This window comes from Astyanax mexicanus, chromosome 19 (assembly GCF_023375975.1).
Source record: "Astyanax mexicanus isolate ESR-SI-001 chromosome 19, AstMex3_surface, whole genome shotgun sequence".
Taxonomy (NCBI): domain Eukaryota; kingdom Metazoa; phylum Chordata; class Actinopteri; order Characiformes; family Acestrorhamphidae; genus Astyanax; species Astyanax mexicanus.
This window is the reverse complement of record NC_064426.1, coordinates 27,354,541-27,498,719: the sequence shown is the minus strand read 5'-3', so window position 1 is coordinate 27,498,719 and position 144,179 is coordinate 27,354,541. Positions and strand designations below refer to the sequence as shown.

The 144,179-nt window shown below is 37.6% G+C and overlaps 3 protein-coding genes, 1 long non-coding RNA gene and 5 other non-coding genes across 13 annotated transcripts; 5 read left to right on the top strand and 4 right to left on the bottom strand.

The window, feature by feature from the left end:
- Positions 1-956: 956 nt before the first annotated feature.
- Positions 957-2,143, bottom strand: LOC107197804 (uncharacterized). The gene is made up of 2 exons (XR_001518790.3): positions 1,765-2,143; positions 957-1,344 (listed from the first exon to the last, which is right to left on the bottom strand). It is a non-coding gene; the product is annotated as an uncharacterized LOC107197804 (long non-coding RNA).
- Positions 2,144-11,163: 9,020 nt separating this feature from the next.
- Positions 11,164-40,239, bottom strand: lasp1 (LIM and SH3 protein 1). Its single transcript, XM_022672325.2, has 7 exons — positions 39,953-40,239; positions 26,481-26,575; positions 22,665-22,749; positions 18,354-18,461; positions 15,926-16,031; positions 14,762-14,850; positions 11,164-12,977 (listed from the first exon to the last, which is right to left on the bottom strand). The coding sequence occupies exons 1-7, from the start codon at positions 40,019-40,021 to the stop codon at positions 12,804-12,806; spliced, it is 726 nt and encodes a 241-aa protein (XP_022528046.1). The 5' UTR covers positions 40,022-40,239; the 3' UTR covers positions 11,164-12,803.
- Positions 40,240-42,258: 2,019 nt separating this feature from the next.
- trnac-gca (transfer RNA cysteine (anticodon GCA)) lies at positions 42,259-42,330 on the top strand. The gene has a single exon. It is a non-coding gene; the product is annotated as a tRNA-Cys (tRNA).
- Positions 42,331-44,205: 1,875 nt separating this feature from the next.
- Positions 44,206-44,277, top strand: trnac-gca (transfer RNA cysteine (anticodon GCA)). Its single transcript has one exon. It is a non-coding gene; the product is annotated as a tRNA-Cys (tRNA).
- Positions 44,278-44,605: 328 nt separating this feature from the next.
- trnac-gca (transfer RNA cysteine (anticodon GCA)) lies at positions 44,606-44,680 on the top strand. The gene has a single exon. It is a non-coding gene; the product is annotated as a tRNA-Cys (tRNA).
- A 1,881-nt stretch (positions 44,681-46,561) lies between these two features.
- On the top strand, positions 46,562-46,633 carry trnac-gca (transfer RNA cysteine (anticodon GCA)). The gene has a single exon. It is a non-coding gene; the product is annotated as a tRNA-Cys (tRNA).
- Positions 46,634-46,852: 219 nt separating this feature from the next.
- Positions 46,853-46,924, top strand: trnac-gca (transfer RNA cysteine (anticodon GCA)). Its single transcript has one exon. It is a non-coding gene; the product is annotated as a tRNA-Cys (tRNA).
- Positions 46,925-48,847: 1,923 nt separating this feature from the next.
- On the bottom strand, positions 48,848-56,257 carry arl5c (ADP-ribosylation factor-like 5C). Its single transcript, XM_022672330.2, has 6 exons — positions 56,019-56,257; positions 54,279-54,339; positions 53,373-53,520; positions 50,686-50,769; positions 50,430-50,581; positions 48,848-49,564 (listed from the first exon to the last, which is right to left on the bottom strand). The coding sequence occupies exons 1-6, from the start codon at positions 56,062-56,064 to the stop codon at positions 49,516-49,518; spliced, it is 540 nt and encodes a 179-aa protein (XP_022528051.1). The 5' UTR covers positions 56,065-56,257; the 3' UTR covers positions 48,848-49,515.
- Positions 56,258-63,024: 6,767 nt separating this feature from the next.
- Positions 63,025-137,977, bottom strand: cacnb1 (calcium channel, voltage-dependent, beta 1 subunit). 5 transcript variants are annotated; one of them, XM_022672349.2, is made up of 14 exons: positions 137,716-137,975; positions 126,233-126,319; positions 94,473-94,592; positions 92,610-92,732; positions 91,310-91,446; positions 90,448-90,515; positions 88,984-89,129; positions 83,079-83,159; positions 80,963-81,021; positions 77,641-77,750; positions 75,512-75,663; positions 74,983-75,078; positions 73,695-73,880; positions 63,025-66,954 (listed from the first exon to the last, which is right to left on the bottom strand). In XM_022672349.2, the coding sequence occupies exons 1-14, from the start codon at positions 137,803-137,805 to the stop codon at positions 66,481-66,483; spliced, it is 1,929 nt and encodes a 642-aa protein (XP_022528070.2). In that variant the 5' UTR covers positions 137,806-137,975; the 3' UTR covers positions 63,025-66,480. The 5 variants fall into 5 exon arrangements, with proteins under 5 accessions (XP_022528070.2, XP_022528075.2, XP_049323706.1 ...); XM_022672354.2 differs by lacking the exon at positions 88,984-89,129 and adding an exon at positions 86,930-86,958 and having other exon boundaries at positions 137,716-137,974; XM_049467749.1 differs by lacking the exons at positions 126,233-126,319; positions 137,716-137,975 and adding an exon at positions 110,936-111,191.
- Positions 137,978-144,179: the final 6,202 nt, after the last annotated feature.

The window sequence follows — 144,179 nt, the reverse complement described above, 5'->3', positions numbered from 1 at the left end:
ACAGTCTGCATGCGTAGGTGCTTTTTTAATACACGTGGCTACTGAAGTGATTAGAACCAGAGTTCCATAATTTGAATGGGTTTCTGTAAAGCATGGGTTTCCCAAGATTTCTTACTGTACCCTAAAAATATATAATGATGGAATTAGTTGTTCTACCTGCTCAGTCTGAGGGGGGATTCCAGCCTTGCACCTAATGTTTCCAGGTAGGCTCCTGACCCACTTTGATCCTGATCAGGAAGAAGCAGTCCAGAAAATGGATAGATGTTTCCAAATCCTGTGCACTGTGCAGCTCCAGGGACCTGGGGGTGTTGTTTTTTAATCCTTACTCCATTCTCTGTAGGGTTTTCCTCTGGGAATTTCTGTTTTCTCATATGTTCCAAAAATATGGTAGCTAAATTGGCAATTGCAATCCTGAATCTGAGTACACCCTGGACCCACTGTGACTCTGACAAGAAAAAAATCAGAAGAGATCAATGGATGGTTGAAAAAATTGTGAGTTTATCAAACAGCTCAAGGGGCCTGGGGTTATGAGTTTCTCTGGTCACTGTTGTTTATTATTTTGGTGTGTATCTGCAGGGGTTTTCTCTGGGTACTCATGTAACTCTGACTAGAAGAAGTAGATAAGAAGATTGACTGATGGAACAATGTCCCCACTGATCTCTTTAGCTCTTAATTCTCATCTTGGGCTTTAGTGTCATTGCAGTTAAAAATAAGCAATACCTCTTTTACTATTTTATACAGTGGTCTATAGTTAAGCTGACTAACTTTGTTATGAACTTTGGACACAAAATGTTAAATGTTAAAGAACTGTTTGCACAAACATTCTGGGCTGTGTGTGAATCTTTTCAATGTGAAAGGTGAACATCTGTCGAATTCAAAATGACTGGACTAGAAAACTAGAACTAGAAGACTGAACCTTTCTTTCACACAGTAATGCATTTCATAAAAACACGATCTTTCCATTACTGACTTTGATCTTTATTTACAAAAACACTGTTATAGTGGACACAATATCATGCTCATACATGTACAGAATGCAGTATTGTATTTGGGAAGCTATTAAAAAGGAGTGAACATAATGTAATACTACCAGCTTCTCACTCTCTTACTCTCACTCACACACACAAGTACAAACACTTTTTGCACAACTTTGGAAGTCAAGTCCTAAAAATCATTGTCATCTGCTTCAACAAGAAGGAAGGGCAGCATCCTCTGGCAACTGGATGGTGAGGAGTGAAGGAGGGTGAAGAGTGTGTCAGACAGGGAGAGAGTGGGTGCCAGGTGGGAAAAGGGAGCTTTGTACCGCCTTCAAAGAGGACCTGACATTATCATCCACGTTTCCTCCTGAAAAAAAAAAAACAGGAAACACAACCTTAAAATCAAGCATATTCAACACACAAGTGAATTACATTCAACAGCAGCAAATGTTTTACTACACAAGATATCCCATAAATCCCAGAGACAGTATAATATTGTATAACTTACTGTAATTACTGTACAGTAAAAACTGCTGTATTAATCTGTAAAAGAGTGTGACGTCGTACTGTAGAAATATTAGCTTAGCTAGCTAACTAACTAAACCCTTCAGGCTCTTTTTGTACACTAGCGTTAATAAATAAAGGGTTTTCTTTAATGGGACGGCTAGAGACTCACTCCCTCAGATTGACCTGAACTCAGCTAAAATTAGGCTTTAGGTATGCTAGCAAGCTACTCTCCACAACATTTTAAACCACATTAAGCTAAACCCCCCTTAATATCTCCTACCTCAGCCTGGATGGGTTAGCTGTGCAGCCTCTCCATCCTACTTGACCTGCAGCTGCTGCGCCTTCCCCCGCCATCACAGCATGTAGATGATGTAGGAGAGGAAAACCAGGCCAATGATGGCGAAGAACATCAGCACCAGGATGTCCAACATGGTGATCTGAAAGGAAAACGGACCCCTTTCAAGACCAGCCTACCGGAGGGGAAACGGCATTTCCGTCCGCTGCAGCCCGCTAGAGAGAGAGAGAGAGAGAGAGAGAGGGAGAGAGAGGAAGGAAGGGAGAGAGAAGTAGGGGAAAGGGAGAGAGAGGGGGAGAGAGAAAGAGAGAGATAGAGAGAGCGATAGAGAGAGAGACCCCTCCCCCCTGGATGCTCGCTCTCTTTTTCTAGAAGGTTTCATTTGTGGAAAAAAAAACAGCTGAGATTCTGAAATTGACGGATACGTTAAATTGTAAAATGCCAAACTACATAAAAGAAACCCTGTTTAAACCTGGTGAATTTTAACATTTATTAGTATGAATTATGTTTCAACCCGTAAAATGTTACAATAGAGCTCATGGCTGGTCCCAATTCATTTTAAAAGAAAAAGTAATACATCTGGTCCAAAAAATGGGACTATTTTTTACTGTCTGTGGCAGTGTGTCCACATACGACAATACTGGGAGGCAGTGAGACATTATATCCAGGATATTCTAGAAATACAGATACCTCTAGATCCAAAGCTCTTCTATACTGGGTGTATATCAAGGAAATTTCAAACTTAGACAAAGACAACAACAGTTTTTAGATATTGGTATATTATTGGCTAAGAGAGTAATTGCTTTATTTTGGAAGAGAGTAAATGCACCAGGTATAGCTAAATGGTTAGGTGAATTTATTACGACATTGTCCTTAGAAAAAAAATACTTACTCCAGTAAAGGTAAATATTCTTCGTTTTATGATATTTGGAGCCCATTCCTTTATTTCCTAAAGAACACAGATTTATAACGTGTTACAAGAGACAGTGACTGTATAGTAGTACAGTAGTAGTATAGTAGTAATCCTCTGCAAAGTTTAAAACCCTTTTAAATATGTTTTCCCCTCCTGACGCAAAAAAGTAAGCCAAGGAAACAATGATAACCATAACACCCCTTACAAAAAAGAAGCAATTTATTTATTTAATTAATTTTATTTTTTTTATTATTATTTTCTTTCCTTTTCTTTTCTTTATTTCCCTACTTGTATATTTAAGAGGGAAGGTTTGTCAAAATGTTTTGTGTTTAGCTGTGTTTTAAAACAGTATTGTAAAAATCAAATTGTGATAAAACAATAAAGATAATGTTGGTAAAAAAAAAGGAGTAATCCATGGAGTAAATTAATGTTTTTTTTAATAACCAAAGAAATAATTAATTTATGTGATACATTAAATATTACTTTAGTCATTTCACATGAAAGAAAATAGAGCTTAATTTATCCAGCTTAATTTGTCACAATTACCCTTAAATCATCCCATTCTTTTAGTAGATATAGTGATTTAAAATACAATTTTAACACTGCAACAGAAAGTTAGAATTATTTGAAAAAAAAAAAATGAACAGTTAAAGTGACAGAATGCTGATATGTTTGTTTAGTGGTTTTTGGTAGCTAGTACCTAGCCACTATAGCTAGCTAGTAAATCTAAGGGTGTTAAAAACAGCTTTTAATTTATATTTTAGGGCAATATTGACTATGTCAGCAATCTTTCATAAGTCTGAAATTTAAAATGGACTCAGATTCTGTATTAAAATTCTAAAATCTCCTACAATGCTCGGCTAATTTCTAGTGACCAGCGTAGCATAATGTAGCATAGCACAGAAGTCTCTTTTCTGTGTTGCTAATGCTTTGTTCACATGCTATTATAACTATGGAAAATACAAGGTTCTAACTTGGAAGTTGCATATGAAGTCATAATTTGTGAGGTAATATTTTAGATAACTTTGATATCAGAGCTCCTGAGTTGAGGGGACCTTCAAGCTTTGATGTGTGAGCTTCAAGTGGTGACAAAGAAAATAGTATTGGATGGTTCATAATTCTTCATTTTTAACAGTACAGCAGCCTAAAGGCTAGTTTTCTGGCTGCACTCGCAGCTGTTACCTTTATGAGTGAAAGCTGATACATAAAATGTAAGAGATCACCAATCGTGACAACTAAACAAAGGCCTCATACAATAGATCAAGCTTGCAACTATTACATTAGATCCATTCTATTGTGTATCAGGGCTTTAAACAGAAACAGAAAGGTTTAAAACCTTTGTTTAAGGTTTAATTAAGCAGAATTCCCAGGGCAAGGAATATGACTAAAACCTTTGCAGGTCATGTTGCGTTCAAATCAGTACAGCCTATATAAAAATGCAGATACCACACTTTCACTTAGAGAACAAATCAACTGTTTAATACAAACCAACAAAACAAAGTCAGTGACCAGAGACAGCATCTTGATAGAAAGAATGCATTTTATTGATCCACACGTTAGCCAGCTCCTCACCTACATAACGGATAAAGTAAAGTTAAACATGGAAATAATACAAGCCATTTGCTTGAGATGAAACATGGGACCCCTGTGTGGTACAGTACATACAAGAACACTTAATAAAAAGAGAACAAAGATATCAATTAATGTTGACAGGACAAAGGACATGGAATTAAAGTACAAGGTGGAGAAACATGAGGTTTCAATGTCTGTGATATGTTTGGATGAGTGAAATGTTAAGTGCCTGTGATTGTTGAATTATTACATATTATTTCCCACTTACAGTACATGTCTTATGTAGCCCTGTAACTGTCTAACTCCGTTACTGTTTTACAGCTGTCTATCCACGAATGTGGGACAATTTCCAGACAGATTAGCTTCTAACTAGTTCCTTGTTTTAAGATTCTGATATGAGTCTTCTCTCTTTTTAAAACCACCATTAGTAATATACAAACCAAACTGAGGGTGCACAGGAATTAATTGCCCCCTAGCAAACAATCTCAGCAGTAAATGTTCTGTTTTTTTCTGAACTAAAGCAGAGTTTTGTTCATAGGTTGGTTTACAGTGTTTAAGAAAAAAGAAAAATGAAATGTTTTGATCATTCACAGGTTCACAGAGACCTATTTCAGACTCTCAAAGCTGGCTTACAGATTTCACTGAAGACCACATGTATAAGTGCTCATACAGAGAGGAAACCTACATTTAAGTTGTCTGGAAGGTTTTCAAATCTGAGTAATGGCTTCACAATTCAATTTTGTATGAACGTGGGGAATGTGTCTGGACTAAGAATATGAAATCCATTTATGATCAAGTGTTAGTAGGTTTTTAAACAGCCTTTGTGAGAAAAGAAGTAAGAACCGATCTCAAGTTACAGTCTTAAAATTTCTCAAAACAGTTTATGAAACTGTTACTTTGATATACACTGATAAAAATAAAATAATGCTTCAAAAGGTTTTTTTGAGAGATGCCATAGAAGAACCACTTTTGGTTGTGTAGATCTTGATATATGGCACTGCTAAAAGAACTATTTTAAATGTATTACTTAATAGGCACCCAAAACTTTAACAATATAGGCAGCTTAATTTACACTCAAAAAATAAAGCCTTTCAGAGGCTCAAAAGTGGTTAATTTATGTCATTCTTCAAAAAAAAAAACTCATAAAATATTTGGCAAGTCGTTACAGCAGAAAAACCTGAACTGAAGTAATCTAATAAAACAGTGAGCGGATACAGCATATAGAAGTCTCAACACATTACTTTCCTCCCCATAATGTAGCTGAATCGGTAGCTATTATCTCCATACATTATCAAAAATGTGTGTGTAGACCCAATTTACACCTGGTCACTTAATGTGTCTTATGTATCAGGATTATTTCTGGATAAAGTCATATAAAACAAAAGTGTAAATGCACCCAAGACACATAACCGATGCATCCATCTCTCCAAAATACATAAAACAAAACCCCTCCTTGTACAACTATTACACCAGTAATAATTCCTGCAAAACAATAAAATTTGCATATTTCATCTGGCACAACAATCAACTTTTAGTCTGATTAAACAGAGACTATTTGACCAGCAAGTGTAAATGCATGTGGTTAAATCTGATCTGGATACAGTCTGTATACTAGTCACATAAAGTAACCAGGTGTAAACAGGTCTTTATAACTTGAGAAATTAATTATTTTAAAGGCATATTCAAGTTGATCGTCACTGACCAAAACTGAATTCAATTTAATTCAGTTAGTGAAGAGTAAAGAGAATCATCCTGTCCTCACAAATATAAACAAAGTATATGTAGGCATATATTATAGAAGTGCGCCAATAAGTGAATTCTTAATGTCCACATTCTTTTTTTTTATTTTACATGCGCATGTCTGTTGATGCTGATACACAAACATTTATAAAATGTAAAATTGAGGCTGCATCTACCTGGATTGACAATACATAGAGATGTAACAGTTGTTTGTAGAGGGTCACAAATGCCATATATTGACTAATTGCAGATATTATAGGCTGCGTTTACATTACAAGCCTTATTAATCAATTTAGATTTTTTGTTCAGATCAGATCAGATTTAGCTATCTACTCACATTCATAAATGTATGCGACCTGTACCTGAATCTAAATCTGTCCCTAAAACGGATGAAATGCCCACTTATCAGATATATGTCTACTCTCTATAAAAGTAAATCAAATGTTTTGTCCATACATCCCTAAAAAATCAGATCTGTCTGTGTCACATTAAGGCCAAATAGGTCTGGTAAGGTAAACGTCGCCTGAGGGCAGCTATGCATTCTGAGTTATAAATAAATCTTCAAATTTTAGTGCTGATGCTGATTGTTTTATTTAAAGCAAATGTCTGTGGATATTGATATGATTCCGATACTATCATGCAACTGTAATATGCACAAAGGTAAAATTAGTGTTGCACTAATACTGATTTGGATACTATACAGGTATTGTCAATAAGGAGCACAATACAATGAAGCTGTTGCTGATGCTCATGCACACCACTGGATGGCGTGTGACTGAATTCAGCAGTATGTCTGTAGTGCCGGCTTATTATGGTTCTACTACTTGCATGTGTTATTGCATCGGGCAATTTTATTTTTTACCATAACTCTAAAACCTTTAAAATATGTAGTTATTTAACCAGTAACTGTTGTTCTTTCATGCGTATTAGATCTTATTTTGGATACAGATTACTGCCTTTATCAAAATAAACCATATAAAAAAAAACGAAACAGTAGATAGTATGCTATAAATATAGTACATACATTATATTGCCAAAAGTATTCCTGAAGCTATAATAGCTTCAACTCTTCACCTCTGACTTTCCACAAAGTCTAACTGATCCCAAAGGACCCCTACTGGGGTCAGGACTCCTTCAACTGTGCAGGCCAGTCAAGTTCTTCCACACAAAACTTGCTTATCCATGTCTTTATGGACCTTTGTTGCTTTGTGCACTGGACAGGAAAGGGCCATCCCCAAACTGTTCATGCAAAGTTGAGAGTGTGAAATTGCCCAATATCTCTTGGAATTCTAAGTAATGAGACTTCCTTTCACTGTAACTAAGGGGCCGAGCCCAACTACTGAAAAATAACCCTAAAGCATTATCCCCCCCTCCACCAAAAGTTACACCTAGCTTAACATACTCAGGCAATTAATGTTATCCTGACAACTGGCAAAGCCAGAACCAACACTTGTCATTTTACGGAGCCTGTGTCATTCTCAATCACTTCCACTTTGTTATAATAGCACTGAGAGTTGACTTTTGAATATGCAGTAGTAGTTCATGAATTGACTTATTGCTTTAACACGCTCAAATTTACTGAGCATCTAAGAGCAATCCATTCTTTCACACACATTTGTGGTTTTATACATCTACAGCCATGCTATTGTGCAACATCTAGTAAGTGAATGCTTTTGGCAATATAGTATACTGTTAATATAATAGAGTTTCTATTGGTATCAGTACTCAGTATTGTCAGCATCTGTATCGGAAGGAAAATGTGATATCGGTGCATGCCTGGATACTTAATAAGGTCACTCAGTATCCATTTCTGTCTTAACTCAGCTGCTCTGAGGAAGGTATGCTTAGCCTGAACTATGTGGCACCTTATGAGGGTGTGCAACATCTCCATAACCTTTTTTACCATGAGAGCAAACTATTCCAGAGGGCAGTGTCAGCTATTCCAGTGCACAGCTCTGGACTTCTATCATTTAATGTCTCATTAAATCAGTTGTATGCACAGTACTGCCCAACTTGGATGTGCAAAATACTTTTCGCGACTGGTATCCTTAAAAATGCTATCCATTGCTAGACATTGAGTATGTTTAATCCGTCAGAGTTTGTCAGTAATGTGATCAGTGCATTTACACGAGCTTGGCTAATCAGACAATGGGACACAAAATTCATATAACACCCAAACTTTAAACACATTGAGCATCATCATGAACATTCATCAGCTAGAAGACTCAAAGCTTCAGTGCCATTTTGCAGGTGCTATGTTAAGAGCTGCTTAAATACTTCTAGAACCTGGGTCTGTTTTTACTCACGCCCAGATCGAGAAATCAGAAAATACTCTGGTTAACATTTAAATGCACTGAGAAATAAATTTACTAAGCTAAATCTGTCTCTATTTGTCTGATCTTTATTAATCAAAGCTTTAAACCATACTCAAGAGTATGTTGTTTAAATAATTACTTAAATAATAAGATGCCTGCAGTAATTCGATTTTAGTAAAGCAGATTTTTAGTGCATGTAACAATAATTGAATACAGTGATAAATGATTGTCAAACCAGGTTTGTGGTAAACCCCAAAGGCAGCTTAATGTTTTTGGAAATGTTTTGAAATAGTGCACATTTATCGGAATGTTTAACTGGAACGCAGACTACTCAACATCTGACTTCTAAGACTAATGGAACACAGCATTGGAACAGATCCAGTTTTCATTCCCAATCGATCAGCAGGTCATTTCTGCTCCTTTTTTAAGCAGGTCATTGCAGTTAATGCTTCACTTGAGTCCAGTCACATGACTGAGAGCAGTTTTGGTTTTAGTGTGGAATTAAAGGGTCAAATTCTCCAGGTACTGCATAGATCTGCTAAACTAAAGGGCTCTGTACTTACCACAGATAGAGACACAGAAATTAGGAACGCCTTTAACACAGAACATGCATCTGTGCACCATAAAATTCAACATAGAAATAAAGGGAGTATGCAAAAGGATTTTATGGAACTGTGAGAGCCTTCACTTTGTTCTGCTCCATGATTTAGCAGTAGTTTTTTTTTTTTTTTTAGTCACTAGGCCTGTCACAAAAATTGTAATAAATTATATTATTGTACTTTAATGCCATTTTATGCCAATGATATGAATATATATATATATATATATATATTATTAATATATATATATATATATATATATATATATATATATATATATATATATATATATATATATATATATATATATATATAATGCATTTACACTAGGGCTGGGCGATATGAAAACTATTGTGATATTGTTTTGCAGAAATTCAGCAATATATTTTTTATATATTTTGCACAAAATTTAGCCATATATTTTCATATACATACAAAATGCATAAGAAAATGCATGACCAAAGTCTCAGCTGCAGCTGAATTTTACATGTACAGATATTTAAATGTACAGATATTTAAATACAATGACTGATCGTTAAGAAAACTCATACAATGGAATATAAACACTCCTAAATATATTAAATAAATAAAACATGACTAATATAAAACCAACGTTTGACATACCGGATCATTCACATTAATGGGCTATCCTTCTTAAGAAAAATATAACGGGTAATACTGATGTCAGCAAAAAGTGACTGAGGTCATCTTCATATGTTGTTCAATCTCTCTAAAATGTAATTATTGTGACAGGCCTACTAGTCACTTTGGTCTAATGAGCTATGTCTCATTTCATGATCACAGCTGAAAATGTATTAAAAGGTAGCAGAAGTTGAAGAAGAAACTGTGACCATTATCTAGAATCTAGAATTAAACACTGACATTTTACACAATTTCACAATTTGAGGAAACACTGGACCTGACTGAATCTGTGAAGCAGAACAAGGTAATGGCTCACAAGCTTCAGAACACATTCCACCAAGTTCATCTGTCCATGGGTCTTCTCATTGCCTGCAAATTGGAACCAGATTTGAGAGGCTGGAGACCACATTCAGAAATCATGAGCTGAGAAATCTCAGAGTTGGTCTTTTTTGAGGTAATATGACTTTTTTTTTTTACAAGACTGATTAAACTTTACAAACAAAGGAACAGGGATCAGGAATCAGATTATCAAAACATACATACAACAATGTGAAAAAATATATAAGATACACTGTATGGACATAGGACACCTCCATATTACACCTACAGGAGCTTTTATGACTCCCTAATCTAATCCATAGACATTAATGTGGAGTCAGTCCCCCTTTGCAGCTCTAACAGCAGGGTTAAAATTTGTTGCCTCTTTGTCTTTTAACATTTTCAGAACTTTAAATGGCTCCTAAGTGCTTTACTTTTGCAATGATACAACTCTATATCGTGGATTGTGTCATCCTGGTTATTAGTCTATGTTCAGGCTGCCAGTACAAATCAGAATCAATTTTTTGCATATCTAGATTGTATCCAGATTAATTTTTAATAGTTAAGACAACCAGAAGTTACATGAACCCTGTTTTTTGCAGATCTGATTCAACCACAATTAGAGGTGGTTTGAAATGAGATTTCAATCAGATTAGTACAAATGCATCTCATTCTGGATGCTCTGGATGCTCAAACTGGATTCCAGCATGTCTTTTTAATCAATCCCAACACAACAAACAACAACCTCCTCAAATCCAGAGTGATGGAAATGCGGCGGTCCAAGAAAAGAGCCAAAGGTTAGGTAGCATAGTAACCCTTGCACAGACATGCAAATCCAATCTAATTGCTTGCAAATACCATTAGTAGATCTGATTATCTGATTCGCCTGCATTTTCCTGCAATCTGAACACTCGTTTTCAGTTAACCTTTTTCCCCCCACAAAAGTTTTTAAATAAATACTGATCCTGCAGCAAAGAGACAACTGAAACAACTGAAATCATTGATGAAAAGGTGTGTCCCAATACTTTTGTCCATATTAGTTCATGTATGAGAAACAAAACAAGTCACAGTAGACTACTGCTTCTTCTGTTTTCAGTCTTTGAGCATATATTTTAGACAATAATGATGAGTGATGAGACAATGTACAGCATAGTCTGGAAAGATTCTCAAAACAAAATCTATGAGCAGCAGAAGTGATTGCATTCCTAGGTAGGTTACAGTAAGATGTATGCATGTATGTTAGGGCCTACTACAAAGGTTCAGAATAAACGGAACATTGCCTGCCTTGATATACAAATAGATCTGTTTTATTCCACTATTGTTGATTAACTGACATTACAATTCCGCCTCATACAATACCAACAAGGCAATGAGAATAAGCATGGTATGGGGGAAGGAAAGAAAAAAAATTATAAAATAATGTGATACAAAAAAAACAGCACTGAGATACATGATCATATGCTGCACATGGAATGTTCCAGAACACAGAAAAATAATACATTTAAAATAATAAAAAATGAAAAACAAAATGTTTTTAAGATTTTAGGGCTAGCTCTCGATACAGATTTAGCTTAGTCTATGACTACAAAGCAGTATATTTTTCCAGAGAATCAACGTTAACAGTGAAATTTAGTCCAGGACTAGGCTTAATCGGTGTCAACCTATAATAATAATAATAATAATATTAACAATAATAATAAGAATAAAACTGAACCCTTTAATTGTGCTTAGGCTCTTCTCCCCTTATTTCCTGGTACTACAGTTCTGCTTTTAGCTAACCGCTGGGTGTTTTATTTATTTATTTATTTTTTTACTTTACGATAGAGAACACTGCTTTACCCCTTTTTTTTTTTTTACTTCAAAGCAGCATTGCGAATCTAGCGGAACCAAATTAAACATACTTAAATCTACATCTATATTATTATTAAGTGATGGCACTGAGATGTGTTAAGCGTTAAGTGTTGAAGACACAACGACAACACCATGCTTTATTATGAGCAGGGTCCCTCTTTATCATCTCTATCATCTTTATTCTACACCCATACAAGAACCGAGGCCAGACTGGGAGGATCTTTTTTTTTCTTTTCATATTTATATCTATATATATAATATATATTCCAGTTTCACTACAATACCCATGATGCAAGAGGTCTGATGGATATGCTTTAAGATTGAGTGGAACAAAATGGAATGATCAGAAGTCTCATGTTCAAGCATTACTACTGCACGACCAGTGAGATGCCACGATGGGCCAGAATGATAAGATACAACCAACGACAGGCTGCGAAGAAGACACAGCAAGAAAGTAAAAGTAAAAGAGATCAGCGACAGCGATTGGAACAGATTCTCATTGTCATGGCAAGTGTGGAATGATTGACGCGGCGTCTAGGGCTGTATGTTCACGAAGTGCTCTATGGCGGGCCTTGATAAAAAAATCAGCGGCCTGTGTGTGTGTGTGTTTATGTGTCATTAAGACGTTAAGTGCCACTTGTGACAGCACCTCTCTGAGACTTGAAGAAACACAAGAAAATAACAGACAGTTGGACAGCAAGAGCAAAAGAGGGAGCAACAGAGAAGAGAAACAGAGCAGGCAGAGCAATAAAAGGGTATGCACCCCGTGTACATAATACGTCTATACACTATGTGTGTAACTGTGTGTGTTTATGTATGCATATGTGTGTTTGTTTTGCATGAGTTCTCAGCATAGACACATTAATAGGATAGCACGAACAAGAAAATAAGAAAAAAGCTCTTTTAAAAATATGAGATGGCACTGGGCTTCTTGTAATCCATTTCTCTTTTTCCCTCTCGTTCTCTCTCTCTCTCTCTCTTTATCTTCATCTTGCTCTCCCTTTTTCCACTTTCTCTCTCTCTCTCTCTCTCTCTCTCTAACTTCACCTCTCTATTCCTCTCTCACTCTCCTTCTCAGATGGACTCCACATAGTTAGCGGGCAGCATGCCTTGCTGACCAGTGCGCTCCACTCTGCCGTACATCCACCCTTCATCGATTGGCTGCACGTCAACGATCACGTCTCCGTCCAGGAACGAGACTTCGTCCTCGTCCGCCGCGACGTAGTCATACACTGCCCGGTAGCGCTTCTGAAAACATAAAACAAACACACACACAGACAAATAATGAATTGCTTTTAGCAAAGGTGTCAAAATTTTTCCCATTCATTACTTAGGTAAAAGTATAGATAATTTAAATAGATAAATAGATAGTTTAAAATACTTTAGTAGAAGTTGAAGTATTGACTTAAGCTTTTTCCTCAAGTAAAGGTGTAAAAATAACAGTGGTATGCAGTGAGGCCCTTCTTACCCTTCAGAGAAGGGGTGACAATAAGTGCATGTAAATAATTACATTTTTTTAAATCAGGAAATATATATTATAGATATTGTAAGTGTATGGACTTATTTTATAAATTAACTAAAATAAAAAAACAGCAACTAATTTAAAGCATTAGTCTGTGTTTTCCAGTCGCTATAGGACTCTTCTATGACTGACAGCGGTTCTAACCAATCAAAGCGTTTTAAAATGGCTTCTGATCACGTGTTTGCCTGGATCCTTCTCCTGATTTTGAGAAAGGTGTAGTAATGAGTCTGTAAGCAAAGTCATAGGACAATCTAACCAATCAGATTCATGATTGTCACTCCGGGAGCGGGGCCATGGCTGTCTAACCCCTTCTCAGCAATCTGCTGAAGGAGTATGCGTCGTAAAACAGTGGGGGTACCCACTATATTCATTGCACGCCACTGAATAATAATGCTTTCAAAAAATTTTAAAGTATAAAAGTAAAAGTAATTTAAGGGAAAAAATGCTATTAGGCACAAAAGCTTAGGACATGCCACAGGGTCCTATAGTGCACTACCCCCCTTCCACAAAACACATTTTTCTAAAAGCCATTATGATTATAATACTATATTTAAATGTTAATGTTGATACATTTGGGATGCACTAGGCTTCCTGTTTCAGCCGCATATATGCCCATTGTCCAAATGCATGTTAGTACAATGCAAATATATATTAGAAGCTTAGTTACAACATTTCACTCAAGTTTTCTTGAGTCTCTGCACGGATCATCTTCATACTAGGCTACATACGTGTAAGCTATGTTCTTGCTGTAGTGTGGGCGTGACGTGTGCAGGTGTGATGGATCGTGTATAAACCAATAGGATTTCGGAATGGTATATGTTTATACTTCTCATTTAACCACAATTAAATTCACTCTAAATGAAATGATTTATCTGGATTTTATCTGGATAGGGTTTTTCTTTTAAATGATAACAGGCCGGAATGAAATAGTAGAGTGATGAGGCTATTTTTAAAATGTAAGGAGTAGAAGTAAAAAGTGGTCTGAAAATGAATCAGTCCAGTGAAGTATAGATAACCAACATTTTTACTTAAAAAAGATAATGTAGGATTTGAATTTTATTACTTGACACCTCTGTTCTTAATGCAATACAGGATAAAAACCACTGTACTCATTGCACTTACTCGTTTTGCTCAAATTTTGTACATTTAAGTCAATCGTAAAAAATAACATATCTTTGAAAAGTTAAATGTTCCCATTTTGCACAATCCATGATAGTAAAACAGTAGTGAAGCTATTCTAAAGGCCTGATCTAGATGATACATTTTAATGCTGTTTCGAGGTGAATGCGCTTTGGTGTCTTTCAGGGCCTGAGCAAAATAGGGAATAGGGGAAAACAGCAGTATTCATCCTGAGAAAGGTGCTGAATCATTGCAGAGAAAGTGGGGCATCTGATCAGTAGAGGGACTGGGACAGTTCCAAAGGCTTTTGTGAAGCAAAAAGAGTGTTTGTGCATTTGAGTGTGTGCGTGCATGTGTGTGTGTGCATGGTTGTGTGGTTGTAATACATTACCCCAGAACTGGGTGGTGGAGCAGCAGCGGCTTGACGCACCGGTTCAGGCTCATAATGGTAGTTCTGCGATGCAGCTGGGGGCTGATATGCTGGAGAAACAAAAAAAAAGATGCAAAAGAAAAGACATGAACAAAGAGCGAAACACGATAGCATACGAAGTGCTAGAATGTGCTAGAATGCACACTTCTGTTTTGTGTGACCTAACTGTGATCACCAGCTTAAACATTAACCAACATGAACACAAACATTTCATACAAGTTGAGCAGAAAGTCTAGCTGTAGTTGAGGCTTGTGTATATCCTCCTGAGACCTGGCCATTTATTGTTTCTGTAGAAATACACATTTAAAAAAATACAAATCTTATTTACTGTAACATTCCTTTTAGTCATAATACTTAACAAAATTTAGCTTTTGGGCAAAACTGGACAAAATTAAACATTTGTCCAAAGACTGAACACGTTTTTCCACAGGTTTTCATCATTTCATAATTTTAATCATTAAAAATATATTTTACAGCTTAAATACACTTTTTTTGTTAAAAAGACAAGGCAATTTCAAAACTACAAAACTACAATTTAAAATTAATTATTAAACAGTTAACATTTTGATATCCTAGCAGACATACAGTCCATTTATTTGCAAATCGAATCATTAATGTACTTAAGCAGTGCAAGTTTAGTCATAAATTAACCCTGGTAGAGCTATTCAAGTCTGATGTGAGTGAAATTTACACAGAGAAAAGCAGTCAGACTGAACGAGCAAATACTATTGCCAAATTAGCTCATATCTTTCAGCTGGAAAACAGCCAGATTTTAAAGAGATATCTGAGTAATCTGACACCAAGCATGGTGTGTGATGCTGAACACTTTCAATACATCATGCAATTTAGGCAAGTAGAGTGATTAAAATTAACTTAAATCTTCCATTTGCTGGCTTTCCCAGTAGGAGGGAAAGTGTGGGACTGCTGCCACTGTATAAACACATATAAACACATCCTAATGTAAGAGGAAACACCATATAACTGCTTTTTATTACTTATTCTGCTGTCCTTTTTTGCCATTTGTGGCCAAATGCCTCATATTTTCGTGTATCCCTAAAATTGTCTAAAAACCCAAAACATTCAAATATTAAAGAGTATTTTCTGTATCTCAAGAGGATATATTACCTGGAGGTGTGTGGTGTTGTTGTTGCTGCTGCTGCTGTGGTGGATGATGTTGAGGTGGAGCCTCTCCTCCCATTCTACTCTTCTCAAACTCCTCATGGTATTTAATCTATAACAAGCACGCACACACACACACACACACACACAGAAGAAAAAAAGAACCATATCAAGCCAAATGCCATATCATATAACAGCACCACCACTGGCATTAGAGCGTATCATTACACTAACACTGGCTAACATAAAGACCAACGTATACTTAAAGTTCTATACATACCACCACAATCCTGGGGAAGGACCCTCAAAGGCTGTATTTAAGTCTATTTAAAGCATTAACGATGGCTAACCGCGCCAACCGCCACATTGCTCAGAGCTTTCAAATTAGGCATGAGGTTCACCTATTCAATTACTAGTTAATTGCTAGGTGCCTTCATTCCCCGATTAGCTTTCACGGCTATTTTAGGACTTTTCACATTAGAACAAATAAGAATGGGCTAAATCCAGATCAAACTTACACATACGTATCCACAATTAAAGAGCTATTATATAGGCACCCTGTTCCAAAGCAGCTACAGACTATGTTCAGTGATGAAAGTATAAAAAAAATAATTTTCTTTTAAAATCAAAGGTTTAAAAAAAGGGGTTGATCCTGCTTTAGTTGGAGTAACTGCCCTTAATATCCAAGAATGGATTTCTACTATAGATGTAAAAGCACTGCTGTAAAGGTTTAATTGTATTTAGCAATAAAAGCAGCCAGGATGTTGCTCATCCTCATCCCCAATCAGGGCTGCACAATATATAATTTCTTAATCATCATCCACACCATAATCAGCAGGATGTGTAATGTCACACAAGGGAAATGAACCCCTACATATAGTGCTACAACTTGCTTGATACAAAAGGCAAACTCCCTCTTTTCTCATTGTTAACAACTTAATTACCAGAGGCAGATTAATTTTGCTTAATACCACATATTTTAGGTCTAATATTTGATACACAGGTGACATAAGTAACCGTATGCCAATGTTGGATAATTAAGAAATGGAAAATAACTGATTAAATATCTGTATTTTTTATATTGCACTATAGGGCTTAATTACGATGAATCAGTTTTTAACTGAAATCGCACGAGCTGCGATTTGAATTAGCCAATAGCATGCAAATGTGTGTGTGAAGACGCAGCCTGCTCTTCCGAAGATGCGTCACATGTCTGTAGTTCGTAGAGTGCTGGGGATTGTAGTCTTTGGGATTATTGTCACTCCTATGCTCAGCGGGAATGACAGGAGGCGCAGAATGAGCCGTGGCTGGCGTGTCAAACTCTTAATATTTACGTTTTATCATTAAGTTCTGTCCAATAATAAATAAAATCTGTGACACTTTGATAAATGTGGTTCGAAGAGAAAAAAACATAGAGATAGAGATATATAATGCATGTTGCATAAATGCATATTATGTAAATTATACACACACTTACGTTTTTTTTTTTACCTTAAAATGTAATAAATCTGACAACTGCATTCAATCTGAGAACCCTGGAAATATTTTATGTGTAAAGAAGTTAAATAAATAACTATATTTGATCGATATGTTAACCACTAATACAGGTTTTCGGTTTGATGGATTAAAATAATCACAAATTAAATCGTAATTGAAAAAACGAAATTAGATATTTTACCCAAATTGTGCAGCCCTATTGCACTATATAAATCACAGTACAACAAAACAACACAATGTCATTTTTTCCCAGTATCTTAAAGCCTTATTCCTAACTTATCCTAAAAGAATTGAGTTTTCTGGGGATCCCAGAGAATACAGTTTCTTACACTGCTCAAAGAAAGTCAGACTGTCAGTATATACTGTCAATATTTGTCTACAGGGACTAGAAAAGCTGTGTTTGTGTGCTTTTGCACATCTGCGTGAGCAAATGGTGCAACTAAAAGTAGCTAATGCTAATATTATTAATAGTCTAATAATATTATTAAAAAGTGCACAATCTGTGATTGAGAACAAAAGAAAATGTTGCTGTTCCAATACTGCTCACTAGGTGTCTCATATCTCTGTTTAAGTAAAACTATTGTGCTTATTAATATGATAAATCTACTTTGAACATGACTAGTGTATATTCCAATATTGACCCCCTGAGTCCAGATACAGATAGTTGTGCAGACTTTTCAAATCTGTGTGTTTCGCAGTTCATTTTCCTTTATTTGTCAAGAATGTTTCATATAATGTTTTCATACAGGATTTATAATAACTGATAATATCACAGCAATCACAGACAGTTCCAAATGTAACAGTAACAGGCCTCTGCCCACAATATAACAACACTAAAACCATACTGTGATCTGTAAATGCATGATGAACCAGTGTGTTTTTATTGTGTGAGCAGAATCACACCGCTGCAATTTTGAAAGCATGGCATTAGACTCACATTGCTGATCTGGTCTTGTGTTTTCTTGATTCTCTGCATCTCTGGTGTGTCAGCCACAACACTGAAGCCTTTTCCTTTGTTCTTCTCAAACTCCTCCTTGTAGAGAACCTGCAAACATATAAAAAAATACACACATATCAAAGAAAGACATTAAATGAGGGAACAATGCACAGCAGTTTGTGCACAGGAAATTACAGACCCGTGATCTAATCTGTACACATAAAAAATACTGCCAGTAATGCACAGACAATTAGATAACGGATAACAGACAATAACAGAATATCTTGGATTCAAATGGCTGATGTTAAAATTAAAAGATTAACCTTTAGAAAGCTGGCTTAGAAAGCCACAAATTAGATATTTGACAGGCTATACATATACATACATTTTGGATCATAAAAAAAAAAAAAACACAACGAAAATAGTCCAGTGTTAAATAAACAGTAATTGTAATGTGGTATTATGATATATTTTGCTATGGTGATGCACATTATTATTATCATTGTCAGTGCTTAAAGAACACTAAATAATTGTTTTTAACAACTCTAGAAATTTAAATAAAACTGAATAGAAGTTCTTAATAGCAGAGTTTTTAATAGCAGATATTTAAGATATTGATGCTATTGATGCATTTACGTGTGTCAAATTATTAAGATAAATATTGTTAAATGTGCTTTCTAGTGATGTAGCTAGCTGGCCACGTAGCTGCTATAGTATCCCAGGTGGTTACCGTGGTGTTGCCAGGTATTTGCTAGGTTATCTAAGATTGTTGCTATGATGTGGGTAATTTAAGTGTTTGCCAGAAGGATGCTACACTGTTGCAAGGTGTCTACAATGGTTAAACACACCGTCTTTATCTATAGTATAACTGTAGTATCCCAGATTATTGCTGTTTCAAGTTATTATCAAGTGGTTGTTATCAGGGTACTCTATGTGGTTTGTAGGGTGTACATGTATCATCAAAATGCAAAAACTATTACACCCCTTTTATTTCTATAAGAAAAATAATCCCCAAAAATAATATGTGCATCTGATAAAATGCTGTAAACGGCTATGAACAAAAATAAGACCACAAAGTTGATGAGTTTCTTAGATTTTACCAAATTGAAAACCTCTGGAATATAATCAAGAAGAAGATGGATGATCACACGCTGAACTGATTGAATTTTTTTACCAGGAGTGGCATAAAGTTATCCAAAAGCAGTGTGTAAGACTGGTGGAGGAGAACATGCCAAAACTGTAATAAAAAACAGGGCTATTCCACCAAATATTGATTTCTGAACTCTTAAAACTTTATGAATATGAACTTGTTTTCTTCGCATTATTTTGAGGTCTGAAAGCTCTGCATCTTTTTTTTGTTATTTCAGCCATTTCTCACTGTCTGCAAACAAATGCTGTAATAAATGACAATATTTTAATTTGGAATTTGGGAGATATGTTGTCCGTAATTTATGAATAATATAACTATGTTCATTTTACACACATATATACCTATAAATAGCAAAATCAGAAAAAACTAAAGTGGTCTCTTAATTTTTTCTGTATGTGACTGAATCACACAACTGGACTGCTCATTCAGAGTCGAAACAGTGTCAAAACATTGAAAATAAATGCTTTCAGGCTATTCCAGACATCTAAACCACTTAGGATGGCTATAAGTTTTATAATCTCTCGAGGTTAAAAATATACATTTAGAAAAAGATAATATGACTGTTTCTTATTCTCATCAAGGCTGTGGTTTCAATTTCAAAAGTGTGGAATGAATGAATAGGAATGAATAGGAAGCTATGTGTTTCTTAAATGAGCTAGGAATGTCATATCCTGCAATTCTGCTGCATTTGCGGTGACTCACTGGATCAGACGGTTCAAGAATCTGAAGAAGCGAGCTGAATACAGCCTGTCTTAGACCCAGATTGTTACTGTTTTGCTGCAGTAGCAATAGCTGTATCAGTAAACAAACATGAACTACACCAGAAGGACACTCCCACAGTTCCAACCAGTGACCACAGACTGGGCGCAGAGAAAGTTCAGACAATGTTCCCTCTAATTTTCTCACAAAGGGTTCAGCTCAAAAATAGACCATGACATTTATGACCCATACCAACCCAAACACAAAGACTTTAAAATAAACATTAGCCTAAGCCTATATGTACTGATTACTAATTGACCAAAACAACAACTGAACATGTGGAGACAAAAAATACATATAGGAACATATAATACTTTCCTGGCAAAATGAATGATGGAATATGAAAAAAATTGCACACATGTTCCTCATAATAACTGAGCCCAAAATATTACAGTACTACTGTTGTTTAAAGGAATGGTTCAGTGATGAAATTTGGAAAATTTGATTTGCACAGTTTCTATTTACCCACATGAGGGACTTCCATAACATTTTAAGAGTATCAAACTTATATTTATATATCATTTATAAATCAGTTTTATTTATATTATAGATATACATTTAATAGCTTGTCAACGTATTCCAATATGTCAACTTATTCCAATATATATATTTTATTTTATTTATATAATTTAATATTATATAAAAGATATATATATATATATATTTTTTTTTACTGTTTTTTATGTTCACGAAATATGTCTAAGAATTTAAGACATCAAAATCTCTGCAAGTATATCTTGCAAGTTTATGCCAAGGCTCAGACACAAAATCATACATTAATCAGTTCTCTAGTATAATCCGGATGGGGAGGGGGCATATGGGCATCAAAAATCTGGATTGCACCCTCATTTTTTCTTAATCCCCCCACATACACACACACACAACAAAACAAAAGCAGCTGGTGCTGAAGAACAAAGAGAAAATAACAAGAAAAATTCCCATGTGTATTAAAATATCTTCAAGTTAAGTGAATGTATTGAGTGTGCACATTGTAATGCGGACGTGGGTATGAGTGTCATGAGAAGGCATGAGGGCACCAGATGTTGTTTTTTTCCCTATTTTTACTCCCCCCATCTTGCCCCCCGGTACATGGGTGGAGTAGTGTGTAATTTGTGTGTAGTTCAGTCTACACATGTGTGTTTATCAACACAGTGAATTGCTGAACTACTCCCACTAGTAAGATATCAGGAGTGAAGTTAACTATTGAGTGAGGCATTATGCGTGTGTGTGTGTGTGTGTGGGGGGGGGAGATTCAGGAGTGAGAGAGCTTTGCATGGAGACAGAGAGTGAGTGAAGCCCCGATTCAGCACTTCTAATGTAAAGCAGAGTAAAATATCAGAGAACAGCAGTAAATGATTAACCTCTTTAAGCCTAAAGGCCCACAACAGACATGTCAGTTTCTCATTTTTATAACTGCATGTACATTAGTTCCATAGTAATTACTGTAATATTGAGTCTTTAGATTTATAACAGTTTCAGGGGTCAACCTGTAAATGAAAGATCAATTAGCTATGTGTTGGTATCGGATGATTTTCAGCCAAAATTTGTGAGCGTCCGATATTTAACTAATCATGAGAGCAGCTCAGATCATATCCTTAGAGTGAGGCTCACTGTAGACTCCTTAATCACATGAAGCTGCAGTTGAAACTGTTTCTAGCATTAATATTTGCAGAATGTGTAAGACTATCACCTCTCCTGGATAAACAAGAATAAAGACTTTTAACACCATTAACCAGATACCCCTCTAAAGAGTACATGTTCTGGACTTTACAATGAGTAGATATTAGCACAGCAACCCAGGTAGAGCAAACAAACATTCAGCTGGAGATCTACAGTAACACACTACCAAGTTTGCCTGCATGTGGCATCCAGCCCCACTGTGGATCGCTATCAGCGATTGAACGAACAAGCTGAAACAATTGGCAATCTGTGTATTGTTCCTTAAATCCTATTTCATGTTTTTTTATAAACTACTGATTTTGATTAACTAGTTCCAGCCATTAAACCTAATCAATATCACAATTAACCTTGCTTATTAAAATTAACTGACTCTGCAGTTGTTTTTGTACACTTTGCTTTATTTATGAATTATATGAATATATATGAATTGGTAGTTTATTGTTGAAACCTAGCCTTATAACTCACAAACCTTAAAAACTTTCTTTCAAACAAAAAAAAAATTGTACTGTTCACTTTATAATTATTTATGATTACTTGCATCTGTTCTTATGTGATCTGAAATTTCTACAATCGAAAACTCTCTTATTACTGAGATGAATGGTTTTAAAATAATGGGCTGAGGTGTGTAAAACCTTTGCACAGAACCCTGAAGTGTATGATTGAAGTAGCCTTGTGTCATTAAGTGTATTTAAGAGCACAGAGAAAGTGTGTGTTTACGGTACCTGGCTCTGCATCTTGCTCTGCTGTTTCAGGCGCAGGTTTTCTGGAGTGTCAGCAACACTGGTGAATGACGTTTTCGGGTAGTGTCTGTAACATAGGTTACAATTAGCCATTACTGCAAACCCCTAATCAGGCTCACAGTCCCACATGCACAAACAAACACATACAAAGACACACATACAAATGCACGCACACACACACACACACACACACACACACACACACACACACACACACACACACAGACACACACACACACACACACACACATACACACACACAGAAACACACACAGTCATGGAAAGAAACGTAAAAACAAAATACAAAACATATGTGAGCCCTCAAATTAGCTTTTTTCTTTCTTTTTTTCTGTGTCAAAAGGTCAGAGCACACAGAGTTGCTGTTAGTGTGTGAGTGTGTGTGTATGCACGCTTGTGTGTACATCTTCTGCCTTACTGGACCATTAGCTAATTAGAGCAGGAGGGTTTTACTACTCCCACATGCACAGAATTACAGACACTGTGTTCAAATAACTTGACTAGAGATGCACCAGATATTTGGCAACCAAAACACTTTTGTGTTTGTCCATGTAAAAAAAAAAAAAAAAAAAATATATATATATATATATATATATATATATATATATATATATATATATATATATATATATATATACACACATACATACAATTTATTTATTTTTTTTACCAAACACTGATTAATTTATTTAATAAAATCATATTGCAGCAGAAGGCCCATCCTCCACATGCTGTGATCAGAGCATTGTTATAAAAGTACAATGCCGGTGTAGAAGCGAAAAACTGCAGGTTTAAGTTCATCTTTATGCTCAAATTGCCTAAATTACATAAATCATCCAGAATTATCATCATGTATCTATTTACCACCACTTCACATACAGGCTGTTTTCCAGATAAAAGAGCTAATCAGTTCAGGGCTAGGAAAGTAACGTTAGCGAAGCAATGTTAAGATATATTTAAGATTTATAATGCACTGCTGAAGTAAATTCATAATTAAATTAACACCTTCGAGGTAAAATAGCATTTCTGAGGTAAATTTATTACTATAATTGCACTGCCGAGGTAAATATGTATAACTAAAATTGCCCTGCTGAGGTAAATGTATGAGTACAATATCAGTGTTGACTTAAATAGATGCATAAAGTTGTACTGCTGAGGCAAATATATGACTACAGTATATCATACTTTGTTGGTATGTCTGCTGGAATACTAAAAGGTTAAGTTTAATATGTTAATGTGTAATTGCAATTTATTGAAAAGCAAGAACAATAACATTTAAGCTATTTAATTTACGTAATATTTATGTAAAAAAACAAACCTACAATAACCCCTGTTTGGCATTTAGCTTTTGCCACGTGCTTAATTTTTTCACTTTTAGTGCACTGATTTTCTTCAACATGACCTTATATAGAAGCGCTATCCATCATTTATACGGAATGTGTAATTCTGAATGTGAGAGTGTGTGGAAGTGTGTGTGTGTATCTAGACATTTCCTGTTTAGAGCACAATTACAGTAGTCCTGAGAACAACTGCAAACCTCTATATAGTCTGTCAATCAAGCAGTCTCATTCTCTTTATACTGTTTATATCATCAGAGCACAGAAGATCCAATAGTGGGTGTGGTTCAGCTCAATAAAAACAATCAATGTTTTTTTATATACAGTTTTATTTTCCTCTGCTTATGAGATTTCCTCAGCAGGGCACCATCTAAACAAACAGACAAGCTGAAAAAATGTACGCAAAAGGAAATGAACAACGTTAAGTGGCTGTAATGACCCACTGCCCCACAGGGGGCTACAAATTGATCCTGTTATATTAGCAGTCAGATCATGGCTTCAGCTAACAAACACAATCTTAAATATCTATACATATACATTCCTTACTTACTTCACTTCACATATTGGAATACTCGTTTTATCTGCTAAAACTGTACTACATTAATTAAAACAGAACTGATTCTATCTCTTTACTTCTGTCCGAGTTAATGACTGCCCACCAGTCTGCACCAATACTGATGGAACGTCAGACCCTCCTGCTACCCAGTCCAGACCAGTTGCTCACAGCTACTGCTTCCTACACAATTCTGGGTTTAATGTTTTATATGATTTCTTGTGTGTACAGCACAGTAAATCACCGGGGTACAGTTCCCAAACCTTCTGGGTTTATACACTAACCACTGCCTTAAAAAATCTAAAACAATCATTAACGACCCCTCCCACCCAAGCCACTGCCTTTTCTCACAGCTGCCAAGTGGAAGGAGTTTCAAAAGCTTGAAGACCAGAACCAACAGGTTCCGAGACAGCTTCTTCCCCCAGGCGACCAGGCTGTGGAACAGCCAGTAGAACAGTGTTCTGCCCACCCCACCCCACTGTTATCTAAACAAACTCTTGCACCATGCACTTTACTGCACTGTTCACTGTGTACCTAACGGCCTATCCCATACTTATCCCATATATAGAATACTGCCCCCTGTTATTCCCACACAACTCATTCTGTACCTTTCATTTTACTCATAATTACTCTGTCACCTATTGGACTATTTCCCCACTTTCACACACACACACTCTGGATACCTGCACATCTATATAGCATTTTATATTTAGAAATTCAGTCATACTTAACATATTTCCGTGCAATACCATATGTCCATATGTCTACAGTGTAAGTTATGTGTACTGTTATTGTGTGTAATTTGCATACTGTAAATTAAGTTATCTGTATATTCTATTTTATTTTATTATTCTACTTGTTGTAAATGTTGTTCCTTGCACACTAGTGGGAACCTGCACCCAAGTTTTTTCACTCACATGTACACCTGTACTCTGTGATAAAAGTCTTGAATCTTGAGGCTGTGGACACTGTCCTATGTTAAGCACTATTGTTCTGCTGTAGAAACCATCCTTTTTCATCTTTAACCCTCCTATTTTCTGGGTCAATTTGACCCATCTTGAAGTTTGAAGAAAAAAAAATTGTTGAAAGTATTTTTTCAGTATAAAACTTCTTCTGCTTGCCTTAATTAGTGTAATCAACATATAATATGAAAATGGTTCATCTCAAATATTTGCAACCACCCTCTGCAAAAAATAAACTAAAAGAAAATTGCAATCTTATGTTTCAATGTTATGTACTACTGTTTTATATGTTGGTCTTTCAAAAGTAATAAAGTAGGGAAACATTTAAAAAGGTTGAACATGTATTTTTTATGAAATACGAGTCAATTATCCTAATTGAACCATTACCTGTTAGAGGTAAGGAACACTATTGCACTAAATATTAATTATGTTGATAATAATAAGCAATGGTGTTAGTAATTAAATATTTACACTGCTTGTTTATATTCTTTCAGATATCTTTTGGACAATTAAACATGCAACGGGTCAATATGGCCTGGGAACACCACTGCTGGTTCTGACAAATGAACATAATAGGAGGGTTACATTTGTGTTACAGATCGTGTGAGGTTTGCTGTTTAGATTATCTTGGTATTACATTGTATCCAGTCTTCTCTCTCTACCAGTAACATGTTTCCGGGTGCCATTGTCTGCAACACAGACTCAAAGCATGATTGATCCACTCCCACACTTTACAGGGGTGTTCTTGTATATTATTAGAGTATTAGTGTGTGCTTGAGTTGCATCTTTTTGTTTTTTTGCCAAATTAAATAAGCTTGAGTTTCCAGAAAAGTATGGATTAATGTTTTGTGTGTTTTAGGGTGTCCCAGATTTAACACAATGAACACACACACACATATATAAACACAGACAAACAGAAGTTACTTACGCATTGCAGTATGGTCTCTTCTCAAAGCCTTTGTAGTTCTTCATGTTTAGGGTCATCTTGCATACCTCACAGCTAAAGCATCCTTTATGCCAGTACTGATTAAAAGAGACAAAAAAAGACAGAAAAAGGAAGAGACAGAAAAAAATGAGTAAACGAGCAATTAAAAGAAGGCTGAAGGCTCATCTAATCTCATCACTGTCTGTTTTTGAGGTTTAACTGCAGTGCATTGTATTGACCCAGTTGCATAACTCTGTTTGCTAGGGTCACTCGCTGTCAGTGCAGTTTCTCTGAAAGAGTGCCATGTATGTTTTCATTGGCTGACAATGAGCAAACAGCTTTGCTGACGAGTGATTTGCTCAAACTGAAAGCGAAAATGGGATCAGTCATATAGTAAATCACATGAATGATTTGTAACATCTTGAAAGACAGAATGGAGACAGTAAATTACTTCAGCAAGAAGTAATTTTATGATATCAAATGTGGATTTTAGAAAAAACACAGATTTAAAAAAAAAATTATTGACTAAACATAATCAGACATATACTGGAGTTCAACCAACATTTCAACATTTCTAGCTTACTCACGATTCTCTTTTCGGCCACTGTTCTGTTATACATTTCTAATTTCTACATTTTATTGGAAACCTATTTGACAGAATTATAAAACATTTTTTATGTGCATTATAAATGTTCAAATCTACCATTACAATGGAGAAAATCCATCTTTTAATGTTACATCTTAAGATAATCCACCATGTAACAATGCAAAGAACCCAGTTTACACCAATTACACCATTTTCATGTGTCTTGAGTACCAGGATTTTATCGGCCAAGCCACAGAAAAATGTACCAATAACGCATTTAAAACAGATACAAATCTGATTGCTCTCCAAGACGAATTCAAAACCAAAATCCCTCACATTACAACTGATACAACAATAATAACAGTCAAGCAAAGAGTAAATTTGCACACAGCAATCAGATTCGAGTCTAACTGAATGAATGAATGAATAAATGAAATTAAGATAACCAAGGATGCTTCATAATCAACGTTCTACACAAATACACGGTAACAGAATGCAGGGTGCACAGAAAATACGCTCAACTGGAAAAAGGACCATCCATCTGGAGGACTGCTCTGACCCAGGGCAGAGTGCCAATCCATATGGGCATACAGTCATGAATTTATTCACACACATACACACACACAAATACACACCAGGGAGTACCCAATTTCCGGTCAATGTAGGGTGTTTTTACACCTGAAGGTCCAAACCAGAGTCTGCGCCAAGGTTTCTATCTTGGCTATATTGTATACATTTGGTCCAGTTAGTTTTGGTTTCACACTGCACTTCAGTGAGTGAACGAAGAACTTTACCACAGCTATGTGGGATGTGTCTCTCTATACGTCATGTTAATTGGTTTGTAGAATTTTAATTATAAGATCTGCAAACTGCTTTGTTAGGTGCTGTGACTAATTCTTCTTCTATTTCAGAATCCAACTTCTCTAAGCGGACACACCTCGCAGCAGAATGAGTGTATTTTGTTTAGATTATCCTCAGATGGATTTTATTTTTGTTTAGAAATTAGGGTTATTCTACTGTTCTACTGCGTGATGCACCTGCAAATCAGGAGAAGTCAGATTTCGGCAAAACAGCAAATATTTTTCCTCTGGTTGGTTCAGAAACTGTAACAACTTTCTGTAATTGGACTGAAACTTTGAACCATCTAGAAAAGTGCTTACAGACTGCAGATGAATCAAACCATGGTTCTACTAGCTACTAGCCATTCTACTAACTAACTGCTGGCAGCAAGGTACTGTACATTATACAGTGTCTTTTTTACAGTGTGGTAAATACTTTGAAGCAATTCTTACGGTTGGCATATGTACAAAAAGGTTACACTGGTGCAGTAGTCACATTTAGGTGCATACTTACCACACATAAGAGCTATTTACGTGAAATAAAGAATACAGATTTGAATTTATGTGTAGATCCAGTGTGTTGGTCTTACAGAGCATATATATCCATATTCATAAAGAAGCATTCAAGCATTGTCTTCGTGGTTATAAATCTTCTCAGATGTTCCTGTGAGTCACACTCAGAGCTTGGTTATGACTAAAAATACTCACTGCTCAGAGTAGGACATGAAAATTAATTATCAGGAGGAGGAAGCAGATAGAGACTTCTTACCAAGGGCCATTCTGCTCTCGTTTTTCACACTTGCTATGAGTGAATTCCACCACCATGTCATATCTGTATGCCAAGTGTATGCCAATATTTGTGCTTCCTCTTTTGGCTGGAAAAGGGCTATTTTTTTAAATGTACAGAAAAAAATTAAAGAAAAAAACAGCACAAATAATATGGCGTTGGTTGCGTGGAGATATACTGAATCAATGATGAGATTTAACTTCTACAGTCATTTGTGGCCCACCCAATAGAGACTGATTTTTCTGACAACCAAATCTCCATACAAAATCTGGGAGTGCAAACCCACCAGACAGTTTTTGAAAAGCAGTGCAAAGACATGTAGAATTTCAGAATGTCTAAAACATCCTTTGAGCTGTGTGTCATGATCAGACCCTACAGATGCGCGTTTGTTTTTCACAAAAATTCCACCGCCAAGTCGTATCTCTACGCTAAATGTACATCAATATTTATGCTTCCTCTTTTGGCTGGTAAAGTGCTAGTCTTTATTGACTGTAAAAAATACTGCAAATATTTTGGCATGGCTTGAGTGTAGAAATACTGATCTAACTGTGAGTGAGTTCAGTAGTTGCAGACTGAATGACATCACCACTTTCTTTTCCAGCTAAGGGAAGAATTCCAGCACTGAACAATGCAGCTGGGAAACACCCTGCAATACAAAAACCCTTCCAGTGAAGTGCTATATGGGTGCAGTTCAAAAGTCATTACTGGCTGTAGTGATAACACGGACCAAGAAAAGAGACTCAACTTAACTGCTTCACCTAACTTGCTGTCCTGCATTCCACCTTAATGTCCACTGATGCACGATTGTATGTGTGTGAATAAGTGTGTGTGAACACCTCACCGATATAAAAAACCTGTCAATAATCAGTGCAAACAACTGTAAACCAAATGATATCGCTGAGGAGTAGGGCTGTGTTTTGGTAAGAACTTGGCAATATGATATACCACAATACAGGGGTTACGATTCAATATATTGCAATATATTGCAGTACTGTAAGCAAGGAGATACATAGTGATTATCTAAATTTATTTCAATTTTTTCCCATTTTCTCCCCAATTTACACAGCCAATTACCCAACCCACTCATTAGGACTCCCCCTATCACTAGTAATGCCCCAACACACCAGGAGGGTGAAGACTAACACATGCTTCCTCCGATACATGTGAAGTCAGCCACTGCTTCTTTTCGAGCTGCTGCTGATGCAGCATTACCGAGCAGCCAGCGTGCTCGGAGGAAAACGCAGGGACTTGGTTCCGGTACATCAGCTTACAGACGCCCTGTGCTGCAGACATCACCCTAGGAGTGATGTGGGAAGAGAGCGCCATCTACCCACCTGGAGGGAGCAAGGCCAATTTTGCTCCACCGGCAGCTTGATGGCGAAGCTGCATGAGCTGGGGTTCGAACCTGCAACCTCCCGCTCATAGTGGCAGCACTTTAAACCGCTGGTGTAGGTTGGGTTTCCATCTACACTTTAAGCAAGATTTAAGTGCAGTTACAAAAAAAGTTGCAAAAAAAATGTGAAGTAAATCATGCTTCTATCCACTACAGTTATGCAAAGGAACTTGGATGGACTGTGATCAGATGCAGCATTGAAACAAGCAAAATAGAGAAACCTAACTAAAACATCTTTACACCCATTTGCCAGCTTTTTTAATGAATGTTGCTGGGCAGGACAGACAGTGTCCCACTTGAGAGCTGAATTCTCTGTGCCTCCCCGACAACATGCCTTACATCTGGGAGTGCAAACCCACCAGACAGTTCTGGGAAAGCAGCACACAGCCATTTTCTAGGCAAGCTTTGAAATCTGCATTTCAGAATGTCTAAATCAACCTTTAAAAAGCTATTTGTCATGACTAGACCATCCACAGGGTCACATATTACCAGTCAACAGCCACTCATGCCAACAGATAAGAGAGTCACCATTGTTTATACAGTACAAGCTGAAGGATTGTGTGGCCAATAGGGTAGTATATGGAGTAAACAATAATTTGGGAGTACAGGGTAATGGACAAATGTTTGGAGTAAAAGTGGTAACAGTAAACATTGTGTGTATGTAGTATGCCAAAAAATAAAAAATAAACTAATCAAACAGTATCATGTATTACTTGACACGCCAGAGGCACCTATGGCTTGCTATGTCATTGTTTATTAAAAAAAAAAAAACCTTATCAATCACTTATTTTTCGCAATTTGGGCATATCGTTATTCTGACTTTTCCACAATCATCCTAGCATATAAATCTTTTTGTGATCTTTCTGTATATTTTTGTGTTGTTTTGGATATTTTGTGGGATTTATGATCAGATATCATACAGATAACCCACAAAATACTGTCCTATAGAAATAAATGTTATTCTTCTCTGAAGATGGAGGCACAAAGTTTAGTTTTATGCCAGTAAATGGCTAAACCTGTCACTGTAAGTATCATGACAACTTCTCTAATGTATAATGTGTTGGACTGTGGCCAGATTGTTACGATTAGGAGACTGTAAACCACAGCTCTTGTTACAAACACAGTATCTTTGTTAGTATGAATGCTTTAATAAACTGAAATGAAAAAATACAGAGTTTAAAAAGGTTCTAAATGTTGTTTAATGTTCTACCACTTGTAACGACTCTATAACATACATTTTACTCCAACAGTATGCCATGTGTATTTCTTCAGTCTGTCTGAAATATTGAATTGACAGAGCAGCCCCCCTACCTGCTGTCCATCTGTCGTCCTTTATGTTACAGTGAGGACTAGATTGGCTCACAAACCTTAATATTAGTACTATGAATAATCAATATCTAACTTATATTATTTTATGTATAATAATATATAATAATATTAGGGATTATTGTAAATAACCTTAACAGAATAATCTCCAAGAATCTATTTTACTTTCTAACTAATTGTATTAAAAATAAAAATATAATAGGAAAATAAACTGAACAGATGAGGAATGTTTAGTTTAGAATGGAGGGAAATTTGTCAGATATGTGCTTCCTTGTATCACCCTAAAAAACCTGGAAGCAAGTGAAGCGAAACCATGCTTATTGGTAAAACTGTGGTGAAAAGGCTCCTGACCACACACAGGTTTTTCACTCATGCCTGAATATAATTATCCTACTGGACAGAGGTTAGGAAAGCAATATCTGCGATTCTACAGCTGGATTTACTACATATATTTGTTACTTTGTACTTGGGTCTCATTCAGGGAGATGGGTGGGAGAAGGACAAATATGAATTTTAAATATGTGCAGCTAACATCAATATAGCTGTAAAAAAGGAAGTGGCTTAAAGCAGCAGCCCCAATGGTAGCCCAAAGGATGGAAGTGGTTAAAGAGATTTAGCAATAGGGAGTGCATGACCCTGACTCTCAAAGAATCACAAATTGTGGAGAAAATGTGATCCTATTCTCAATTACCAAAACCACTAGGAACTAGTATCAAGTGCCATAAAAGCTAACAATAGTACGCTGCACTGACCTGTGAAACATGAATATAGGGTCTCCTGCACTGAATATGGATATGATTTCAGTCAATTGACTGTTTATACGGACAGTTCTAGCAAGACTGCTGGTCATAATCATTACTATTCCACTCTGTTGTCCACTAAGGGTGGTAAAGCCTTCTAAGAAGTCATTCCAGTTTGCTTAACGCTGTGGATCGGGCAAAACTTCCAATGAACTTGATTAAACTCGCCACAAGTACACTGGCCAGTAAAGGTGGGTGATATGGCCCTAAAATAATATCACAATAATTCAGGGTATTTTTGCAATAACAATATTCTTGGTGATATGACCTTTTATTCCAAGAATATACTACTGCAACAGACAAACTTACTTTATATATTTATTACAGAAATATAATGTAACATAATCATACTATCATTTACGACAAAAAAAAGTATGTTATGAATGTTTCATTAACAGTAACTTATCTACACAAATCTCAATTAATCACTAATATTTAGGAAAACTGGAGTGAAAGTATCATTGCCTGAGCGGACAGCAATAAGAGAAATATAATTCATCACTCTATTTAAATAGGTTTTTGTGTATTTTCACTGAAGTATTTCCATTTTTTGGTGACTTTTTACTTTAATTTAGCTGCATTTGAAATTCAAACATCTTACTTTTCACTTCACTAATTATTGAAAATCTGGCGTCCCTTTTGGCTTGTAAACACAAGGCCTAGGTCGTTTCTCCCAGCCCACTTTTGGCTTCAGTCCAAATGGACTGATATATCTTCTGCCCTTTGCTTACGTCCGCTGGTTCTGTGTTGTTCAAATAATGCAACTGTGTAACATTTTTATTCCAGTAACAGTAGTGTACTGTTAAAATGTATTTTTTAAAATCTGGATTTAGTCACCAAACATATTTAAATTTTTCATATATATCAAAAATACCCTGAAATATTGTAATATTAAAATAAAATTTATTAATTTATTTACTGTTAAAAAATGGCACTGAACTTATTTCAATGCATGCTGAACATTTATGCTCTATTTGCATTTGAAGCATTTAAAACTAGTGATTTCCACACCACTTTCATACAGGCATACTGTGATATAATTCATTACAATATCAATAAAACACAATTATATTGCCCACTGCTATCCATCTCTACGCCCACTTCCAAACTCAGTGCAAACCTCAGACAAGAAGTTCAGGCCACGCCGTTCTGCCACAAAAGACTGACACTTGTGCTGAAAATAGCTGAGTGGCTACCTGCCCGAGAACTTTCCTAAGAGCTTCCTGCTGCTACAGACGTCACCGAGAAGCAGGCCGGCAGACCTCTGAGGTGGTTCAAATGGCCGCTGTCTGACAGACTTTGGGTGTGGTTCTTTTGAGATGTTCTGCCTAAGAGTATGTCAGACAGAGCACATGGCTGCTGGAGCGGAATGACAACAGGATGGTTTACTTCTCTTCAGTGGCAGGAAAATGCCAGCGCTCTGTGACTGAAAGCCTGGGTAAAAGACTATGACAGGATGTGTGTGATTTCAAAGAGCATGTGTGTAAATTAGCCAGTGTGGCGATGGTTATGGAGTTTGTGCTTCATCTCTTCTCTTGTCTCTTATGCATTAAATTCACAATACACTGTGCTATGTGTAGCACAGTGTAGCCTGGTGCTGTTGTTCTGTCCTTCATAACTAAAAACAGTGTAATGTACAGACATCATACACAGATCACATCTTACAGCACAACTTACCATATCTAACCTGCACAGTAACATTTTTCTGATGTCAACAATCAGCTATTAATTCAGCTCAGAATACAGTGAACATTGCCAGTTAGCTGACAGCATCAGCAGTTAGCATCAGCAGTTAGCATTGCCAGTTAGCATTGCCAGTTAGCATTGCCAGTTAGCATTGCCAGTTAGCTGTTAAGCTAATTCGCCATTTTTGGCTTCAAATTGAAAGCCACCAGGGTTGATAATTAACATAAATAAAAACAAATATGCTAAAATAATAAATAACATCCAATTTTATTTATTTGGATAATACTTAAATCTCATTTTAAAACATTTTAAGCAGTGCTGGTATGTTTTATTATTACAGAGCAACATATTTCAGCTATTAATTTACCGTTTTAAGACATATTTAAATAGCCTAGAATCTAAAAATAAATAAAAAAATAACCCCTGACATGTGTAACCGTCTTTTATAAATTGTTTTGTAATTTTTTTTCTTTTTATGTAATTTAATCTGTTACTTACTAATTCATTGTGAAAAAATGGAATTCATTTTGATTAGGTAATAACAGAGCATGTCAATATTTGGATACATCTCCTGGCAGCACTATTAAAAACCTAAAAATCCAAAATGGGAAGAAAAAATGGTTAAAAACAAAAACAGAAAAAAAAAATTAATTTGCCAAAAAATAAAACAGATTTCATAGGGCCCTATTGTGTATAAAATTGTACAGATTTTTTATGGTTTTTACTGAATGTTTAACAGTGTTATACTAAAGGTTATTCAAAAGTTGCAGGACGCTTTTATGTCAGAAAGGGAAACGAAACCAAAGGGAAAACAACATATCTGAATACCCCAGTAATTAATGGGTGAGAGGGCCTATCTTTTAGACTATGTCCAAAACATGGCCGCCATCTAGACAAATGCCGCCTGTGACTTTTGACTCACCTTGTATTTGAAAATTCAACATTTACTGTGTTGCAGTAGCAAAAAAAATACCAAAATATTGGGATATTATTTAATTAAGAGCCAAATTGTATGGCTTTCGCTTAAAAATGCACTGAATGCTTAAGTGGTCCCAGCAGTCGTAATTCATGATTATTCTGACCAAAGCTACTCTGTCTGACAGCAATCGATTTCTTTAAAGTCCATTACACACATTATCACTAAGCCTCTGAGCTCTCTCTCTCTCTCGCTCCCTCTCGCTTGCACAAGGCCCCTGTACATAATAAAGTTGACCCCACCCTTGCAGAAATCTCAGGCTATTTTCTAGAGAAGGCAGTGACTGTAAAGTGTTATTTTCACCACAACAGAAAACTGCTATGCTGAAGCGCTGTGGAGGGTGGGGTAGGAGTGGAGCAAGACTTCCTTTGACAACTAGGCCAAATGATAAATGTTTTGTAGTAGCCGAGTTTATGGCTAAAGTTGAAGGTGCAACACATTTACAGCCGTATTTCCTCTACAGCAGCCCTGCAATGGTCATGCACTATTACACCAGAACCCAGCAGCCTTGTAATCAGACTTCCGTAGCTTCAGTGAGATGTTATACTTTAGGTTAGTTAGAGTTTATAAACCTTTTGTCTACTATCAGTCTTTAGTTGAACATAACCTACACAGATTGCACCTAGACAGAGCATGCTTTCCTCTGCTCTTTAGCAAAAAAGCACTGCTTAAAAAAGAGAAGTAACTGCACTTTATACACTTACTGCCTTCCTCAATTTTATGTTTACAACTTAAACTTTGACTAAGGCCTTTTTCACCTCTTTAATTCATTTGCTCTGGTCTAAATCAGTTAACAAGTTTATAAATGTGGTATTTTTTCCCCCTCTGGTTTGGTTGTTGCCTGGCAAACGTTTTTAAAGCAGCTAGCTGAACACATTCATCTGGAGAGATGTTCACAAAACTTTTAACATATAGTGTATTTCATCATGTTTCTTTTTTGTCTACACCTGCTAATACAAGATGTCACAGACGAAGCATTTATTAAAATAGTATTATATTATCCGGTAATTTTATTTTAGTATAAGTTGCTTTGAAGAATAGTACAGCAACTTATCTTACAACCCACCTAAATCAGTGTAACATTTAACAAATCAATTTGAGACTAAATTTGAAAATAGAATATTGGAATTTAATCCCAAATGTTCCATTTTGTATAAAAAAAGAGTTTTTTTTCCAATTTATTTATTTTCTCAATTCTGTCTCTCACAATCTGAATCTGAGGAAAAGAATTTTAATACATTTTATGATTTTTCCATTTTTGCATATTGTAACATAAATCTGACGGTATAACCCAACCTACTTTTGCTGCAAAATAAAAAAAACGAAAATTAAGTCATTTTTTTTTGCATATTCCCTAAAATTTAAATTCTAAGTGTCAGAAATAAAAAAAATCTTCTTTACTATACCAAGTGAACAACATTTAGTAATGAAGGTTTACACCCAGTTTTCTATTCTCAAATGTATACTTAAATAGTCAGAAAATCAAACAAATAAATGGTACACTGACCCCCATAATTCATACTTTTTTCTCATCTTACCCAAATTATTACATGTTCAGCGAAAATCATAAAGACCTGCATGTGGTCCCATTATACACTGCAAAATTAAAGATGCTTTAAAGGGTTCTGAGAGTGATGCTAAAGAAGAACCATTTGGTTCTCTGTTTAAAATCTTGGTGCTTTAAAATAAAATTTAGTGGAACTGAAGATACATTGCATAATATATCAACCGAGGGAGTTGCACACCGGCTCATGGTTCAGGCTAAAGAACCTAATATTTGAACTTTTTGACACTCAGGGTTTATTTTTTACTGGTGGAAATGCGTAGAAAGGTTCCACCAGTTCTACATTGGTGGAAACTCAACATCTATGACATTTAAATGGCCTTTAGTTTTTACCTTTGTCTTCTATTAGCAGGTAAACACAATAAGGAACATGCTATAAAATAAATAACTGCACCTGAAACATGTAAAGTAAAAGGATCCCATGGTATAATATCTGGAGTGTTTTATATTTATACTGTACACCAAGATGAAAGCGTGAGTGTACGCCTGCTTATGATAAGGTATAAACATGATTAATATGATGACAGTCAACACTAACAGTCAGGACAATTGGACATTATAAACCATTTATTAGTAAATTCTGGCTTAATGCATATATCCAATATTTCTATCTACGTATCTGCCACAAAAATATTTGGCAAATTTATAAAATGTTTTTAAAGATATCCACTTAGACTGACTACACAGAGAAATGTGTACATATGCAGTCAAATGAATGAAATCTAGCTAAATATTCTACTATTTCAGAGTACAATAATAATGTCATCAAAAATCAATGTAAAATATCGGTAAAATCTGATTCCATGCATTGCTTAAGGTAATTCCGCAAGTTATAGTAATTTACAATGTCTCAAGTCAGGACACTAATCAGCAACTACCAGCCTTTATTCATCATGTTCATCATGAATACTAACAGGATTTCATTTTACCTGTCCACTGTGCCTCTATGTCAGAAGTTACATGCTAATTGTAAATGAGAATCCTCCATACTTAGAAAATATCTACAGTAATAGAATACATTAAAATACATACTTAGCATTCTTTGTCCACACACAATAGTTATGCCACTAGGTACAATAGCAGTATCATTTTTCTGATTACAAAAGATCTGGCCTGACAACAAATCTAAACCAAAAGAACTGGCTGTACTTTTTCCTTGATTTGACCTGACACCATGACCTTCACCTGAGGAGGCCTCCTGTAGAGTCTCACTAAAAAAGACAATAAAAAATTTACTGTTTGCATTAACAACTAATCTAGATGCAATTTTGTGGGCACTAGACACCAACACAAACCAACAGAAAAGCAATGGAGGAGGGTTAAGGGCTGCTCTATCACTCTTACACACTTAGCTTGGTCACCAAAAATGACAGACACAACAGATTACATATTTTCTGGCTAAATATCACAACCTTTCTCTTTTAAATGTCTTTTATACATTTAAAGGGCAGTCTAATCCCACATTTACTTATTTCTATTGTTTTTGAAACAATAAAAAGCTTGGAACAGGAGCTGTAGACACAAGAAACAGAGATTGAGAGCATGGCAGAAATAATCATTGACTAATTGAACTAATTGGAAAAGCAACTACCAAAAAAAATCATTAGTTGCAGTAGGTTGTCACAATGCTGTCAGAATGTATTTGTCCTTTTTGGGGAAAAAAGGTTTCCTGTTTACATAACCTTCCCAAAGAAACAAAATGAAACAATAATGAAGGCAATTGGTTGAGTGAATGATTGGTGTTTTATGGCTACACTAAATATACCGCTTTAACACTGTTACTGCAATGTGTATATGTACAATAATCCAAACAGACTATGTGCAATGTCAGGTAAAGCAAACTGATATTGATGTTTAGTTATCATTATCCTTCACATATCTATCACAGATTCCGCCTACCCACTCTCTTATCTTTTCATTTTATTCCAATCCTGGATGCATCCATAGTGCAGTTTTTTAATACTATGATATGTAAAACTATTTATTTCTGTTTAATTTTTGTCCTGTGTTTTTATCACTTTATTATACACACCCACATATTAGGGCTGTCAACATTAACACGCCAGCGCATGTAGTTAATGTATTCTTTTTAGCTGCACAAATTAATCACACAACAAAATTGACTGAGCCTGCTGATGCATTAGAAGTTTTATTTAGCAATACAACACAGCAATGCTTACTGTTGAGTCCAGAAGGTAGATTACCTTTTACTTATGCTGAGGTGAATGCTCTCTTTTTCTTTATGCACATTCAACACACAGCTGTTGGCATGTTTCCTCAATTTAAGCTGCTGAAGGTGGAATATGGAGCTACACTAGTGTTTATTTTCTAGTTAAACTCAGTAACTCAGCACATTACAATAATATAGTTTAAAAAAAAAACATATAAACTACCCTATTATACAGTTAAGTAGAATATTGTTGTGATTAATGCAGGTATTCTTTAAGGGATTGGCACCAATAATACAAATCTTTCATTCACATTTAAATACCTATCAGAAGCTCAGACTTAAGAAAGAACAGTGAGAAGAACAGAAAAGAATACTGCAATGTAAGAATTGTTTTATACAATTCATCCTTAATATTAACTGACAGCACTGCCATCATGCTGGAGTGGGTGGGCGCCAGTCTGTAGTCTGAGCGTTTGTTTAGTAACCTAGCGTTAGTCAATTCAGCAGCAAAAGACAGACAGTGACACGTCAGATTCCTCCCTCCTGTACAGCACAGAGAAGGCCGCACACAGATACACACATTCTCTGCTTATTTCTATTGCTCTGTTCATAATAAATCATCTATAGCTACTAAGTTAACACAACTAGCCTTACGACATCACCTGTAACGCCAGTCCACATAGAAACACGTAGCTAACGCTGCACTCACATAGCTAACCTACATAACAGACACGTTACCCTGCCAAACTCCATACCTACATCTACATCTTCAGCCTATAACGTTCGCAAATAGCTATACTGCTATTTAGTTAGCTAGCAAATAAACTGGCTCTTATAGTGTAGCTACATACGTATGATAGCTAGGTTACAAAACAGCTGGATAGCGCTTACGTTAGCTTACGTTTAAGATAGCAAGCTATCTATCTACCAGCCTACGCTTCACTGCCTCCACCGTAACTAACGCTAGCTTAGCTTAGCCCGCTAACATTAACCTAACCTAGCTTACAGCTCAGCTGGCTGGGTCCTCCTCTTCCGTTCTGCTCGACCCGAAAAACAGTGAAAACCACGAAAAAAAGGACTGAAATGCCGCTCTAATAATAAACTAGCTATTTGTGCGGTTAAGTTAGCCATACGGCCATCATAATGCAGCTCTAGTTGCAGTACATTAATGCCTGGTTGATATTGGTAGTCCAGGTCCACAAACTATAAATCTGCCTCCACGTATTTGTTCCAACTGCCAAGACAGCTCACCTGCAGCAAAGCTGACCACACAGTTAGGACAAAATCCCGGGATGGATTTTTACTTTCTGGGCCCGGAGTACCCACTTCAAATTCCTGGTTCGCTTACCTTGTCGAGACAATTCACTTTTTCCGTAGGATACACGACTCGGTTACATCTACTACACAACGGGTTCATCTTTCCGCTGGAAAAATCAAGGCCGCAAATAAACACGCGAAACGCTCTTACCGAACAACTAATATAAAAACAAAAAGCGGTAATTCGCCCCAAAGTCTCCGCGGTTTGTCTGTAAATGTATCCAGTGCAGGCGGTGGCTGATGATGTTTTCACCGCTGGCTGTCAGCGAACGAGCGACCAGACTAGACGCGGAGGGCGCGTGCACGACGGGTGCGCGTGCACGACGGCGCAGCTGTGAACGCGCCCTCCATGAACAAGAAGGGGGCGCGCGTTTTTCGGTTTCTACGGTTTTCCCCCAGTAAAACTCTGCTGCCCGATACGAAAAAAACAGAAAGTACTGTTATATTTCGTAGAATTTATCACAATGGAGTGTTCCCATTATGTTTTGAGTTTAATTGGGGGCGAGATTTGTATTTAGCCTGAAAGAAATTTTAGTTTAGTTTTAGTAGTAGTTTTGTTAGCGTTGTAATCTTGTGTTCTTTAATGTTCAGTGTCAGTATGTCTATTTTAGAACACTCCTGCTGATAGAAAATATATATTTAATCTTTTTTTACAGTATAGCTCACCTGAAAATTTACTGTTTGGGATTATAAACACAATTTTCACATTTCTGTGCATTTGATCATTCTACAGATAATAAATAATTAGCTTTGTTTAGTTAAATAGATAAATAAAATTAATTATAAATACGATATAGATACAGCAAAAAAAAAATAACGTACACACGTAACCCTAGCTGTTCATAACTTTGGAGTATCAAGTTATATTTTTCCTTTTGATTTGGATAGAGACATTTCCATTACTACATGCCTTCTAAGTGAGAGCTAAATGCAGTGTAGTGTGTTTGAAAAGTGTGAACCCGCGCGAAACAGAAGGATCTGCGTTAGGAAAGAAAGGTACAGTATGAAGTTTAGAAGACCCGTTTATGGAAAATAACTGAGGAACTAATGAATTGCATAAATACATATATAGTTCATTCATTTAAGGCCCTATACTATGTATTTCTCATTTAAAAGCTTTGCCCTTTGATATTTTACACGGTGCCTTAAAGTTATATGGCCACCCCTGCGCGGCTAACATGTGTGCTGCCACGGTAACCATGACAACCAGCAGTGAACACGAGGCAGGAGCGCCTACTAGCGGCCAAAGTGTAGAACTGCGTTCAGTACATATATAGTGGGTTACATCCTGCACCTGTGTGTTATTTAACTATATAAAAAATGTGCACTTAACCTTAATGTATGTCAGCTGAAAATATATGTTTGCCAAACAAAGCAAATGGAGCCATTTTAAAATGACCAGAGATTTTGATTAGAATTTTATAGCTGCATTTTTCTACACATGTTCCTCTCACCAACTCCATGAGCATCTCTGGAAATGACTCAGAAACAGAACATTTCACAACAAAACACTCCAACAGATTTTTTTTTTATACCCTTATACTCTTATATATGAAATAAAATAATTGGTGGAATTCTCTGACACTTGAATATAATGATTGACAATTTAAGCTGAAAAAGATGAGAGCTAAGCATTTAACCAGTTACATGAGGTTAAATACTTGCTTACTTCACACAATTGCTTATGCGTTCCTTTGTAGTTATAATGTCTTCAGTATTAATCTATAATGTAGGAAATATTATAAATTAAGAAAAAAACATTAAATGAGAAGGGGTGTGTCCAAACATTTGACTGGAACTATAGCTGTATTTGTAGTAATTATGAAGTGGTGGATGTAGCAAATGTTTATGGAGTATTTTGTTACTTGTGAAGCTTAAAATAAAGAGGTAGAAGCAAATAGCAAAGTGCAGACGTACTTACTTTGCAGCAGCGTTCACCAAAACACACTACGCTGCGTAGGAAATATGAATTATGGGTAACGTAGTCTTGCACATGTCTAAACATACCAAAGTATTACAGTGGACACCTAAAGAAAAGGGGGTTGAAAAGTCACGTAGCCTGATTAACGCTAACTAACCAAGCTAGTTAGCTCAACTGCATGATTTGTGAGCTGGTCAAAGCTGTGTGGGGTTTTACATTTTTCAAAATATGTTCGTTAGCTAACTGAACTAGTTCTCGATAGCTAGCCAGTCCTGCTCCTCAGTTTGTATTTTATCCGCTTATATTTCTATTAATACCACAGTATCTGCAATTTAGATACAAAGTGTTCATATAATATTAGCTTAACTTAGCTTCGTGAAGATTCAAAGGAGTACGCGATCTCCCGTTTGCCACAAGGGGGTATAGCTCAGTGGTAGAGCATTTGACTGCAGATCAAGAGGTCCCCGGTTCAAATCCGGGTGCCCCCTCTTTTGGTCAAATGTTTTATTCAAGTTTTTAATAATATGCTCATGACAAAGTTACACACGAAAGGATGGACATTATTCTCATTAGTTTCAGTTGCTGCGTGCTATAGAGTGTGTAAATAGAGATAACTGGACAGTCTATGGGTAGCTCAATATGCTGGGACACAATGTGATAAACTGTATTTGATGGCACAATACAAAGTAAAATATTTTACTAAATATGCTTCTACAGATGAATACATTTTTACCCCCCTATAAATTATGATAAAAAGTTTTCTTGTGAGGTCATAAAGTGTAAAGTGCCTGCATAAGCTGTCTAGGGTAACACATTACAAATTATTATCTCTGCAGTAAAGTTTATCTTGTGCTGTCTTCATGGCCATGTTCAAGTTAATGCAATTTAAAATAAAGTTTCTGTTTAAGAATAGATTAGTTAATGGAAAACATTTAATGCAAATGTAGATTGTAGAGTGTGTATCACTGAAAGGGATGAAACCCTATTAGCTTATCCCACATCAGCTGGATCTTAAGCATTAGTTTGGGTAATGCTTGGGTAAGGGAATCAGTGCAAAAATATTTACAGTGACCTAAATGCAGATCTCAAACTTGGGCTGTCTTGGTACAAAAACACAGAACCTGAGAAGCTTCTTTCTTGGTAACAGAAACAAGCTATTTCACCTTAAATGGGCCTGCAGTTTAACAGCAGTACCTTTAGTATGTGGACTTCATCAAGAGTGTCGAAGCTTATTACCAAAGGCCTGGTATGGTACATGAAACTTTTATATTTAATTCAAAAGAAAATTAAGATGAAGAGCTTCCCTTTTAATGAACTGTCATTAAAAATTCTTTCCAATTGTGTTCCAACAAAACCTGGCTTATCAATTTTTCTTGATTCTAATAAAAGAAAGATAACAACTTCCATTGGCTACCAGTTTAGATTCGAGTACAAATTTTTATTTGGGTACTTTTGGCTAAGACTTGCTTTCGCAAAGTAAAATCAATGCATTTCAGTTCATTTCAATGGATGTACTATTCAACCGGGTATAGTTTAGTGGTAGAGCATTTGACTGCAGATCAAGAGGTACCCGATTCAAATCCAGGTGCCCCCTACATCAAGTCCCTTGCTCAGTGTGATTTCGTTTAGCAATGCATATAGGTTACCAATTTATAATTGGGTACTTTTGGCTGATGTTTGCTTTCACAAAGTAAAATCCATGCATTTCAGTTCATTTCAATAAACTTACAATACAAGGGGGTATAGCTCAGTGGTAGAGCATTGGACTGCAGATTAAGAGGTCCCCGCTTCAAATCCTGGTGCCCTCCATATCAAGTCCCTTGCTCAGGATCGTTTGTTTAGCAATGTGTATAGGTTACCAATTTATAATTGTGTACTTTTGGCTGATGTTTTCTTTCACAAAGTAAAATCCACGCATTTTATTTCATTTCAATAGACATGCTATTCAATGGGGTGTAGCTCAGTGGTAGATCATTTAACTGCAGATTAAGAGGTCCCCGGTTCAATTCCGGGTGCCCCCTATATCAAGTCCCTTGCTCAGGGTGGTTTCGTTTAGCAATGCGTTTAGGTTACCAATTTATAAGTGGGTACTTTTGACTGAGGTTTGCTTCCACAAATTAAAATCCACGCATTTCAGTTCATCTGAATAGACATGCTATTCAAGGGGGTAAAGCTCAGTGGTAAAGCAGTTGACTGCAGGTCATGCGGTCCCTGTTTCAAATCCGGGTGCCCCCTATATCAAGTCCCTTGCTTAGGGGGGGTTTCATTTAGCAATGGCTGTTGGCTGCCAGTTTACATATGTGTGTCTGGTTAAGATTTGTTGTTCCATTGTAGAATCCACACATTATAAGGTCGTCTTTGAAGGGGGTATAGCTCAGTGGTAGATCATTTGACTGCAGATCAAAAGGTCCCTGATTCAAATCCGGGTGCTCCCTATATCAAGTCCCTTGCTCAGGGTGGTTTAGTTTAGCAATGCGTATAGGTTACCAATTTATAATTGTGTACTTTTGGTTGAGATTTGCTTTCACAAAGTAAAATCCATGCATTTCAGTTCATCTGAATGGATGTGCTATTCAAGGAGGTATGGCTCAGTGGTAGATCATTTGACTGCAGATCAAGAGGTCCCTGGTTCAAATCTGGGTGCCCACTATATCATTTCCCTTGCTTAGGGGGGTTTCATTTAGCAATGGCTTTTGGCTACCAGTTTACATTTGTGTTATCTGTTACATTGTAGAATCCACACATTTTAAGGACGTCTTTCAAGGGGGTATAGCTCAATGGTAGAGCATTTGACTGCAGATCAAGAGGTCCCCGGTTCCGGTCCGGGTGCCTCATTCATCATTATTGCAAGAATTTCGTCACTGAATGCTTGTGTGGATTTTTTAGGAGTAGATTCTTCAACCATGGATGCAGCTCCTCTTCTTCAGAAGGTAGTGAAGATAAGTTAGCTAAACTAGTTAGCTGTGTTGTGTCCCCACAGCACCCCTATGTTTCTGTGCATAGCTGTCGACTTTTGGCCAGGAAACTACAGTATTTTACCCCTCTTTCCCACTGTCCTCCTGTGTTAATATTTTCCCTGTAAATTTCTGTATTATATAATAATAATAAAAAAAAAATAAAAAAAATCTGCGGCTCTCCAAACTAGAGCTGGGTATATGGCACAAAAAAAAATTCGATTAAAAAAAAAAAATCTGATTTTCGATTTGAATAATTTTTTTTAAATTTAAAGATGATAAAGAAATGGTTAAAAACTAGTTTTTATTTATTCAGTTTTTACTTAAATGTCCCCTTTGTGGTTAAAGTGCAACCAAAAAACAAATTCGAAAGCTAAACATAGTTTAGGTACTGACACAACGCACTCTCAAAAAAATAAATAAACCCACACTCAAGGAGAGAGAGAGGGGCGGGGGTGCGCGTGGGAGGGAGGGAAAGAGGGGCAGGGGTGCGCGCGCGGGAGAGAGGGGCGGGGTTAAGCTCAGTCTGAAGGACAGGAGTTAATATATACTGTCAATGATGCAAGTAGATAGAAGCCATTCCTGCCAAAAAAGGCGAAGACTTCATGTAAATATTTAGAAAAGTGTTTTAATTTAGGCTGTGTTATACATTACATATGTAGGTATGCCCACAGCACCATGTTCAACAAAGGTAGGCCTACCAGATTCTGATCATCTAATTGTAGTTTGTAAATGGTTCACAGATGGTTATTTTTTGTAAACCTGTCTTAAAATGTAAGGGATACTAAACCTTGGTTGGCCTTGTGGGATGGCTCAAAGTGGGCGGCGGAAAATTTCCCTTATTTTTTTATTTAAAACTTGACAGGTATGTTTCTGTGTACTGTTGGAGCTGATTAGGTGTAAATAGCTGTGAATAGGGTTAATTAGCCTGTTAACATGGTTTGTACTTTACATTGGCTTTTTGCTTTCTCAAATAGACACCTCAAACTTATTTGTGTCTCTATGTTGTTGGAATTAAATGATTTAAACAAATTAATCACTAATATGAAGTCTTTAAAAATTAGGATCCTGCTTCCAATGTATCAACTTTAAGAGCTGATTGTTCACTTACTGCCTAAAACAGCTCTGGAAAAAAATAAGAGACCACTTTGATTTCTGTGCCAGTTTCTGATTTTGCTATTTATAGGTATATGTTTGAGTAAAATGAACATTGTTGTTTTATTCTATTATTTACAGACAACATTTTATATTTTCATCTATAGCATTAATTTGCAGAAAATGAGAATTGTCTGAATTAAGCCAAAAGATGCAGAGCTTTTAAATCAAATAATGCAAAGTAAACAAGTTCATATTCATATTCAAGTTTTAAGAGTCCAGAAATCAATATTTGGTGGAATAAATATGTTTTTTAATCACAACTGTCAAGCATCTTGGCATGATCTCCTCCACCAGTCTTACACACTGCTTTTGGATAATTTTATGCCACTCCTGGTGCAGAAATTCAAGCGGATCTGCTTGGTTTGATAGTTTATGATCATCCATCAAGTTTTTAATTTAGTAAAAACAAAGAAATTCATCATTTTTAAGTGGTCTTTTAATTTTTATAGAGCTGTATTTTCCACCCTTTGACAGAAATCGTACATTATAGGTAAAGAAAACCAATGTCAGTTTTACCTCAGCTGTCAGAGATATTGCTGTTATTGCTTATTAGAATAGATGCAAGTTACATACTTCTCAATAGCTGGTGCTTGATTTCTTCCAACAAGGGGGTATAGCTCAGTGGTAGAGCATTTGACTGCAGATCAAGAGGTCCCCGGTTCAAATCCGGGTGCCCCCTAGGGCATTATGTTTTGTAAGGTAAAATGCTTCATTTCATATGTTCCACTTCCAAAACTTTCCACTATCTATAATAACATTCAATGTTTATCTGATATAGAAAATTGCCTGCTTGTTGGGACAAAACGGCTTAAAAAAATATATGCCATATCTTAAGTTATACAGGAAAGAATGATCCATGCCAACCTGATATTTTCAGGAGCTGTCCCACATCTCCATAGGGGGTATAGCTCAGTGGTAGAGCATTTGACTGCAGATCAAGAGGTCTCCGATTTAAATCCGGATGCCCTCTAGGACCATTTCTTTAGCATTATGGACAAAAGTGTATCTTTGACAATAGCAATAAAAATAATACAATTAATTAGTTTGTTTGTGTTCAGGCCTCTCAAAGGTCTAAAATCAATGTTTATAAGTTAATTTGATGTCCATATTGGACTCTATCTGCTCTAACACGCTTTCCTCTCCTCTAACGTTACACTGTAGAGCGACACCCAACAGAACAAATAAGAATGTGTGATTCATTGCTCATGGTGTGTTTGCTGTTGCAACACCCTGTGGTCTTGAGGCCTGTTGATTTTTTTAAACTGCAAATAAAACATTAAAACAGAAATACAAAAAGGTCAATACAATGTTTGTTATAGAAAATAATAGGACTGGGCGATATGGATCTAAAACTATATCTTGATATTTTTTTCTGAATTGTGATACAATATATATCTCGATATTTTTTTTTCATCCCATAAGGTAATATCAAAAAGATACTTTTGGTACTTTTATAATTCAGTGCCGTATTAATTTAAATATATATATATATATATATATATATATATATATATATATATATATATATATGTATATACACACATATAAGCATCTACAATATAATAATATATATATCAAATACAAATATATATAATTTTATATTAAACAATTCCATACATTAAATCTTTTTTTCCACTTAAAGTGGCCTTAAAACAACGGATATATAAAAAATTACATTGTGCTTTTGGAAAAAGAGCATCTAAAGTGCTAAAGAAAAAGTAAATAAAAAGTGCAGTTTGAGTTTTCTGTAAATCTGTGCTGAAACGGTGTCAGGTCTATTCTCATACCCATGTGAAGGAGCTGATTGGTCAGTTCAGGCTAGAGTGGGTGTGTCTGCTCTAAAGATCAGTGTTTAGTTCAGTGGTGATGCTTCAGAACATGAGACGTGCTGCTGTTTGGCTGAAAAGTCGGGTTCTGCCGTCACTGTGTGTTTTTATAGAGAACAGCGTCTGAATGAGCTTCGTATCACTCCTCCGTACGCGCCACACTTTATTTAGAACCCAGGCGATTGAGCTTTGAGATTCCTGCACTGCAAAACCTCTGTCAACGGCTAGTATAGTTCAAAATAAACCCTGTGAAAATGAACTAGTTCTCAGTAGTGGACCAGGTCCGCCTATTACTGACCCCCGCTGTACAAAATACCTTATTCTGCTGAATCCAAACCATCTGGAAATGAGCTGTAACGTTAGGTTTCTTGACCTACCATAGATAGACTGTTACCTGCCCTTTGATCCATCTCTGATAGATTGGCAACTGTCACTCCGCCTGTCACTTGGCCCTCCTGTTACCCAGTACTCTACCTCCAGTGGCAGCTTCTTAAACATCATGATGCATTTAAGCAATCAGCACTGATTTCAAAAGGCCTAAATCTTAACTTTTGCATTTAATAACTGCCACATTGGCAACCAACGTGCGACCAACCACTGACCGATTGGCACTTGGCTATTCAACAGGCACTGGCTGAGTGGTTGCTCTCAATGACCAAATGGAACTTGCCACTATCATTTTAGCATATAGCGTGTTACTAATCCCTGACATAGAAAAGTAACGGCAACGGATTGGCAGCTTCAGACCTGCCACTGACAGAGATTAGCACGTGGCACCTGACACATCACTAATAGATTGGCTGTCTAGACTACGTCAGGCATTAGTAAACATTTATTTCAAGTTAATTAGATTTTTTTTTGCTGAACTTTTACTTTAATAAATGTATCAGACAAGATTAATGGTCACTTCTCAACAAGCATAAGCTGAACAATACGAGCTACAAGTTAGTGCTAAGTACTAAACATACAAAATATTATACTTAATGATTGATTTTTTTTATGATTAATAGTACAGTTGTACTATATAGTACTGTAATCTAGTTGAATAAACACTTTCATACTTTCACACTTTTCAAAAACTTTTATTTGTACAAAAACTGAAAAAAAAAACAAGAAAAAGAAGACATAACCTGAATAATCAGCCTGTTTTCAGAATCATAATACTTGTTTCATTTCGGCACGTGCAGGTTTTTCTTATATATATCTGTCCATCACAAATAAGGTCCACTTAAATATTTCAAGTAATGCTTCAGTAGCTTAAAGGCTGGGCACCCATCTCGGCGATCATGTGACTTGGCTCCATCCACTGAGGGCCTGTCTTTAGGCAGCGGTCCTCGCTCCCTGTGGAGCCGAACAGTCTGTGGCACCACTGGCCAAAAGACTGTTTTTTTCACAGATCAGCATTTTAGAGCAGAATTCTCCTGCTCTGGTCAACACAATCCATTTGCAATGTAAACAATGTAGACCTCTAAAACGGAGTCACATAATTCGCAAACACACCCATATGTAGACAGACACACACACTCACACACACACACACAAGCTCATCCAGGTTTCTATCCACTGTTGGCAGAAAAGATTGTGGCATGTGGTGCCTCCAGTCTGTTGTGTGTAAAGGGGGCTCTGAGTTGGCGCTAGTCCAGACTGAGGCACTAAGATCTGGACAAGGGCGAAGGCAGGCCTGGCGAGCTCCCCCTGGTTCTGGAAAGTTACAGCAAGACAACTGATTGCAGAACTAGTTTGCTACGACCCGAGAACGCATCCAGTCCAAACTTGCATGTAACCTATAAGAAAAGAAGAAAAGAAAGAAGGTAAATTTGTGATATTGATCACTGAAGGCTGGCATACGCAAATACACACTCTACACTATAGTTTTCTACACAGTATTTAAGCATAGTCTTGGATTACACAGCATTTTGAATAGAGATTTTTTTTTCTGAAATTAAAATATTATCTTTGCTTAGTATTATATTTGGCTTAATCCCAGTCTGGTAAAATGTCCCTAAAAGTAAATAATAAACAATAATATAATATATTACACTGTAATTATATATTTACATTAAAGTTAGCATGTTATCTGCATGAGCAATTGTTCACTATTCTTTTAGAATCTGACTTACTTCAAAATTTAAATATTTCGCAATTCTTTATATCTTCTTATTTATGTAAAAATATAAAATGGACAACCCATTACTGTAGAATTTGCAAGGCTACATGTACCTTACATATAAGATGTAAACCTATTTAAGGGCTTAATCTAACAATACTTTTGTATTGTTATGAAAGCCTTACAAAGACTTTAAAAGTATTCACATCCATTACTCAGGTAGACGTATACATATTTTAGGGTTTAAAATACTTCTGTAGAAGTGGAGGTATCAACTCAAGCTTTTTACTTAAGTAAAAGTGTAAAAGTACTGGTTTCAAAACTACTTAAATTATAAAAGGAAAAGTAATGTAAAGGGGGAAAATGGCATTAAGGACAAAAGCTTAGGCCGTGACACAGCAGCCTATCAAAACACAATGATGATAATGTTATATTAAAATGCTAATGATAAACTTCAAATATATTACTGTTAAATGCATCTCAATTTATTTAGGAGCATGGGATATTGCTAAGAAGTGTGTATCATAAATACTCTCACTTACCCCTCTCCAGTGAGTGCACAGCAGGCCTGGACATGCCATGAATGTGCTGTTAGTGAATTGAGGGTCAGACTGTGGGAAATTTCTGCTGCTGTCATGCTGTCCTTCATGTCCTGCTTGTTGGCCAACACCAGCACTGAGGCATTCTGTAGGTCCTGAGAGTGAAAGATAACGAGAGATAGGGCATCAGGTTTAGTATTCACACATCGTTGACCAAATATGAAGAAAAGCAGGTTCATGCACACACATATGAACTCACCTCATGCGCAAGCATTCGATGAAGCTCATCTTTAGTCAGAGTTAAACGCTCCCGATCTGTGCTGTCCACCACCAGGATCACAATCTGCAAGAGAAGACAGGTAGAGGGACAACGGTTACACACTTAGTCAATTATTGTCAGCAGAATAAGCATAATAATGGCAGATATACCAAAAAGGGTGGATGTACAAATGTATAAAGGTATTCTTAGAAAGTCAGATACATATCTTTGAGATATAAACGACAATACCATTGTTTTACTATTAACTACATTTGTTAGAGTAATAGTATCTATTGTCTAGGGAAGGCATTCTACTAGATTATGGAACATTGCTGTGGGAATTTGATTGTACTCAGCCACAACAGTGTAAGAGGTCAGGATGTTGGATGATCACCAAACAAACTCATCCTTAACTTCCGAATTTATCCTAACAGTATTGTATTAGATTAATAATTAAAACCCAAAGGGTCAAGGAACAGTGCCCTTTCCTCCCCCAATCCTTCCAGCTGTGGATCTCTAAGCAAAGCCCCCAACCACCAATTGCTTAAAAGACTATGTGTTGATAAGGCTTTATTTATTTATATGATCACTTATACATGTAAAATACTAATTCTATAATAATTGTAGACATTTATATAAGTCAAAGTTTTAGATAGTACTACAACTTGTGACTCAGTACTGCAGAACATTAATGGCATGCACACTCCTTTCATTTAATTGCTCTTTGCTTTCAGCTACATTAAGGAAGGAAGTCGCATGCCATCTACCCCCCTAGACAACATGTGTTCTTGTCAGAAGACAGAACATGAGGAAGCTGATTATTCTGCTGTTGAACGTCAAATATGTGCTTTCACATCTGCTTTAAAACATCATCTGAAACCTATGTGGTTGTGTCAATCCGGAAGTTGTTTTGGAAACTTCTAACCTAGGAATATGCGCTTTCTTGTTTATGAGGTAAAGTGCTTGCACTCAGAGTTCTGCTAACATCAGCACTGACAGTGCCAGTAAATATATGTGAGAGGGTTCCAGTTTTAGTCACGGAAAGTAAATTTTTTGTCCAAGGCTTCTTTTTTTCCATTACTTTGAGATAGAGAGGGTTTCCAGTAAGGCTGCACAGTCAGTGTAACTTTTATCAGTTCAATTTCCTGAGAGTTTTAGGCTAAATTGGTTGTTAAGCTTCACTATGTAATTTTTCCATTACTTTGATGAAGAAATTGTTAATGTTTTTTCCCCATTCTTTAGTTTTTTATGTTTGCCTTTTACTAACAGAATTGAAAAAAAAAAAAAATTCTGCTTCCATATTTGCATGTTGTAACAAAAATCCGATGTTATAATGCAATAATAATGCAGATTGTTCTAGAATTTAATTGTTCTAGAAATTCTAATTGTGAAGTTTACAAAAAAAATAGGACATTTGGAAAATGGATGAACCAAGTTCTTCTATACAACACCAAACGAAAACAGTTTAACAATGAGGTTTTACACTCAATTTTCTCTTTTGGATTTTTAACCTTAAATGGTCAGAAAATGAAAACGTTGTAAAATATAATGTTTCAGCACTGACATTGCATTTGATGAAAACATAAAAAAATAGTCATACTGCAGGACTTTCAATGTCAAATTAATAACATTAAAGCATTTACATCATGTTTATAAAGTTGCTTAATATAAAAGAGCAATCTCAAGTTCATTGACATACAGTATCTACTAGAGGCAGATTATGTACACAGGGGGCATTAATAACGTCATGAGATGATGGATTATTGGCTTCTGATAAAGGACACTTTTTTTAAACACTGCACAAGGGACTTTCTATTTGAGTTATCTGAAATAGTTTAATGCTTATGGTGTTGTCTGGGGGAGTGTTCTTTATATAGCTTTGAGGATGTTTCATCTCAGAACAAAAGAACTGATGTAAGAGCGAGCCATCACCAGTCTTTGTTTTACTGTACAGCTATGAGCATTGTTATGCAAATATTCAAAACAAAAGACTGTTGAAAAGTGTCTCCTTAATGATGCAAAAAAGAGGCCCTGTTTACACCTGATCACTTCATGTGAAAAGTTTTAAACTACATGCATATACACTTGGTAATTTTGTCTCTAGATTGTCTGTGTAGAACCATACATGCCAATCCACCAATAGCACAGCAATTACAACTGATGTTATTGTAGTACTGGGATTAGTTTTTATGTTGATTGCATTTTAGGGAAAATGGATGCGTTTAGACTGCTATATTAATATGTGATTCAAATGCGCCTTAGACCACCTCCTAAAGTTATCAGAGATGAGTGAATTATATCTGTTTTAAATGCGATTTAGTTGTGTTTTCACTTTTATATGCATTTAAAAGAGGCTTGATGTTATCTAGATTTAATTTTGATACTCAAACTATGACACATAAAGTGATCAGGTGTAAAAAAGGGTCATAATATACCACACTAGCACTAATACCAGTTCTACACAAGTTTTTACTGGGCTGGTGTCATGTCTAATTTAAAAGGATGAAAGCAAAGAACTCGAGCGTCACTCCCCACAAAACAAAAGGGAAACAACGTCACTGACTCTCAAAAAGGATATAGAATCACCACAACCACCATGTAACTATTATCACCTCTTTTCATAATCTCCTTCTGTCATTTCCTGCGTTTGTCAGTGTACTCTCACACACACACACACACACACACACCTCTGTGTTGCAGTAGTAAGTGTTCCAGCTGGCTCTGAGAGTCTCCTGGCCCCCAATGTCCCAAACGAGGAAGCGTGTCTTCTTGACGTTTATTTCCTCCACATTGCTGCCAATAGTAGGAGTGGTGTGCACTGCTTCTTTTGTCAAACTACAGAATGGGAAGAAAGAGAGGCGTCATTTAAAACCCTGGTCTTTATTTTATAGAATGAGTTTTTTCCAGTAGGTGGAGCTGTACTACTGACCTAATGTACTCGAGTAGCATTTTTTAAATAGTCTGCATGGTAGATCAGGGTAGATCTTCAGCAGAACTGTTAAAGTGATAATTAAAGGAACAGTCCAGTGACTTGGACCTAACCTCTATGCTCTGCATTAATAACACCTAATAAAATATAAATAATTATATAAGCAATTAATTACCATGAACAATTATAATAATACCTGACAAGTGTTCCTACTTGTTGCAAAAGAATAGAAAATTTGCTGACCAAAAACACTTTTAATAGAAGTCAATTGGCAAGAACTTGAAGCTTGATATTGTATCCTTATACATTTCACTGGTGCTTAACAACAGTCTAATTATTTTTTATGCTATATAGAACCATATAGACTTGTATAAATCTCGTATATGGAGTACATTTGACCTAACAAAGAGTTTTTTCAAGCATTTAATAGCTCCCCACACAGCCTCTTGAACCATTAGAATACCCCTCTTTTCTTTTATCATCTAAATGAAAACAATAGGGACTATGTATGGAAACACTATGTGTGCAAACACTGTTTCATTGGATAAGATGATTAGTCGCTGAAAAACAAGCTTATAAACCAGACACTAAAACTGACAGCTGCAAGAACAAAATAAAACAAAGTGTGCTTCTTCAGCAAAGTGCTACAAAAAATGATACTTACAACTGGTAAAGTATGGTTGTCTTCCCGGCATTATCTAAACCCACAATAATCACTTTGTGCTCTGTAGGAAAGAAGAAAAGTGAGAAAACTCAGTTTGTGTCACAAAAAAAAAATAAGAAAGAAACACAGTTGCATACACACATTGTTACACATACAAACTTGTATGTGCTCACTTGTAAACCTAACTTGTGGATGCTTATAGGTCAAAGGCCGAATATCAAGCCGAAAAGAACACATTCTTTCCAGTGTTATCATCCTGAGAAACACGCACATACTTGTTTTGCTGACAGAGTACCCTCTAGTCTAGTCTGATTGTGAAATAGACTGATGTAGTGTTTTTGGACAAAGGGCTTGACACAAGCGTATCGATTTTGTAACAAAAACTGAAATAGCTGTAATATATAGACTGAGCTCATTTCAGACTTGGTCCTTAGACCATTCTTTTGCACTCATGGTTTCCTAAAGATCAGCAATAATATTGTCCACCAGTAGACACTCATGGTTTTCTAAAGATCAGCAATAATATTGACCACCAGTAGATAGGAGCTACCATGTGAAGTTTTCAGCATGTACTTTCAACCTGCTGACAACACAAGACTGTAAGTTACAGCCTTTAGCCACAGCCTTATCTTTTGTGTACAGGGTAACAGTATAGAACATCTTCTACCTGTGCAAGTTTTTTTCTCAGATATAAACCCACCCAGGTGGAACAAGAACTGTGTGGATATGTAAAGGGTCACGATGGACTGAGATATAGCTAATTACCCTAACTGATGGTTTGCCTACAGACAATGCTTGAAACATCATCATTCTTATAAAGATAGATAGCTAATCAATACTAATCAAGACAGTCTTCTGAACACTACACTTTTTAGGTACAGTTGGTGAAGTAGATCTTTATTAGGAGGGTCCAATATCTATGAATTATGCTGTCCAGAGAGATAGCCAGCTAGCAAGATATAATGAACATGAATAAATAAATAAAATACACTTAAAGGAAGTGAAATTAAGTGAAAATGCATGAATTCTAGCTGTTGATGAAAATACGTGCTCACCAGTTCACTTTTACAGTTCTCACTACCTAGTTTTAAATGTCAGGGCCCTCAGAATTCCAGCATAAAATGAGAAGCTACTTTGAGCTTTTTAATGGTGGAAAATAGCCATTTCTTTGCATGAACAGCAATATGCCCCTTTCGCTAGCATTGTAAGCCTGTTGGGAGCACCGGCTAAAAGCGCTGTATTTTTGGAATATTTATTTCCCCTTTAATCTGGCTTTTTAAAAAGATATATGATAATGTTAACTCAAGTGTTTCAGCCAACATGTTTGTTACCATGTGTAACGTTATCCAACATGGATTTAGGTGGGTTTTTCAAGGTGGGCATGGACTTTGTGCACATTGTGTACAACACTGAGTTTTAACTGGAACCCAGTTGGGATTCCCAAATCTCACAGGGGTTCCATCTAGAGGAACTTCAAACAACAGTGTAGCAAAACACATTAACCAAGCTAAAGGACATTTTAAAATGGACTTGTATTATACTGTATTATATGAGTTAGCCTGTATTACATTATTATATTATACTAGCTAATGTTACAGGTTATATATTAGAAAAAGGGAATAAACGGCAAGGCAAATGTAGTGAAGACTGGTTCCTGTATCACATAACAAGATAAACCTTTATTTACTGAAATGAACAAGCTATAGGTAGCTAGTTGTCTAATAAACACTCATGTCTTACCTCTGTCACCGAAGACAGTCATCAGTTTAGCGAACAGAAGTCCCATTTTTGTCCAAATGTCGTCTAAATGTTATTTGAAGGTTCTTGGCTTGTTCCGCAGATATCCAGCTCTCGTAGCTAAACTCCCTTTGATTATTTCACGTTCCCTCCTTCTTTTCTCCTTCTTTTCTTCTGCTCTAGCAGATCTGTCGTGCCCGCCAGCGCTGAGCTCAAATTATCAGTTGAATCACTTCAGTAAACACGCACAGGTTACAGGGGGTGTGGGCGGGGCCGCGCGCTCAGGAACATGACGCACTACTGACGCATCCAACTAGAAATGCGTGGAAAAACGAATCTGATTGGCCACCTCCGGGTATGACGGCGCTGTTTAATTTAAATATTTACAACCGCCCTTCCAAATATGGTAGTCTCACATTATCCGCGCGCCGGGTTGTTTTCGTTCTAGTCCGGGGATTCCAGCGTCCAAATAACCAGAAAACAGAAGAGAAAGAGAGAAGAGGGAGAAAGAGAAAGCACAGAGAATTCCCCGTAAATTCTGTTAATCCCTGCATCTTAACCAGCTAAATACACAACCTTAAACTTAATTCACACTCTTACAAAGTAAAAATACTTTACCGCTTAACTTCTTTTTAATTTAAGTTTTTTCAGGAAACACAAAATAAAAACCTATGGCATATTTATAAGACCACCAAATTGAAAACCTCTGGAATATAATCAAGAGGAAGATGAATGATCACAAGCCATCAAACCAAGCTGAACTGCTTGAATTTTTGCACCAGGAGTGACATAAAGTTATCCAAAAGCAGTGTGTAAGACTGGTGGAGGAGAAGATGCACGCAAACTGTGATTAAAAACCAGGGTTATTCCACCAAATATTGATTTCTGATCTTTTAAAACTTTATGAATATGAACTTGTTTCATGCTGAAAGCTCTGCATCTAAATGTGAATATTTTTATTTGGAATTTGGGAGAAATTTCTGTAGTTTCTGAAAAAATAAAATCATTTTACTGAAACATATACCAATAAATAGTTAAATCAGAGAAAATGATTGAGAAACTGAAGTGGTGTGTTAATTTCTTACATTTTTCCAGAGCTATACACACACTTGCCTATAATCCTTAATAATTAGTTCAGTGAAGTTCAAGCTGCCATCTTGAAAAGCTATTGATTGAAATTGCTTACTTTGTATTTGGCCTAGCCATAGTTAATTAGCTTTAAGTCACACTCTTGACATTATCCTAAAGGAGTAGAATCAAATGATCTGGTGAACTGAGAGTTTAGGCCGTTGATGATTCCTTCTTCTTCTCCTTTCCTCCCCTATTCTACTATTTTCCTTGGTACTCCTTTTGGCCCTGCCTAAAAATTTTCCTTTTTTTTGCCTTAAAATTCTATGTCCCCTGTTGCTGTGATGTACATCATTATTTGTAAGTCTTTTTTTTATAAAAACATCAGCTAAATCAAATATAATGTAATATATATATATATATTGTGCAATAGAATCACTTTATTCACCAAAATGTCTGTAACACATGGGAATATGTCTTGTTTTACAGATTAGTATTGTAAACAGACATGAACACAAACTGTTGACTAGTAAACAGACTAGGGAAGCTAAAATAAGGCCCAAGGCAATCCAAGAATCTCAGAAGGAATGGCTGAAAATCCCTTAAAGGAAATTTAAAAAGAATTTGCCGTTGGCTTTGACTCAGAAAGCTTAGCAGTACTTTTGGTCCTTCCACAACATTTCTCCTGAATTATGGTCAGGACCTTTTTTCATTTTTCTTCAGAATTTGCTGGCATAAGTTCAAAATCATTGTTTCATCAATGATGGCAAGCTGTCTTAGCCCAGTTGCAGCAAAACAGTTCCTAAACCCTGATACTACCACAACCATGTACCAATTATCTCTTCTTTAGCTCTTTATACTCTAAAAAACGTAAAAAATACTTTAAATATACCAGATAGAAAGTCGCTTTATTATGAGTATGTAACAGGAAGTTACCCTGTTGCACGCATGTATTGCATGTAGCATTGTAAACATACATAAACACAAACTGTTGGCAAGTATTTTGAAAAGGAAAGCTAAAAATGAGAAAAGTACTGTAAATAATATACTTTGAACTTTGAAACGTAAATACTTTTGGTAATATATGCTACATTACTCTAGGATTAAGCTAGCCTATTAATAAGAATTGTAGAGTACTGACACTGATACACAACGTCTACATGTTTTTCTGTTATAACAGAGCTGTGATTACAGGTGTGTTTAGGTGAGAAGGAGATCTGGAAAATATTCAGCTGGACTTCTGGAGTAAAACACATCTGGTTTAGTAGAAACAGAGTCTGATTTCACTTCCTCCTTACTCTCCTTGTGTGGGTATCTGTGTGTGTGGGTATGTGTGTGTGTGTGCGTTTCACACGTGTGGTTAAACCACATTCGCTCTTCTGCTCTGTTCCGTGATGTCTGTTGTGTAAGTGCTTAGCGAGCAGTTTCAGGTTATGAGTCACCTCCGAACAAAAACACTGAACAGATCAAACTGAGATATGATAGATATAGAGAAAAAACGAGAGAGAAAGAGAGACAGAAATCAATGACAATTTTTTACAAATACAATAAAAGTCATAACCTCAGCACTTCAACAACCCACTTATGTACCTTTATGTCAATATTTGTCATTTTATGATGATTCAGTAAAGAAGAAGCTTAAGAAGAAGGTTGATGTTATTCGCTGACGTTTTTGGTGATTGTTTGGTGTTGATCAATGATTTGGCACCTTATAAATGATAGAATTAATTAATGTATTAACTAATATAGATATATTTGCAGCACCCAAATATCAACATGAAGTACCACAGCATCCACTTGGCAGCACCCAAGCAACCACTAGAGGCACAAAAGGAATCACTTGGGATACCAGTGTAACCATTTAGGAGTACCACAGCAACCGACTTCAGTACCACAGTAATTACTTGGAACCCTTTATAGTAACTTCCTGGCATACCATAGCAACACCATATAAACCACCTAAAATACAAACGCAAGTACTTATCTACACCAGGTCTAAGTACAGGTCTTTTTCTACATTTTCTTCAGGAAATTAACTTTTCCAGTTTATAAACATAACATTTTATGAACAAAGCTGACAGATAAGAAAAAAGCTGCATTTGTCATTAACACGCTTTTTTGTATTAGTTTTTTTTGTAGAATCTCATTTGAAATAGACATTTATCTTATCACAGTTTATGTAAATGGAGCTGCACTGTGATTTGGTTACAGAAACTGATTACCACCCATGGTTTCTAATGGAGATACATGTAGATAAAAAGTCAGCCATTTAAATGATCTTCCCAAAAGTCTAGTAAAACAAATATAGCTTTAAGAGAAGATTTAAAAGAAAAGAGACTGCGTATGTGGTTACTTCCTTAATAGGAAATTCCACCAGCATTTCTCAGAAATTCCTATAATGAATCCATTAACATGTAAATAAAGTCATTTTATGTAAAACTCTCAGCCTCACCTCGAGTGCAACAAGCTGAATGCTCATGTATCTATTCAAATATTATCAGTAGAATTTTTTCTTTTTAACCAGAGGTGCCAAAACCTTTTGCACGTCACTGTACAAATTCAAGCTAATAGCTTCTCTCTCAACAAAGCACCATTCCCATCAGACCAGATCACTCGAAATGACTGCGTTTACATCTCAATGAATGAACAATGATTATACCACAGTTAGCTCTGACCCTGCAATGTGATTGGCTGAGAGGCATGCACAAATCTTATACACAGAACAACGTATTGCATACGTATAAAATATTAAGTACTATTGAGAATATTGAGATTTTTAAGCTGTTTACCTCGCTACATGTTAAACGACATATTGTGAATTAACTGTGTTAGATAACTTAACCATTTGTTCTGATCCAAGGTTTCAGTATAGTGAACACTACTGTGAGGATTTTATTGCACACAGTAAAAAGAGCATTCGTGTAAGATGGAGCACCATCATTCTACAGAATATAGCTCAAGACTGGATGGCTTTATACCCATCTAGTCTAGTATAGTCACTAGCAGTAGTGATTTAGTTTTAAATCAGTAAGATTATTAAAACATCTCCAAAGCTTTCCTTATTAGAGGCTAGAATTGTTTATAGTTATTATCATAGATTGGGAGTATCTTCAGGAACTTCGGAAGCAAGCTTAGTTCTTTCGCCCAGCAAACAATTTTTTAGTGAGGAGAATTTGAATAATGTTTAATCTGTTAAGTTTTTTTTTATGTTCTCAGAACATTTGTATTTAAGGTTTAAAAGTCAATTGTGTCAACTTATTAATTTTTAGTTTTGGGAACATTTTACATTACTTTTAATGCTTCCATAATGTTAGTATTCATCTAGCTGGGAATGTTATGTCAGCAACATTCTAAGGACGTTGTGAACCTTTTCAAAACGTTGCTAAATGTTCTAATAATGTTGGTTGTTAGTTGTGGACTGGCTCACAAGATATTAACTACTTGTTATTACTTTTAAACTGTACTTACAGTACCAGACAAAAGTTTGAACACACCTTCTCATTCAGTGTTATGAAGGAATCATGTAGTAATATTAAAAGTATTAAACAAACCAAAATAGGCTGTGAAGCATTTAGGTGCTCTTTTCTGGATTGCTGTTAACTTGTGGTTTCTGAGGCTAAAAACTCTGACGAACTTATCCTGTGGAACAGAGGTAAGTCTTGCTCTTCCAATCCTGGGGCAGTCTTGATGAGGGCCAGTTTCATCATAACATTTTGATGGTCTGTGCGACTTTGTTCAAACTGACTGACCATTTTATTTCCTAAAGTATTTTTTTATTTACTTAGGGCTTTTATTTATTTATAGGGCTCTTCGCTGTATACCAACTCTACCTTTTCACAATACAACTGATGCTCTCAAACACATTAAGAGGACAAGAAATTCAAGTAATTAACCATGACAAGTTCAGCATAGCTGTTATAACTGAAAGCCATTCCAGGTGACTCTACCAATCCAGCCAAGATGTGCAAAACTGTCATCTAAGCAAGAGGTGCTTGTTTGAAGAATTTAAAATATAAAACATATTCTGGTTTGTTGTTTTTGTTTTCTAAATAATATCATGTTTTTCTTCATAGTTAGGATGACTATAGTAATTTACAATACAGAACATTTTTAAATAATGGAAAAACACTGAATTTAAGGTGTGTCTAAAAATTTGACTGGCACTTGTATGTTTGCCTGCATTTCTTCTAAAGTGTTCTTGAGTTTTTACAGTAAAGCACTCTCTTATTGTTAAGATAAATGGCTTTAAATAATGCACCTAAAACCTCTGCACTGTACTGTAAACGATGGATAATGAAAGCTGGCTAGGGCTCTGGATGAGCTGGATGGGTGCCTGACAGTTGCAAACCTCCCCCATGTCAGGATATGTGTGGTGTGCCAGTGTGTAAATTGGGAGTGAATGTGTGAAATCATTCAGCAGTTTAACTTCAAAAACAGACTAGATTGCCCCTCATAAACACTCCTCCTCCCCCTTAATCCCCCTCTTTCACACCGTCTGACTATTCATTTTTCTCTCATTCCACTGTCCCTGCGTCTCTCTGCTTCCTCTTCTGTTTTATTGTTTCTCTCCACATGATCTCACCTCCTTTGTTCTTGTACTAATGCATGTCTCCGTCTATCAGTTTGTCCTCCTACTGTATTCTATCCTCTATCCTTCAGTCATTTTATCTACGGTTTAACATCAATATGAAAAGATTTTTGTATCTGCAGTTTCATATTAACTTTATTTTAAATCACTTTTTCTCTAATATGGGTCTCACATACACACATCCTAACATTTTCCTTCAGAATTTTCTGCCGTAAGTATGAATTCATTGTGCCATCCTGGACCAGTTGCAGCAAAACAGGTCTAAACCATGATACTACCACCACCATGTTTCACAGATGGGAGAAGGTTTGAATGCTGGAATGTGTGTAGAGTGTTTTCTTTTCTGGTTCTTCTTCACATGATCTCACCTCCTTTTTTCTGTTCCTAATGCATGTCTCTGTCTCTCAGTTTGTCCTCCTGCTGTATTAATCCTCTACCATTTAGTCAATTTATTTATCCTCAGTATCCCCAGTTTCATATAAACACAGTGTAACTGTTTTTACACTGTATTGATTTAAACTGAATTGAAATGATCCCATTGTGCTGTACACTCTTAGACATTTCCACTGCTTTGCTTTTTTTTAGCAATTAGTAATATTATTTTTTTATGTAATATTTCAATTGTGTCCATAATTTGTGGAGGTAAAGCTTAAGCTGTCCACCTTGTCATGATAAAATATCAAGTAATTGTAAAATGTTTATAAAATCTAAATTTATCTTTGAAACAGAACAGAACAGAAGGTCATAGTGAACAATTAAAAAAGTTTAACTCTAGCTTTCTCAACCTTGTTTTCATAAAAAAATTGCTATTTCTTGCAAAAATCCACCCTGTTGTGCAGCTTGCTCTGGCAGGATTGACTCATAAATATAGTCTGAAATCTTATAAATATGGTAAATAGTCAATAGAAATAAAAATGGTATTTTTTTTTTGAGGCAAAAGGCACAGGATTCTGAGAATGGCCTGTATGGTGCTCTGAAAAAAATTAAGAGACTACTTTAGTTTCTGAATCTGTTTCTCTAATTTTGCTATTTATAGGTATAGTTCATATTCATAAAGTTTTAAATCAATATTTGGTGGAATAATCCTGTTTTAACACAGTTTTACGCACTGCTTTTGGATAACTTTATGCCACTCCTGGTGCAAAAATTCAAGCAGTTCAGTTTGGTTTGATGGCTTGTGATCATCCATCTTCCTCTTGATTATATTCCAGAAAGTTTCAATTTGGTGAAATCAAAGAAACTCATAAGTTTCATTTTTAAGTGGTCTCTTATTTTTTTCCTCCAAGTGCATCTACAGTAGTTACCTAACCAAAGAAAGAAAGCACGAAAAAACATGTCAGACACAGTCGAGAGTTGATTCTGAGTAAAAGTTTTAATTAAAATACGAATTTACCCACAGATTAAAAACAAAAGGCAAAAAAAGCAAAATGGAGCTACAATCAGGCACCAAAGATTACAAGTTTTTGTTGTTTTTTTCTCATATATTAACAATTGCGATAACGCAACAATAACATTATTTATTAAGCTATTTACTGGTGTATTTTCTATATTGACTGAATTTAATCATCGTCATAAGCACGATGACCTTTTTGAAACATAGGCAAGTAAAAATAGGCCCATCAAAGACTTTCACGGACTGTCTGCACATTAAAGGCTTTTTTGTTAAAAATGCCCCCCGTACACACACACGCGCGCACACACACAATTCTGGTTGTTTATAAAACGGCCACAGAGAGACACAAAAGGCAGAAACAGGAGAAAAAGGCAGTAGAAGATTCTCATGTAAAATTTGTGTGTCTATGAGGTTTTATTTATTATTATTTTTTATCTGTATGTAGTAATCTAAAGGCCTCCACACAATCAGAATCTCACTGTGTTCATTTGAAGTAAGCAAGAGGGTAGCATAGACATGAGTCTACAGCCAAATAATAATCATAATAATACAAAAAAAAACATAGGGGTGACACTTTTATCACACAACAAACAATATGTGTTAAGACGACCCACCGCGGGCAGTGGGTGTGGCTTCACATAATATTCCGGCACTTGTGACTTGTGGTTGAAGGTGGGTGACTGGTGTTATGAACTGTGGTGAACACATGAAAACAGGAAAATAACACAGAACTCTACTGGACAAGGCAAATATGTCAGTCACCTGTGTTAGCCTTTGATGGAAGTACTTTAGACCACTCTCTAAAAAAAAAAAATCCCTCCTTCCAATCTACAAGCCTGGTAACATCCCACTCCTTCAGCTGTGTGGGAAGTGATATCACGATTAAAGATTAACAAAGCTTTTTTAAAGTTTCTTCCTTTTTTTTTTAATCTTGCATAATAATACCTGTTAGCATAATAGAAGAAACTGGCGGTGGGCTCTTTTTTTCTGTGAGTTAGCCACCTTACTGAAGCTGTTCATACCACAAACGTGAGTTTTAGAACAGCATACTGTACAGGCTGGGGAAAAAAGAAAAAGAAAATAGCACATAGCAGCATGGAGAGCTAGAACAGGCCAAGGATGTGATGCAGTTTCTAGCATCTAAATAAATAAATATCCAAAGAAACAGAGAAAGTATATACATGAAAAACATTGGCAGCTCTTTTGCGGAGATTTTTTTTTTTTTTGATCTGGGAAACCCTAGCCTCGATTCATTAGCTGGATTCACTGCACTGCTGATTTGGCAAATTCAAAATAAAAATAATTCTTAATAGCTCTGCTGGCTAAGAAATTTAAAAAGTTTGATACTAGCTTAAAGGTAGTTTCCACAGCAGAACTGATCTATCCATGCAAAGTCCACAGTTATAGTTGGCACTATTGAAGTTTTTCTGAAGGTACAACCGCACTACTTAAAACCTAAATAGTTTAATTGTAAATTAAATAAAAAAACCCATCTAATTATCATTTGCACATAATATTTGTGTTGCTGTTTCACCCCTTTACAGTGTAAGCTCAGAGAACTATTGATAATTCAGGGCTAAGAAAGATACATCAGGTGCGTACTCAAAACAGCTTTGAAAGCCTCCCCTCACTGTGGAGATCTGCGCAGGAGCAGTAGCCATAACAAGTCGTGTTTTTTTAACAAAAGTTTTTTTGCATTTTTAAGCAAAACGCTACTAACTGTTGATAAGGTTTTTGTCAGATTTTATCACTGATGTAAAATGTGTTGTTTGACCTTCAGTTTTCAGTATTTTGTTCTCCCCAGTCAGAAGCTGGTCTTGCATGAGTGGCTATAACTGGCTGGCTGCTTTGCCTAGAGGGCCGCCAAGTAACGTTGATGCTGGCTGCTTTTTTCTGATGTAAAATCCATATTGTTGGACTAGCTTTCTATGATTTAGTGGCTGAGAATCACAGCCTACATCAGCCTTAGCTTCATCTTTAAGATGCAGCTTTTCTTGTATTTAGGTCTGTTTTGGCCATTTCACTGCTTCTTTGATGAACTTAGCAATACATTTTGTGAGCTGTTAAAGCTTCCTGCTGTTCTGGCATGATCCTGTCAGGATTTTAGGCTAATGTTTAATGTTTAGTCTTGAGCTAAAAGATTTAAAAAATGCTAATATAAACTAAATTTTCAAAAATACCTGGACAGGACTTTAGACTGTGATTTCATTGCATTAACAGCAACGAGTCAGACATTTAACTTATTTATTTTTGAAGCACCTTGTCCTTGCTTGTCCTTCTTCCTCAGTTCCTCAGTCAGTGTTAACAGGAAGAAGATTCTCCACAATGGGAGCGTTTGGTGCTTTGCATCAATAACATTATTGATTGCATTAACATGACTCATAATATCGATATTAGACACCTTAGGCGTATCATATAATGATATACATCCAAAGAGAACAATAGAAAAGCAATATTTGATTATTCTGTTTGACAGCGGATAGCTGTCCTTTTAAATCTCCTCAAATCAAGGCCCAGCATTGTACCACAACTCTCAAATTTAAGCCCAAATTCATCACTTTGAAAGGGATTTTCCACAGCATTTTACTAAGCTTGTCCTCATGTCCCTGTCCCCAAGTTCATAACAGATGAAGGAACACATTTGTGGGCGGAGAATGGATTGGTCAGCTGTATTGAATCCAGACTAATAAAGAAAGCAGGAATTGAGGCTAGGGAAGTCCAAAGTGGGCATTAAGTCTTATAGAGTACCAGATAGACCCTGATTAAGACTACAGAGGACAAAAACACACATTCGCTCATGCACCCTCGCACACACACGCATACACACACCCTCACACTCGCACATAAATTTGTGATTATATATTTTGACTCGTCTAATTCTCTGTGGGAACAGCAACTATCCTCGTATTGGTAAGGGTTCATGCAGAACTACACAAAGTGAAATATAAATAAAGATAAAAAAAACTTAATCAAGCGTATCTTTGTCCCCCTCCCCTCTCCCAAAAAGAAGATTGAGTGAATATATGATGTGTGAAAGCCTGGTTGGTATAATGCATTTGGCGGAAGTATGAACTGTACAGCGTATTCTTGTGACGAATTCTCCAGGTTGTAAACAGATCCAGTGTTAGACATTCATACCACCTTAAACCCTTATGTCCCTTTTAAAGAAATAGTTTGAACAAGCTAATGCTAATGTGGCTAACAATGACTATAGAAACCAGGTCTCATACGGTTGAATACCAAAATGTCATCAATGTATGTAATCAGTGTCTTGTCTGTTCTAATGTCCTTTACATCATGCTAGCTAGTGTTAGCAAGTCTTTTTTGGTTTTATTGTTAGCAACATTAGCGCTTTGTGAACAAACTATTAATTTAAACCTCCCCTCCCCCTCCTCAGTCCTCTCTGGATCGTGGTTTTAGCGGATGTACACGTCCCTGCTCCATTCCTCTTGGTTTTGGTTGCGCCCCACCGTGCTCTCGCCCGCTTCTGCATCTTGACAGTAGCGCTCCCTCAGCTTGCCCCGTCCACGTTGGTGCTGATTGGTCATCGGTGGGGCAATGTTGAGGTTCTCCTGGTCTGGCTCCGCCCCCTCGTCCTCCCAGGACGCTTGTCGTGGGGCGTGATGGGCAGGGTTCAAGCGGCCGCGGCAGGAGTCCGGTTCCTCGTACGGATCCGTCTCCATGTCGTCGGTGTAGGCGGAGTCTCGGCTGCCCTGCGTCTCCGAATCAAACGTGTCCTGCCTGGACAGGCCCCGCCCCCCGGCGTGCAGCTGGCTGCGGGAGGAGCGCAGAGGCTGCTTGCTGCCCAGGTCGGTCTGGTAGTCGTGGAGGCTGGCACGCTCTGTACCAGGAGCCTCCCTCTTCTGCTCACTATGCACCAGAAACGGCCCCTGCAATGGCAAGCCATGGCCCCAATTCACATGCCCCGGCCAATCAGCATGCAGAGACACACACAGAAAAAGAGAGGAGCAGAGTAGGTTGCGGGTTAGTGCGAGGGTTAGTGTTCAAGTTTAGGTCACACATGTTATAACACTGCATTTTTTAAATCGTACAAATCATGTAATACAAATCACTGATTAGAGGTATTTTAAAATATTAATTAATATATTTATATAACACACTTTTCTCAGGCCATCAAGCAAATTAAATTAAATTAAAACAACCTTTTTCGATGTAAAGCATTTTTCCGATTTTTGAGATGGTTGAACTTCATGGTCAGCAGTTTTAGGTCGGAAAAAATAAAACTTTATTTTAATAATTCTTTATTTAGAATTATATAAGCATGAAATTAGATTAATCATTCTTTATGTGGAAAAAAAATTGTATGCGCCCTTCTGGCCTATAAAACAGAATCAAAAAGTTGATATATGATAACCCTACATTTTATTAAATAAAGTTCATATTTAGTATCATAAAGAACAGTGCATTTAATAGGGATAGTGTAATAGTGTATGTATGAAAATCCTATAAATTGGTAAAGAATCTGGTGTTCGTACTCAGCTCTAGCTCTGGAAACTGAAACAAACAAAGTGGCTTGGATTGAATCAACCATTACTGATCCAGCCAATCAACAACAGGGGGCATTTGTGCCTGTGTACAGAATGGAGAAAGGGGAGGAGCAGTGTTGCAGAATGTGTATCTGGCACACAATATGTATTAAACTAAACATTTACTTATTTTTGCTGTTTCAGAAAAATAAGTCAGTGTTTGTTTTGCTGTGGAGTTCAAATGTCAGCTGACTTTCTTCAGGATTGTATACAGCACCTACAATGCTACTAAAAAACTGGGCCTAGTTTGGTTGTGGTGACAAATGATGGGTAATAAGGCATATTTATTAGCAAGTTATTGATGTTTCAGGAAAACTACGGAGTAAGATGGACATTTGGTGTGGTAAACCTAATAAAAAGTACTTATCTTTGATGAATAGCACACCTCCATTCTCCCACAGCTTTCCGAGTTCCAGAAATTTTAACAGTTTGTTCAAACACCCTTCAGACTGGGTGACACGGGGCATATCTTGCCCCGTTAAATCGCTTTTTCCACCGTTATCCAACCGCTCTGACAAATGAGGCATTTGAAAAAAAGTGCACAAGAAGCTTTTTAAAGGGATAGTTCGGTATTTTTGACATGAGTCTGTATGGCATCATCATAACCAGTGTTGTGCATCCACACTGACTTACCCCCCACAGCGTCCTGTGAGCCGAGTTCTTGTCCAGTTTAGGTCAAAGCGAAAGTAGTCCGGCATGTTTGCTGGGGTCAGGAAAATAACTCCTTTTTCTTCCCAAAGCAGTACGTGTTCAAAAGAGTGATTTATTTACATCACAAAAAACTAACCCTGCAAAAGTCACGCCTCGTAAATCACTTGGGTCCTACTTTCTCTCATTTCGTATCAGTGCGCATCATTCTGACAGCGAGCTGCGCACGCGTCAACAAGCGAGAAGTAAACAAAGCGACCCAAACACGTAGGCTAGCTGTCAGGTTGCAGCGCTGCGCGCATTGATATGGAACGAGAGAAAGTAGGACCCAAGTGATTTACGAGGCGTGACTTTTGCAGGGTTAGTTTTTTGTGATGTAAATAAATCACTCTTTTGAACACGTACTGCTTTGGGAAGAAAAAGGAGTTATTTTCCTGACCCCAGCAAACATGCCGGACTACTTTCGCTTTGACCTAAACTGGACAAGAACTCGGCTCACAGGACGCTGTGGGGGGTAAGTCAGTGTGGATGCACGACACTGGTTATGATGATGCCATACAGACTCATGTCAAAATACCGAACTATCCCTTTAAAGGTGTTTGGACAAACTGTTAAAATTTCTGGATCTCGAAACGCTGTGGGAGAACGGAGGTGTGCTATTTATCAAAGGTATGTTTTTTTTTTTACCATGTTTTACTACACCAAAAGTCCATTTTACACCAGAGTTCTCCTTTAATGTAAATACATTGTATTCCTACATTTTTTTTATTTTTTTGATATTTTTTAAGATTTTGTTGTTCCATTTCTGTCAATCTGGTCAAAAGCAAGGCTTAAAGAAAACCTTTGAGTGCTATTTCTATTTACTTTGCTAGGTACTGAATGCTGTGTCAGCATATGATTCATTAGGTGTTTACTGTTAACAGAGCAGGTAGTTCAGAAAACAGGTTCTTCACTTTTTTTTAAATAAACCCTAACCCTAACCCTAATTTACATTTAATAAACAGTATATTATCCTGTATGGACAATTTCTGGCATGCCAGGAAAGTACTGTATACCACTGCAAGAAGGTCACACTTTATGCACATGGTGGTTAAAGATAAACCATGAGATCTGCAGCATGATCTGTTCCTTCTAGTCATGTGACTGGAAGTAACTACAGCCAATGCCACAGTGACTACTACAGGGAAGAAATGGATTTTCCAGCTGACAGGTGATACCTGAGTTAAATATACCACAATATAATCAGATCTGTCAACACTCGGTAATTGTTAGCTCTGTTTCACTTTCAAATGGTTTTCATAATTAGGTTTCCTAGACACCGAAATGTTTCAAGGCCATCTAATTAGGATGAGACTATTTAGGGGCATACGTCTATACCTTCAAATCAGTCTGACTGTATTTACATAATAAAGGTGATATTATATGCAGTCAGGGGTTAAACTGAGGCCATATTACAGTTAATAGAGCTATCTAAGTAGTGACATTTGGGATTAACTTTAAAGAAGAAAAAATATATGACTTTTAGATGTGACAGCAGAAATAGATGACTGTATGTAGTGGGGCAGTTTTAAAGTTGCCTGTTGGCATTTAAACACATACAATTGTTTATTTAACTTCACTCTATTGATCTATTCTTATGGCTACATTCATACTGCAGGTATAAGTGGCCCAAAGCAGACTGATTTCATCATAGGTAATCAGGTGAGTATAAATCTGAGATTTTAAATTACATTTTAGGCCACTTTCATTTGTGATAAACACAGAACAGCCAGATTGGATAAATGGAGAAGAGTAAACACAACTTCAGATAATGCCTTGCTTTTTGTACAAGCAAAAATCAATCTAGATGACTGAACTGTTCAGATAAAAAAGACCACTCAAAATTAAGGTTAGGTTTAAGTGAAAAGTCTGTAGTCTATGACTGTATTTGTATAATAAAGGTGATATTATATGCAGTCATGTGTTAAACTGTACTAAAGGCTGTACTAAAGATAATAGAGTATCTCAGGAGTGATACATTCACTTTCAGAGTTTGGGATTAACTTTAAAGAAAAAAATATGATTTAAACTACTTTTAATGCACAATATCTTAATTTATGTAGCAAGTTTAGACATTTAGACGTGACAGCAGAAACAGATTACTGTATGGAGAGTCTAGTGGGGCAGGTTTAAAGTTTTCTGTTGGCATTTAAACATACACACATACAATTGTTTATTTAACTTCACTCTATTGATCTATTCTTACGGCTACATTCATACTGCAGGTATAAGTGGCCCAAATCAGACTGATTTCATCATAGGTAATTAGGTGAGTATGAATCTGAGATTATATTTAATTACATTTTAGGCCACTTTCATATGTGATAAACACAGAACTGCCAACTAAATTGAAAAATGCATTAGTCATAAAGCATTACTCTTTTGCACAAACAAAAAAAATGGAATTAGGTGCCTGAACTGTTGAGACGAAAGAAAGTGATGTGAACACTAAAAAAAAAAGAGCACTCAACATTAAGGTTAGGTCATACTACAGTTAATAGAGCTATCTCAGTAGTGACACTTTCACTTTCAGGGTTTGGGATTATCTTTAAAGAAAAAAATATGATTTAAGCTGATTTAATGCACAATATCTTAATTTATGTAGCACGTTAAGACCTTTAGATGTGATAGCAGAAACAGATGGCTGTATGGAGAGTTTAGTGGGGCAGGTTTAAAGTTATCTGTTGGTATTTTATAACATACAATTGTTTAATTAACTTACTCTCTACATTCACACAGCAGGTAAAAGTGGTCTAAAGCATAATGCTTTCATCATAGGTGATCTGAGAATACATCTGAAATTGTAAATTCCATTTTAGACCACTTTCATATGTGAACACAGAACAGCCAGATTGGAAAACTTTACATAAAGCGTTGCTTTTTGCACAAGCAAAAAGTTGATTTAGGGGACTGAACTGTTCAGATGAAAAGAAAGTGGTGTGAACACTAAAAAACAAATCAGATTTATCTGCCATGTGAACATTGCCTCTGTGTTGAAATAAAAATCTAAACCACTTAGGAGTCCTCAAGGTCTTATTTGATAACTAAAACTTACAAAAAAACAAAAGTTTGCTCTGAAACAATTTTCCTTGCAAAACAAGCACATACCAATCAATCATGCATCAATCTTATAAATAACTGCCTGCATGGCTAAAGGCTTTTATTCCAATCAGGCAGAAGCTCTCCTGATTCCAGTACTTTAATCAGCTGGGATTAGACTTCAACCACTTGATTTGCAACATAGGGTTGTTCCTGCATGCTGCGTGACTGGAATGAAAATCTGTTTCTACATCAGTACTGGACAAGTTAGTCCAGTTTTTTATGCTATTTCTTAATTTGTAATAACTTAATACTGGACCCCTGTGATGACCAGAGCCAGAGCCCTGTGCCGAAGCCTAAATTTTGTTTGCCTACTGATATAAAAAGAGAAACAAGCACAGATTCAGCTGACTTGCTGTGTGTTACTGCCCTCTACTGTCTAAGACGAGAGTATCATGTAAGGTGAAATGTAAATGGTGTCCAGCAGGAACTCTCAGTCAGTGGCAGACTGAACAACATGGGGTCTCAATTTCTAGAGCTAGAATCTTACATAGATGATTACATTGAACATTTTTATATATTTTGTCAATATATAGTCTTTTAAACATAGCTTTTGAAAATAGAAGGCACTTTTTAGGGTGGAATAAAAGGCACTTAATAATGGCAACCTTTTCTATTGGGAACTCAGAAGGGCACCCATTATATAATATATATTTTTATATAATATGGGAATTAACTTGAGCCACTTGTGCCAATGCCCCAGTTGCTGAGAATAATATGGGAAATGGCTCGAGCTGCTTGTGCCAACACATCGTTAGGCAAGTATAATATGGGAATTGACCCGAACAGCTTGTGCCAATGCCCCAGTTGCTGAGTATAATGTGGGAATGTGCTGAATCTGCTTATACCAAAACCCTGGTTGCTGAGAATAACAAGGAATCGGTCTGAGCCATATGTGCCAACAACCAAATTGTTGAGAATAATATGGAAATCAGCCTGAAGCACCTCGTTTGGCGGGTATAAAATGGGAATTGACCCGAAACGTTTTTGCCAGAATCTCGGTTGCTGGGTATAATATGTTAATTGGCTAAATCTGCTTGTGCCAATACCCTGGTTGCCGAGAATAACAAAGGATTCGGTCTGAGCCATTTGTGACAACACCCAAATTTTTTGACAATAATATGGAACTTAGCCTGAAGCACTTGTGCCAACCCCTCGGTTGCTAAGTATAAAAAAAGGAATCGGCCCAAGCTGCTGTGCCAACATCCTGGTTTCCAAGTATAATGTTGCGATCGACTTGAGACGCTTGTGCCAATACCCCGGTTGTTGAGTATAGTATAACATTCTACCTGAGCCACTAATAGAGAACTTGGTCTCATTTTTTTGCAACTCTAGAGGGATTTTAGTTGTGTTATTTCAGCCAAAGGGGCCCAGTGTGCCAGTTGTTGTCTTATTGGTCTGTGTATATAGTTTCTTAAAAAGCTGAATATTTCTTCTGTATGTTGTTCTTAAACAGACTGTGCTTACAATTGGGTGTTCATCTCTTTTTTTTTTTTTGATCTCTTGATCATTATCGAGTGATTTGCTTCTATCTATCTTGCAACCATGACTACAGCACTCTGGTCTCCTTAACAACTGATAAGGTGGAGACTGGGCATATGCCCATCTTTTCTATGTTGAATCTGCAGTCAAAACCCACAAACACACACTCACAGAGACACACACACAGCAATTTAACCTGTGTAAACAACATTAGTGTCCACACTCTCTCACTGGATTAGGATGAAAGCATGGTGTTAATATGGTAAAGAGGTGAGCTTGTTTAGCCAGGCGGGTGCCATGGCAACACTAAAAGGGGCAGGGATCTTAGCCTACGTTGCCCAGACGACAAAGGACCACTGGAGCGCCCAGGCAGAGCAGCGACTGCTGGGGTGGAGCGGGCGGGGGGTGGTGAGGGGGAGGGGCAGACAGGGAGCTGGTTGTTTATAGGTGTATGTGTTTGTGTGTACGTGTCCTTTAGGAAGGAGGTGGGTGGTGTAGAGTGGGGTTGGGGGGGGGGGTCTAGGGAGATGGGCGGGCAACAAACGTGCACAGATTCTATGAGATGAATAAAAAAAGTTGTGCTTGTAGATTTAGATTAGATCTGTTGAGCAGCTGTGTGTACTTTTCTTCATCATGTACTTTATCTTCACGTCGCTGAGGGAGGAGAGCAGTCCTCCAGCTCCAGCACCTCCCCCCCACTTGCTTGCTTTGTGTGCATGTTATTAGAGGGCGTGCTCCTCTACTTGGCCCTCCCGCCCGGGGGCGGAGCCGTCCAGGAGCTCCAAGTTGCGGCGCAGTGAGGTGAGCACCTGTACCTGCAGGTTGGAGACAGGCTCGGGGGAGGCGGCCAGCGCCGCTGTGGCCATGGTGCGGTTCAGCAGGGGGTTGGGGGGGTTGCTGCTGGGTGGGTGCGTGGCCTTCCAGTACGCCTCCAGATAGTCAGCCAGGTGCTCGCATGCGTCCTCCAGCTGATTTTCGTCTAAGATGATGTCAAAGAGCTCCTATAAAGAGCAAGGAAAAAAGGTTGTGATGTTAATGTGAGTTAAAGTGTGACTTTATTTGAATTTGAATTATTTGTCAAATATTATAACACACACATCCAGTACAGGTGTCAAAATTTCCGATTATTTGATTTAATTATTATTTTTTTTCAGGAATTGATTTAATACAACACGAAATTGCAAATCTTATAATTTTTTTAATTTGAGCATTTTTGTGTAAATACCATTTTTGTTTCTAAAATTTTCTCCGAATGTAGCTGAGCCAATAAACACACCCATTCACTAGAACTTACCCTATCACCTGCATTCAAATGGGAGTGCGCAAGGTGTGTCATCATGCTCATTGCTAACTTACAGCCCACCAACAGTCTTTTTCCAAGTATTCTGCCTGCGTCGTTTTAATAGCAACGATGCTTGTGATGGATGTGATGGTCTCAAAATGAGGTGTGTTTAGGTACATTTCTGCCATATTGCATATTATCTTGGCAACGGAAAACACTGACTGTGCACCACAGACTGAGTATAACTTAGGTAGATGTCAGCAGTCAGACGTTCATTGCTATCTTGGCAGTGAATTTTCAACAGGTGCATCCCCAATGCACATAAACCCCTGCTTCTTAAGCACACCTGGACACATCCAGGTAACTGCTCCACTAAAATAGTAATGTGCCAAAGTCAGAGCTCACATGGCTCTCGAAGGCAATTGCAAGAAAAATGCTAATTGTTTGATTGCACGATACGCCAAGGAAAATATATTTTATTTATATATAAAACAAACTATGAAACTATGTCACCTTTACTAATACAGTAATGTAATATAATACGGAAAGGCTTATTTCTAAAAATATGACTAACATTAAATTTGTTTCCAGAATCTGCAAATTCTTCATCAACATTAATATTAATGTACATTTGTCTCCCAATTTTCAGAGTAATCATGTGTAATGAAGAAAAACTAGTGTGACTAGATCAATACTGATTCTGACAATCCAAAATTGATTAATTGATTTAGACCGTTACCTTCAGATCAATACATTGCGCTGATGTATTTTTACACCCCCATACAGTATTTCCATACATGCACACGTATTCAGATACTTACAGGGGGGCACTGTGCGAGTTTGTCTGCTGCCACCATTTGCACATTCAGATGTTTGGCCTGAGATTTACCTCTGGACTTTATCAGCCTTTGCAATACCTGACGGAAAGAGAGAGAGTGAGTGTGTGTGTGTGAGAGAAAGAAAGTGAGAGCGCAAATATAGATATATTCACTCTAAAAAATAAAAGTTTATAAACAGTAGTACTTGAGTTATTATACAAGCTTATGCCGATCATTATAAAGAATTATGTATGCCATAAAATGCACTATAAATGCATTAATAATATATTGCATTAGAAATGCAACATTCATAGGAAGTGTTCTTAAGAACAGCTGATAAATAAGGCCCATGGCTTTTCTGGAGCAAAAAGTGATTCTTCCCATCACACAAAGAACCTATTAGAGCACCTTTATTTTTAATAGTGTGGCTAATACAGAAAAACCTAGACACTCAATCAAAAAAAGAAGGAGTTTTTTTAATGTGTATTTCCTTGTATTTACAGACTGAGCGAAGTGTGTATGCTGTGTTTACCTTTGGTGATGCGATCTTAATGTAGACTATAATAGGAGCCAGAGATGTTTTGGCAAGTTGAGAGGGATGGTTAATGGTGTCGGCGTCCAGAGCCACCAGCTGCAGAGTCCGAGCCAACTCGAAAATTCTCTCTATCTCACTCTGCACCTCGGCTAACATAGAGAACGAGGAGGAGATTAGAAGAATCACACATATGCACTTGCTTACAAAGATATACATAACAATATATCCACACACAAACCACAGAAAAAATGCACTAAATATGCTCTTGTGCATGTGTACAGCATCTCCACATGAAAATAATATATTACCGTATTAAGCCTAAAGTTAAATATATAAATCTACATAGCTGAGCTGAATAATAGTCACATTTGTAAATTCAAGACAATTCAATGCATTATGTTTAATTGCTTTTGGACCATCATGTTGGTTTAGTTTTATAACAAAGTATAAAGTATATAACAAGTAAAAAAAATGGGAGAGGGTTAATTTTTCAAGGAATTGCATCCTCAAGATAATAGGTGCATAACTTAAGACAGTTGCGGCACCCTACTTTTTTTTTACTTATAATACTATACTTATAATGCATCATCATGCAGAGCTTCTGTAATGTTTTGCTGCTGTTCGCAATCTCTGTAGCTCCTGCATTTTCTACTGACCAAGAAGCGTCCTGTGGCAATACATTTTTCCATCACTAGTTTTCAGCTTTTTAAAATAAGTGGAAGCAAATGTAATTTTTTTAAAAGCAGTAGGCCTTAGACCTGCATTGTTATATGTTGGTACAAAATTTATATATGAAATTATTAAACTACAGCTACAATTTTAATAGTATAAAAGCTAAAGGATAAAATAAGAGGAAAAAATGCATGTGGAAATGACTTGCATATTTAAATCAAGACAATTCAGTGCATTCTTGTCTTTTTCTGTGCACACAAACCGCATTAAACATGTGAAAAACTGTAGTCCATACTGTAAATGCATGTTAATAAATTAAAAACAATTTCGGAGAGAAAGTGATGTGTTCATCACAGACACAAGCACACTGTTCTGTATAATGAGGACAAAATTCTGTTTTGGAATACCGGTCACACTCAAAACTCAAAACTCATGGTGTGTTAGTATCATGCACGTGGAGGTTATCATGGTTAGAAAAGAGGCACCAAATCCTGTCCGCACATGGTGTAGTGAGTTCCTTTCCTTGGAAATCAAAGACTCAACTACTCACTATTTGTTAAGACAATGCACTTTCCCAAAAAATAATTGTGATAATTAATATTTTTGTCATTTTAAATCAATTTTGTGCCAGATATAATGATAATATAACATCATAATATAAATAAATAACAAATACAAAAAAAACACAGCAAAGCCAACATACCAGCTTATTAATAATAACGTTTTTATATATAGCTGATAAGTAATTATTGTGACAGGCCTAGTTAAGACATAGTTAGGAAAAAATAGTGTTTGTTGCACTGTTAAAACTATGCTAATTCTGTAAGTTGCGAAAGTTATCACATACTTATTATTTATACATCAAAGCATAATACAAATTTATTTATTTACTATAGGATTAAAAAAAGTTAAATGTGACACTCTAAAGCATCACTCCAAAGTAGGCTTTTATTTTTTTAAGAGTGTACACAGCGCTGTTTTCTCAAATCTTCATTACTAGGTTAAGCATGCAACAGGCATGTTAGGAGCCTCCAGTGAAGCACAAAAGCCAAGTTGAAGTTGAAGCCACACAGATGGATGGATGGATGGAAGGATGGATGGATTCTGAGGAGAAATGAGTGAGATGAGAAGATACGTACCCAGTACGTCTGAGGTGGAGAGAGAGGTAAGGAAGAAGGGGGAAGAGCGAGTGGCGGAAAAAGAGAGGTGGATGGAGAGAGCCGGAAAAGACAGGATGAAAAAGAAAGAAGAGGCCGATCAGGAACAACAGCTCACAGCAGGGTAATGTCGCAGAAAATGTTCGGGAAAACACTGACAGAATGTCCACAGAGGAACCACAGGACAGAAAGGTCAACAAACTTTTAAAAGCCCTTTAGGAGAAATAAATAAACTCTACATTGTTATAAATTAATTTTTTTGGAACAGGAGTGTGTGTATGTCTGAGACAAGCGTACCCAAACTGGATCTGGTACTGGAGCGCTCGATGATGGTGTGTTTACTGGGGTTGTTCAGGACAGAACGTTTGGCAAGCGAAATGTCTGCAGTCACTCTGGTGATGGATATTCTGGAATACACAACAAACACCAGTATTAGGACCTCATTTAAATGTTGCTATGGTGAAGAGCATTACTGCATCATAATTGATGATGGATATTGTGCAATATGCAAAAGCGAACAACATTGTGACATCATAATGGCTGTCATGAGAAAAAGACCATTATGACATCACATTGGCTGCTGTATTGGCAAAGACATCAGGGTAACAGATATTCTGCAACATGCAAAAAAACAATATTATGACCTCATAATTGCTGTTGCTATTTTAAAAACTATTATGACATGACTGCTGCTATGGCAACTGCATCAGACTAAAATCAGATATTCTGCTACAATAAACAGTACTGTAACCTCATAATGCACTGTAAAAAAAATTGAGCCCAGTAAACATACTTGAAAAAATTAGAATATATTTGACCTAGAATTATACATTTTAAACTTTGCTTAATGAAACTATTAAATGCATTCAAACATTTTGTGTGAATTATATTTAGAATTTTGCAGGAACGTTTCTTATAAATTTAGGGAAATTTAAAATGACAAAATTGGGCATGCCTAGCAAATTAGTTTAAGAATGTTTGGGACGCCACGTTTCCCAAGACACCAAAGAAAAAGTCTGAAAGTCATAAGTCTTAAAGAAGGATAATGAGCGCATTGGAAGTAGGCAAGTATTAAACTGCTATAATAAATTCTCCTTCTTAAATTGGTGGCTAGCCATGGTTTTAGGTATAGTAAGCTAGCTAAGAAATACACAGTACATGTAACTGAATTTATCAAGCTACGAGCCAGCTAGGTTAGCTGAAACTGTAATTTTTTTTTTTTTTTTTACAAGATCTAATGACCAGCTTGATGGCTAGTTGCCTGATAAATTCAGCAGCTGACCGTTTTTGTTTTGCCTATTAGCAGGGCCGGTCGTCAAGGGATCACTAACGGCGTTTTCCCGACGCTCCAAGCCCAGTTGGTGGCCCTAGCTAGCATGACGCTAATGCTGCTAGCCCGCGCTCCAAGCCCTGTAGTTGGCGTCGATAATGCCGCTAGCCTGGCGCTTTAAGCCAGGTCGGTGGCTTCACTTATGCCGCTAGCCCAGCATTCCAAGCTGTTTCGGAGGGGTCGCTAACGCCGCTAGCCCTGCACTCCAAGACCGGTCAGCGGCGTCGCTAATGCCGCTAGCGCGGCGTTATAAAGCCGGGTCAGACGTATCGCTAATGATGCTAGCCCGGCGCTCCAAACCCGGGCAGCAGTGTCGCTTATACCGCTAGCCTGGAGCTCCAAGACCGGTCGGCGGCTTCGCTATTGCTGCTAGCCCGGTGTTCTGTCGAATTGTCCTACCTTGTCGAACCATGCTGCCCTAATGTATGTTTAACTGTAAAAATACAAAAGAACCATTATTTTTGGGCATGTACCCAGTGAAATTCCAGTAGATGTACGTTATTAGATTTGGACTGCATAAATCATTGTATCATGGCAAAGTTATGGCAAATATAGCTCATTACAAACTGCCTTTGTATTTATTTATGATAATAATTGTAATTTTTTTTAGTTTCCATTTACACTTTTGCGCAATGTCAGTGTGTCCAGGTTATTTAATGCACATAACCCCCCCTAAGACAGATTAATTATATATATATAAAAAAAAACAAGAGTAATATTTAAATTGTGTAGGTCGGCGCGTGCGCAGTACCTTTGGGAAGCATGTATCGATGGGTAGGACAATTCGACAGAACACCGGCGCTCCAAGCCCCGTCAGTGGCTTCACTAATGCCGCTAGCCCGGCGCTCCAAACCCCGTCGGTGGCTTCACTAATGCCGCTAGCCCGGCGCTCCAAACCCCGTCGGTGGCTTCACTAATGCCGCTAGCAGGGCGCTCCAAGCCCCGTCGGTGGCTTCACTAATGCCGCTAGCCCGGCGCTCCAAGCCCCGTCGGTGGCTTCACTAATGCCGCTAGCCTGACGCTCCAAGCCCCGTCGGTGGCTTCACTAATGCCGCTAGCCTGACGCTCCAAGCCCCGTCGGTGGCTTCACTAATGCCGCTAGCCCGACACTCCAACCTCTAATACTATTTTTAACTATTTTTAATATTTTTATTTTATTTTATTTTTTATTATTATTATTATTTTTTTTTTTTACAAAAACGTGTTGTTGGTTATACTTAAAAATATAGTGCAACATTTGTGCAACCTTCTTAATAGGTAAGATTTTTTGTAAAAATTACAAATAAGCTTTACTTAATGTTTTTTTTTTGCTATTGATAAGACCGTAATGACATCATAATGGCTGCTGCTGCAGCATCAGGGTAGCAGATATTTGTGTAATATGTAAAAGTCAATAGTACTGTGATCTCACAATGGTTGTCAATATGGCTGTGACCGTTATGACATCATAATGGCTTCTGCTATGGCATCAGTGTTGTTCCTAAGGCTACAGAATGAGGGTTAATGAATACACTTCACTATGCAACAACAGTACTGTGACCTCATAATTGCTTTTGTCATTATTGTGAAGAAGATGATTATGATATCATATTGGCTGCTGCTATGGCGACAGCATCAGGGTAATAGATATTCTGCAATATGCAAAAGACAATGGTACTGTGACCTCATAAAAATGGCTGTTGCTGTGGCAACAGCATCGTTACAAAGGAAATTTCTGCAAAATGGAAAAACGAACAATATTGTGAGCTCATAATGGCTGCTCCTGTGGCAGCGGCATCAAAGTAATGGATGTTCTGCAATAGACAACAACAATGAACAGGGTTGTGACCTCATAATGTGTGCTGCAGTGGCGACTGCTATTATGACCTCATACTTGTGGCTGCTATGGCAACAGCATCAGGATAATGAATACTCTGCTATATGGAACAACCAACAGTAGTATTATAACCTCATAACGGCGGTTGCGGCACCAGCGTCCGTATCTCGATCCGTATCTCACCTACTGTCATGACCCAGGCCAGACATTCTGCTTTTACACTCAAAATAGCTACTATGATGTCATAATCTTAAAAAAAAAAAAACTCTGGCATCGCTTAAATCACTATTTTTGGTTTAACATGGCATCCTTTTTACTAAGAGTGTGTGTAGCAGTACAGATGTAGGATAACGATAATGTAACAGCAAAATACATTATTTTACAAATATAATAGCAAAATGAATAATAAGCTTAATTAATTATAACAGATAACATTGTCCACATCATGCATTGAGAAAATTGTATGCACTTACCTGCCCTCAAACTTGTGTTTCAAGAAGTCAAAGAGAGCTTTCTGCATCATGTCAGTCACCTGAGTAACACACACATACACACACACAGTTTTATGAATAAAAAAAAAAACATCTAAATGTAAATACAAGAACTAAATTATATCAGTTCCATTTCTATCCCTTCCAGCTGCTGCTGTCAGGATTTCCTCAATGCCGCTTGATCTGGCTTTTCCTAATTACCAGGAATGCTTCACTGATCTGAATTGCCCGCGGTTAATTTTAGACTACTCTGGCATGACGCAGACCACTTCTCTACTAACACACTATTTTAGATTTAACCTCGCTAACGTAGCTGCGGGTGCAGAGCGGAATCAATCATTAGTGAGGGGCTTAAATAAAGTAGTAAGCAGAACTATAAGTGGTTTATTAAGCATTATAACGAAACTTTATCATAAAATCTTAGAACTTAGAACAAAATGTGCTATCAAAGTACATAGGACATAATAATAATGTCCAATATAACTGGAATTTAAGCATTTGGATTTAAAACCCATTAAGCCCTGCACAAAGGCCTACACTTCATTTATATATCACTCGCATTACTACATTACAACATTAGTAATCATTAATTAAACAACAGAAAACCTAGGGCAGAACCCTGCTGGACTCCATACAATTAACAAATTAATCATTAAGGGTTCTGTATTAGGATTAATTACTCATGGATTTTAATTATCAATTTAATGTGTTATGGAGTTAATTTTTCAAACAGACATCGTTTTAGACAGACAAATGTTTATAGATGCTGTTTTATGTCAGTACTATATGGAGTGTTTAAAAAAGACTAGTATTTGGTTCCATCCTTTCACACCAAGTTCACACAATTTTTATGGACCCCAAAAAAATGGATATTACTTTTTTAATGCAGTGGAACCTTTACGCCAAACTCTGCCCTGTAAACAGGGCTAGACACTTCATATTGATCAGAAATTTCCTCTCTTTCTGTTTCTCTGCTGTCTCCTCCTGGTTGATGTCAGGAGTGTGTCGGAGTAAAAAGGATAGAACGATTTCTCAGTGTGGAGCAGGTTAGGATTGGTAAGTACACTGAAGCTCGGTCTGAGTTTAAATCATATTTCTTTATTTTAATCACAATCAAACATGCATGCACATAAAGGACTGCAGCTATTTCCCGGGCTTTACATGGGAAAGTGAAAGTTTGTGTCAGTTTGTCTTGATTAAAGAGTGTGAAAGACTTCAGCAGCAGTAAAACTGTAGTGTTTGTGTGGAGCCTGCTCGTCCATCAGAGAGATGAGGAGAAGATAAAATAAAATCTCAGCTTAAATACACAAAAGTGAATGCAGCAGGCAGTATCAAGGGTCTGCAAATTTCTATGTTTATTTCATGTTTATTTATTGTATTATAAGTCGATAAGGTAATTATAGCAACCGAAAAAAATGAGATTTGGTGTGAAAGAATCTTAAGTGATGCACATATTTTTCCAGATTATAAACGGCAACAATGGTTAGGAAGAGCATCTGTCCTTCTCACAATTAGAAGAGAAGATTAGAGGTTAAAACTGTAGCTTGTTGGTCTCTGAGTGGTCCAGCAGGCTAAGTGCTGCCACTATGATCAGAAGTTCATTGATTCAAATCCTGTTTATGTAGCTGGGTGGGTAGATGGAGCTCTCTCCCCACATTACTCTAAGGGGTGATGTCGATCAGCACAAGGCTTCTGTGAGCTGATGTATCGGAACCAAGTCGCTGCTCTTTCCTCCGAGCGTGCTGTGATGCTACTGGGCAATGCTAATGAACATCAGCAGCAGTTCGAAAAGAGTCAGTGGCTAACTTTACATGTGTCGGAGAAGGCATGTGCTAGTCTTCACCCTCCTGCTGTTGGGGCATCACTAGTAATAGAGGGAGTCCTAATAAGTGGGTTGGGTAATTGGCTGTGTAAATTAGGAAGGACAGAATTATGCCTTCATAAAAAAAACTGTAGTTTGTTAACTTAAATGGAACTTGAATCAGAAATATCCCATATTTAGTTTGTTCTTTTATTTATTATTTAGTATTTTATTTAATACTGAAATACCTCATTTTATCACTTGACTAAACTGCCTTCACTGCATATATTATCTTACCTCATAGCCTTTAAGTGACGGCCCCACCAGGATGATGGGTCTCATAGAAGGCACCACGTCATAGGGAGGAACATGTTCCATCTGAGGGATCACAAAGACAGAGATACATTTACATTTATATACATTTATATACATAAATGACCTCTGTTCTGACTGCAGTTTCTGTATTATAATGCATTCAAAAACAGTCCAGACTCAAACACTTTTACCAACACAACATACGTACAGAATAGGACAGTCAGACAGATACAAATGTGTACAAATGGAAGAAAATTAAATTAGAAAATTAAAAATATTGTTACCCTCCCTAAGAGTGGTCAAACAACAAAGATCACTCCAACAGCAATGCAGCAGGGTCCGAAAGGACCTCAGGGTAACATCTAAGCAACTGAAGGCCTCTCTCACCTTGGCTAATGTTAATATTCATGAGTCTACAACCATCGTCAGGAAAACACTGAACAACATTCAAATACTTTTGTCTCGCGAAAATTTTTAATGTAATATTGGATAATTTTCCTTAATAAATATAGTTCTGGAAAACAAAAATCCAGATATTGCTTAAAAATTATGAGTTTTTTTATTTTACCAAATTGAAAACCTCTGGAATATAATCAAGAGGAAGACGGATGATCACAAGCCATCAAACTAAGCTGAACTGCTTGATTTTTTTGCCCCAGGAGTGGCATAAAGTTCCAAATCCAAAAGCAGTGCGTAAGACTGGTGGAGGAGAACATGCCAAGATGCATGAAAACTGTGATTAAAAAACAGGGTTATTCCACCAAATATTGGTGGCTCTGCATCTTTTTTGTTATTTTAGTCATTTCTCATTTTATGCAAATAAATGCTCTAAATGACAATATTTTTTTTGGAATTTGGGAGAAAAGTTTTCTGTAGTTTATAGAATAGAACAACAATATTCATTATACTCAAACATATGCATATAAATAGCAAAATCAGAGAAACTGATTCAGACTAAGTATAATATTTTTGTCTAATTTGTTTAACTGGGTTCTTTTTATTTATTTAAAAAAAAAATTCATATAAAATAATTGGTTGTGTGCACCAAGCCTTTTTATACAAAGCTTTCAATTAATCATTGCTTAGTCATCAAGATGATTAAATTTAATCAAGTAATAATTAAACTGAGTAATCCTAACAGCTCTACAGATCTGACATTCATGCCAGTAAATAAAACACGGCTGATCCAAACTGAATTATAACAGAGAGAAAACGATACGGATCATTGCTGGAAAAAACAGAGTTCATAAGACTCTCCTCCCACTCGCATGCCCTGTTATATAACATCAGACTCACATTTCCAGCTGATACCACCCGGAAACAGCGCTCTCCATTGTCATCTCAAATCTCACATTTCCCCGTGCGCAAACAACCATCCACACATACACACCCAGCACAATGACACTGGACAGGTGCACAAATGTGCGCTGGCTGAACTGTTAGGTGCTGGCGTAGGTGAGATACACATTCTGTGTGTCACACGGAATAATCCAATCAGAACCTGCTGTCAGGACGAGTTTCAGGCCTCGTCCTGAACTCCTCTGAGTTTGTGCACTGACGTGTTGGCTGTGGGGGAAGAGAATCTCAGGTGTAAACAGGCTGTTTCTAACTAACTCTTCTGCAGTATTTCAGTGAGATGCACTGCGCTGTAGACTGTTCCCCTCACACCACGTTATGCAATATTAAACCTAGAAAAGGTGCTGCTTACCTACATCTAACTTTGAACTCATGTAACTTATATAAAACCTCTCAAAGCAGCCTACACTGTAGCTTTGTGTTGGATTTACAGGGCTTATATCCAACATTTCTCCTGTATTTCAGTATTTCTTTGCTGAGCTTTGTGCTTGACATGTGTCTGCTTCTAACTTTTCCACAAGTTATACATCAATCTGCTGGTTTTAAAGATGTCCCAGAATGCAAAACTTGTGCAAACAATATGATCAACTTTCTCTCTTCTCTGCCACAAGCTAAGTATGCACGGCTTATACTTTTATTGTCTGATGCTTTTTTAGCAAATTTAGCAAACTAATGCTATAGTTTAAACATTGTTTGAGTGAGAAACACTAGCTGACAAAATAAGATGAAAATAAATTATGGGAATTCATTGCGCAGCATAATCCCTGTCTGGTATCTTCACCACCAGTCTCTGCTTCCATTTATGGGCAAATGTGTTGGGATACCTGTTTAATCCATTAATCTCTATTGTCTAATATCCCTACTGTCAAAAAAAGTCTTTCTGCTGATTTTTGGCAAAAAGCAAAGATATGCTACGCCACATAGCTAATGTGAGATTTTGCCTTGCCATGAGTACGTTAACCAGTGTTTCACCTCACTCACAAGATAACGCCTTACAACTTATACAAATGTGGCTATTTACAAGCCATTCATTGATGTAAAATGTCCTAATCAAATTCACATAGTGTTGGTTCCTGACTTTTGGCATATCAGAGTACTATGCAATATGATACTGTAAATGACTTGTTAAATATGACTTCAATATTTGAATATATGAACTGGCAATGGGCTATTTCACACTCCTTTATTTAAAAAAAAAAGGAAGGAAAAAAATATATACAGCTCTAGAAAAAAATAAGAGACCACTTAAAAATGATGAGTTTCTTTGATTTTACCAAATAAAAAAAAACTCTGGTATATAATCAAGAGGAAGATTGATGATCACAAGCCATCAAACCAAGCTGAACTGCTTGAATGTTTTGCACAAGGAGTGGCATAAAGTTATCCAAAAGCAGCGTGTAAGACTGGCGGAGGAGAACATGCCAGGATGCATGAAAACTGTGATTAAAAACCAGGGTTATTCCACCAAATATTGATTTATGTACTCTTAAAACTTTATGAATATGATTTTTTTTTTCTCATTTTTTGTGATTTTAGCCATTTTTCATTTTCTGCATATAAATGCTCTAAATGACGGAATTTTTATTTGCCATTTTGGGAGAAAGGTTGTTCATAGTTTATAAAATAAAACAACAATGTTCATATATACTTAACATTTTATATATACTTAACATATACTTATAATCAGAGAAACTGATTCAGAAACTGAAGTGGTCTTGCAGTATATATATATATATATATATATATATATATATATATATATATTTTTTTTTTTTTAATATTATATATTGTTGGTCTTATGTATGCTTTAACAGACCACACTATTTCCAGCTCTGTAAGTTTATGTTATTGTACTTTATTGTATTAAAGATTTTTTTATTGTCTTTAAAGCAGCAGTTTTGTACTTTTTTCAAGTCCAGCCCGGCATAGGCCCATCATTACTGGATGTTTTTATATGTCACCATACATAAAGGAATCTAGTAGCAAGACGTTCGAGGGAGCACAATAAAAAAAAACATGTTGACAGGGACGCTGAATTTAGTCTTTGTTTCTGTATCAAAATATCTCCAAGGCCAGACATGACAGTGGGCGTGCTCAGCTAGTCATCTGTCATTTCTGGTGTATGAAATATGAGTCATATTCAGCTGTAGGCTACGTGATTGATTCTTTGTAGGTGTGTGTACAGGGCGGTTGGGGGGCAGTGACAAAGATCTGGCACTAGTATTAAGATGTGGGCTTGCGAACCTCCGTTTAAAGGAAATTGGAAAATGGTGACCTTCTTCCACGCCACAGTGACAAGATAATGCTGTAGGATGCAGTCAGAGCATCAGCAACAGGGACACGCTCCAAGACTCTGCTCTGATCTCTTGTTAACAGGCAGTAAGTAGAGATGAGAGAGAGAGAAAGACAGGGAAAAAGAGCACAAAGAGATGTGGAGGAGGCTGAAATGTTAAAAGTTTGCTGCTGTGGTGACTCACCGACTTCTGTTTCTGTTTGGCTGGGCCACCTAGCATTCGGCACACACACCGGCACCGGGAGAGAGAGCAAGCAAGCAAACAAACAAACAAACAGAAGCACAAGGCACATGAGGTTATCGACAAGCTGTTAATACATTTTAGAAAGCTGGGAGGGACTGCATTAGCCAGTGAAATGCCACCAAGGTTAAAGAAATTAGTTTTATTAGCAAGTAGTGAGTGGCATGCCTGAAACGTACAGTATTAAACAATGGATACACTAATTAATAACAGTATAATTACAATTTTGCTTTCTAATATTGCCTGTTTTTCTAAGATGTTATGTTATAACTATATATATAATTTTCTGTTTTTTGCATTTTTTTAACTTGACAGTCACAAAAATCATTGCACAGATAAACTTACTGTTTTTTTTTGTATTTTTTTAATTTTATTATGTTCTTAAATAAAAAAACAAAAAACATTATTTTTCTGACTCCAAGTGGGTCACTCAACCCCCTCACTTTGTCCTGTGGTTGGTGTGGCGCAGTGGATAACACCACTACCTGTTAGTGAGCTGTGAACATGTTAGTGAACACTTTCCAGGCTGTGCAGTATTTAAAAAGCAATGAGTACTATTTACCGAGTACAGTACAAAAATATTGCTATCCAATACTATTTTCAATACCATGGAAATAGAGGATTTCCAGTATATGACTGACCACAATAAATGTAATTATTTAAGCACACAGTTAGCATTCAGGCTCAAGTTTCTCAAAGTTTTTGACACTAAGTACTTCAGAACCTCATAGAACATTCCTAAATTAATGCTAATTTTTCAAAACAATTTCATCAATCAACTCTGTACTTCAATATGTTCCTACAGTACCTAATGTACAGTGGAAAAGTTTGGATGCATCTCTTTGCATTTAATGTGTTTTCTTTCTTTTTATGATTTTTTACATTGTAAATTATAATATTTTTTATACTTTTAGATTCTTCTATGTACCACACTTATCTTTAAGAACAGATTTGCACTCTTGGTATTTTAACCTCTAAGTCACCCAAAATAGATTTCTCAGCACCTGGAATGAGTTTCTGGAGGTGCTGAACAGTAGTTGCTGCTTTTCCTTCACACTATACCCCAGCTCATTTCAAATCACCATCTCAATTGATCAGGTTTGGGTCAGGGGATTGATGAGGGCAAACTGTTTTTTGTTTGCTACGTAATTGCATATTTATTAATTGATTTTATGTCTTTAATGTTAATAGACAATGTAGAAAATAAACTAAATAAAAAAATAAGGAAGGAAAAACATTGAATGAGAAGGAGTCCAAACTTTTGACTGGTACTGTATATTCAAAAGGATCCTGATTAATTTGTAACTTACTTAGTACTTTTCTTGTGTTATAGCTAGTGGTTATGAGTAGGGATGCACCAAAATGAAATGTTTTGGCTGAAACCAAAATTATTTGTCACAAACATTTCACCAGTAAATAAATTAAATAGACTGAAATGTGTTTTGTTTTCTCGAAGAAAAATACAAAATGATTATTTATTTTAAATATTTTTTAAAATCAAAACATTTACCTTAGCTGTGCTATTGTAGTCAGACATTAGATTAGACTAGCTATTTTCGTCGTAAATTTACCCCAGCAGAGCCATTCTAAACATACATTTAAACAACACAAATGTTATAGGTAACATTGCAAAATGACACCAACACTACACTACAGACAAATTCTCTTTACTAAGCGTCTTCTGTCTGTCAATCAGTGCCCTCCCAGCTTACACACATATCAATGTTCAACTGTTCAATTGAAATCCTCATTGTGCTGTTTTCTCAAAATTGCAGGGGGCCGATCACAAGGATGTAAGGACGCATTGGTTAGATTTAAGTGAATTCTGAGCACCGGTGAAAGACTTTCACGTTGGTAGCAATACACACACACACAACACACACACACTCTTCTGAAGGCCATGTACACAAAAGGAAACACTTGGTTAGATCTGTCTGTGGGCATTAGTCTGGGCATTCTTTGAAGCAGGTCGGGACGAAGGTTATCACTCTGGTTACCTTCTTAAAGAAGGGCAGACGGGGTACGTTTCCCTGAGGGGAGGTGACACTGCCAGCCACGCCCTTGCGGTCACGTGTGTCAGCAGGCTCCGCCTCCTCAGCTTCCAAATCCGACGAGTCATCGTAAAGTGCGGAGGACATATCAGCTATACGAGAGGGGCCGAACCAATTGGGAAGCGGATGGGAGGGGGAGGAACAGGTGGTACAGAGGCAGAAACAGAAAGAGAAGGAGAGAACGGAAAAGAGGGATAGAAGAAGTGTAGGCAGAAAAAAAGAGAGGGAAAGAAGAGCAACATGATGTACACAGTAAGCAGTCTCTGACTCAGAAACATGGAAAAACGAGACAGAGGCGGAGATTCAATGCTAATGAAGGAAGTGCTGCAAACTTAAGCTTTTAGAGCATAATGGAAAAAAGCTGCGACAGATAAGATATACCAATGTGAGATAGACAAGCATGCAAAAAAGCAAATTAAAAGTAAAGATACAGAAAAATTAATATTTAATTGAAGGCTTAATATCGAGTTCCAATATGTTAATGTTTTTTCCCCACAGATTTTCATAAATTGTAGTATTTTTTTACCTTGAAAAAAATTATTTTGCAAACTTTCAAAAGTCCAACAGTTTGTACTTATTAATTAACGCACTGAAATTCACAAAATCACATAACATAACAGAGTTTTGCACAAATACTATAAAATATTTTAGTGCCACTGTTAAGTTTAGTTGTGCAAAGAGAGAAAAAAAGAGAGAGAAATGGGTTTTCATCCAATTTTTCAATTATCAAGTTTTTCATTTCATTCTTCGCAAACAGAATTTCTAGAAAAATGAAAGTTGAATCTTCTCTTAATTTTCAAATGTGTCCATTTTTGTATCTCGTAGCACAAATTTGCTGGCATAATCCAAGTTGCAAAATGCAAAAATTTAAAAATCAGAAAATAAAAGACTTATATTGTACACTGCACTACATAAAAAAATGAAATAATTAGTTTTTACATCCAATTTTCTATTTGTGCATTAAGTCCTCAAACTGTCAGAAAATTAAATTAATAAATGTTAAACTGACCCTGAAGCACCACAAATAATTGTTAGTTCTAAATTATTCTGATTTTTCAATTATTCTTACAATGTTTTTTTGTTTCGAAATATTTTATTTGCCAAATATTCGGTGCCTCCATTAAAAAAAAAAGAAGCTAATTAAAATTGATAGTAGAAACACAAGAAACATAGATTAAGAAATGAGAATGAATATATAGACAGATGATAAGAAGTAGGGGAGGGTAAAGGGGGCAAAAACAGGGCAGTACTCCCCGGGATTGGTTTTGAGGAAGCTGTGTATTTGGTAGTTTGGTCATTAGGTGAACTGCAGGCTTGTTATTTTTTGGAAAACGAGGGCTTATATCATATCTCTTTAGTAGCAAAATACACTGAATCGCACTGCCACCTTGAGTGCCTGTTTGAGTGTACCTGTTCCAGGTGGGGTGGGCCTGCGGGTTCCTGAGGCAACATCCAGACTGGAGCTCCCACCAGACTTACTGTGTGAAGGGAAGGAAGAAACAGACATGGAGGCGTGGGGTCAAATACAGTTTACTATGTAATAATCAATTACAGTACAGTCAGCCACTGCCTCTTTTTGCAGCTTTGCAGAGTAGCATCACAGCACATTCGGAGGAAAGCACAGCGACTCGGTTCTGATACATCAGTTCACAGACGCCTTGTGCTGAATCGACATCACCCTTTGAAGTGATGTGGGGAAAGAGCGCCACCTACCCACCCAGAGAGAGCAAAGCTTCTAGTAGCCGATGGCAAGTTACATGAACAGGATTCGAATCAGCGTTTTTCCGAATTTCAGGTAATTTTTAAGTATTTCTATTGGTCCGTTCATCAAATGTGGCCGCAGGGATGTCCGCAGCGTGGGGCATCTGTGGGCTGATGTGCCGGTGCCGAGTCGCTGCGCTGTCCTCCAAGCGCTGGCTGCTCGGCAATGCTGCATCAGCTCGAAAAGAACTTTGAATGTATCGGATGAAGCATGTGTTAGTCTTCACCCTCCTCAAGTGTTGGGGCATTACTAGTGATAGGGGGAGTCCTTAAAATAGGGAGCCCAAACTCAGCACACAAAAAAAAAACTGAAAGTCACGGGAAGCAAACCAGAATTCGGACTAAAAAAAGTGTAAAAACGTAAAATGTCGTCCTCTTTAAATATGAACATACTGATGACTTGGTTGGTGATCTACAATTACTGGCACATGCTCAACATATGTGTCTGGTTTATGTGTATTTGTATGTGGTTGAGATATATATTTACGTAGGAGTTGTGATTGGCTGTTACCTGGAGCTGAGGCGATTCTGTCTACTCCTCTGCTCCTGCAGCTGACGAGTGCTCTCCAGCTTTACTGGACTGGGGATGAAACCCACCTCACAACCCTCCTTCACCAGGCGGCCTATCCACCAATCGTTATTATACTTCTGTAGATGGAAACACACACTCAGATTACATTTTTATGCTTTCAGCCTCATCAGAAAGTAATACATTAATTAAATTCTTCCAGAGTTAATTTGAGGCCAATTTAAATCAGCAGGGTGTACGTCTGACTCATAAGAACTATTCAAGTGTTAGAGTAATGCAAGGGAAGGGAAAATTCTGTCACTCCCGCATAGATTAAAATTACAGTAGAATCAAGACAGTAAATAACTGATTTAGTAGGAAAAAGAGCCCTATAAATGCAATAAGAAATAATTCTCAATATTTATACTCCCACACATTCTCATAAACTCAGCCTAATAGGGAAAGCTAGTGACGTCAGGAGAATATGGTGGTGTTGTTGATACTGGAGAGCAGCACATCACCACCAGACTCTGCTAGTTATGGGAATACAGGCTGCTACAGGAACCAGGTTTTTGGAACTGTGGCTTTTTTGTCCCAGTGTTCTCAGAACGGGGAGCCCAAATCTTAGCAAAGTAAAAAAAAAGCAAAAATATGACTTAGGCGAACTGTTTAAATGTAATGGTAATGCAGGGGAAGGGATAATTCTGTGAATTCTCAACTGAAATCCTGCATGGATTAAAAGTACAGTAGAATCAAGGCTGTAAATAGCTGATTTAGTATGAAAAAGGGCTTCATAAATGCAATTAAAATGAATTATCAATATTTATACCCCTACACATTCTCATAATCCCAGCCTAATAGAGATAGCTAGTGACTTTAGGAGAATATGGTGGTGTTGTTGATACTGGAGAGCAGCACATCACCACCAGACTTTGTTAGTTATGGGAACATGAGCTGCTACAAGAAACCGAGTCTTGGGACTGTTGCTTTCTTTTTCCTGTTTTCTCAGACTGGGGAGCCTTAATCTCAGCAAATGAAGCAAAGTGAAAGTCATGGGAAGTAAACAAGCAAAAATCTGACAAGTGTTAGAGTAACGCAGGGAAAGAGATCATTGTGTGAATTCCCAAGTGAAATCCCACATATATTAAATTACTGTAGAAGCAAAAGTGTAAATAACTGATTTAGTAGGAAAAAGAGCCCAACAAATGTAATTAGAATTAACCTATCCTAACCTAGCTACAAATCAAACAGACAGACAATACAGGACCTGGATGTCTCCAGGATGACACCAGGAAGTACTGACCTCTTTGATGTGCAGGAAATCTTTGGCTTCAAATGAAATGGCCATGCCCTGCACTGGAACATCATCGTTAGGACCCGCATTATAACCAACGTTAGTCCTCACGGCAAACGCAACTGGCTTAGTCTGTGAGGAAAGAGCAGAGAGGCAGAGATCCAGTCTGAATACTAATAAAAAATAACAATAAATAATAAAAAATGCATCCAGAAGTATGCTGGAGGAGCCAACTGAAAGCAATGAAAATTTAATTTTGAAGACATTTTTGTCTGAGGATCAGAGTTACTTATAGCGAGTAATGAATCCAAACAACAAGCTCAGTATTATCTTTGTCCAATCAGATGCGATGATCAGAAGAGAAAATTAATGTGAGGTGGGATAATATCTCGGTCTACAGCTCTGGAAAAAATGAAGAGACCACTTCAGTTTCTGAATCAGTTTTTCTGATTTTGCTATTTATAAGTATATGTAAGTTTGATTAAAATTAACATTGTTGTTTTATATATTGTCATTTAGAACATTTATTTGCAGAAAATAAGAAATGGCTGAAATGACAAAAAAGATGCAGAGCTTTCAGACCTCAAATAATGCAAAGAAAACAAGTTCAAATTCTTCAAGTTTTAAGAGTTCAGAAATCAATATTTGGTGGAATAACCCTGGTTTTTAAGCACAGTTTTCATGCACCTTGGCATGCTCTTCTCCACCAGTCTTACACACTGCTTTTGGATAACTTTATGTCACTCCTGGTGCAAAAATTCAAGCAGTTCAGCTTGGTTGGATGCCTAGGATCATCCATTTTCCTCATTTTCATAGGTTTTCAGTTTGGTAAAATCAAGGGAAAAACATCATTATTAAGTGTTCTCTGATTTTTTTGTTCCAGGTCTGTATGTTTGGGACTCAGGCACAGTCGCAATCTTCCAAAATAGGCTGAAAATTCATTTGTTTAGTTCAGTTTTTGATCATTGATGTTTCACTTTAGATAAAGGCGACTGCAAATCAAAGAGAATTGTGAAAAACAGAGATGCTGGTGCCGGTGCTGCCATTTAACACTTCATCTAACACGTGATCACTTAAGTTTGTGGAGGGTGGAGCAGATGGATGCTATTGATTTAGGGTGCCCTAGGCTGTAATAGTCATTTATTAGGTGTAAGGTTTATTGTACAGCAGCTGCTATGAAATTAATATTTACTAAAGTACTATAGACCCCACTCCTCCATATGAGACGCAGACTTTAATGTGGATGTTTTGTTTTTTTGTTGGATTTTCCTTTGGAATTTAGTCATTTTCAATTCCAAACCCCCAGCTAGAAATCGTCACTAGTGTTTTCCGGGACCATTCCGGTTTGCGAACCTTATATTGAACCGGTTTGCAACGTTTCCACCAACAAACTAAATAGCACCATAGTTCTTTTAAACCTGAATGGAACTGGTTCAAGAACCAGAGTTCTTGAACTAGCCAACCAAATCTTATCAAAACTAATGCTACAGGAAAATTACTGCACAGCTCAACACATTTTGTGGAGAACACTAACTGCCAGTTTTATGACTTCAGCTGACAGCATCTGGCTGAGTGGAGGGGAGATGGAGGGTCATTCAACCCACCCAGATAGAGCGAGGCTAACTTTGCTTTCTTGGACTCTTGGCCAAGGATGGCTTTGGCATTACTAGCGACTGTAACAGCTTCCTGCTTCAATCTGTTTATGTTCAGGCTAATGTTTGGATAGATGATGATGGCTCCTACTTGCACCTGAATTTGAAACAAGTTCATGGAACATTCAACAGACAATGAGAAAGGGACAATAAGATAAGAAGGGACAGTAAGAATAAAGAGACAGACAGAGAGAGAGAGAGAAGTAAGAGATATGGAGACCTTTGCTTTCTCAAGTGTAGCTAGAGCTTGTCTGTCAGCCTCTTTCCTCAGGGCCTCAGGATCCTCCTCCAGAGACACGTCAGAATCTGAGGGACGACTGGTGTAGGAGTCCGCCGAGCCCTGGGAGGCAAAAAAGAGGGGGAGGTGGAGAGGGAGGAGAGATGAGTTCAGTATTCAACACCCCCATTCAACATTTTGCAGTGACACATTGTTTCTGAAATAATAACATATGCAATGTACTCTTCAGATATTATGAACAAAGTTATGTTTTGATAATTATTTGCCTCAACATTTGATCACCACTTTTGAAACTTCAGCCAAATTTTAAAACAGAAATTATATCCTTTACAGCAAGGGTCGGCAATTGAGTTTGGCCGCGGGTCAGATATTTTCCAAGCCATTACATGGCGGGCCACAAAAAAAAAATCTGTTTTGGAAAATGAAGTGTAATGGGATGGAGTGCTACAGACTAGCAGCTCTACAGCCCAGAGGGTTGTTGAACCCAATTGCAGAACAGTTGATCTCGAAGCAGGTAAACCCAAGAAGAAAGGAAAAAATAAATAAATAAACACATCACTCATCACGCGGGATCTAACATGTGTCATGGTCCAACACACTACCGCTTCCCCCTTCTTGTGAATTGGGGCACGGCTGGGAAAAAAACCCTTATGAGGAGATAGGGAGCCCAAGAAAGGTCAGAAAAATGAGAACGGTCGGAAACTAAAGTCACGTCGAGCGCTACAGAGAGACGAGAGGATCAAAAACAAACACTCGCCAAAGAAGCTTTTTATTTTTTAAATATTGTTATTCATTATCATTCATTATAGTTCAAACAACCTCACATGCCTGATATTTCATGCCTATTGCTGACCCCTGCTTTACGGCCTTATTTCTCCCTGGAGGCAGATGAGATAGTGGTTAGATACCGATACATATACTCTGCATTTACGCACAGGAAACGTCTCTGATTATAGAGAGTAGCAGTGGAAGTGACTGCAGTGTTGGTTTACTGTCGTTCTGTATTCATAATCCCAGTATACGCAATAGTCAGTTGCTCTTCAGCAGAGTTGAATGTGTTTTTTTACTCTGATTTAAGAGCATTTTTTTTTGTCTTTTAGGCTGTGTTCAGACTGTCGGCCCAAATCTAGATTGTATCCACATTGATTTTGATAGTCTAGGAAGCCAGAAAGCACAATAAATTCGATTTGGGTATTTTTGGCATATCTAGATTGTGTCAAGATGTATTTTTGCAGTCTGAACAGCCAGACACAGCTTTAAATCCATATTTACTTATATCTTGGTTGTATCCAGACAGATTTTTAAAGTCTGAACAGCCTGAAACCAAATAATTTAAACTCAGACTTTGGAGTGTTCACACTTGTAGAAGTTGTGAGGTGTTACTTTGTAAGTGAGTTTGAATGATGCCTGATATTGAGTGCCAGATGGATGGGACATTACATTTCTGAAGTTGTGTGGGCATTTAAAAATGTTCAATGCACAGATTCACATGTGCACTGGGAATATATCTTAGAAGGCATTACCAACCACAGAAGACAGTGCAGACAGTGGGTCTAGAACCGGACAGTTCTAGAATCTGACTATTGTAATTGTGTAATTCTCCATGCGAACAGACAAGTGATTCAATTGAAATCAAATCCACATTCAATATAGGAGGTCCTACATGCCTGTCCTTCAGGTCAATTAAATGTTCTTTAGTTGCCATGGGATGTGCCAAAAGTCACGGGACACTTCCTGTGTCATTGTAATAGTAATGCTTTACTTATTTATCTTTAATTATTTTAGTTTTACATGATTGCAAACACTGATTCACAATTTTAGAAGAGTAATTTCATCTGTTTTCATGGCATGTACCTCCTAATGTGTGTGTGTGTGCACTCAGCTAAGCCTTTTTGAGACGAAAACAACACTTTAGGTCTAGTGTAATCATTGAAGCTCTCATTTAAACACATAAAAAGCATGTTTCATAACCAAAGACCTTCTATAGTTAATGACCGCCCAGTCGCACAGTGTTAAAAAGGTGTAATAAGTAAATAAGACATGTAAGAAGAAATTATAAGATCAAGTTCTAAACAGTGAAACAAGTGGTGTGAAACATGACAAAACTGGGAGATGTCACAAGATCAAAAAGGACATTTGTGCCAATGGTTATATGGCTGGATTGTAAACACAGCATTTTGTGTATTACTCAATATATTGAGCATATTTTTATTAGGATACACACGCTTTACTTTTTTCTCATGTCTATACTGAAATAAAAAAAATAAATAAATAATTCTACCCAATTCTCTCCTAATTAAGCTGAGCCAGACAAGCCACCCACTCACCAGGATCATCAATTCGAAGGCAGCCACCACCTTTTATTCCAGTTAATGCCCATGCAGGGTTTTTTCACACATGAAAGTCAGGACCAGAGTGTTTGGTATGGTTAGATTTGCTTTCACACTGCAGTTTACTGAGCAGAACAGAACAAACTTTACTACATTCTGTTGTCATCAGCTACGTGGGCTGCATTTCTCTATTCTTTATATTAATTGGACTGTAGAAAGTTAGTTATGAGTTTGGTGAGTTGCTTTGCCAGGTGTTGTGACAAATTCTAGCTCTGTCAGAATCTGACTCCCCTTCATGTACATAAGCGCCCCCCCAGGCAGAATAAGTATAAAAGACTATCCTGAGGTACCTTTTGTTTCTCATTATAAATAGGGTTTAATCTACTGTTACGGTAAATAAATTAATTCCCAGTCTAAGCGTGCTGTGTGATGCGTCTCCACACACAGGGGAGTCAGATTTTGGCACAACGCTAATTTTTTTTTCCTCTGGTTTGATTAAAGACTGCCTCAACTTCCTGTAATTGGTCTGAAAGTCCAGATCTGGACAGAAAACACCTCTTTTGGTTGAACCAAACTCTGGTCTTTTGGTCACCAAGCCCTTGCACACCTGAGTCAAGTACCAAACCCAAGGTAAGTGCCAAACCCAAGCACTGATACATCAGCCAACAGATGCCTGTGCTGACCAACATCACAATGGGAAGGATAAGAAAAGAGAGCGCTGTCTAAAGAGCACCCAGAGACAGCATGGAAAATATTTACTGGAGAAACCAAAATTGCTCTCCAACAGCTTTCTGAGATACACTACAGCAGGAGGCAGGCTATGCAGAGTCTATGTATAAATGTCTGTCATTATAAGTACAGTGATGGCGGTGCCCGGAGCTACAAAGAAGCGCTATAGGATGTAAACATTGTTTTTTAATAAACTTCTTATGCTCTTATTAATCTCCGGATTTTACCAAGGAGGCACAAAATTACTGTATCTCAGAAAGCTGTAGGAGAGCGAAAGTGGGCTATCGAAACAAAGGTAAGAACTTTTTATCATGTTTTAGTACACCCAAAGTCAATTTTACACCGGAGTTCTCCGTTAAGCATCTGTCAAAAGACATTTTTGATGTATAAACTCTTCAGAAATATCCAGAGAATGAGATTAAGAGTTGCCCTTCCACACTTCCACAGAAGGAGATTTCCCATATCAGACACATTCTCACCACAGGAACTGTTCTGAGTGGTTTAGGCAAGGGCGTTGCCTGTGTAGCCTTGGCATGGCGCAAAAACTACTGCGTGGGAATAGCATAGGAAGTTGTTTCATGCCAGAATCATTAGAAGACCCACTGCGAATTGTCTGGAAAGTTGCATGCTCATTTACACATGGGGCCCTATCTTATGCCCTGTGCAAGGCACTTTGTGATGCTCACTGCTATCTTATACCCCTCCAACAGTCTATTTTTACGCCTTTTGTCTCCGTCATTTAAATAGCAACAGAGCATGTGAATATATCTACGCCGATGGGCATGATGATCTCGAAAATATGTACATTTCTGGTGTGTTTCTATATTGGCAATGGAAAGTATAGGTGCGCCACTGACCGAGTACATAAAAAAACAGTCAACGTTCATTGCCATCTTGGCACACATAAGACCATGCAGCAGTGCACAAACCCAACTTTTACACCAACAATAAACAGAATAAGAAATAAAACAAAATTGCTATTCCCATAAATGACCGGCTTGTGCACCTTCACAATATAAACAAGTAGTTCCGTTTTCTCTAATGAGAAGCACTGCGCCATGAAAATTGCAATGCACCGAAGCCAGGGCGCAAGGGAATAGCAAGTGACAAGCTCATTGTAAACAAACCCATGATTAAATAAGAGAATTAGTACATGCCTTTTCGCTTTTTAAGACATGCAAGGTGTACTTTTCCTGTGGTTACGATAGCAAAGACACACTGAAACTCCCTAATTCAAGCTATAAATAGCTAAAATAGGGACCATGGGCTCACTTGGACATTCCCATTTAGTCTGAGTAAGTATGTACATGATCTGAAAAACAACTGTTTCATATTAATTCAACATGAGGCACCCTCATATTCCCCGTATAATCCCAATATATTTAGATTTCAGATGAACCCATCTGTGCAATTAACCCCTCTGTTGCAGTGAACACACACACAAAGGGCAGTGGGCAGTCCCCTCAGACCCCGGGGAGCAATTAGGGTTGGGGTGCCTTAGCTGTAAATGTTAAAGGGGGGAGGAGAAGGAGATGTTCCTACGCTCCCTCATTTCCTCCTGGTCCGAGGGATTAAACCTTTCAATCACACCTTCCCGTCTCTAATCATCAGGTCATGACTGTCCCAAATAACAATCAATGCAATCAAAGCATCCATATTCTGCTGCCCTCACCTGATTATATTAATCTTTAATTAATGCAGAAATGTAGTGATGTATGAGATTTCACAATTTATTTTCTTTAGTAAGAGATAGAAAGGTCAGAAAGGGGAAATAAGTCCATTAAAATGTGGCTTATTACATTTTAAAGCAATTAAATGTAATATATGCAGACAGGACTGTCACAATTAGTAGATTAAACTCATTTGAAAAATAATGGATTAAAATGTACTCTCTGGTCAGTGATTTGCATGATGACAATGTATGCTTTTAAAATGTCTGATGAACACACAGTTACATTTTAATGTACCTACATTAAACTCACCTAATCTAAACCCTTTGAACTTTAAGAGTTTAAACCTTAATTCACATCTTTATTTTTATTTTTTTTTACCTCAGTAGGACCGAAGTTTAACTACATCAAGTTGCGCACCTCTTTTAATACAAAGAATAGCATTTTTCTCTGTGAAGCATGGGGGTGGGAGCATCATGTTGCCATGCTGTTTTGCTAGACAAGAGCCTGGAAGAACTGGCTGAACTGTGGGGGCTGAACTCAATATACACACTATATTCCTAAAGGTTTGAGGACACCTCTTCTAATGAATACATTCATCAGCTTGTTGACAGTCAAAACTAATAGAACTGATAGTGGCAGCTTTATGTGCAAAATATGGTAATTTAAACAAGAAATAAAAACAGAATTTAACTCATTTGCATAATTTAAAAATGGCCAGCATGCTCCCCTCACACCCGTGTCTGCTTTTGCCTCTCTGACACACACACACACACACACACACACACACACATTTACTCAATGTTCCCGGAGTTGTCTGTAGCAGTGTTGGACAGTAGACTACAGCGTGGCAGTGAGTCTTTATATAAGCCGCCCACTCCTCTCTTCCAGCCCGTTCCTTCTCTTCCCCTTTTTCCTCTCGTTGTTTTTCAGGTGTCAGACACACTCTGAACCGTGGGAGGTGCGGACAGGCATGTGGATAGCTGTGAAGAATGACTCAATGTGTGTGTATGTTTGTGCTTGTGTGTGCACAGGTTTGCCAGAATCAGAGTGTGTCTGTGTGTCTTTGTGTGTGTGTGTTTGTAAGTGTGAGTATATGATGAGTTTTTAAATAGAGGTGAGAATTAGCTATCACATATGCCATATGAAATGATGCTAAATTATTCAAAGCCAAAAATGACTAAAAAGTCATGCACACACACACATATAATTTATTAATTCACTTGAATTGAGCTTTGTTTATTTCTTTTGTACACAATTTTAGTGCAACTGTAACATGTAGCAAAATTCGGCAGCAATACACTATACAGCCATTATCATGCAAAAACCTGGTATCTACACTTGTCATTTTTCACTTTGTTCCTTTTTCTCACATTTTCATTTCAAATCTAGCAGTTGTTTTAGATATTATTTCCAAATGCCTATTTTAGCAATCTACAGGCAAGCCGTCAACTGTGCACTGTGCAGCTTGATTTAGGGCATATCAGTGTGTCTTTGCTTTTGTAACGACAGGAAAGAATGCCTTTCTACTAATTAGAATCTTAATTAATCATCTTAATTCACACTTAATTAATCATGGGATTTTCGGGCAGAACTTTAAGACTTAGGTGCGCCATTACTTTGGTGCATTGCTATTTCAGTGGCGCAGCTACCTTGTCAGACCACATGACAAGACATGACTCCAGTAATCCATGCTCCTGGGCTGCTTGTCTTCAACAAACTGTTTGAGAGCTTTCTTGCACATCAGCTTCAGAAGAGGCTCCCTTCTAGGATATTGCCATGCAGGCAGAGTAGATGCAGTGTGTGTGACGTATGGTTTAAGCACTGCAGGCTGACCTCCCGCTTCTTCAAGCTCTGCAGCAATACTGCGCACCATGCAGCTTGATTTAGAGCATGTCGGTGTGTCTTTGCTATTATAACGATGGGAAAAGTATGCCTTTCTACTAATTCTCTTAATGAATCAGGGGTGGTTTGGGCGTAATGTTCAATAAACCAATTAGCGTGTCACGTGACATTCCTTGTAAAAGCCAGGTGTGCTCTGACTTTGGAGCATTGCTATTTCAGTGGTGCAGCTACCTGGGCATGTCTAACGCTTCTCAGCAAAACATTTTTAAAAGTTTATTTTGGACTTCTCAGACCACAGAACATGACTCCAATAATCCATTCTCTTAGGCTGATCGTCTTCAGCAAACTGTTTGCAAGCTTTCTTGTGCATTAGCTTCAGAAGAGGCTTTCTTCTAGGACAGTGCCATGCAGACAGAGTTGATGCAGTGTGTGGCATATGGTCTGAGCACTGCAGACTGACCTCCCGCTTCTTTAAGCTCTGCAGCATTGCTGCCAATACTTATTCATCTATATTTTAAAGCATGAATACATGGACTCATCTCTTTTGGTTGACCCTGTGGAGGCATGTTCTAAGTGGAACCTGTCCTCGATAACTGCTGTATGACCATGGACATAGTGCTGTATCTCGTTTTTAGGGTGTTAGCAATCCTCCTATATCCTATTTCACACCTATAGTACTCTATAGCAGCTCAGCTTAATTTCAGTTGTATCCTTTATTTATCACAACTTTTATCTTCACTAAGAAATGAAATGCAATAAAAAAGGAACACTTTCTTCCCACCACTAATCTCTCTCAACAACATGATGACAATTCAGTCCTGACAGAGCCCTGTTTTACTTATTTGCACATTTCTATTTTCTCCCTAAGCTTGCTATTTAAATTACCCAGTCACAGCAAACAACACACTTAGCACCTCACTTCAGCACTCAGAGCTGCCAGGAACCCAGCAGCGCTAGCACACGCGCGCGAGCGAGCAAGAAAGAGAGAGAGAGAGAAAGAGAGAGAGAAAAGCGAGTGAGAGAAACTGCAGCAAAATTAGACTCAATGTGTGGGAGAGCTGATTAAAAAGCTCTGTTGAACCTTAATCACACACACACGCACATCTACACCAGTAGGTAAGCATGTGATGACCATCTATAGCATAGCCCAGCAACTATAACACCTAGCTTTCTATCTCTGTGAAGCAAAATAATATGATGTATAATTGGGAAAATAATAAAAAACAGCATTTAGAATCTATCTATAGCTGACACAATACTGCATAATCAAAATAATCTACACAATCTTACCAGCTATTTTGTATGTGTAAAGAAGATAATTGTAAAATTTTGTAGTATTACACTACTGATTTAATCCACATGTTTCCTTGGCTTTCAAGTGACAGTTTTGTATCTCTCAGCTCAATCCAGAAATGCATGTGTACAGTGTATCCTTCTCAACATACTATCCTCTCTAGAAGACAATGTAAGAAAGGCTTTCAGAACTCAACATAATATATATATATATATATATATATATATATATATATATATATATATATATATATATATATTTGTAATTCGTCTCTTAAAGAGTTTTTAAATAATACTAATGGTTAAAAGTGTAGCCTTGAAAAAAACGTTTGCATGTATGTTTCTTAGCATGGTTAAATAGGTATCAGTTAATAGTAAGAGACAATAAAGAAACTCTTATGGATGTCATGTACTATTGTTATGAATTACCCTTTCAGTAATATCTAGAACCATTTTTTCAAAGCTTAGACTGTTCCAGTGTACCTGTGTGCTCTGCTCTTAATGAGGCTGGCTCATAAACACTCATTTCCTGGGAATTGGATAATAAAGATATCCAGTTTTACTGGAGCAGAAACAATATCCTTCCTTGTATAAACTGATTAGACTCTCAATTCCACGCTAATTCATAATTTACTTCATGCCATTGACAGGCTGCACAAATACACACACTGTTCTCTGTTTTAGAGATTAAAACATCATAATAAAACATTTAAATTTAATAGCATCACAATAAAATATTCATGGCTGTGTATGGGGCTTTTAATTTAATTGACCTTAATGCTTAATGCTACGCCCGCATTAAAGCATCAGTTCTCGCAGGACTTTTATCTGAAATGCACTGGGCTCAAGTGAAGGGAAATATGACTATGACTAATTTAACATTTTAGCTTGATTATGATTAATAAATGATTATTTGAAATTATTCTTTAATACAAGCTCTGTTACGTTGTTGTGGTGGTTGGGTGGTGTCAGCCATTAATTAGGGTGTGTCAGTGGGTCTTTTCCTATCGTAATGACAGGAAAATTATGCTTTGTGTGGCTCCAAATGTGCATGGCATGATGGCATGTACTAATTCTCTTAATTAATCATGGGTGTGTTGGCCATATGTGCAACAAACCAATCAGCGTGTTGTTTTTATAAACATATAATTATGTATATATATAGCTGTGTGATGATGTGGTGATAAAATGATTGTGGTTATTTTAGTTAAAAAAACAATATGAATGTAAACATTATGTTTGTGAACAGATATATATTAGGGATGTCAGTGTTAAAGCAATATCGCACGCATTAACGTGTTAAAATCTATTTTATGCAAATAAATAATGCCACCTACTTTGACACCAACTTCTGTCATAATCTGACCCGCCTTCGCCCAACTCGCAGATTTTTTTCCTCTTTTTTTTTCATGATATATTAGCCAGACAATATAAACACTGTCTCTGCCGCTCCATGCTGTTTACACATGCAGTAATGTGCAGCATTCACTGCTCACATCTGTTCTATTGAAAACACTGTGTTTAAAAGTGTAGCGGGAAATTTTCAGAGTTCCTGTGTTAAAGCAGCTTCACACTCCACAGATATATGTGCTGGAACACAGAATCTTCTAACTACATTAACTTTCTAGCTCCCACGTTAGACAGCTCTGACCAATCAGAGACAATGTGCATTTTGGTGCGTTTAGGTTTGTGCCAGTGTGAAACCAAATCAAAACGCACCAAATAAACAAGCTCATCAACTGAATCAGACCAGAGAAACCAACTACAGGTGTGAAAACATTAATCGCAGTTAATCACAGAATATTTTTGTGATTAATCTGATTACATTTTTTAATTGATTGACACCACTAATGTATATTCTTTAAAATGTGCTTAAAAAGTGTTATTTTCTAAATGTTTTATGTAAAACCTTCTATTATAAATACAAAAAAAAAATAAATCTGTGGATTTTCATGGTACTGTTTATGTTTAAATATACAGAAATTAATCAAAGTTTTTTACTAAGTTCGTTATTAAGACTTTATGAACAAACCTTGTGTGCTCACTAAATCACGCCGTATCTGAACAGTGTTTATCCAGGCCTGCAGGCCTGCTCTAAAGACACTTGACAAGACACTGTGCTTTTTTAGGAGTCCTGTGACAGTGTGTTAAACATTTGTGTGACAGCTGCCATTTCAATGTGACAAGCATGTCACACTGCAAAGACCACGACCAACAACCTGCACAATTCCACTTTAAACACTGCTTATTTACTGTCACTGCAGATCTATGGGCTGCTCTGATAGAGACAGACACTCAAATATCTGACTGCCAATTAGTTTCACTAAATACTGTCTATTCAGATCTGAATCATCAGTGAGATTTCTCTCAGCCGGAACAGCGAGGTGTCACACGAGAGCACACGCGGCTTTGTGTGCAGCGAGGCCAAAAGACTGAAGAGGTAAAAGACTAACGCTGTGAAATAGAGCAGCCTTGGGAGTCACGCCGGCAAAAATTAGATCCATTACGTTTACCAACACAGTCTGAGAAATACCTGAACCGAGAGAGAGAGACAGACAGACAGACAGAGAAACCAGTACCCTCTGTCTGCTGGTTTTGAGACCCTATCAGACCCCACTGCTGAACAAAGCCCAATCAAAGTTAACCAAATAATTAAATTGTCAAAATACACTATGTTGCTCACTAGGACAAATACACCAGAACACACTTCAAATTACATTACTATCAGGCTCTAAACACATACTATAAATTAGCTGAACATCTCTACACCCTCAAGATTACATCCAAAGCAGAGACAGCGTGCCTTTTAATATGATGTGTCTTATGTATTTTACCAGTCAGGTTGTAAGGAGCAGTAAAGCCACTCCGCTGAAGTTCAGCGTTATACAGAAGTTTAAATTTGCCGACTTTCTAGCACCAAGACTGGAGCAGTATTAGCATTAGCCACTAATCATGCTAAGCGCTAGCTCTTTAGCCATTCAGAGGTGAGTAATATCGGCCTGTAGCCTGCTGCTTACCCCGAATAGCACTCCTGGAGCGGTATTAGCATTAGCTGCTAACTGCGCTAAGCACTAGCTCTTTTACTGTTCAGATGGGTATATATCAGACTGTAGTCTGCATGTTTTCTGTGTTAAAATAAGCTATGTGGGACAAACCGCTAGCTGATAGCGCCCTGGCTTACAAGAGCGCTCAGGGTTCCTCACTGCAGTGCTGTCAGGCAGCATTAGCTGCTAATTCTAATGCTCCATTCAGCCTTAGTGGAAATCTGGAAGTTTAAGCTTACTGTAAATAAACCGAAGCATTTTACTCACCAAAAAAAAAAAAACAGTTTTCCTGAGAGAAATCTGTGCAAAATATACATCCAGCATTCATTTGACTTACTTTTTTTGTTTTGTTTTAAGAATTACAGTTTTGTTTACTTAACTTATCTAGAAGACCTTCTGAATTAGAAGGGAAACATGGCGACACTCCTGTGCATTACTAGTGTCGCATAATGTGCTGTATAATTCGGTGCGCCTTATATATGAAAACAGACCACAAAATATAGACGTTTATTGATCTGATGTGCCTTATATTGAGAAAAATACGATAATTACTGGCTTAGAGTAGGGCTGTAATTGTTAATCAATGTAATCACGTTTATTGATTATAAAGGTGCACAATATATCGTTTCAGCATCGTTATCTCAATGTACGAATGTGCATTATTCGTATTGCACGTGAGCAATATCATGTGCAATGTTAATTTAAAACAATATACACTGCAACTTTTTCCTGCTTGATAACGAGGGGATACTACTATTTTTTACATACACATGGATATTTAATGAATATTCAGCAACTGGAATTGAGAGAAAGGTTTTAAAATTAAATGTATACAAGTAAAAAATAATATATTGTATATTATTAAAAATAATAATCTCAATATTCTTCAAATATATGAGCGATTCTCAATTACGATTTTTAGTTCTTACATAACTTCAGTTTTTTTGTGAACAGACAGTGTTATTTAAAGTGATGTGCAAGCTATTGTTTTCTTTATATTTAATTTTTAAACTTATCTGTAGCTTTTACATTGTACATGGTTCAAACATAACCTACTTGTATTTTAGTTTTTCAGGAAATGTCTATCTACTGAGATTCCATCTGGCTGCATTATATGAAGATTTACAATCTCAATTATCCCATTTTGAAAAGTACATTAAAACAGTAATTCAATTAATCTAAATTCGATTAACCTCCAGACCCTACATACAATGACATTTTCTTTGATGCGTCAGATAAAAATATACTTATGCTATTTAATTCATTATTTTGTCAGGTTGCTGGTGAAAACTGGTGAAAATTCTTGTGTTTTTTTAATATCGCAATTTTCAGAGCAACAAGAAAGGTTTTTCCAATATCGTGCATTATAAACTTCAACTTATACATTTTAGTGTTGACAAATCGTTAATATATAACAGCACCACACTACACAGTACACACAGTGCTGGGGATAGAAATGCAGTAAAAGAGGGTTAAGGAATACTTACACACTCAGTTCACAGTTTCTCATAATGCTAATCATAATGCTAAATCAATTTTGGATAAAGTCCCGCCTTTCATCAAAAAGAACCAATCAGCTAGTTAGTTGTTTACAGAAAATAGAAGAGCCTGTGTGCTGGTGGGGTAGCCCGCCTCACAGTGGAGATCTGCGCAAGTGAAGGAGCCATAACAAGTAAAAAAAAACATGTTTTTTTGCATTTTTGAGCAAAAATCTATGAAATGTTCATGAGGTTTTTGTCAGATTTTATCAGTGATGTAAAACGTTTTTTTAAATACTCTTTAGACATTTGTTTTAGAGTATTTATAATGGAAGTAAATAATTATTAGATGTTCCTATAGACATTCTAGACATTTAATAGAGTTTAATGAATGTTGTCTTATTTTATTTACTTTATTGTAGAAGTATTATAAGTAGTTAAGTTTTTTTATATGAGTGTGTGCTTTAGTAACATTGTTATTGATGCAGTCATACCAATAAAACCAACTTGAACTGAACTGAAATTGAACGTGGGAGCGCTTCATAGAGGAAGGAAACTCCAGAGAAAATAAAAGAGAGAGCAAGAGATAGAGCAAAAGAACTAGGGAGCTCTCCAGAATGATATAGAGCTCCAGAGAAAGGGAGATAGAATGAGGGGGTGAGAGAGAGTTAGTGAGCATGAGTGTGTGAGAGAGAGGAAGAGAGAGGTCAAGAGAGTTTGTGTGAGAGAGACATAGAGAGATAAAACTCCAGAAAGAGAGAGAGAGTGAGTGATGATAGTGATGAAAGCCACAATCTGATTATGCAACCTGTCATCAGTGTGAAGCCCTAAACTCTATAGCATCGCTGTCCAATAAAAAAACTTGTATCTCCACAACAGCACACCAAAAAATATCGCCAAAAAATTATAAACTTGTTTTTCATTAGGACAGCAATGATATGCTGTAGATTAAAATCAAGCACTTGCCTTTTTGAATCAGTTCCTGCTTCACCAGACATATTATTAACAAATTAAGCTCACATACTTTTTATTTAATGTGTATTTTTGGTGCGAACTATGACTACTGGAACAAGATTTTTACTGTTTAGCTATTGCAGAATGCTTTACAGTTTTCCGTTTTTGTATTTCCTAACAAAATTTTTGCATGCTGCATCAGTCACACTAAAATCTTACACCCTGTGCAAAGTGCATTGCAATGCTCATTGCTATCTTACACCCTGCAAACAGTCAAGTCTAGACTTGTGAATATATCTACCCTGATGGGTGGGGTGGTCTGGAAGTGAGATGTGTATCTGGCTTAATTCTATCTTTGCACCGAAACACACAAAGATGAGCAGCAGTGCACAAACCCAACTTTTACATCAACAATAAACATAATACAAAATAAAATAACATTGTTGTTTACGTAAATTACCTGGTCGCGCATCCTTTACAGCGTGAACAGACAGAGAAACACTGACTTTATTTCACGTTACGCCCAAAATACATCCATGATTAAATTTTAAGGGAATTAGTTCAGTTCAATAAATGTAAACTGATTTTGAAGTCTTTCTATTGGTGTGTTTTCATGAGATATTGGTTCAATGTAAAGAAAAACTGAACAAGTATGGTAATATTTCTCTTTTTTATCGTCACGTCTCAAACACCGCAAGCTTAGATGACACATCTTTAATTTTGTCCAACCATAAATTATCCCACTGTTTTTCTTGACTAACTTTTCCGAGTTAGTTATTTCTGAGTTATTTGTATAGAAAAACCTTAAAAAGAACCTTAACTTCTAATGCAAGTAAATGTCTATGGCACTATCGAGAGATTTTATTTATTTTTGCTTTAAACCATAAGGGAGCATTTATATTGGGCAACTCATCATACAATTCTGATCTGATATAAAGAACAACTGCCAGATTCACATTATGATGAGAAGTAAGAAATGGCAAAAATTGAGATGCAAGGTTTTTGAGTGAGAGTAAAGATATGTAATCACTATTTACCAAATTTATTTAAATTGCAGTCATTTACATCTCCAGCTATTTACATCTAGAGTTGCACGGTGTACCGAAGGTTCGATTCTTTTTCGATACTACGTCATCACAAACGATTCGGTTCTTTAGCGTTCGATGCTTTCGATACTATATAGCCCAGTCACTAGCTTCAAATGAGTCAAATTAGTAGGCGCGATTTGATTCAGTTCATAAGAAAACTGATTCACACCGCAGCAGTCGGTGTGGCAGGATTCAGATAAACTTAGTGTTCTGAACAAATGAATCGATTCACGTGTGAATCGATTCATTTGACTCGCTTGAGCGACACACGCACGCGCAAGCCAGCAGAGCAGCAGCGAGTGTAGAATGGCGACGTCTAAAATAACAGATGTCTCTCGTCCGCGACTTGTGGACAAAACGGGCGCGAGGAGTGAAGTGTGGGCAAATTTTGCTTACATCGCTGATGAAGAAGGGAATCCGACCAACACCACAAACCCAGTTTATAAACGGTGTTATAAGTCTATCCAGTGCAGAGGAGGGAACACCAGCAACCTGGCTACGCATTTAGCAGACAAGCACCCTGATCTCTACAAAGAGCTGAGAAGTCGACAGGTTAGTGGAGTTAGTCAAGATACACTCTGTCTGTAGCTTTACTAAGATTTACTAGCCCTGGCCCGCCGGCGGGCCAGAAATTTATAATATTAAATATCTGGCTGTGTTTATGAATAGTTATAGGTTCAATATAGACACCCAATATGCCATTTTAAAGCTTAGAATCTCGGCTTTTCAGTTATCTAGCCTATTTAGCTGGATCTCCTTTCAGAAAATAAACATTTAGGGCGAAATATGCCTTGCTTCTGAAAATATGAAATCATAATTTTCATATTTCCGTTTCTCGTACGTCCATATTTGATCGAATGCGGACATGTTATACACCATTCGAACCGTCTGTCTCTCCGGATTCGCTCCGTTTTACTGTAGGATGTACGGTTCCTGAATTAGAGCTGAAAGAGCGCGTCACAGCGCGTGTTCAGAGTTAAAAGCTGCTTGTTTTTCGCTGCAGGGTTACCTCAGGTCACTCCCTCCACCCCCTCAACCCCCACCAGCGGCTCCCCCACGCTCCTACCTTCAAAACCAGACTTAAGAGAATCCATCAATCCAGTCTCCTGCAATCCCCAATTATATACAAACAGCGCATGAAATAAACTGAGGCAGAAAAAAAAATAATATCCACTTTATCTCCTTATTAAAAGCGTAATTTTCGAGGCTGCACGTGATAACGCACGTGTGGTTAATCTGCAGTCCAAGGAGAACAAGGTTGACAGAAGACCATGTGGACACACTTGTTTTCCTGGCTAAGAACCTTAAACAGGCAAAGAAACTTCCCACAGTGTAGTTTCAGAAAAGAAGAGGTTTTAGTTTTTAGGAAGTGTTTAGATAATTATGTTATAGTTAAGGTTATAATAACGAAACTTGTTTTTTGTTCAAATGTTTCATTTTAGAATAAAAACGTTTGCACCGATTGTTCAGTGTTCAATACAGTCCAATCAAAAATAAACATTTTATGTTCAGATATTTTTATTGTTTTTTTTTTTCTTCCAAGTATCGTTTTGGTATCGAGAATCGTGATACTACAGTTGGTATCGGTATCGAAGTCAAAATTTTGGTATCGTGACAACCCTATTTACATCCCGCAGTCTTACTATCAGATCTAGAAGAACTTAATTACAAGTTATAACACACAGAGCACTGATGAGCTCCAGCAAACGAGAGGCGTTCTGAGGGCCAGAGACCTGCAGAAAGAAGGCCTCTGTCTGGGCAAATGGTGGCAGTGGGGTCCCTGCACAGTGCTGGAGGTCTAATTTAAACCCACAGGGCCGGTGCAGCTGCCCAGCCCAAAATGGAATCGGACCAGCAGGGGAAGAGAGACGCAGAGAGACAGAGAGAGAAACAAGCCGCCAACAACTTTACAAGTGTGATCCTATGACTCCCAAGTCCACACAAATTAAAAAAAGAATAAATACACACAGATACAGAGATCCAAATTAGTGAATGCTTTCCGGATCTTTCTTACCGTCACGGGCCTGTGGATCCTTTCATGTGTCTCCATGGCACACTTTCCTTGCCACGGCAACCCCGAGTCACACCCTGAAAGTCCCCTGTCTGTTCCAAACGTAAAATGTGTGTGTCAGTCACACAGGAGAGTGTATGCCAGCACGCGTCCAAAAAGTTCGAAGTGTGTGTCAGAGAATGGCAAATTACTCTCCTAACCTCAAGCCCCCAACCCACATTCCTCTACTGTCTTTCTTTCTGTCTCTCTCTCTCTTTCTGTAACACACACACACACACACTGACCGGGAACATGAACTGAGTTCAGGAGGAGAGATGAGGGGGGGTCAAATTGCAGAACTTGTGCTACATTTGCAGACTGGGGGTTAAATTTAGCTGCCACAGGCAGGGGCACATCTCTCCACCTCTCTCTCTCTCTCTCTCTCTCTCTCTCTCTCCCCTGTTACCACCTCCTGTCTTTCTCTCCCGCCACTCCCACTCCACTCTCTGTTTCCCTCTCCTGTCTCTCTCTCTCTTTCATACACTCTGTGTGTGTCTCTCTCACATCTCTTTGCCACCACTCCTGTCTCTCTCACACACATCATCTGTCTCCATGATTTTTTCTGATAAACACTGCTTTCTCTCTCTCTCTCTTACACTAAATCTGTCTCTCCCTGTTACCCCATGCTGTCTTTCTCTCACACACATCACCTGTCTCCCTGTCTTTTTCTCTGTTACCCTCTCCTGCCTCTCTCTCACATTAAATCTCTCTCTCTCTCTCTCTCTCTCTCTCTATCTGTCTCTCTCTGTTACCCTTTGCTGTCTCTCTCTCACACACATCAGCTGTGTCCCTGTCTCTTTTTGTTACCCTCGGCTCTCTCTCTCTCTCTTACATTAAATCTGTTTCTCTCTATTACACCATGGTGTTTCTCTCTAGCCCTTCTTGTCTCTCTCACTCTCTCTCTCTGTATCCTTTCTTTCTTTCTGTTACCTCTCTGTTCTCCTTTTCTTTCTCTTTCCGGAACCTCCAATCTTTCTCTTTCTCTGTTACCCTCTGTTGTCTTTTTCTCTTACATTAAATCTGTCTCTCTGCCTCTCTCTATTACACCAAGGCATCTCTCTCCTAGCCCTTATTGTCTCTCTCACTTTATCTCAGTCTCCTTTTCTATTTCTGTTATTCCTCCATTCTAATTTTCTCTCGCTTTCCGTCCCCTCAATTCTCTCTCTGTGTCTCTTTCTTTGTTACCCTATGCTTTCCATCTCTCTTATATTTAATCTGTCTCTCCATCTCTCTCCATTACACCATAGTATCTCTCTCCTAGCCCTTCCTGTCTTTCTCGCTTTCTCTCTCAGTCTCCTTCTCTGTTACTGTTATCCCTCAGTTTTCCTTTTCTCTCTCTTTCTGTCCCCTCCATTCTCTATTTGTCTCTTTTTTGGGGTGTGTCTTTCTTTCTATTCTAATTTGTATTGTCTCTCACTCTTCTTCTCTTTCTTTCTATGTTCTCTATGCTAACCCCTCCCATCCCTGCCCTCAGTCCCTGCCCAAACACTTCTTTCTGTGTTTCCCCCTCCTGTCTCTCTCTCTTACTCTATGTGTCTGTCTCTGGCCTGGTCTCTGTCCAACCCCTTCTCTCTCTCTCTCTCTCTCTCTCTCTCTCTCGCTCTCTTTCTCATATTTAGCAGTGGTATGAGGTGGTGTGTACTAAAGTGTAGCTGGGAATGTACTCGTCAGCCCGTTGCGTGTGTGTGTGGGGAGCGGAGGGGTAGAGTGAGGAAGTGAGAAACCCCTCGTTTACAGCCCCTCTCATGACAAATGGACACCTGACGCATTACATCTATTATTACCTCCTGCAGGAGAGTTTGTGGCCAGTGCAGACCCTCCCACTTACTCCAACAGTGTATCAGAGAGTGACTCACTGACTCGTCAGGGAGATGGAGACTAGTTAATATGCCGGTCAGATGAGTCCACGATGCACCAATAAAACAAACAGGCTGCTCAGAAATAACGTGTTATATAATATGCCCAGATGAAACACACATATAATAGTTATCACATGAGATCCAGCGATTCTTAATCAAACTAAATGATCTGAGTGACTCAATTACACCACTGAGATCTGCTTCTCTTACATTCATTTTACATTCACACACTTCTATGCTATCCCTAAATAAAGCTGATTAGCAGATGTATAAAGATCTTTATGTGAACAAAATATGCAAAATAAGTTTACTCCAGAAAAACCTTTCCATTGTTTCATTTTCCATTATTTTTTAACATACAGTAGGTTTCAGTGGTGCTTAAAAACATGAATTATCAGTATAAAGTAAATATAAAATATGAATATACAATAAACTTTCAAGTAGCATGGAAATATCATATTGTCCATCTTTATTTTTAACATGTTAAAACATATTGAGATTTGATCCCCATTTTGGACAATATTGAGAATATAACACAGATTTGAAATAAATACTTTTTATTATAAACAAAGTCTACAGAACGTATTTTTCTTGTGAGAAGGAGAAGTCTAAACACAAACAAATCTATTAATATTTAAATTGTCTATAATTTCGAATCAGGTGAAGCACATCAGCTGTACATGATTAGAACATGGTTAGAAAACCTCTAGCTGATTAGGTGTTTCTCTTTTTAATGGTGCAAAGATGCAGCACTTTGGCATTAACTGGGGAAAGAGCTTCCTGTACATCTAGTGTAGGGGTTAAACAATTACTCGAGTAATTCAAGTTAATCGATTAAAAAAATTGATCGATTAATTTTTTTGTGCCTCGAGTGATCGTGTAATAATTTTAAAACGCAGAGCACGGAATTTAGCGAGGACTTTTAATGTGAAATAGCGCGCTTAGCTTTACGTCACTCACACCCAGGAAGCAGGTGGGGGATGCGGAGGTTTTTGAAGCGGTGAGCAGGTAAATTTAACTTACAATAAATCAATCAGATTAACATTAATGTATCTTAATAACATAACGACAGCCCTGTGGAGTGCGGATTATTAGGAATACTGTTTAATGTATGTGTGTGGTTAGTTTATTACAAGTTCTAGACTAAATACAGGCTTTATGTAATCAATAAACACAGCGCTGTGGAGTTTATAAATAAATACATGTTAAAGTTAGCGAGATAAAGTAACAATTAAAATAATTCATAAAATTAAAATAATTTCTTATTTTATGAATACTCTTATTTTATGTTTTATCTGATTACTCAATTAATCGAAACGATTTTTCAGTAGAGTACACGATTACTTAAATAATTGATAGCTGCAGCCCTAATCTAGTGACTACATTATTTTAGGATTATTGGAGATTTCTTTACACATCTTGTGATCTGCTTTTGGGCAGAACTTGCCAGAACAGCCTGACTTGGCCATGTTGGCAGTTGTTTTAAATGTTGTAAATTGTGAATTATTTTCTAGACAGTGGAAAAATTGATTTTTAATTATTCTGAAATCTTTAAAAACTCTTCCCCAGACTCACCTACATCCCTCTTTCTTATATCTGAGGTTTAAATAAGACAGGGTCCTCCAAAATCTTCCTAAAGGCTGATGTGGTGCATCTGATTCTAATTTTAAACATTTTACTAGGAATAAATGTGAGATGTCAACCTTTATCTTCACAGGAAAATTGCAAAAATGTATTGTCAGTACTGTAATTTTAACTAACAGTTAAACTGTACAACCAACACTGCCAGTAGGACCACATACTTACACTTGTACACGCACTATACACTTGTACACACACATACATTTACAGGATGCAGAATGTAATATTTAATATTTAAACATCCCATAAAAATACCAATGTGCGATATGTGCTTTTCTTTATGCAACTAACAATATTGAGATGTAAATATTCTTTATACTTCATTATTTATAATGTTTATATAATATTATTATATTATTTATTAATTTTTTACTTTTGTGTGCTTTTACAGTCCCAGGCCCGTAGCCAGCATTGTTATGGGGGGGATCTTTTTCCCCCAAAAGTGGACTTCATTTGGCTCTCTACTCCAATGCCCCCTAAATACACGAGCACACTTCAAACCTTTTAATTTAGACATATTTTATTCATTATAAGTTTGTTGTGAATCTGTTGTTGCTGTCCTTATTTGTTCATCTGTTGCTCCCCACTGTTAACATAAATTTTATATAAATGTAAGTGTTACTCAAACTTCCTACATCTGTGATGTGACTTCATTGTCTGTCTCTGTTGCTCACCTCAGTTGTCTGTTGCTTTGTTCCATTGTCTCTGTTGCTGCCCTCCATTGTTTGTCTCTGATGTTGCTGCCCTTTATTGTCTATCTCTCTACTATTGACATAAATAGATAAGAATTACTTCACTATCGGTATTGTCATTAAAACTTAAACATGAATTAATAATAATATAAAATGAAGTGTTCTGTCTTATTCAAATCTTCCTACAACTGTGCTGGGACTTCATTGCCCCCCTCCCTTCAGCTCGCTGAACTCGGCGCCTGATTGGCTGACAGAGCTCATTTGCATACCGTCTGGTCATTAGATATGCGTGGATTCGTGGAGCGACCAATAATCCGCTTTTAATAACCCGTTAAAGTTGATATTGTTTTTTTTCTGCCTCAAATTATTTAAAGCACTGTTTGGATATATGTGAGAATTACTGGTGACTGGATTGCGTTTTGTTGAAGGTAAGAGTGTGGGGGAAGCGCCGGAGGGGGTTGGGTGTGTGTCTCGAGTGTCCTGAGGTAACTTAAGGTTAAACACAAAGCGAAACACAAGCAGATTTAAACTCTAAACACTATTCTGTAATCCGGAGAGGCAGACGGTTCGAATGGTGTATAACATGTCCGCATTCGATCAAATATGGACGTACGAAAAACGCAAATATGAAAATAATATTTCATAACTAATTAGGCATATTTCGCCCTAAATGTTTATTTTCTGAAAGGAGATACGGTTAAATAGGCTAGATAACTGAAAAGCTTTAAAATGGCATATTGGGTGTCTATATTGAACCTATAAGTATTCATAAACACAGCCAGATATTAAATATGATATTTTTCTGGCCCGCCGGCGGGCCAGGGCGTGTTAAGAGGTCAACCCCCTTTTTACACCTCTATACTGTATTTTATATATGGCCTTTGGAGCAACAGGCATGTTGAGAGTAAAATACACCCTAGCTTGATCATCAGCATTGCAGAGTGAGTGACTGAATGTTATTGTCACTTAACCTACATTTCTTAAAAATCAACTAAAATCCAGACTTTAGAGTTATCACAATAATAACAGTAATAATCCGGTGTTACATGTACAATTATACTATTGGGCTTAGCCGAGCCCGGCACTGTTAATGCAGGGGAGTTGTAAAGAAATAGAACCCCTGCACTCAGCAGCTTACCGATTTTGGGCCTTTTTTTTTTGAACAAGTCACCAATGTTTTGGGACAATGTTACCGCCGTTTTCTTCCGTTTTCGCTCCTTGTCTTCTTTTTTACCCATTTTGTCAAGTAACTTTCCCCTGATTCTTATTCTTTCCACAAGCTAAGAACAGAAATGGGGGAATTGCCGCCACCTACTGGATTGGTGTAAAACAGTCTGAACAAAATGTGTAAAGAGAAACATTAACAATTTTTCTTACTCGTCACTACTCTGGGGGCAGGAGGGGGGTTGGGGTGGCTGAGGGGGGGATGGGGGGGGGTCGAACGAACCACACTGGAACGCGACGAGTCGCTTGTGTCGCCCAGCGTTTGTCGCTTGTGGGCGTGTCAAGCTCAACGCCCGCGTTTATCATGGTCCAGCCTCCGACAAGAAAAAAGGCACAAAAAAGGAATCACTTGGCCACTTTATTCTCCAGCTATAACTCCCAAACTTGCTGGACTCTTGGGCGTTTCTGTGATTTAACTGCGCTGGAAACGCAGCCGTTCCCACAGACTGATGTGGGTCCACCCCGTTCAACAGAAAGAACCGGGAAAGAAACTAGAAATTCAGAGGACGTCGAACCGCCTTGTTTGTGATTGGTCCAAAGAAAAGCTAGGAGCCAATCGGGTTAGAATGTCGCTTCACCGCGTCATAACTCATTTTCATAGAGTTGAGAAAAATTCATCTCCGTCGCTTGTCGCTCTGTCGCTTTGTCGCCTCTCGCGTGTTGCGGCGACAAATCGCGCCCTGCCATAGGAAATGAATGGTCGCCTGTCGCTTTCCAGTGTGAACGCAGGGTTCGATCCCCCCTGGCTACGGGCCTGAGTCCTGTGACACTGTGAATTTCCTCTAGTGGGACTAATGAGAGATTGAGGGAAATGTGGCTTTAATCTTTCTACCACATTTTTTTTGTTTACTTCGTCTCACTATTTTTTTCATCTCTGCCTGTAAGTTTTATTTAGTCATTCCATTTGTCTCTCTCTGTCTCCTTGTTTCTTTCTTGATGTCCATTTGTCCATTGAACTGGACACATGGCTGTTGTATTGCTTAAAACTGAGATACTAGCCATCTTAAAACCTGAATGTTACCTGAAAGCTTATTTGCTAGCTACATTAGCCTCTTAGCCCCAGTGCAAACTAAAAGACCAAAAATATGTTTTTAATGAAATATCATGTTTAACAGCAATGTATAACATTATAGGGCATTCTGTACGGTAGTGTATCATTGTGACATAACTAGCAAGGTAGTTTTGGCTGGGATGTGTTAGCTTGGGGCTAACATTAATGTGTGATTTAGCATCAAACAAAGAAGCTAATAATGGTAGGTTGTGTGTTGCTTATACAATTACAACCCTAGTACAGAGACAGCTTGGTTTATTACATATAATTTTTTTCTTTTTTATCCGATTATTAATAGAGTAATAATTAATGGAAAAATAATTGACAGATTAATAAATTATCAAAATAATCATTAGTTGCAGCTAAGAGTGTGCCATATCGTATCGTATTGCGATTGATATTATACCCTGAAATATTTTGTAATTTTACCCAACACTAATTATCCCATCAGGGTAGTACTTTTTTGCTGTTTTTAGCAAAAGAAAAATTCTCACTGTTCTCTTTTCCCATTATAAATCTACTAGAGATTATATACCGATTATATCTGTCCAGTATCATTCATTTTACTTTAATCCTGGATATATGGATATATTTGGAGTGCACTATTAGTATCATGACATTCTGGATCACTAACTTCTGTTACAAATCTGATAAAATTCTTGTGTTTTTAATATCTCAGTTAGTATGCAATAATATATATATATTTATTTTGTTGCAGTAGTGTATTCTTGAACTATTTTCTTTATGTTTACAATGTTTTGTCATATTGCCAAGAGTATTGTTATCGCAAAAATACCATGCAATATCATGATATTGTTTTAGGGCCATATGTTGCAGCCCTAAAGGTTACATTATTTTATTATTTTCAGTCTTGGCAAGTTACTGTTGTTTACAGATTTGGTTTCTACTAAATGTTTAAAGCTGTTTTGCTAAATAAAACCTTAACATTTATTTAGTAGGGTATTATTAAAATTAATACAATATGAATGAAGATATTGCTCACCTCTACCTGCCATAAACTAGCCGGTAATTGTGCGGCATCATCTGTGACCGACCGCTTCATAAAGGCTGATGTGATGTTTTGTTGTGCAGCTGCCGGCTCAGGCCGTGATCAAACACTGGCCAGTCCTTTATCTGCCGCTCAGATCCGACTAGCAGCCGGAGCGCTGTTTAACCTGATCCAGCACTACTGAACGTGTGTGTGTTACGTAGTTGCGTATTTTTAGTAGGGTGTGTGTATTTGTGATGCCGGGTGTGATAGTGAGGGCTGATAATGTAACACTTGCAGTTTTAGGTGCCTGGTGACTTCAACATTACTTTCATGGGTCATCACACACCAGCACGTGTGTGTGAGCGCACACACACACGCACACACACAGATCCATTTCCCTTCTGCTCTTCCTACGGCACAGCATGTTATAGGGAGATTCAGAGACCCTGTCACCATGGCAACCTGGGCCGGTATAACACCACCACTGTGTGTGTGTGTGTGTGAGTGCGTGTGTGTGTTCATCTGTGTGTACATGCGTGGGTGTGTATGGTACCAAGGGCTACACAGTGTTTTTTTTTCTCTCCAATGCTTTTAGCTGCCAAAGATGGGGGAGCCACACGCACATACAGTACACACGCTCACTCAGGCAGATTATGCAAATCAATATGACTGTAAGTGTTTAGGCTCATAAGAACACTCTTTCAATCTCACACACGAACATTTCCACGCCGTGTCAGCGCGGAAACAGCCGGAAACAATTCCATGTGTCACTCTGAAGCTGTTCAGGGTAACTAATGTGGCAGAATTCTGCACTTCCATTCATTTATATTAGGTTTTATGAATCATTATCAGGATACTATGCCTTTAAGAATAGTAGCTTTCAGAGAAATAAGATTCTCATATTTAGTCTATGTAGTTTTCAGATTGCAAAGTTGAAATTTCAGAGTTAACCCCTTAAAATGCCTTGTCCCATATACAGGCTACAGGTGGTGATACAAAACCCTTTTTTCTGCAGTAAAATAAATAAATACTTGAAATCTCCTACAGGACACTTGGAGAAGCTGCCTGTTTTCTCTCTACTTTACATTATAATTCCAGATCAGTAACAGGAATCAACCTTAATTCTGCAGGTTTGAAAGTAGACATAAAAACTAGAAAAACATAACAAAACTAAAGGTTTGGAGGACATGAACTGTTTGTTTTGTATTCAGGAAAATATTTATTTTAAAATGAAATTTTAAAGAGCCAATTTTATGATTTTATTCATTATATTTTGACATTAGCAGATTTTATTAAATATTTTGTAATATTTTTATGACAATTACAGTTATGCTTTTCAGTAATGTTTTTTATCAAACACGAAAGCTTTTATGCAATGCTTGAATAGAATTCCTTAAGATGTAGTGGTGTTACCCCAAACTCTAACCCAGCATTATAGTGTCTGCCTTTCACCAGAGCTACCTTCTTTTGAGTATTCAGTTATATCTTATAAAAGGGCTGTTTGACGGACCAGAGTGTTGTAGGCTATAAGAACAAGTTACCATTTACTATACAGTGCTGGTGATGCAGTAATTCTAATCTAGATTAAATTTCCATGCAATGGGAAAATAGACTGTCAGAGCAGGATCACAGATGTTTTATCCAGTATTTAGAACCGAAAACACAGGCTAACCTTCCCTGAAAATGCAACTGTTATAGCATACCAATTGAATAATTTTTACTTTCAGTGTTAGCTTCACAATTTAGCGAGTTAAACAATAACAACTGTTTAATTTGTTAATAAAGGAACCCTGTCAAGATGTTAAGTGTTTAACTATTTTGATAAAGTGGATTTAACAAAAAAATGTGGAGATATAAACCATGAGAAAGAATTGAAATCAACTCTGTGGGAGTTCATTCAGAACTTGAGTTTTTCCTGTGCACAGAAATCCTATTTAGCCAGTTTAATCAGTTTTTATTTTTACTTTTTATTGTCTGTAATAAATGCATTTGTCCACACCTCAGCCCCTTTCAAAGAAAACTGCAAAATATGTACTTTTGAAGGTTAACATTAGTCTATGTTTGTAATAATGTGTTTATTCAGAGTAAATCTTAAAAAAACATATTACACAGTGTTTCTATACTCCGGACACAAAAGACACATTATATTGACCACAATATGTCATCCCAAAGCAGTTTGGACTAACTAATGTGACTGAATTCTGAACTCCCATTTATGTCTATTAGGCTTTATTATTTTAATGCATATTATTTTCATAAGAAAAACAGCACCGCATTGAATTTCCTTGGTCCAAATCTGTGCTTCCATATTTCTACATGAATAAAATACATTAAATAAGCAAAACTTTTTTTTCCCAGGTTTTTTTTTTCATTACTTTCAGTCATAGCTGTGTAGATGTTTTTGATTCATGTGGAAATGATGTGCTCGTCTGAATGTAGTAAACTGAATGCATCACTTTTCACACTGCAACCACTAATGTCAAACTCACACTAACCAGCACTACGTAAGCCTGACTTCATCTTGGCTGTGAAAGCACGCAACACAGATGGTGGGACTGGAGAAAAGCATTGCGCACAGACCCCCTTCTGTGGCCATTCCTGCTTTAGTGTATGAAAACGTCAGAGATTCCATTGTGAGCCCAACATGAACATGAATGAAAATGTATGATTTGCATTCTACTAGCAGAAAGGTAGTGTGTGTCTGTGAGAAAGTTCATATTTTCACATGTATTCATGTATTCATATTTGAGTGGTAAGTGTAAAATGGCAAAACTATTTTTTGATACTTCAAAACATTTCCACGATATACAAAATGAATCATGGCATTCTGACACAGATAAAATGATGATTAATACAATTAATTTTATTTAAAATGTGCTGAACTACATCCAGTTAAATAGGATTTATTAGTCTCCTTGTAATAAAATGTTTATTTGGTCAGTGATATTTAGATATTTAAATGGAAAACTGTCACAAACCAGGTACCTCAAATGTTGTTGCCAAAATGCCCACATAAGTAAAACAGAGCTGAAAAAATCCCTAAAACTGTTCCTCAACATTCATGCCTGCTTATGTTTACTCTGGCAACACTGAAGCAGTCACCAGTGTTGTTACCTGGTGCAAGGGTGACTTTAGAACATTACCAATCAAATCAGACCTCAAATGATTTTATCTGGCAAGAGGCCATCTTTAAACCTGCACAAAGCTAATGTTAGCTGCCTGAAGCAGACACTTATGTTTTAATTCAGCAATAGAGCACCTCTGGAACTGCTAAAAGGTAATGCTAGCTGACTGAAGCAGACACTGATACTGTTATTCAGCAAGAGAACATCCCTGGAGCTGCTAAAAGCTAATGTTAGGATGATTGAAGCAGACACTGAAATTGTAATTCAGCAAGAGGACACCTCTGGGGCTGCTAAATGCTAAAGCTAAGTGGAGAAAACAGACACTGATGCTGTTATTCAGCAAGAAAGCACCACTGGAATTGCTAAAAGCAAATGCTAGCTGACTGAAGCAGACACCGATACTGTTATTCAGCAAGAGAACACCTCTGGAGCTGCTAAAAGGTAATACTAGGATGATTAAATAGACACTGATACTGTTGTTCAGCTGGAAGACACCTCTGGAGCTGCTAAAAGCTAATGCTAGCTGACTTAAGTAGACACTGATGCTGCTAACCAGCACAAGGACACCTCTGGAACTGCAAAAAGCTAATGCTAGGATGACTGAAGCAGACACTGATACTGTTATTTAGCAAGAAAGCACCACTGGAGCTGCTAAAAGCTAATGCTAACACGATTGATGCAGACACTGATGCTGTTATCTGGCAAGAAGCTGATTCTGGAGTTGATAAAATTTGATTCTAGCTGACTGAAGTAGACACTGATGCTGTTAACCAGCACAAGGACACATCTGAAGCTGCAAAAAGCTAATGCTAGCTGACAAAGGCTGACACCTAGGCTGAATGTAAAGTTGCCATAATGGAGTTGCTAAAGCGTAATGCTATCCAACCAACGCAGACAATGATGTTATGTGGCACAATGATGCTCATGGAGCTACTAAAGGCTGATGCTAAAATAAACAGATGCTAGGCCAATCAGAGAAGACACTGATGCTGTTTTCTGGCAAGATGTCACTTCTGGAGGGACTAAAAGCTGATGCTAGGCCAATCAGAGCACACATTGATGCTGTTTTTTGGAAAGCCGTTGCTTCTGGAGGTACTAAAAGCTGATGCTAGGCCAATCAGCCCAGACACTGATGCTGTTTTCTGGCAAGACACTGCTTCTGGAGTGGCTAAAAGCTGATGCTAGCCAATCAGAGCAGACGCTGATGTTGTTATCCTGCACATGAACACCCCTGAAGCTGTTAAAGTCTAATACTAGGCATACTAATGTCTGGAAATGCTAAAAGCCCACAGCAGCGTTGTAAATAGATTTGTTAAATGGCATCTAAGCATTTTTTTACCCTAACCAAAGATACTGAACATGGTACATGGTACACAATATCTGTCTGATTTGCAGATGAATTCCATGATAGTTAGCTAACTATTTAACTAAGCCAGCATGTGCGCCGTTTTACGACTAAGCAACGCATAGCCCCTTCAGTATAGCGCTAAGAAGGGGTTAGACAGCCCATAGTGAAAACCCATAGTGAAAAGCATGAATCTGATTGGTTAAATTGTCCTATGACTTTGCTAACAGACTCATTACTACACCCTTCTCAAAATCAGGAGAAGGGTCACGCAGACACAAGGGGGCAGAAGCCATTTTAAAAAGCTTTGATTGGTTAGAACCGCTGTCAGTCAGATAAGAGTCCCATAGCAGGCTGTTTTTATTTTAGTTAATTTATAAAATATATGCTTATAGTTTAAAATAACTATAATATATATATTTCCTTATTAAATATTATTTAATGATTTACATGCACCTATTGTCACCCCCTTCTCTGAAGGGTTAGAAGGGCCTCACTGCACACCACTGCTATTTATACATCACAAAACAACTCAAAAATACTTAATAATTGCAATCTTTGGCACTTTTTCAGTAACCAGTGTATCCACAATACGCTCTGAAAGGCATACTGTACACCACAGCACTGCAGAATGTGCTTAGAAGATAACACTAATTGCACAATTGCAATTACATCGTTAAACAGTCACATGCAAGAGTCATTAATCTGTAATCATCAGACAGACACAGACAGAGAGAGAGCAACTAAAGCCATCCTTACACAGCATGTGTAATGATCCCGATGGGACGCCTTCTCTACCTCCACTCCACCATCAAACGGGAGCGGCTTGGGGCACTTCTGCTGGCACGGGGCCAGGGCAAAAGACAGTTTCTTGGTGCGAGGTGTGTGTTTGGGCCTGGCATAACCTTTCCTGTGTGCGTAAGGGGGGGTAGAGTTTCCTGTGTTGGGAAGCTGAGGGAGGCTTTTTAGTGAGACACCCCTTGCTGGCGGGCAAATGTCATGCCGCAGGGGCGTAGAAGGGAGAAAGCGCGGAAAAGGAGGAAGCATTTCAGCGTGACACAGGAACCTTTCTTCAAATGTCAAGCCAACATGAGGGCTACAGAGTTACAGGTGCAGTGTGTCTGTGTAGGTGACAGAACACGGTGTTCTGCGAGGCTATGCACAGAAAGATCTGCTGCTCAACTGAGTAAACAAACACACAGTAACGGAAAGCTAATAGAGAGACAAGCCCTTCTACCTTTTTCTGAACTGCACATTTTACTTACAGCCATTTAACTTTGACTTAGAAGGAAGCACACTGATTTTTCATCTTGTGGGAAAAAATATAAGCATATATTTGCTTGTTTACCTTACAGTGAAGACTCACAGAGCATAGCTTTACAGCGCCAATGCATGCAGTTACCTAGCTGAAGAGATTGTAGCTGGTTTATTGGGTTAGCATTTAGCTTCCCATGGCATATCACTCCCTTTGACCTCCTCTCAAACATAAAATAAAAATGCTTTCTTAAAACAGCATTAAAAGCTTTCTCAAGTGGAACATTTTGTATGTATTTTTGTTGTAAAACACTCCATAATTTAACAAAGCTAAAATAGAGTTTTTAAAGGAGAAATCCGGTGTGAAATGGACTTAGGGTGTAGTAAAATAGGATAACAAGTATGAACTTTTGATGAATATCCCACCTCCATTGACTCCCAGCATTTCAAAATACAACACTTATAACTGATGCTCCCACCAAGTTTACAATGCTAGGGATCGGGGCATGGCATTGCCAATGCAAAGAAATCACTGTTTTTAATCCATAAACAAGCTTAAAGTAATTCCACACTAAGTTCTCTAGGCGCTGTCATCTTGAAATTAATTCCTGATAAGTAGAATAGAGGAACAGATTGCAAAATTAATTCAGTGGAAATACATGAATATTATAGAGATATTTCCAGCAACAGCTGAAATTCATGCATTTCCACAGAAATAATCTGCTCATCGGTTGACATTAGCAGCGCACAGACAACTAACTCAAGGTACTGTCTATATAAACGGTGTTTTCAAGTTTTTGTTTTAAATGTCAGGGCCCTTGGGATTCTACCAGTGAAGCGTGACGTTACTTTGAGCTTGTTAATGGTTTAAAAATAGAGATTTCTTTGCATGTGGAACACTATGCCCCTTTTACTAGAATTGTAAGTGTGTTAGGAGCATTGATTAATAGCTCTGTATGGGGCAAAAAAAATCATGTTTCACAGCCAAAGTCCATTTTACACCTAAATTTGTAAATAATTTTTCTCCAAAATGAATTTACAAGATGATATTGATAAATGATCTGTTCTCTAATCAAATTAATTCTACAATTCAACACTCATTGTCAAACAAATGCAAGGAGTTGTTGGATTGAATTAAAGGAACCTTTATGTATGAATGCAAAGATGATATATGTACTGTAAGTGATTACAAGGATGCGTTTGTTGGGGGGAAACTGTGCAATTTAGAGGAGGCTTTAGAACCCTGTTGGGCTGCCATTAGCCTAAAAACAAGATGAGACATACAGGTTCTGTATGCACATTTGCCCACAGATGTTAAAACTGGACGACCCACTGTGTGGGAAAACAGAAAGATTGTCCAATATGTGAGGAGTGACCAAATAGCAACAATTGTGGACATTCCCTCAACAAGTGATGTCATCCTGTCATTGCCAGCACCATTGGCAGATGGCTGCATGACGCAGGACTATATGCATACAGAAAATTAGACACTGGTCTTGATGGAGACGACTAACAAATCCATGTGTGGAGGCACTTGCCAAGATAAATTATTTATTCTTAAATATTACACATACTGATAGTCATTACTCTACACCCCTACCACAAAATCTGCAGGAATTGCATCAGAACATTCAAGCTGCATGGGAAATATTATGGCAGGACAGCATTGGGATCTTCTACACCTCTTTGCTGAGATGGCGTTTAATAATTTATTGGTACTGATAACATTTATTTTCCTTCATATAGTATTGCCATCAGATGCTTCCTTCCGGGTACAACTATATTATTTTCGTGGAGAGTGTGTGTTAGTTGAAGTCTACCCGTGTGATATCTGGTCTTTTCAACTCTAGTGTCTACAAATGATGGGGCGTGGGCCACAATGATCTCATACACACAATGCACACTCCCACACAATCCAGCACTCATGTTCAACAGGATGTCATCCTCACATTTTCAAATCAGATTAATGTTCATGTTGTTTTTTGGGCCTGGGTGTTCAAGTGCATTTGAACCAAGCTACCAAACTGTGATAATTCTGTGCAGTGGTGAAGGTGGCATGCGGACATCCTGAGGCCTTACCTGCCGGACGAAGCTGTTTGAGGTCGTGTCTGAAGACGTGCTTCCATCTGAACGCTTGAAGCGACTCTTCCTTTTAGCGTACTTCCCCTGAGATAAGCAAAATTAGAGAAAAAAGAGAATATTACAAAAGAAATACACACTGTACAAATACACACATGCACAAAAACACAAACACAGCCTGCGCCTCATGTCCTGTCCAGATATGATTACCCATGATTACTCATGTCCGCCAGTGCACTGTGGGACCCTGTAATCTGATTGGCTTGAGCTATGGCCAATGACCCGCCTGCCCTGGGCAAGGCCTTGTGTGGCATTCATAGGCGCCAGACTCCGTTGCCATGGAGACCTGAGAAAGGCTAATTGGGTTTGGTGGCAATAAAAGACCCTGACGGAACAGGCAGTTGCTGTAGCATCACACACATAGACGCGCACACACATACACTGACAAAGATGCTTAATAAAAGTACAATTATGCCATTGTTCTTCTCCTTCCTTCTGGCACCCGCCTACACCTTCTGTCTCTCTTTGTGTTCGTCTTTGAATGAGCTACAGGCAGGATTTCTATTCAAACATGATCATGCAAAAAAAAAAAACAGTGTTTATCATCGAAAACCTGTTAAAAGTTTATGGTGAAAGTTAGTCTGTCACAAAAATTATGTTATGTTATGTAAATTATCATACAATATTTGGACAGGATCACAATAATTTTTGCTATACTCAATATTACCCAATATGTTTTTGTAACCAGAAGAGCCCAATAATAAATAATTTGGTATTTAGATTTTTTCTTAAATTGTCCTTTTACTTTGTTTTATTTAGTTAAGACATGGATTTTAACCTGGGGGACATTGTCCTGAGTGGGCAGCAAGAATAATGCTAATTTAGGGGGGTTTCTCCACAAAACGTGAGGAGAATGATGGCTGGTAATACTTGACATGTTGGCGCCTAATTAAACAAAGCTGTAAGTCAAACGAGTGCTGGATGTTAATCTACCCAGATTTCTCTCCTGAAAATTGTTCATTTGGATAAGTAAAGCGCTTCCATTTATTTACAGTAAGCTTAGATTTCCAACATTTTCAACAGTGCGGCAGTGCTAGCCACAGTTAGCAGCAGTGCTAGAAACAGTTAGCAGCAGGCTTAACCTTAGTTAGCAGTGCTTAGCACTAGTAAACACCACTGACAGAGCTACACTGTGGAACCCTGAGTGTTACTGTAAGCTTGAGTGCAATTAGCAAGCGGCTGGTCCCACAGAGCTTGTTTTAAACGGTAAACACGCAGGCTACAGTCCGATATACACATCTGAACAGTGAAAGAGCTAACGCTGCGGCTAATGCTAATACTAAGTAAACTAAAAGAGTTTAGAAGTTTTCTTCATCCAAAATGGATAATTGTTAAGTCAACACATTATACCTGTGTTTGTTTTGTTGCCACTAGCAACTGGATATTGATTGGTCAGTGAGAGCGTGAAAACAGCACGCAATAAAATACACTGCAACGGTTTCATGTTAATTTTTTTCAACAAGTATATTTAACTGGGTCAGCTGTGCCATTTTAATAATATACACTGACCTGTAGAGATTAGCTGATGTTTATGCAATACAATGTCATTGACATAAAACTGATATGTTTCCCATTAGCTCATGGCACCATATGCTTGTCCTCTACTTTCACTCACCATTTTTGTGTTGTCGTTCCCCCCAGGCTACCACCTTTTGGGTGGATGTTTATATACTGTGTTTTGTTTTGTATTGTCCGTCTGGCCTTAATACTAAAGCCTGAAAGAGTAAATTATCATTTATCATGCTGCTGGGTTTGTCTCTTTTCATGCTACTACATGATTATTCCATTATTCAGTTTTTTTTTTATTTATTGTATTAGTCACGTAACATTCGGATGTTAAATCCTGTATGTAGTCACTCACATTTTACAGTAAAAGCCTATTGTATTTTGTAAATTGTTGTAACACCCAGTGTTTAGTACCTTTAACTTAAATTATATTTTTTAAACTAAGTGAAGATATCTGATTGTGTAAAATAAGCAATAAGCATTTCTTCTCTTTGCCAAAAGGATGATGGGGAACACCACTACAGGTGTAATAACAACATCTATTAATCATTACGGTAAGCCAGCACCACACTAAGAGCACTGCTGGTAGACTGTAGAAAAAACAGACCGGACCAGGTGCTTTTGAACTTTTTGAGCCTTTACTATAATATATAAATCATGTATTTGTTCTGTAAAAAAGGGAAAAAATAATAGTTAAGCCTGTGATAGAATACTCATTGTTGTGTTACTGCACTCTAATTCCATATGACAATTTTGAAAGTCTGTCAGTTACCTAAGTGCCCACATAGAGAGCATCATGTATTTGTTTATTTGTCCATGTGTCAAAACTTACACTATAGCGAAATATTATAGCAAATTTAACACACACTGGGAACAACCCACAAGAGCTGATGTTTTGGAGACCATCTGATTTAATTATCTAGTCATAATGTTTTGGCTCCTTTCAGATAGTCTCAGATTCTTATGCTTTCCCTTTCCCAGGTTTCTAACACATCAACTGCACTGTAAGGCTGGATTTTATATCTAATTAAACATCTAATTACACTGTGCAAAAATTGTTTTATTTAATTATTGTCAAATGTAAGTATATTGTACTAATTTTAGCAGGTATTTAAATGTGTCAATAGTTTTTAGTTCAATAAGCTAAATATTTTAAAATTTTTAATGGTTTGATATAACTTTTTAACTTATGGCAATTTAACAGATTTTTTTTTTTTTACATTTAGGAACTCCATTTGTTCAGCTTGCTGTTTTGTGACCCTGCCAGGGTGTAATTTTGCTAAGTGTACAGTTTATGTTACAAATGTGTTTGTTATTAATGTCGGACAACTGACATTAATAAAATTCTAGCATTTATTTATTTGTTGCCTTTACACTTTAAACCCAAAATTAGTTTGAATTCAAACAAATGAAGTCTGTTTTATGTCACACTGGACATTTCCAAACAATACTACATTACATATTTAGGTAAAATGGAATTCAAAAGAAAAACAAGAAGAAATCAACATATTCATTTATTTCCTAACAAAAAATACTGAGCCAAATTTTTGGGCAAATGAATTAGAGTAACAAAAATAAAAAAAGTTAAATCAACTTCCATTTTAGTTGTAATTACTTGATGTTTTAAGTCATGCTAACTTAAGTTTTCATTACTCATTACAACCGTTTGCTCAAATTGTTTTAAGTAAATTCAATTTATTCGTGTAAGGGCTGGCTCAAGGGCTAGGCGCCCTCCGACCACCAGAGGGGGGCAACGGGCAGCCTCAGATAGCAATCAGGCCTAATCAGGAACACCTGTGGGTTGGTTTTAAAAGAGTGAGGAACACAGACCAGCAGTTGCTGTGTCTTTGTGTGTGTGAGAGTGTGTGTGAGTGGCCAAGTGGCTACTATTCCTTATACTTTCGAGTCCCTGAGACATTATTTCTTTCTTTCCCTCCTTTTCCCTTCCTCTCAACAAAGAGAGAGTAAAAGAAAGAGTAATAAATAAATAAATAAATAATTTATCTGTAAAAGGAGGCTGTGCCTTCCTTTTCTCCTTTATTTTCCCCTATCTCAGTTTTTCAGTTTTCCTTTTGTTGGAGGAGCCATTTTGTTTTGCCTTTACTAGGTAGCTCACCCAGTAAGGTGGTTTTGATCTAATAACCTAAGTTTGATTCCCTTTCTGGGTGAGCCCTTACAGAAAGACACAGCCGGATGCCCTCTCCCGCCAGTGGGAGCCTGCCTCTCAGGAACAACAGCCGACTACCATCCTCCCAGAGGCATGTATCATAGCCCCTATCCAGTGGGGGGTAGAGAATGCTGTACAACGAGCGTTACAGCATGAACCAGACCCAGGTGGTGGGCCCCCTGGAAAGCTGTATGTGCCCCGCTCCACAAGAAGGCAAGTCATGCAGTGGGGGCATGCCTCGCCTTTTGTCGCACATCCTGGGGTGACCCGCACCCTAGAGTTCCTCCAGAGACGTTTCTGGTGGCCTCGTATGAACCAGGATGTGCGGGCCTATATAGCTGCCTGTGCCACATGTGCACAATGTAAAGAGCCCAGAACTAGGCCAGCTGGACTCCTGCATCCCTTGGCTATACCCTCACGTCCATGGTCCCACATTTCCATGGACTTCGTCACAGGGTTGCCCGCCTCCCGGGGCAACTCTGTGATACTTGTTATAGTAGACCGCTTCTCCAAAGTTGCTAGGTTTATAGCACTGCCAAAGCTTCCATCGGCCAGGGAGACAGCAGAACTACTTCTTGAGCACGTGGTTCGCATTCATGGGCTGCCCAGAGATGTGGTTTCAGACCGAGGACCCCAATTTACTAGCCGGTTCTGGGGAGCCTTTTGTCAGCTCATTGGGGCAGGTGCCAGTCTCTCCTCTGGCTTTCACCCACAGTCTAATGGCCAGACTGAGCAGGTGAACCAGGATCTGGAGCGTACTCTTCGGTGTCGGGCCTCTTCCAGACCCTCTTCCTGGTCTGACCATCTTATATGGGCGGAGTTCGCCCATAACACACTACGGCACACATCTTTGGGTATGTCTCCATTTGAGTGCCAATTTGGCTATGCTCCACCCATGTTTCCGGACCAGGAAGAACACACTGGGGTACAATCAGCAGCTCAGGTTATCCGACGTTGCCGCAGGGCATGGCAACGGGCACGCAGGGCTCTTTTGAAAGCTGTTGCTGCCCAAAAGAGAGCTGCTGACCGGAGGCGTAAACCGGCGCCATCATTCCGCCCGGGTCAGCGTGTCTGGCTTTCAGTCAGGGACCTCCCTCTCCGGGTTGAATCTCGGAAACTTGCACCCCGTTACGTTGGGCCATTCAAGGTTCTCCGCAAAATCAACCCTGTCTCCTATCGCCTAGTGCTGCCCCCCACTATGCGCATCAACCCCACATTCCACGTCTTAAGCCCTTTCTGTGTGCGGCCAGTGCACCAGTGCCACCAGCTCCAAGGACAATAGGTGGTGGACCCGCCTATACCGTCAGTCGTCTCCTTGATGTCCGGCGGGTTCTGGGTAGCACCCAGTATCTGGTGGACTGGGAGGGCTATGGCCCGGAGGAGCGTTCCTGGGTCCCTGCACGGCATATTCAGGACCCTGCGCTCATACGGGCCTTTAGACGAGATCGTGCTGTGGGGTTGGGAACGTCTGGTGCCATTCCTCGGGGGGGGGGGGGGGGGGCTCAAGGGCTAGGCGCCGTCCGACCACCAGAGGGGGGCAACGGGCAGCCTCATATAGCAATCAGGCCTAATCAGGAACACCTGTGGGTTGGTTTTAAAAGAGTAAGGAACACAGACCAGCAGTTGCTGTGTCTTTGTGTGTGTGAGAGTGTGTGTGAGTGGCCAAGTGGCTACTATTCCTTATACTTTCGAGTCCCTGAGACATAATTTCTTTCTTTCCCTCCTTTTCCCTTCCTCTCAACAAAGAGAGAGTAAAAGAAAGAGTAATAAATAAATAAATAAATAATTTAAAAAGGAAGGCTGTGCCTTCCTTTTCCCCTTTATTTTCCCCTATCTCAGTTTTTCAGTTTTCCTTTTGTTGGAGGAGCCATTTTGTTTTGTTTAACTATTTTTCCCTGCCCCTGGGAAAGCCAGCCTCCTCCTGGCATCCTTTGTTCTCTTTTTCCCGCCAAAACCCCCACATTGGGTGCAGGTTGTTCTTTGGTTTTCTACCTCCTTTTTGGACCCACCACCTCTAAAACAATCCCTACCATTTCTCACCACAGCTGTTTTGGCTAAAAGAGTGGTAGAGCACTCCTCTACCAAATAAACTTTGGTTTATTTTTTATTTCCAACTTAATCTGCTCTCAGTCTTGTCTACACTGCCCTTGGGTCCTATTAACTGCCTTTACTAGGTAGCTCACCCAGTAAGGTGGTTTTGATCTAATAACCTAAGTTTGATTCCCTTTCTGGGTGAGCCCTTACAATTCGGGCTTGCAGTGTGCAATAACTGATTGTTCACTTGCCGCCTAATAAATTATCTGTGCAAAAGTATTGGGACACTTCTTCATTAAATCAAATGCAAGTTTGATATATCCTGCTTACTGTCTCTACTGTATAGGGAAGACTTTCCACTATATTTGGATGCATTCTCCAAAAAAGGCTCTCATGAGAAATCAACTTAAAGGTGTGAAATGGACTTGAGGTGTAGTAAAATTTGATAATAAGTTCATACTTTGGTCAAACCCAAGTCCATTTTAATCTGGATTTCTCCTTTAAAATATCTGAATGCATTCATGAGAAATTCTATCCACAAACACTTGTTTTAAGTCTTCTTTGAATATTTTATAACCCTACAATTCCTAACACGATGTTCATTAGCTGAAGGTGTATTTTCTTTAGTTTTCCTTTGTTGGTTGTTTTTTTATCACATAGACGAGGCTAATTCATCTAATTAATTATTATTATTATCATTATTTCAATGACAAATACTCATATGCTGTTCCCATATGCTGTGAAGGAGATATATCTGTGATAAATGTTCAGGTCAGATGGTGTTTATAGGTGTTTATAATAATTTGTCCACATGCTGTGCTTAGAAATCAGATTATCAGATCTTAGGTCAGATGTTGTTTATTGTGAAATGCGCATATTGCGTTTATATATCTCAACAACATTGTAGGTCAGATGGTGTTTATTCCTGCGTGTCTTTCATTCTCCACTAATAATGAATCTGTGTGCATGTGAGATATGCAATTATATGCAATCCTGTATGTGAGTATGGAGGAGCGTATGCGGATGGAGGTCAGGTGGGAGAGAAAAGGCCAACGAAGGGAGGGAGGAGTGATGTATCACTATAGCAATAAGAGACTTCCTGTTGACAAACACAATCTGAGCCTAATTGGATAATTGAGAAGGGAAGGGGCTGGGCTGAGCCAGAGCTGGAACCTTAAAAAAACTTAAAAAAGGTTTAAAGAAGGGAAACGGAGATGACAAAACCGATGACAAAGGCAGCTAAACGAGAAGATGAGAGGATAAAAGAGAAGAGGAGTGATGAAGAGAAATCTGAAATCGGCCCACACATACATCGGCGCACATTCAAATCCAGCACTTTAGTGTCCCTTTAGATCCGCGTAGAAGGTTCCAACCACCCACACGACTAACTACACAAGCGAAAGACGAATTTCTGTTCAAAAATTGCCAATTTCTCTTCAGAAAAGATAAAAAACAGGGGAAAGCGACCTCGTGCAAGCAGCATTTCTAATTTCTATATGCTGTGGGTTCTTTACAAGCTTGGATCTTCTTCCTTCTGTTGACCACAAGCCCATCATTGTTCTAGTGGAGGCAATCTTTCACACACACACACACACACACACACACACACACACACACACACACACGCACACGCACACTTAATCTACACCTACCCCACCGCCCACTCACTAACTCACACACACACACATATACACACTCTCACACACTTACACAGTCACACATGGTCTCACTCTGACACACACACACTCACATATTCTAACACAACCAGCAGCTTCATCATTACCACCACCGCCTCCTCACAGCTATGTATAGAGATGATTCAGTTAGAGCACCTCTCAATAGCACAGGTCTCTTTGCTACACACACACACACACACACACACACACACACACACACACTCACACACACTCACACACACTTATACACATCCACCTTATATAAAAGTCATTTTATCATTTAAAAAACACTAATCGTCAAATGAAATAGTTGCACCCAGAAGGAAGTGTCAATTACAACACTGTTCAGAAGGGAGATAAAGGTTACCAGCAATAATAAAAAATTAAACTGTACATTTAGACTGATATGAGTAACTCCCTATAACGCATGTGTAACGTATTGTCTGTGTTACACAACATTACAGGAATCTTCTCATGGAGATAATAATCCATCTTATGCATCCATCTCTTGTGTGTTCTCACACATTTTCTGCAGATATTTTGTGGTAGGAGTGGAATGTTAATAGAGCGACCAATAGCATCCCACACATTTTCACTCAGAGTTAGTTCTGGCAATGCAGCTGGCCATGGTATAGTATCTGTGTCTTCAAGGAGAACTCTCGTAAAGACAGCAGTATGTAGACGAGCATTGTCCTGTTGGAAAAGCGCACTGGAACGTATGATCAGAAAAGGTAATACTGCTGTTTGAATACCAGTAATAAAGACCAGAGGTGATCTGACATTATATCAAACTGTTTTTTGCATGTGTGATGCAAAAAGAAAAACTGTTGATCTTGGCACTGACCATGGTGCCTCTACAAACTGATGCTCGCTACCATTCTCTGCAGTTAATCCATAACAGCCTGGCATGACTACACACAAAGTTCCATTCCTGTTGGTTGATTCCTTCTGGGTGCAACAATTTTTTTGATGATTATTGTATCATATAACAGGTATCACCTAAACAGACCTGGATCTAAAGGAATGGTGAATAGGTGTAAAAAAAAAAAAAAGAGCAGAGGAAAGCAGAAGAGAAATACGACCGGAAAAGGTTACAACGAGAGTACATGACAGCAGGTCCACTTCTGTTCAGCTCTGAATGGTGAATGTTCTGCTTTCAATCAGAGACACGCTGTCACCCACGCCAGGATTCAAGCAGAATTTCCCTCAAATAAATGTACTTCAACAGAGCTTCTCGTAGTTATTCCTTAGGATGCCATGCCCTGCAAATTTCAGTGTTTTTTCCCTACTCTAAAAGCAAAATATAGTGTTTCTTAATGACTAATAACTTGAAGCAATTAAAGGGCCCAAATTCTGAATTTGTCTGTTTCATTTTTGTGAGGTTTTGTATGATCATTTGAGCATTTTCTTTCCAATATGGAAGACCTACTTCTTAGTCCTCCCCCATCACCCATCACTTGCAATACCCCTAACACAAAGAGGGTGAAGACTTGTACATGCCTCACCCGATACATGTGAAAGCAGCCACTGCCTCCTTTCAAACTGCCACTGATTTAGCATTACTGAGTAGCCAGGATGATCAGAGGAAAGCACAGTGACCCAGCTCTTGATACATCAGTCAACAGTAGCCAGTGTGGACCAACATTTAGTTAGGAGTGATGGAGGAAAGACAGAACTCACAGAGAGAGAGCATGCCCATTTTAGTTCTCTCTGACTCTGGCTGCTTCAAACTGGTGTTCCTAGGATCATATTGGCAGCAACTTAGCAACTAGACTTCTCATAACTCAATAAGAAACTTTTTTGACTGTTCTGATTGGCCACACTGTGCTTTATTTATTTCTAAATACAGCCCAGGCTGAAACACTTCTTATAACTTCAGGGTGAAAAGGTAGGGATAAACTGCTGGCAGCTAAAAAGTGGGGTATGATGTATATAAATATCCACACTTTAGTGACAATCTTTATAAACAAACAGTGAAATGTGAAGTGACTATTTTTGCTGATTAGTCGTAATTTATTAATTGTACAGACTAGGGCAAATTGTGAAGATGTGAGACATTTAAAAGCAAGAAAGGACAAAAACCATGTAATGAGATCACAGACTAAATAGTATGTAGTAACATTTTTATAATAACTTCCATTAAAAGTTCAACAGGTTCCTGTAAATCCATTTTTGAGAAACAATATTTTAACTTGCTAGCATTTTTTATTAAACTATTTTGGTAATAAAATGACAATAATATAATTTATCACAATTATTTCTGGGGCAATATATCATCTACACATCGTTATTGTGACAAGGCTATGTGCATCTGTGTTGGAAACATAGTTTGGACTAAATGGGCCTAAAGAATATAGCGAAGACGTAAAATAAAGAAGATCTCTACTTAGTATTACATATTTAATAATAAAGGTGCTACACATTATTCTTTGAGCAATGCCACAGCATAGAATAAATATTAGGAGTGGGCGATATGGCCCTAAAATAATATCATGATATTTTCAAGATATTGCTATTGTTAAGAAATGGCTTTTTTCAAAATCTCAATATTATTCTGTCACGAAATATTGTGTATCATACGATATACAAGGCATACCCCTAAGAACCATTCATTTTTGGATAAAGTTTCATACTCAAAAATGAGCTGTGATTTGTTTAAAGAAGATATTAATTAGTAAATAACCTTTGATTTAAGTTTGTTAAACCAATGTAACAAATCTTCTTTCAAATGAAACTCATTAAAAGGGAACAATTAGAAGAGCATTTTTCTTAAAGGTAGGTTATATGACAAGTAGCCTAAGTGTGAGTGAGTGAGTGTTTATGTGTGTGTACACACATATAGCTCTGGGGAAAAAAGAAGAGATCACTTAAATATTATGAGTTTCTTTGATTTTACCACATTTGGACACCAAATTAAGCAATCAAACTAAGCTGAACTGCTTGAATCTTTGCACCAGGAGTGGCATAAAGTTATCCAAAAGCAGTGTGTAAGACTGGTGGAGGAGAACATTCCAAGATGCATATAAACTGTGATTAAAAACCAGGGTTATTACACCAAATATTGATTTATTAATTGAAGTATTAAAACTTTACAATATGAACTTGTTTTGTTTCTTTCTTAATCATTTGATTTCTGAAAGCTCTGCATCTTTTTTGTTATTTTAGCCATTTCTAATTTTCCGCAAATAAATGCTCTAAATTACAATATTTTTATTTGGAATTTGGGAGAAATGTTGTCTGTAGTTTATAGAATAAAACAACACTCATCACAAGTTCATTTTACTCAAACATATACCTATAAATAGCAAAATCAGAGAAACGGATTCAGAAACTAAAGTGGTCTCTTATTTTTTGTATAGAGCTGTATATACCAACAACACTTTGTGTGTTTGAGTGTGTACGTATGTTTGTGTGTTTACACGTGGGCGTGGTCATAATGTATCAAGCAGCAGTAGCAGCAAAATGACATCATGTTTTATATATGCTATGGAACATCACACACTGGAACAAGACCCACTGAGCGCTTATTTATTACTACACTAAAAGTGCTTAATATTCACCTGTCCGATAATTCAAACACACACAGAGAGCCTTGTGAAAGCAGTACAGGTTGGTTTCAGCCTTATATTAGCTTATATATTTCCAATTGAAGCGTGAATAAGACATTTTCTGAAGGGGGGAGGTTAAGCTAACCTAGTTTAGATGGAGTCTTGAGCAAATGAGCTCTTTAACAAATCATATATAACATGTTATATGTACAGTATATTCACTGATATAAATGCTGTCAATGCTAAAGTAGCTTTAGCTAACTGCTGGGTTCTTTGTTGTGAGTTTTTTAAATTTATATTATTTTCTCATGATAAAACACAGCAGATAAGGCGAGTAAGAACTTAAGCTAACGTATAGGACTGATCTACACAGCAGAAAACTAACCCACACACACACTACATTCCTTTTTAAAGCAAAGCAAAGCATCCACAGCATCAGCAGATCAGCAGCAGGTGTGCATCCCGTTTTTCTCTCCTCTCTCTCTCTCTTACCTGCGAGTGGGATCCGTGGTGGTCGAACATGTCCATCTGGATTTCCTGTGTGGAGGTGGAAGGCGTCCTGGACATGCCTTTCTGTACCATTGATTTCTACTGCTAAGCCGTGGTCTGGTGTTTCATTTACAGCGCGCTGGGTATTTTCTCTGGCTGTTTTCTCCGGTTTTCTCTGCGTTCATTGTCAGAACATGTTCATCTGGTCGCACCGTACGCTCCACCGTGTTGCTTCTCCACTGGAGCTCCAGCCTCCCAGCTGTTAAAGCGGAGAGACCACGCCCCGCCCTTCTTCACACATCAATCAATCAGCCCGGCGAAGGGGCGGGGCTTGTTCCTCTTATTATTTCTTCTTAATACAACTGAACGGCTCCTGCGCTGTAACTCACGCGCTGCAGCTTTAGGGACACTGAATTGTTTTTATTGGTTCAATATATTTATACAATTTAAAGTCTGTTTAACTTATTTTAGTCAGGTTTTCATTTTGATTTGACTCAGTTAAATTGTAAATATAGATAATTTGAAGTTTATTCAACTTAATGGAGTCAAGTTTTCATTTTGATTAGACTCAGTTAAATTGAAAATATATACAATGTGAAGTATATTCACCTTAACTGAGTCAAGTTTTAATTTTAATTTGACTCAGTTAAGTTGTAAATATATAGAATTTTAAGTTTATTGAATGTATCTCAGTCAAGTTATCATTTTGATTTGACTCAGTTAAGTTGTAAATATATACAATTTTAAGTCTATACAACTTAACTTAGTCATCCTTTTGATTTGACTTAGTTAAGTTGTACATGTACATGTTTATTCAACTTAAATTAATCAAAGCCAGATGATAACTTGAATCAACAGCAAAAAGCTTTAACATCACTGTTTTCCTTACAACATCTCCTAATCTCCCCTCATTCAAGTTTAGTAGTGTTGTTTCTAGTTCTCATCATATCAACACCTGGTTTGGCGAATCAAAACATACTGATGATAAATCAGGTAAGCTGCTAACAGAACTGAACATTTACACATGCTGGCATCCAGGAGAAATGTGGAACTACACTTTGTTCTACAGATTGGCTCAGGACACAACCTACTTACCTAAAAATGAGAAATTCTCGTTGCTGTTTACTGTATATATTTGCATCTGTTAGTATAATTTGCTTATATATTCATATATATATATATATATATATATATATATATATATATATATATATATATATACAGGTGCTGGTCAACGAATTAGAATAATTTGAAATAGTGCAATCATGAAATTCTTTGAATGCATTTTTTGTGCAGAAAGCAAATCAGGTGTTCACCGCACCTGTCCTACTCGTTAGACTAATCACAGAACTCGTTACCTGGAAAAAAATTTGCTCAGCTGAGCTTTCCAAAAGGCCCATTTAGGCCATTTAACTGTGACACTGTTGTTTTATTGAATTAGAATAATGGAGAAACCGTTTCATTGAATTAGAATAAATGCTCGAATTTTTGTTTTCTGTGAAGAGTGTTCACTGTGCAGTATAAAGTCAGGGTTGAGTAGAATTTCTAAGTTGTAAAATCAATCATGGGTAAGCAGCGCGACCTCTCAACCGGAATAGTGGCTCAAATTCAAGCCCTTCGCCAACAAGGCTTGACCCAAACTAAAATTGCTGAGCAGCTCGGCATCAGCCAGTCTTCCGTCTGCAAAGCTCTCAAGAAAAACTGCAGCAAGCGCACCAACTGTTCCGGCGTCCGAAAAACTTCTGCTCGCGACAACAAGCAGCTGAGAAAGATCGCAGTCAGCAACCGGTTCAAGTCCACTTCCGAGCTCACCGACTTGTGGAACAAGCAGACCGGCGCTGACGTCTCCAGATCAACCACTTACCGTCGTCTGCGCGAACTCGGCTTCAAATCTCGCGTTCCAGCAGTAAAACCGATGCTGAACAAGAAACAAATGGAGAAACGGCTGAAGTGGGCCAAAGAACACGGCGAGTGGACTGCTGAAGACTGGCAGAAAGTGGTCTTCAGTGACGAATCACGCTTCTGCATCTCCTTCGGTGACCAAGGTCCTCGTGTCTGGCGTCGTGGTGGCGAAACCTACAACCACGAGTGCGTGAAAAGATCCATCAAGTTTTCCCAGAGCGTTATGGTCTGGGGATGCATGTCCGCTCGAGGTGTAGGGAAACTCTGCTTCCTCAAGAAGACGGTCAATGCTGCCGTATATCAAGATGTTCTGGAAACGTTCCTGATTCCGACTGTTGAGGAACAGTTCGGCGAAGAAGACTTCATATTTCAACAGGATCTTGCACCGCTCATGCGGCAAAGTCGACCAAAGATTGGTTCACTTAAAAACAGCTTGAAGTTTTGGCATGGCCGGCCAACTCGCCTGACCTCAATGTCATTGAAGACCTTTGGGCCATCGTCAAGCGGAAAATTCGCGACAGAAAGCCTACTACGCTGGACCAACTGAAGCAGAACATCGCCACTGCCTGGGAAGCTGTGAGTGCGGAAACTTGCGACAAGCTGGTCAAATCGATGCCGCGGAGACTTCAGGCAGTCATACAAGCCAAGGGGGCAGCCACAAAATACTGAGAAAGTGATGATTGTAATTATAATAAAAATTATTCTAATTCAATGAAACGGTTTCTCCATTATTCTAATTCAATAAAACAACAGTGTCACAGTTAAATGGCCTAAATGGGCCTTTTGGAAAGCTCAGCTGAGCAAATTTTTTTCCAGGTAACGAGTTCTGTGATTAGTCTAACGAGTAGGACAGGTGCGGTGAACACCTGATTTGCTTTCTGCACAAAAAATGCATTCAAAGAATTTCATGATTGCACTATTTCAAATTATTCTAATTCGTTGACCAGCACCTGTATATATATATATATATATATATATATATATATACAGTGAGTCCAAGAAGTATTTGATCCCTTGCTGATTTTCTTTGTTTGCCCACTAATAAAGACACTATCCTTCTGCACTTTTAATGGTAGATATATTCTAACATGGAGAGACAGAATATCAAGACAAAAATCCAGAATATAATTTTAAAGAATATAATTTTAATTAATTTGTATTTCAATGAGGAAAATAAGTATTTGATCCCTCTTGCCAAACACACTCAATACTTAGTGGCAAAGCCTTTGTTTGCAAGCACAGCGGTGAGACGTTTGTTGTAGTTAACCACAAGTTTAGCACACACACCAGGGGGAATTTTGGCCCACTCTTCTTTGCAGATCCTCTCTAAATCATGAAGGTTGGTGGGCTGTCGCTTGGCAACTCTGACCTTCAGCTCCCTCCATAGATTTTCGATCGGATTGAGGTCTGGCGACTGGCTGGGCCACTCCATGACCTTAATGTGATTTTTCTTGAGCCAATCCTTTGCTGTATGTTTAGGGTCGTTATCATGTTGGAAGACCCAACCACGGCCCATTTTCAGATCCCTGGCAGAGGGGAGGAGGTTGTCCCTCAGGATTTTGCGGTACATGGCTCCATCCATCTTCCCAGTGATGCGGTGAAGTAGCCCTGTACCCTTGGCAGAGAAACACCCCCAAAACATTATGCTTCCACCTCCATGCTTGACGGTGGGCACAGTGTTCTTGGGGTCATAGGTAGCATTTTTCTTCCTCCACACATGGCGGGTGGAGTTGAGGCCAAAAAGTTCAATTTTGGTCTCGTCTGACCACAAAACCTTCTCCCAATAACTTGGTTCATCTTTCAAATGATCATTGGCATACTTGAGGCGCGCCTCCACATGTGCTCTCTTCAGCAGGGGTACCTTTCGGGCACTGCAGGATGTGAATCCATTGTTGCGCAAAGTGTTGCCAATTGTTTCCTTGCAAACTGTGGTCCCAGCTGCCTTCAGGTCATTTGCTAACTCCTGCCGAGTGGTTGCAGGACGATTTCTGACCGTTCTCAGCATCATTGCCACCCCACGAGGCGAAATCTTCTTTGGAGCACCGGGCCGAGGTCTGTTGATTGTCATGTTATACTCTTTAAACTTTCTGATAATTGCACCAATAGTTGTTACTTTCACATCCAACACCTTACTAATCTTTTTGTAGCCCATTCCAGCTTTGTGAAGGTCAACGATTCTGACTCTGAGGTCCTGTGACAGCTCTTTGGTTTTACCCATGTTGGAGACTTGAAATCTGTGTGATCTGTCTGATTCTGTGGACAGGTGTTTTTCACACAAGTGATTAGTGAGAACAGGTGGCTTCAGGTCAGGTAACAAGTTGATTGGGAGTGTCTAACTGGTCTGTAAAAGCCAGAACTGCTAATGAATACTAAGGGATCAAATACTTATTTCACTCCATGAAATACAAATCAATTAATATATATTCCTTAGATTTATTTTCTGGATTTTCTTTTTAATATTCTGTCTCTCCATGTAAGAATACATCTACCATTAAAAGTATAGAATGATCATGTCTTTATTAGTGGGCCAACGAAGAAAATCAGCAAGGGATCAAATACTTCTTGGACCCACTGTATATATATATATATATAGGCAAAGTTATATATATATATATATATATATATATATATATATATATATAACTTTGCCTATATATATATATATATATATATATATATATATATATATATATATATATATATATATATATATATATATATAAGAATGAACACTATAGTTCCAAGACAACATACTGTGACAACTAGAAACACAGAATAAAGGTAGCTTGCTCTTCCAGCCTACAACAGGCAATCAACTATCAACACATATATCACACTAACGCATGCCAAGGATAAGGTAGCTTTGGGCAGCAGACAACACAAACATGGTAAGTAAGGGAGAGGCCACACCCAATATGCACATATATGGTGACAGGAGCCTTATGGGAAAGCTGTGGGAACCAACCAACACTAATGAAAAAGTTTTGGCACATGTATAGTAAAATTTGGTTGAAATCGTTTTTTTAATTGGCACAACAAGCATTCTTAAGTTTTCAGGTTGAAGTTCTCTGAAATTTTATTGAGTTGTACTGGCCGGTAAGTTCACTCAACTTAATAATATTAGTTCTTCTGAATAAAACACAAAATCACTTTTTAAAGTGTATGGGAGGTAAATTAACATTAGAAAATGTAAATGCCAATACCGCTTTGGGCTTTCCTTTTCCAAACATGTGAAAAACAAAATTATATCAGTTCATTTGGAATTTAACTTTCGTTTAAGCATGGGTCATATGTGACAAAAATAAAATTTCAATAAAATGATTTTTTTTGCCATTTAAAAAAGCTAATTGTGAAAAGAAAAATAAAAGCTTCAGTTTGGCTTTGGCTTTTTTATTCTCAGCTTCACCAGCATGCAAATACATGTAAATTAACAGTAGGTGGGGCTACACAGCACTTTAAGCTGATGCTCTTAACAGGCTTACAATGCTAGTGATGCAAAGAAATAGAAAGATATTGTTATTTTTACACCATTAACAAGTGAACAGGTAGTTAAAAAAACACGTATGTTTATACACACAGTCCCCTTGAGGTAGTACTCTGGGTGCTGCCATCTTGAAATTAAGTCACAAACAAAGAGGTAGAAGAAGGAAACAGATATATTTTCGAACATTTCCACAGAATTTATTTTCCAATCTGTTCCCCTATCCTTTCTATTTGTTTGTGCTCATCAGTTGACTTATTTTTTTGCATAGGCAACACTATGCACCAAATGCAAAAGTGCTGTATTTTGGAACTCGGAGGGAGAACTAAGATGGGATATTTGACAAAAGTTTCACAGTGGCTCACTGGCACAATCATAAAATTAAATTGAGTTTATGTCCATATATTAAACTATGTTTCATCTATTTAATAGACTGTCCCATTGGGTTAACTAAAGCATTATCCCAAAACGGAGCAAATCATTTATTAACCTGACAACAATATTGAGAACAAGTATTATGTCATCCCCCTAACAATGCCTTTCAACGTTAGGTGTTATGTTTGGCCATAATGTTCACACAATAAGTTAACATATGTAAGCTTTATTTAGAACCAGACTTATGTAAATGAAGACAATCATACGGTGGCCGAGAAAGCCCAACGCAGTGCAAATTGAAAAGCGCTGCAAAAGCACAAAACACATCCATCAAAATTACAACACAGGCGCAGCAAATAGAAAAACGTGCTGCAAAAAGAAAAACGCGCTGCAAATACACAACGGAAGTGAGTCACAACACAACGGAATTTTCCCGGGGGACCTTAAAAGATACTGTACCAGCTAAGCTGCGTCTTCAGTAACGTCTCGGACTTCACTATGTGTACAAAGGACAATAAGTGGCAAACAAGGCATTTTGTGAAGCAGAACTTTTAATAATATGCACACAACCGTGGTAATCACAGGTAATAAACATTACTTACTTTTCAGAAGCTTGTTTGCCACTTATTGTCCTTTGTATACAGCTGGTACAGCATCTTTTAAGGTCCCCCGGGAAAATTCCGTTGTGTTGTGACTCACTTCCGTTGTG

Excerpts from the sequence above, each read along its gene's own strand:
- cacnb1 (XM_022672349.2), bottom strand. The coding sequence starts at position 137,805 with ATGGTACAGAAAGGCATGTCCAGGACGCCTTCCACCTCCACACAGGAA. Across the intron at positions 94,593-126,232 it reads CAAACAGCTTCGTCCGGCAG|GGCTCGGCGGACTCCTACAC; the intron begins GTAAGGCCTCAG and ends TTTGCCTCCCAG. Across the intron at positions 89,130-90,447 it reads GCCCACCCCACCTGGAACAG|CTGATATGTCCTCCGCACTT; the intron begins GTACACTCAAAC and ends CCTCTCGTATAG.
- arl5c (XM_022672330.2), bottom strand. The coding sequence starts at position 56,064 with ATGGGACTTCTGTTCGCTAAACTGATGACTGTCTTCGGTGACAGAG. Across the intron at positions 54,340-56,018 it reads GACTGTCTTCGGTGACAGAG|AGCACAAAGTGATTATTGTG; the intron begins GTAAGACATGAG and ends TCTTTCCTACAG. Across the intron at positions 53,521-54,278 it reads ACAACCATACTTTACCAGTT|TTTGACAAAAGAAGCAGTGC; the intron begins GTAAGTATCATT and ends CCCATTCTGTAG.
- lasp1 (XM_022672325.2), bottom strand. The coding sequence starts at position 40,021 with ATGAACCCGTTGTGTAGTAGATGTAACCGAGTCGTGTATCCTACGGAA. Across the intron at positions 26,576-39,952 it reads AAGTGAATTGTCTCGACAAG|TACTGGCATAAAGGATGCTT; the intron begins GTAAGCGAACCA and ends TCTTTTAATCAG. Across the intron at positions 22,750-26,480 it reads AAGAGACCATACTGCAATGC|ACACTACCCGAAAACGTCAT; the intron begins GTAAGTAACTTC and ends CCTATGTTACAG.